At 36.2% G+C, this 144,179-nt stretch overlaps 6 protein-coding genes and 1 long non-coding RNA gene across 11 annotated transcripts; 3 read left to right on the forward strand and 4 right to left on the reverse strand.

Annotated features, from left to right (window-relative positions):
* Positions 1–8,510: 8,510 nt before the first annotated feature.
* On the forward strand, positions 8,511–90,953 carry LOC110376321 (carbonic anhydrase-related protein 10). Of its 4 annotated transcripts, none has more exons than XM_021334759.3 (12): positions 8,512–8,715; positions 54,587–54,685; positions 55,292–55,339; positions 62,131–62,267; positions 74,131–74,322; positions 79,269–79,364; positions 79,727–79,793; positions 81,877–82,031; positions 82,213–82,350; positions 85,875–85,920; positions 86,918–87,026; positions 87,822–90,953. In XM_021334759.3, exons 2-12 carry the CDS (start codon positions 54,634–54,636, stop codon positions 87,865–87,867), a joined length of 1,086 nt encoding a protein of 361 aa, XP_021190434.3. In that variant the 5' UTR covers positions 8,512–8,715; positions 54,587–54,633; the 3' UTR covers positions 87,868–90,953. The 4 variants fall into 4 exon arrangements, with proteins under 4 accessions (XP_049697320.1, XP_021190434.3, XP_049697316.2 ...); XM_049841359.2 differs by having other exon boundaries at positions 54,590–54,685; XM_049841363.2 differs by lacking the exons at positions 86,918–87,026; positions 87,822–90,953 and adding an exon at positions 86,304–86,407 and having other exon boundaries at positions 8,511–8,715.
* On the reverse strand, positions 24,598–32,710 carry LOC126054859 (uncharacterized). Its single transcript, XM_049841703.2, has 8 exons — positions 32,686–32,710; positions 31,859–32,099; positions 31,117–31,256; positions 30,393–30,521; positions 30,014–30,077; positions 26,107–26,246; positions 25,515–25,643; positions 24,598–24,785 (listed from the first exon to the last, which is right to left on the reverse strand). The coding sequence occupies exons 1-8, from the start codon at positions 32,708–32,710 to the stop codon at positions 24,649–24,651; spliced, it is 1,005 nt and encodes a 334-aa protein (XP_049697660.2). The 3' UTR covers positions 24,598–24,648.
* On the reverse strand, positions 33,903–37,222 carry LOC135118238 (fibrohexamerin-like). The gene is made up of 5 exons (XM_064039560.1): positions 37,171–37,222; positions 36,046–36,265; positions 35,578–35,717; positions 35,029–35,157; positions 33,903–34,039 (listed from the first exon to the last, which is right to left on the reverse strand). Exons 1-5 carry the CDS (start codon positions 37,220–37,222, stop codon positions 33,903–33,905), a joined length of 678 nt encoding a protein of 225 aa, XP_063895630.1.
* Positions 37,645–42,180, reverse strand: LOC135118239 (fibrohexamerin-like). The gene is made up of 4 exons (XM_064039562.1): positions 41,779–42,180; positions 41,204–41,343; positions 40,553–40,646; positions 37,645–38,122 (listed from the first exon to the last, which is right to left on the reverse strand). The coding sequence occupies exons 1-4, from the start codon at positions 42,093–42,095 to the stop codon at positions 37,951–37,953; spliced, it is 723 nt and encodes a 240-aa protein (XP_063895632.1). The 5' UTR covers positions 42,096–42,180; the 3' UTR covers positions 37,645–37,950.
* LOC126054990 (uncharacterized) lies at positions 60,851–61,230 on the reverse strand. Its single transcript, XR_007511184.2, has 2 exons — positions 61,086–61,230; positions 60,851–60,928 (listed from the first exon to the last, which is right to left on the reverse strand). It is a non-coding gene; the product is annotated as an uncharacterized LOC126054990 (long non-coding RNA).
* A 12,621-nt stretch (positions 90,954–103,574) lies between the features above and the next one.
* Positions 103,575–106,273, forward strand: LOC110376335 (alpha-(1,3)-fucosyltransferase C). Its single transcript, XM_021334779.3, has 2 exons — positions 103,575–105,640; positions 105,904–106,273. The coding sequence occupies exons 1-2, from the start codon at positions 104,655–104,657 to the stop codon at positions 106,196–106,198; spliced, it is 1,281 nt and encodes a 426-aa protein (XP_021190454.2). The 5' UTR covers positions 103,575–104,654; the 3' UTR covers positions 106,199–106,273.
* Positions 106,274–138,355: 32,082 nt separating this feature from the next.
* LOC110376334 (uncharacterized) lies at positions 138,356–139,775 on the forward strand. Of its 2 annotated transcripts, none has more exons than XM_021334777.3 (3): positions 138,356–138,475; positions 138,965–139,144; positions 139,261–139,775. In XM_021334777.3, exons 1-3 carry the CDS (start codon positions 138,437–138,439, stop codon positions 139,738–139,740), a joined length of 699 nt encoding a protein of 232 aa, XP_021190452.3. In that variant the 5' UTR covers positions 138,356–138,436; the 3' UTR covers positions 139,741–139,775. The 2 variants fall into 2 exon arrangements, with proteins under 2 accessions (XP_021190452.3, XP_021190453.3); XM_021334778.3 differs by having other exon boundaries at positions 138,965–139,102.
* Positions 139,776–144,179: the final 4,404 nt, after the last annotated feature.

Genomic DNA, 144,179 nt, shown 5'->3' on the forward strand with positions numbered 1-144,179 from the left:
CTTATAAACTCGCTCAAAATCTTCGAAACTTCATTAAATTCCTATTTAATATGATATAGATTATTACTACTTAAGTATTTTTTCAATTTGGCGTAAATTATGTTCATGAATATAACTTAGTTTATAGTGCCTTAGAATAGTTTTTAATCATTTCGCAGATCTGGAAGACATCTATGCATCTTACAAGTGCGTGGATTTCTGGTTTCTCAATGACGCCATAGCAACAGTACAATAAATAATAAAACCATTAAGAAAAATGTAAGAAAACCTAATCTTATGATGTACAAAGTAGGCATAATGGGCGAACCGTTTATACCGCATGACGGATGGCAAGGGCCATACAGAAGCATCATTATTTATAATGTAACCAGTCTACCATGACCCCTGACCTATCTACAAGATCCCCTTAATATTACGACGTTTCATCAGACCAAGAGGGGCAGGGGAGGTCATGTTAAATTGGTTCGTCTGCTAAGAATTGTTGTACACCATCTCGAAAGCAAATTATGTATTTTTGCATGTATTTGAGAGTTAACGAGCTAGTAAAATGTTGTGTGATGAAATCTTCTGAATTATAAGAAGTATCTATGAATATGTTGCGAGAATTATGAGCTTGTTAAAATTTTATGGAACTATTTTAAATTGTCTTTTTACTCTCTGAGTAAAAGTCGTGGTGGCCTAGTAAAGGACCAACCTCTCAAGTATGAAGGCGCGGGTTCGATCCCAGGTCAGGCAAGTACCAATGCAACTTTTCTAAGTTTGTATGTACTTTCTAAGTATATCTTAGACACCATTGGCTGTGTTTCGGATGGCACGTTAAACTGTAGGTCCCGGCTGTCATTGAACATCCTTGGCAGTCGTTACGGGTAGTCAGAAGCCAGTAAGTCTGACACCAGCCTAACCAAGGGGTATCGGGTTGCCCGGGTAACTGGGTTGAGGAGGTCAGATAGGCAGTCGCTTCTTGTAAAGCACTGGTACTTAGCTGAATCCGGTTAAACTGGAAGCCGACCCCAACATGATTGGGAAAAGGCTCGGAGGATGATGATGAGTCTCTGAGTAAAACAATTACTTTATGCGGTGGTATTCTTTAATGCAAGTAACGAAACTGTGTTAGGATGTGTAAAGCATCGATATAATTAATCATCTGTCTAGCCATTTCCCACCTAGTTGGGGTCGGCTTAAAGTCTACGTGAAGGGACCACCTATCTTACCTATTTAATCCAGTGATTTGGGCAACTTATTAAGACTGTTTGAGATACTGTCTGGGGTCTCAAAAAACAACTACAGTCACAAATACAAGAAACATCATAAAAATAAAAGTAAACCAAAACCAAACAAACAGTAAAAAGTGCAAATTTCTAAAATCGGATAAAAACTTGATCGCAAATCTCTTATAGTCAAACAGCAAGCGGAAAAACAAAACGTTGAACCACTCCATTACTCTTGACTTCATTAGACAGTTTACATTAAAAAACACTAGCAAATTTCATCCATAACACCTACTGCATAAGGTTGAAAATCGTTATGAACTCACAGTTAAACTGTAAGTCCTTTTTTCCTTTAATTTTGGACGAATGCGGTAAACATTAGCATTTGGACGGGAAAGCTGCTTAGCGTTTCTAAGTGGGTAAACAAGACTATAAAGATGAGATTACTTTGCTTGATAAACTAGGATTAATAGAGGTATGGGTAAGTAAAAATGTTGTTAGAGAAACATCGATGACCAAGGCTTATATGCCCGGCTTTCTATCTATCGTCAGATTATTCAATCCTTTTTTTACTCTATATTAATTTCGAACTTTAATATTTTGAAGGATTAACGCTCTTGCCAAAGATAGACACAATAAAACGCATACGCCTGCATAAAAAGGTAAACTACGTTCAAAATAAAAAAATTGCTTCGTAGATGAACGAATTTGAACACAAAATACCAAGATTTTCACTTAGTAGTGCAACAGTAGACTGGGAAAAAAGAAACTCGATAACCAAAACGATAAAAATGAATAAAACAATTTTTTAATACGAGAAAAGCTAAACATCGACGGCGGCGCCAACCGAGCGGGGGAAATTCCAAATTCAAATCAGTTCGTGAGTTGAGTGCGAAGCGAGCGGACGTGCAGCGACAACCATTTATTCCGTTACAACTCTATTTCAAATGCTAAATATATTGTCGAAAACGAGAATATTGCGGGGAACTGTTTGCATAATTTACATTTGAGACGAATTTCGGGGACTGTTTGGTTTCCCAGATTCGTTTGTAATCTTGATTAGTGTTATTTGGAGGGTAATTAGACATACGTCCTTAAGTTTCATTGTCATTGTTTGGGGTTAGGTACCTTTGCTGTATTTGCATAAACTGTTAATTGTATTAGTAGAATTGTTATTGTATTCGCTTTGAATTCCATGATAGGTAATTCAAATACATTACATATACATTCAAATGTCTATTATAGAGGTAGTTAGTATCCATAGCTGTCTGGTTACGTTCAAGTAAAATAAGCATAAGATTAAGACACAAGAAAACAGAGATAAACAGCAACAACACAAAACTGTCGTATCAAAAGCAAATATTATATTCCAAAACTACCTGCGTCCAGTTTTGAAAACTAGCTCCATCTTAATAGGAATATGACAAAATACCTCTGGCTTTCCCGGCAATGTTTCTCAAAGTTAATTCCTAACTTCACTGAGCAAGACCGTAGTTTTTATTAAGTTACAGTGAAACAAAGTAGTGAGGAATTTTTCAAAGTTTCCAGGCGACATGGAAGCGGGCCTCGGGCGGTCGCGCTTTCACCTTAACAAGAAGTTGACTGCAATTCAATTAGGCCCAAGTTTTAGTTCGCCCAAATTACCGTGTTTTGTTTTGTTTTTTGTCACTTGTTTTTAAATAGGTGGATGATTTTTTTTGCAGTTTGTTTATATATTTTAAAGGTACATTTTTTTATAAGTACTTTTGACTGTTAACTTTCTAAGCAAATTTTTGCAATTAGTGCTAAAATTAAGGAGCATAACAAAAAAATATAACTAAAATTGTTTTAAGCGTTCGTGATGACCATATAATAGATACAAATGACGAAAACCTCTAGGATCTTTGTTGTTGTTGACGTATTGCAAGGATGTAAAAAATGAAAATACATACATACGTACATACATACAATACATACATAGCTGTTCAGACTATGTATTCTCCAAACAAATCATGATAATAGGCGCAGTATTATTAACTTCTTATGCGAGGAACAGGGCTGATAAAATATTCTTATCTGCTGTAAAAAAACAAAATAGAGAATATCAAAAACTCATTTCTACTTCGAACACTGCATAAACCACTAACAAAATGCAATTCCCTTTAAAAAAGCCGAAACAGCCTCTAAACCGAAACTAATCGGAATAAAACTACTCCTACAAAATTGAAACACTTTGGAAAATAAATTTTAAAATCGAACTTCGAATCACTTACGATCCCGAGGGTGTATTAACCCCGTACTTTTATCTCAGTTTGCAGCTCAAGGGGATGAATACATCAAATGGTTGCTGGCTTTCGGCTTTCGGCTCTCGGCTTTCGGCTTTAATCGCCGGCTAACCGCGGCTCCCTCGGGTAGACCTTTGATGCTAAATGTTGTAGCGCGTACTTTTATATCTCTCTGACTGTTCTGCACTTTTATTGATTCGTTTGAAATTGGATTGAAATGCAATTTGCATCAGAATTTTGTGGATGCTTTGGAAGGTCGGAAGGTCTGTTTATTTGGTGAATATAGTAAATGGTAGGTAGATAAGATAACAACAATTAATTTAATCAAATAATCTCTTTCCTTCATCTTAACTTTTTTTATAATTATAAATAAATAATCTTTATTGACATAATTATGAGGTTACAGAATCTCCCATTGATTATGTCAAACTAAGTTTTACAAAGTGTTTAACTTTTTGCTTACGATATAAATGGTACAATGACCTTGCCTGTCTTTCTATCAAATATCGTCAGTACAACCTGCTGACTATTTTCGCATTTAAGTAATATTGCCAAGTTGTTCATATGCTACAAATGTCGTAAAGCAACGATTCAGTCGAAACAGAACATTCTGTACTGTAATAAAATATTATCCAACATATTCAGTTGCACCAGACGAGACCGTCAAACGTATTCAAAATACATTTGCATAATATACACAATAAAACTTCATGTCCCATGTTGGGCGCCAAAACGTCTCGGCAGCTCAAATTGACAGCGCCACCTACCGTCTCGTGGCGAAATTGTGCAGCGGCGCGCCAGTCCGTGACCGTACTCTGAGATGAGCGGACGTGTCACGTTTACTCCTAACGAAATACACTGAGAATTCTTTTCGATTCGTTCTTTTAGCGAAACGTGAAGTGTAAGATTGCAGAATTCTGTTAGCTCCTTTGTCTTTGTGAATTGTGACATGTTCGATATTGACTTCTGTTGTATTGAACAGTTGCAAGCTCACGGATGCATTGTCTTCACAAATGACTGCATTTCTGTATGAATATTTATTTTTAGATCATACATTTTTTTTCTACCCTATCATCGTTACTCTCACTATATTAGTCAATCAGAATGAATGCTTGAACCACAACTTCTCCAAAGTTTCCGAACTGAATCTGAGTTATCATCGTAGTAAATGTTCGTAGCACACTTGGCATGACACTTAATGGTATGGTGGCGCCAATTGCGGTGCTACGCTGCTACGTGCTACGAGATAAACGCTACGACAAACTGTTTACGGTGTTTGAAAAATCACCTTTAACTTGTAGTATGTTGAAGATAATTACTGGTAGACGGGCGGTTAAGGCATTGTTAGTTAACTGTAAAACCAACTTCATTACAAAACTTTAGACAATTATTATTTTTAAATATGATCTTTGGACCACATTCATGTTTTACCACATTTTCTACACCCATTTACACGGGTAACCCAATACATCATCGTATGACTGTTTTTAAGACTTTCTGGCTTACCAATTCAACGTGCATTTTGAAACACGGAGGAACTCGTCACGACAAGATAGTCACCCATCCACGGGTAGGCCGCACCAAGCGTTGCTTACCCTTGTAATCGATCGACTTTTAGTCAGTCAGTTTTGTGTATTAATTTTTATTACACTTCATTGATGTTTTGATTAATTCGTAACAAAATAAATTACGCTGTTTTGTATATTAAGACCACACAACTAACTTAACCTAACCTCTCATAAGATAAGAAGACTGATATAAAAGTAATTTATTTCAATAACTAAGCCATAACAGATAAAGATAGATCAGAGGTCAATATTTTTAGTCTGTAACTAGCTGTTGTATCGTGGTTTCACCAACCTCTTGGAGAAACTTCTTCCCCAAAAAATTACCTCATTAAAAATTATTAAAATTAAAAGGTCACCAGTCTAACCAAGGGGTATCGGGTTGCCCGGGTAACTGGGTTGAGGAGGTCAGATTGGCAGTCGCTTCTTGTAAAGCACTGGTACTCAGCTGAACCCGGATAGACTGGAAGCTGACCCCAACATAGTTGGGAAAAAGGCTCGGAGGATGATCAGCGGAAGTATTCTATCTTCCCAAGTGAAAGATTTTTTCAAATTAATGAACCAGTAGTTTTGGAGCCCTTAGGGTACAAACGCACAAAAGTAGGATAGATTCTGTTGCCATTGGTGGAATATTTCCAAATAAAGAGATCAAACAATACTATTTTTATAGACCTGAATTATTATTGTCAGTAGGTACTAACATCCATCCTCGATCCCAAGGAAACTTCTTGAACTAGCTTCCCGCACGTGGATAAGGACCTACACTACCGCTATAAAGTACTGGATCTAAACATGGGTTCATCCCGAAGGTACCTTTTCCTGCACATGGATAAAAAGTAGACTATGTATATTATTCAGTTATTTCAGCTATATTTCTCGCTGTTTCATCCAATCCATTAAATAGTTTTAGTGGGAGAGAGTAACAAAATACATACATCCTTACAAATCCCTACTAATATTATAAATGCGAAAGTAACTCTGTCTGTCTGTCTTTCTGTCTGTCTGTCTTTTCTTCACGCCTAAACTACTGAACCAATTTGTGTGAAATTTGGTACAGACATAATTTGGAACTTGAGAAAGGACATAGTATAGTTTTTATTACAAAGAAATATACAAATAAAAAATAAAATTTATTCCGGACATATAGCGCCATCTATTGGTCTAACCAAAAATCTGCCGAAAGTCACCATTCCACGCAAAAGAAGTCGCGGGCAAAAGCTAGTATTCTCATATATAATATTAGTGGGATTTGGTCATTTAATTAAGAAAGATGTGGCGTACAGATATCGAGCATGAGTGCATCATTTATTTAGTAGTACAAAACGTGACTGCCAAGGTCTCAGCGTGTTTGCTAGGGTCAAGAAGCTATTTTGTTTACGGTTAAAATTATTGTTTACAGTTTTTTTTATTATTATCAGCCTTAAGTAATACTTAAGGGCTGTTTAAGATTAAATTCTTACTTATAAACGTTGCTTAAGCATGTCTTAGCTAACATTTAATTACTACTAAACACTTTAAGTATGATCAGTTAGAATGTTGCTTAGAAGGTGATTAGAGATTTTTATGAGTAAGGCTGTAAGTGTTTATTTTAATTCATTGGTGAAAGAACTGGCGAAGCGTCTTTTGGACACTTCAGATGACCCAATGGCTGGTTTTTATTTTCGTCAAAAGTTCAGCATTGCCAGCCTCTTAGATAATAATATAGAGATAAAAAGAAGTATTTTGATGCCATATTTTAATGATTATTTTTATTTATTTTTAGATACTATGTAGTATGAGTTTTCAATATGTTTATTATATTATGAGATTTAACATCTCATTACCTGGGATCTCAATACGAAATCTTGTATCTCATCAGAGATGACTTTGGAAAGCAACCCTCCACACATATTATATCACCTTCGGTTCACTTTTAGTTGTTACCACTTGTCTAGACTGCAGATTCAACCAAGGTCACCTCTAATTAAACACAACATTATATTCTAGTAGCCTGTAAATTACACACATTTAAGAAGTTGACATTAAGAATCTACCTAGAATTCAGGGTATCAAAAACGCAAGCTTTATTTAGACCAAAGCACAAAGATTTTCTTTGAACTATGCTCTATTCAAGTTCAAACAATAAGAATAAGTCTTCTAGAAAATCCAATGATATGAAACCTTGAAAGTCACGGACTCACAGTCCTCACATAACATGCCAAGTATATACAAGTTTTATGTATACCCATTGTATATATCTAATGTATTATCGCTCAAGAGGCAAAAAATGAAGTATCTTATTCTTAAGATGGAACGTCTGAGCATGCGCGTGATTTAAACCACGCCTTAAAAAGAAAGAGATGGGTGTCCATTCTTGTTTCGGCCTTTGAAATCTTCAAAATCTGATTTCGGGAGATTGATTTTAGATAAACTTGTTGGTCATCAAAATAGAAGGATTTTTGTATGGGTTTTTAAATATTTGTTTGATGCTTAAGGTTTCAATGACTGTGTTAAGGTTCATTCTTCGCAAGTTGATGTTACTCAAACAATGGATGGAATGGAATTTTTTTTAAGCCTTTCGCTTATTGTAGGTATACTACTCCAGTTTTTTAGGAATTTTATATTTTAAAAAAAGTTTAATAAAAAAAATGAACTAGAGTGAGAAGCAGTCATAACTATACACACAGAAAAGTGCTAAGTTGCATGATTGAGAAAAAAATTTGAACATGTAGAGTTAAGTAAATTCTGAGATAGTAACTCAGATTTATCAGTACAGTGTTATACAAATTACAATGATAACAAAAATGAGAGCATTTCGCGAAAATAAATAAATAAAAGACTTACATTAAATTAATTTCCCACATATTCGAAGTTAAATTAATAACCTAGGATGATATATGTACCTACTGAAACTAAACACCACCAGCGAAGCGTAAATTCAAATAAAGAGCCACTGAAATCATATAATTTAACCAGCACTTATTGACCGTCCATATTTTATCCAACGAACACTATCTAAATGTCCATAATATTTAACATAATTTCACGAACAAACACCGGCTGCATTTCAAAGCGATGCATCGCAGAATCTACGCTGTGTTAATTAATTTTCCTCTCATCATTTCTCTCGAAATTACCGCAGGCTTTTCCTATTAAGCCATAGTCACATCGTTCTATCACTCAGGATTTTTCTCCTGCAAACTTCAATTCATTACAACGTCGAACCAAGCAAAGTTGGGCTTTTAATTAAAGATATTCAGTGGAAACCCGCCCCTGAAGCCTTAACTCACTGAGACGTGGTTGGCTTATTTTTTTTTCGACACACTCATTCCCGCCTTGCGACCCTCCCAAACAAACAGCCGAGGACTTTGAAAACAATTTTTTTGTTAACCAATTTTATATCTTAACTTCTTTACATAGAACTCAAAATGGCGTGAGCAATGTAGTTGTATACGTCATTGTGTGATGGTAATATGAGTTTCAGTTCATTTCATGAAAGTGGAGACTGGCAGTCGGGAATACAGTCAGTTGACCGCGAGACTTCGCGCGGAAGGACGTATGGAGACGACTTTTTGTCGCTCGTCGGGCTCCGCGGAAAACTTTTCGTCGTATCGTCAGTGATAAGTATCTAGTGTGTGTGGCTATTTTATTTTATTTTCCAGTGCGTTTTTGAGTGGTTGGTGAAGATATTTATTTGAGGTAAGTGTTTCTAAGCTCTGGTGCATTTCTTTGGCTATAATCGTGGCTGACTAATTAGATAATTCCTGGAAAGGCAGAAAATACTGCTGCAATTTAATTTATGAAATATAAACTCTCCGTGCAATATGAAATAATTATGATAATGCTAATCCATGATGGTACCTATTTTTTTTTTACTATTACTCCAGTTAAATAAGGACTGTTGATATAAAACTGTACTTTTTTGCATTGGTATTAAACTTTTTAGAACAAAAAGTTCGTTTTATAAAAATGTGCATTAAATTTTTTTGTCAATTAAAAAAAATATGATGACAAGAACCCTGAATTAATTGCTGCTGATTTAACTACGATATAAATAAAAAAATAATCAGTGTTTAAAAAAAATGCTTTGGATTTACCAGACTAGTCTGGTTAATTGAAAATAAAATAAAGTAGAAACATCTATTAAATTCGTTATTGGCAACTTACTAAATTAAAAAGTACTTTCAGATTTTAATATTATATCGCCGCTTACTAAGAAGGTAGAATTCTTCACTTCCCAAGAATTAAAATTGGTGAAAAAACTCTGAGGAAGACCTTTTTTCATTAAATGTTTAATTTTAATATTTTATTCAGAAATATGAACAATGCGTTGATTCTTCAGAATTATTAATTGTTATTTGAACAAAATAATTCTGACAATAACAATAATTTTATGTCAAGCTATTGCATAATAACTTTTACACAGAAAAGTGTTATTACAAAAAAATATTTATTTATTTTTATACTATTATATTAAAGATTAATTAAATTAATGGCCTAAAACGATAAATTTACAAAAAAAAAACAAAATCATTATTATATCTTCTGAAAATGAGAAAATATCAATAAATCAATCATATATTACTCATGTAAATATATTTAATGTAGTTAAATTACTTAACCTTTATTACATATCTATCACAAATTAATGATACCCTTTGCCCCTTGTGCACGTTATTATCTTCAGAACTTAAGTGGAACCGAGATTAAAGTCACAAACATAGTCGACTTACAGTCTAACAGTAGATTTCTATAACGTATCCATCCATCATCATCATCGTAATTTGCCATTAGACATTGAATTTTAACACTTACTCTATATAAATTACAAAAATATAAATCAATGTCTTATCACAAAAGATAGATAGAGTATAGTATAACACAAAAAGCCATGTTAATTGTTCAGTAATGCATATTTGTGGTGCACTATTTGATTTAGCCTCCCTCGAATCCCTCTATCGCTTTAAGGTTGGCTGTAAGAGAACCCAATTGGTGAAGCTCGCCGTTGTACATAAACTGTCTTTATTCTATGTGTATTTATTGTTAAACGTGCAATAAAGAACAATAATAATAATATATCGTCGGTTTTGTGTCACCATTTCATTAAAGTTGTCTCTAAAAGGCTTAAGCGCGTTGGCTTCGACCCCACGTTCGCCTCCCAAAAATCCGGGACTCTATAGTCCCGTGGTCTGGAAGAGACATACAAAATAATAATAATATAAAGTCTATCTTCGCGAATTAGTTTAAAATACAAGTCGTAACACACAGACGTAGTTGTTAATAAAGCGATTAGTTAACTTGCAATATCTGAACTTATCTAAAACAATTCGGGAACAAAGCCAAACTTATGCATTTAAGCTATAAATGTTCTAGTTTCAGCTGCTATTCCAGTTGATAATTTTAGGGGTTGACTCCGAATTTGTATTAACTGAAGAGCAAGTTCTTTTAAATGCAGTTACGTAGGATAGTCTATTACATGAATTTGATGGTAGGAAGTTCTTAATCTTGTTTTATTTCTTGCTGGTTTCACTCGTATTCAGAAGGAATTTCTTTTAATACCAGAACTTCAAAAAACTGCTCTCAAAATATCATTTAAGTTAGTTCAATCGTTTTTAATTAAGAAAATGGTGTACACTGAATGTTATCTATACTATAGTAATATTTTAAGGCTGAATAGTTTTTTGAACATGCAACAACATCTTGCTGATTTGGATAGACCATTTTCGAAGAAGGCTAGTATAGAGTTTTTATCCGGTAGTAATATTCATAGAATGCGCGTAAAACTGTTGGTGGAAGCTAGTTACTAATGATGAAATTACTGTTACGACAAATAAGTATTTTGAAAAAAAAAGCTACAATTTACAACGATATTAAATTAATTCAACAAAAGCGAATTGAGCCTACAAGTTACGATTCAAGAAAGTTTTCTGTGTAACAATGTCACTGGTTTTCAAATAACAGAAGCGGTTTCTCTCCTCAGAACTTCGACTATCTTCGTATTTATATTTCTACATATACTAACATAAAAAAGAGGAAGTATTATTTACTTGTTTGTTTGTATAGGCTCCGAAGCTACTGAACCGATTTGTAAAATTATTTCTCTGTTAAAGAAATAGACTATAACAGAGTACTATAGGTAGGCTATTTTGTCCGGATACGAGAGAATTCTCGAGGGACGTAAAATACAGTGAAGTAGAAGTCTATATAATTCATACCCATAAAAAGCCGTGCCGTGTCGTTAGTTTTAAAATATGTAAATGCCAACAATACATCAGAGTTAAAATCAGAAATTTCTCTGCAATTTTATAAACACAATAAAATTCGTAACACCATACCAGATAACGATTCCTGGTAATCACATTTCACACTAATATTGTAAATTGAAAGTGTGCGTGTGTGTGTGTATTTTCTTACACAAATAACTGCTTGAAGGATTTTGAAGAAACACACGCAGAAAACCTTATTTTGAAAAATTAATAGTTAAAAAAACACGCTTGTCATGCATTGGACGCTTGTCAACTCGGAGCGTGTGCAGAATTTCAGTTTAATCGAAGACCGGGAAGTGTGTCAAATTAAGATTCCAAGATTTTCTTACAAGTGAAGTTTAATTGTAACAATATGGGTTATGATTACCTGAAATAAATGTATTTTATTTTATTTATTTTTATTAAATAAGCATGTTAAAAAGCTAACTAGGTTCGAACAATAATTCTTACAGGCTGCAGATGAAACGAAGGGCGGAGTCTAGTTTTAGAATAATTTCCTCTTCGTTAATATTTTCACTTTTTATCACGCAAAGTCGATAGAGTTTTTAAAAAGGTTTTATTGAACTATAGAGGTTGTAAAGGAGGTAGTGTATATCGGGTGTGTCGTTCACAATCACATCAAATGAAATGCGTTAATACATATACTGTTTTATATAATATAAGGATTTTTCAAACAAAGTAAATAGAATAAATGTTAGCGAAAATTAGAACACCATATAAAAGTTGAAACAAACAACTGAAATTCTCCCTTAAAAACTGATAACTGTCAACTGATCAAAACATTAAATAGCTAGCTAGCTTTATCTCTGCTTTACACATGATGTTGTAAATTATAAAAACGAAAAATGACTCCTGTGGTTAAACCACTGAATGGATTAGGTTATTTTTTTTTAATTCGCCATAGAATATCATAAAGTACCTATATGCGATAGGATTTAATGTGGTTGTGAACGACACACACTATATACACGGGATATTTATTTTTAGGCCTTTACTATCCGAAGGGTTTCGTGCGGATCTTATTTTACAAGTGGCCTCAACTATTGAACAAACCAATACACAATGTGAAGAAGGAATGAATGTTATTTAATTAAATAAAAAATAGTGACGTATCTACCTCTATAAAACGTAACTGGTCAAATGTAGCCTAACGCTAAATATTATTATATACTTAAGTGGCTCATCTATACTAATATTATAAAGCTGAAGAGTTTGTTTGTTTGTTTGAACGCGCAAATCTCAGGAACTACTGGTCCGATTTCAAAATTTCTTTCAGTGTTAGATAGCCCATTTATCGAGGAAGGCTATAATCTACGTTTTATCCCGGTACGGGAAGTAGTTCCCACGGGATGCGGGTGAAACCGCTGGCAGAAGCTAGTCTTTTATATTTTTACTTTAAATTAGTCCTTTGCTGAATAAGTTTTACAGTAATTGTCAAATAGTGAACAGACAGTCGAGGTATTTTTGAAATTTCTTATGATTTAAAGATGCAAATAACTTAAATAAAATATTGTATCGTAGTTTAAGTTCACGTACTGTGGATTTTTACAACTATTAATCTATTTGTGGCGTAGTTACAAGAGTTATAATTTTGACAATAGGCCTATACAAGTAATAGGTACTTAAACTATCACTTTCTATTTCTAGTAAACCTATTGTAATAGGTTATTGGAATCGGCAGATCGGCCTATAATTATATGACCGCGTTTTAATTACTTACTAAATATTACATTATAGCGTTTTATATACTAAACACTTGAAAATGTGGCAAGGAACATTTAACTTTACATAATCACTGAAATAAATAATCATACTGCTAACTCAATAAAGAAGAATATGTACAACAATAAATATTACGCATCATCAAAAAATTCTAGGAAATATCCAAATTGACATACTGAATCTGTGATCCACAAAAGAGAACTCGCACTTGACCATATTTTCTAACCTTCCCCAGAACAAGATAATTACGAAAACGAAAGTAAAACTTTCTGCTTGTAAAATAGATACACAGAAAAGAGTTTTTATTTCAAACTGTATATTCCAGACTCGAACTGTCTTTTTTTTTCGAAAAAATCTGGACTTTCGCCAAGTTCCGGTTTTCAGTCAGCATTTTTTCACTGGTTTTACTTTTGAACTCTTGTTTTAAATAGTTCTAACTAACAAAACCAAAAAGTATTCTGAATTCTGAAACGAAAGAATAATATGGATTTAGTTGTCATAAAATAATTTGTTAAGTACGTCTTTGTTGCAACATTTTTTTTTCTTTTATTATCTATAGCTACTTGTAAATTTTGAAGCTAATATATATTGTTTTTATCGCACCATCTCGGAAAGAGTAGTTTTGCTCTTCAATATCTGAGTGCAAAAGCCGTTTTTATCCTCTAGAGCGGCAAAGTGATTTGAATTGAGAACATTGTGTGCAATACTTCATCTGTGACAATCTTGTTAAGACTTTTTATATTAAACAAATAAAACTACTGCTTAAAATAATTATTCAACTAAGTAAGTAATTTTTAATGTTGTTTTTAGATCTAAGCGTATTAAAACTCACAGCGCATTTAACTATTGCTTTTAATATTCAAAATATACCTTTCAACACTTCCTCAGTCCTTCACTATCAATATTTCGGCTTTGATGACGTAAGCAACGTCAGTATCCAACAGCATAGGTACGTACAAGAATTTACAAGTCAGAGATTGGGCACAAATTACCAGTATATAGGTAACTCAATCAGTATTGTATCAAGGCTCACGTCCAGTATCGGATAGTATGAAAGGTATATCCTGGCAAATTTTGGGAATACCTTTTATTTCTGGGTAAAATGTATGGTTGGGTTGAGCCGTCCTCCGTCCGTCCGTCCGTTGAGCGGTCATATCCATGTTAAGCATAGCCTTCTCACTCAAAAGTGTTATTGTGGCAAAATATAATGCAATTGATTAAGTATTTTGTATTAGCTTCTGTCAGCGGTTTCACACGCTTCCCAAAGCAGCCACTGGATAAAAAGTAGCGTAAATGTTTTATCAAAATATTTTTTCTCGTTTGGTTAAAAATTATTATTGAAGAAATAAACCTTCATACTTAAAATGGTTTAACAGTTTTTTATCTCTTTGATTTTCTTGTATCAAAATAAATCAATCCCTACTAATATTATAAATGCGAAAGTTACTCTGTCTGTTTATTACGCTTTCACGTCTGAACCACTGAACTGATTTTAATAAAATTTGGTAAAGAGATAGAGTTGACCTTGAAAAATAACATAGGATAGGTTTTATCCCGGACTTTTGAAGAATTCTCTTGGAAACGCGATATAACCGAACTCTACGCGGGCGAAGCCGCGGCCGGAAGCTTCTTGGAAATATTTCTACGTCAGTCGACGGCATCAGAAGTCATCATTGATTACTGAGGTCAACGACCCCTGAATCTTGGTTTAACATCTATACATACATCGCTGTGTAGAACTAAACGAGACAGGTAATGGATTATCAATCAAGGCGATGCCTTTTGATGTGGTCATGTATTTAATGCATCCACATCGTCAGTGGGTTGTGGCACTATGTATAGATAAATGGTTGTTTGTGTGTGTGTGTGTTTGTGTGTTTAGCAAGATTGTATGACGAGATAATTAGCGTGATAGAGAGTACACTTGCGAGCAAGATCTCGGGTCAGTTGCTAAATTGTTTATTTTTTTATGATGGGACAGAAAGTATATTGTAACTAACTAACTTGCCGATTTACCGCGGTTCCAAATGCGTGCCGTGGGAACTACTAAACGTTCCAAAAATATAAGCTATATTACTCGGGAAAAGTGTAGCTTTCTAACAGAGAAATATTTTTTCTAATCGGTTCAGTAGTTTCGGAGCGTTTAGGGTACAAATATAGGTACAATTATTTCGTCTTTATTATGTTAGTGCCGATAATATAATCTTTAAAATTAAAACGGTGAAGCGGAATTTTCTTAACCTTCCGGTTTAATTCTCTTGTAGTTTAACATAATCGAAATCTTTCCAATGATTTTAACGATATTGCATTACCTAGCTAGTACCTACCCTAATTTGTATAAAATCACAGATGACACAGTAGTCTAACTAGGACTAATTAACAAATAGTGTCAAAATAAAACGTTAATTAGTGAAACTGGTGATGTCGCATCAATTAACTAACATTAATTACAAAGTGCGAAAGTAACACTTCATTTTGTTAACGCCTGTGTGGTTTAGGCGTTAAATCACAGCCTAGAATCATTAACGTGTTAGGAAAAATTTAATATGAGGAGCAGTTAAAAAAATAAATAATAAGAAACATTTTTTCCTTATTTTTGTAGCATTTTTGTATAAACTGAATTGAAGAAAAAAATATATTTCAATATACCTAAATCTTCTTAACATCACTATATAGTATATAACATCACTATATATATAAAACAAAGTCGCTTTTTCTGTCCCTATGTCCCTTTTTACGCTCAACACTTCAAAACTACGCAACCGATTTTCATGCGCTTTTGTTTCATAGATATAATGATTAAAGAGGAAGGTTTCTATGTATAACTAGCTTTCGCCCGCGGTTTCACCCGCGGGATTCCTGTAGCCGGATGCTGACAAAAACTTCTCCCGGGTGTAAGTTACCTCCCCTCTAATTTTCAGCCAAATCGGTCAAGCCGTTTTCATGTTATGTCGTGACAACGGAAAGTGGGTTTCATTTTTATATACATATATTGATTACATACATTTAATAGTGGGGAAACACTGTTATTCAGTCTGAAGCCGGAGCGGGTCGCTAGTTTATAAAATAAATTTATAAATCTTCTAAAACCTCATCATCTCCCGAGCCTTTTCACAACTATGTTGAGGTCGGCTTCCAGTCTAACCAGATGCAGCTGAGTACCAGTGTTTTACAAGTAAGTTTTTAAAAGGAAATCTTCTAAAACATCAGTGTGGCACAGATACAGCTAAAACTTGACTATTGAAAATCTTAATATTAAAGTAATGTATTTTTTATCATATCGGTTCATTGTCCATAAGTGTGTTACTCTATAGCTATCCGTGAAGACCGGCAATTGGCTTTCTGTGTCCTATTCTCTACATATAAAATATATTATTATGTATAGACGTTGGTTTACCATAATAAACTGTCGGAAATGTCTCAATATTATTTCTTTACATTTTTTAACACAAAATATGTGTGATATAATATAATATTGATGTAACAATACTGCACAGTCGGATAAAAACCAGTTGTCATTTAATCAACTATTCTTTATAAGCCTCGGCGCAATTCTAATACCACATTACATTTGAAAGTTATCTCAAGTCCTACTGAAACTGGAACCATTTCAGGAATCTGTGATCCATCCAAACGTGTGAAAGTTTGTCATATTGTTACGGAGGTGAATAGATGAGCTGTTATATTAAACCGGGGCGCCGCACTCAATTTCATGAAAAAACTTATAAACGCCTTCTGTCCTGATGTCTGAAGCATTTGGATGTGGTAGATTTATTTAAAAAAACACGCTTTCAAAAATTATAAAATAATTCGGACATTTAGTTTGATGAAAGAAAGCGTTTTGTCCAAAAAGAGTTAAGATTACGCTCCACGCTTGCTTTCATAGTTTTTGAAAGCGTGCTTTTTAGTTTTTTAAATTATTAATTATTTTTAATACTTTTTTGGATTCCTGACAGATACCCATATCATGGGGGTGGATTTTATACAGCCAGTCCGCTCTATTGGGGAGGCCGCCATATAGCTAGTCATGTATTGTCATCAGAGCCTAGAGCGTGTGCAAAATTTTATCTTAATCGAAGACCGGGAAATAGGTCAAATAAAGATTCCAAGATTTTCTTACATACATAGTTACAAGTGAAGCTGATATAAAGCTGCGTCTACGCTAGAAGAGCCGAGCACGAGCGGAGCACGAACCAAACACAGTTCGCGCTGCGAGCATTTCGTTCGTGCTCGGCTGCGTTCCGCCAGTTGTTGGTTTTGCCCTTGTACAAATTACGACGCCCTTTATAAAAAGGGCTTGGTTGGCACCAACAGCAGCGGCTACTGCAATATTATTAATATCGTCCATATTCGCCAAGAGCCGCGAAGTCACTGCGGAAAACTACGGTCGATAGTGATCACACTTGACGCCGCGAACGACGGCTCCGCTTATGCTTTGCTCGTGCTCGGTTCGTCTAGCCTAGACCCGCCTTTAGCGTGTTATTATGTGTATTGATTTCTTTTTAAAATACTTTTATCAGTTTATCGATATGTAACCGAGTTTTTGAGAACATATCTGTAGCAACTCGCATCAGCCGCAATGTGATTGTGATGCGGAGTGCAACTCTGAGGAGACCAGGTTGTCTAGGTACTTTGTTGTTCGGGTAGATCCTAGACTCGCACATACCTTGTGAATCTTGGGCTGCGACTTCCACCGGCCGTTGAGCTTCCACTCCGTTCGTGATCCCGGGGTGATAAGAGCTTCTAGCTGAGATTATTTCAAAATTAGAAGGTGCAATAATGACCGTCTTTAATGTTTCATATGCAGTTAGGTACGCGACAACCAACATATACAACGAGCTTACGTTGCAATAAGGATGGCAGCATAACGGGTTTTTGGTTAATTCTTTTCCATAAACTACAATTTTGCGATTTATTAGACATATCACTTTATAAGTGTCAGTATTTTTTTATAATGCCAGGAAAAATATGTGACTAAATATTTTATATTTTTTAACAGAATAAATAAATGAAAAAACCACCGCATCCATTATTATTCAAGGTTCGCTTCCCGTGTAAGATAGGATCAACTTTTTGACGCAGTCACGGCAGAGAGGATCCTTTGTAAAAGTGTTCTTTTTAACAAAAGTTATAGCTTATGGATTAAATTTCCTTATTCTTTGACACTTCCAGTGTTTGTGCGAAATTTTCTGACAAATATACGTACGAGTACGTGGGTATTATTGAATTCGTGGAGTTGTTCGGAGTAATATAAAAAGTTAGGTCCATATTATTCTGATGTGCACGATCTTTCTCTCAAATTGAATGAATTTAGAGTTTATGGCTATAGTTAAGTAATTTAATAAATGCTGTAGACTGCAAATTACAAAAGAAAAACTATTTTTACTCATTCTAAAAAAAACTCCTATTAAACAGAATCAACTGCCGCGTCTGTTTTCTTTGACTGCCCAAAAAAGAAACAAAGAAAATTCGCTTCCGTGCACAAACATAGCCTGAAAAACCTCGTACAATGTACTGACAATACATATTGTGTAGAAACGGTGTCAACGGAAGCCCTTTGTGGACTGCCTCATATTCCTGATTAGTTCACCCAATGCAATTAACTGTAATGTGTCGGTTTTAGGCAGAAATCTTTTGTGCCTTTATTATTTTAGTCTTTTGGGCACGATCCCAGCTGACAGCGATGCGGATGAATATTTTGATACCTAGTTTTAATATTTCCCTATTATAGTTTAATATTGATTATTATTAATAAAAACATTATAAAGAAAAAAAAAAATTAGTCTTTGTTTTGTATTATTTAGCGAATGACTTTTTGAATGTTTGTTTCGTTGTTCTGTTTTTAAATTCTAAATGTCGAAATGAATGGAAAATTCAGTTATACAATGTTTGGTAACAAGATGCTACCATTTTCTTGGAAGTGTCACTGTGTACCCTACCACAAAAAATCGCGGAACTTAATAAGGGAAATCTTCATGTGCAAATGAGTGCTTGAAAAATCTAGCTTTTGCGACTTGATGTCATCTTTTGGACCACTCGATATATTGTAACAGACGTACAAAATTTACTCATTTGTTTCTGCAGTTCAAAACTACTGTTTATGTATATTACAGTTTATCTTGAATAGCGTAGAAGACTATGATGTCCTCCTAGCCGATTATCGGCCATGGCGGCTGTTCTCATTTATATGAGAACAGCCCTCTTTATTGAGAATAGCCAACTGCGCAAGACATATTATAATGCACAAGCATTTGTGTAGACACAGGTGCACTCACTATTCCTTCACTCTCATAGCCCGATGGGACGGTAATCCGACACGACCGGAGAGACATCAGGCGCAGGACCAACATTAACATGCTCTCCGATGCACGGGTGTATCAATCACCAACTTCCAGGCTGCGGGCTGCTTTATGAAAGTTTCTAAATCCCACAAAGCGCTTTGGGTCCGACCCGGGAATCGAACTCGAGACCTCGTATTCAGGAGCCGCTCTTGCGACAGCTAGACCAACGAGGCAGTCAGTAATTGCACCTATGACCAGCCATGATAGTTTGTAGTATACATAATTGTTCAATGCATATAACTAAGCTCTTTTACATAGCTATTCATACCATGCTTTATTATACCGTGAATATGCAAAATAGCAAGTCACGCTATCACATTAACTTCTATAACATAATTAGTATTAATTAGTTGCCTTTATTAATGGTTCTGTTATCTGTTTTCGTTACAAAAGGTCTTTGGAATAAGCGGCGTCATTGCAGGGATGTAAATATTAATTACTTACTGTAAAAACAATGCGTAAGAATTGGATGTAGGAAGAACCGGGTTTTTGTGTCGGGTTCGTTTATTTATTAATGATGAAGAATGGTTGTGTAAAACTGGCTGTTCTTCGTGGTTTCACTAGTGTCCCGGGGTAACTTCATTCCGTACCTACCTGGATAAAATACAACCCGTTTGATGTCATCCCGGAATAGTGTAGGTACTGTAAGTAGGTACCAACAGAATTATTTTTATATTTATATTTAACACACGAAGAAAAATCTTTCCTATTTATCATATTTGTATGGATTACAGTCTCAATGTGTATAATTTTTAGACAAATTCATAATGTATCAAAAACTGCAAATATTCAACGCTGAATCGAAGCTAAGAGCTTGTTACTAACTAGGCAATAGGTTTGGAAAGTTCTAATTAACTATTAAAAAATGATTTAAAATCTTGATTTTCACAATTATTAAAAGTTAGCGCCTACAAATCCCATCTTTAGGTACTCTGCACAACCGCGATTTCACTCAGTAAAAAAAAGGCGCAACCTAACTCCCTCACAACACAAATATCTCTTCATTTAAAAAAGAACAGTCACGATCTCTACACCAAAAAAAAAATCGGCCAAGTGCGAGTCGGAATCGCACACGAAGGGTTCCGCACCATTATTTATAGAAAATGAGCAAAAAAAAATACGTTTGTTGTATGGGAGCCCCCCAAAATATTCATTGTATTCTAGTTTTCAGTCTTTTTTGTTATAGCGGCAAGAGAAATACATTATCTGTGAAAATTTCAACACACATTTCATGAGATACAGCCTGGTGACAGACGGACGGACGGACAGAGGAGCGAAAAGAATAGGGTCCCGTTCTACCATTTGGGCACGGAACCAAAACAAAACCTACACTCTACACTAAAATAAAAAAAAAACACGCCACCCACACAGTCAAAACTTGCCCTCTACATATTACATTGGCAATCTGTGCAAGTAATCTACGTTCCAAGGAGTAGATTACTTACTTGAATAATATAGTCTATAGCGAGCCTCCGTTAATATTGTACACAGTAATTATACGGGATTAACAATATACTGGGTTCTCTACACCTGTGAACGTCTTGCAACGTAAGCTAAGTGGAGATTATTATGAGGGAACTGAGATGTACATATGTCGTGGAATGGTTTTGGGACTAAATCTGGTGAAATTCGCGGTTCGTTTTGTTTGAGTCTTAAATTAAATCATAATACCTTTATCAGGCTACATAGAACCTTAAAGATATAATAATGTTTCTTTTTAAAACCTTTTTGTGAATAACAGTACTCTTTAAAAATATGTTTTAGTTTTCAAAAATAAACACAATTTATGTGTATTGAAAAAGTTGAATTTCTATTTTATTATTTATTTATTAGCGGTTGTACACTATTACAGAAAAATAAGAAAAACGGAATAATGTTATTTCAGTTTTTTTTTTAATATCTTTCAGTTCGGGAGTCAATTAGTCAATTAGGGGTGGTTTCTTAAGACAGAGAGCAGACTGCAAACTTTAAGTCGGCTGACAATCAGGTCGGATTTTTAATCCGCTTTACATAGGTAAAACTAAAATGTCTCCGTCTCGGTCATAAATTAAAAAAAAATGTATTTTTATGTATATTGTTGATGTACCTTATTAAATAAGTAAATGAATAAGTAAACGGAACAACTTAGTATCGGCCGATTGTTGTTCTGTCAGTAGTCTGCAATCACAAACAAAACAGAGTCTACTAATCTCGTAGTAAAAGCTAAAAACAATTTGGTGAATAATCAAAGATACAATCTAGGTGTTGCCACGTAACTCAGGCGGGTTAGTTAATAATAGATAGGTCGTTTCACCCCTGGGGTAGGAAGTAATATCATCGGACTACTCTTGCTGGGACTTGCACTAACAATGCAGGTATCACTTTACTTTATTTATGCAGTAAATTGTGCTAGTTTAACTTCTTTTTAAATAGTGATGTATTTTTTTTTACAGCTTTTGTCAAGATTCTCATTAACCTAGATACTTAAGTTTGTTTGATTTTATAAGTATATCTTGGACACCAATGACTGTGTTTCGGATGGCACGTTAAACTGTAGGTCCTGGCTGTCTTTGAACATCCTTGGCAGTCGTTACGGGTAGTAAGTCTGACGACCAGTCTTGCAAAGAGGTATTGGGTTGCTCGGGTAACTAGGTTGAGGGGATCAGATAGGCAGTCGCTCCTTATAAAACACTGGTACTCAGCTGCATCCAGTTAGACTGGAAACCGACCCCAACATAAGTAGTGGTCAAAAAAAAAATTGCACAAAATGATATCGAATAGCTAAGTAACATATGTTTTTAATTGTAACTGGCTTCTGCCCGCGGTGTCACCCGCGTCCCGGTATGACTGTTTCCCGTAGCCGGTTGGTGACAAAAATCTTACGTCCTTTTCTCGGGTCTAAGCTACCTCACCTCTAATTTCTCACAGCTTAAACGGTTGAGCCATTCTTCACTACATAGTATAAACAAAGTGACTTTTTCTGTCCCTTTGTACGCTTAAATCTTCAAAACTACGGAACGGAGTTTGATGCGGTTTCTTATTTCTGTTAATCGACATATATTAACCAGTATATTAACGCATTTCATTTAATGTGATTATGAACGGCACACATGATATATGTATATAGATAGGTACTGACCTCTTGTGTTGTTAAGATAATTTTAATATAAGCAATGTTCAAATGAAAATAAATAATAACACCCGCCTACAATTCTGTTGCCATATGTTACAAAATTATGATATTACTTATTGTCATTGCTAACATTAACTGTTAATTACCAGATTAATAATTTTGTTTTAACAATCATTTGATGATGAATCAAGCGGGATTACAATTATTATTCAGTGATTAGTCATTTTGATTAGTTTTGATGGTATTTAGTGAATATTATATAGTAATGAATTGTTATATTTATTTAATAAAGTACATTAAATGGAAATGTCGTTTATATTCGTGGATAAATTAATTATAAATTAGAGATTATCCTTACTAACACAACATATTATGCGTGTGTGAGTTTATATATTCCTAACACAATTTTAAATGACTGAATTTGTCCGTACGCTATTTTGATTAATTACCATCAGATAAACTACTATTTTTCATACCTGAAATTAGAACATCTTTTCAAAAAGAATAAACTATATTAAGCTGTACTCATACAGAACAGTAACTTGTAAAATTTTCAGTTTAAAAGTCAAGTAGAATAGTTCAAAATGTAAGGATAGTTCATTGAACTCTTCACCAGCTTACATCGTAAATGCGGTAATTTCTTAGGAGCCAAATTCATTACGTACTTATTTTTTTATCAATGCAATAGGTATACATAAAGGAAAATGCGAGCTATGACGTTACAGATCTTTCATGTCAAACTGTATACTTATTTAGCCTATAATATCAATAAACAAATGAAATCAATTATTCCATCGAAACTATAAATCAAAGTAACATTATTTTTAGATGCTTTGCTAAATGAATATGACAACGTAATTTATTTTTGAGCTAGTCAACTGCTGAATTGTGAGCTAAAACTGTATGATTGCAATCCAAGTCGTGCTGTACACGTAGTCAGACAATTTCTTCACATTCGTAGCGTTCAATGGATATCAAATAAGCGTTATTTTCGATATCTATGAAGTAAGATTGGTAGTGAAATTTTCAAGTTTGCGTTTTGCAAAACATGCTGGTATTAAAGATCGCGTTGTGTTTTGTTTTTAGTTCATCAGCGAATAGTATTTTTCTTTTGGCTTCCAAATAGCTGGATGGATTAAAATTATTTGTGTGCACTGTATTTGGGTTGTTGGTTCCGAAAATTGGTACTTATCAGGAAGATTCCCGAGTATGATCCATTTTTCATTAGCTTATTTGAGGAGAAATTTCTGAAATTATTGATTGTATTATATATTGAAGTTCATAGATACCACATAGGTGCTTATATAGATATAATAAAATTATTTACTCCTAACGATCCATAAACACAATGAATAATTAATAAAATTAGGTAAGTGATAATTAACAATCAATCACTTAATTAAAACATTCGGTCAGGTGTTCATAATTTCATGGTGATTTATTATAATCATCGATTTCCATTTGGCATGGTGAATTATCTTTGAATAATTTTAAAATAGAGTTCAAATTCAAACAAGGTGGACAGACGACCTTATAAAGGTCGCCGAACTATGCTGGATGCAGGTCGCCTCCAACAGGTATCTGTGGAGATCTAAGGGGGAGGCCTATGTTCAGCAGTGGACGTCCTATGGCTGAGATGATGATGATGAGAATTCAAATAATGCATGCATGTTTAATTAAAGAATATCATCAAATCTTTGCCTATAGTTTTCTTTATTGTTTAACTACACTGATGTAACAGTTACAGCCTTTTTATCATCCTACTGCTGGGCACAGGCCTCCTCTCACACGGAGAAGGATTGAGCATTAAGCACCACGCTTGCTCAATGCAGGTTGGTGATTTCAGACTTTATCGTCCAATTTTCCTCAAGATGTTTTCCTTCACCTTTTTTATCAGCCATTGGTGTCCTTGAAATACTTAGAAAGTACATACAAACTTAGAAAATGTGCATGGGTGGCCTGACCTGGAATCGAACCAACACCTTCATATTCGAGAGGTTGATTCTTTACTCTCTCATTCAAATCAACTATATATAATTAAGCTAAACACTGGTTATGAAAACTTGGTGACTTATACTAATCATTACTTTTCATTACGATATTATGAACTCATCAATCACAAAGAAGTAGGATCAATCGAGCGACAGTAATACCAGTTCTGCAGTAAGATAACTATAACAAGCAGTCGAAACTAGAGATGTCTAAAATCGCAAATGATGCTTTGCAAAAATACGGACATTATCACGGAGCCTTGATTCACAAACACCTCCTGAATACTTAGGCCAAGACTGGTCACCATTTCTTTAAGAGCTTGACGAAATCCACGATCTGAAAAATATATTTTATGTATTTAGAAATACTTTATACTTCTTTGCTAATATGGAAAAGAAAAGAAAAATGTTAATATCATCATCATCATCATCGGCAACAAAGGCCGACCGAAAAAGGCTCGGAGGATGAGGAGGATGATGGAAACACGCATGCTTCTGTCGTGTTTCATGTTTACGCGAAAAGTACTACTTACCGAATAGATTTTTATGAAACTTGGCAGTAATTATTACACCTAATTATTACAATTACAATAACCTGCAGGCTTCTTTTTACCCCTGTAGTTTCCTCACATACCTATTATATGGTTCAACTATTATATTTTAACTCATTGACCACTGACGTACGTAAATCATTTTTTTTGGTAATACTAGCTTCCGCTCGGGGCATCGCCCGCGTGGAGTGTTGAAAAAGTAACGTATGTGTTAATTCAGGGTGGTATCACCTATCTACATACCTCAACCAATTTGGTCCAGCCGTTTTTGCGTGACATCCATTCATTCATTCTCACAAACTTTTACATTTATAATATTACTAGCTTTCGCCCGCGGTTTCACCCGCGCCCCTTAGCCGGATGGTGACAAAAATCATCTCCGGGTTCTAAGTTACCTCCCCTCTAATTTTCAGCCAAATCGGTCAAGCCGTTTTCATGTTATGTCGTGACAACGGGAAGCGGGTTTCATTTTTATATAGGTAGAAGATTATTATAAATTAGTAGGACTATCTTACCTTTGACTTTATAAATGGCAGGGCCCAGAGTATACCTGGGGGTAGCGTCAGGTATATAGGAGAACACATGAGCCCCTGACAGTTGCAGGTATTGTATATGAGGTATTGTCAAAGTTAACGACACACCACCTGCGAATTTATTATTTTTATTTATACCTATGTATTTTATCAGTTTTACTATAGGGGATTATTAGATTATTTTTTACTATGGGGGAGGCCTTTGCCCAGCAGTGGGACAACACAGGCTAATAAACAAAAAAAAAACAATTTTAACAAACCTTGTCACGAGTTTGATCAGCAATCAATTTTAAATTACGTTGTGTATTCTAAACTGCAATTAGTGATCTCGAAAGGTCAGTTCAGAAGAGTCATACAAAGATACAAACATTTGACTTGGTGTTATAAAATACATAATAAAAATTACAAACATCCGAATTCTGATCCTTCTTCTTTTAGGAAAGTCGGAAAGAAAATCTTAAATTTTACGCAAGTAAAGCAGTTACCAGTCATACGTTACAGCCATTCTCATCGTTGCCTATGTTTTGGTAAAATATAGGCAACGGCTGTTAGTATTCCCGATGTGATTACTTACAGTATTCAATAATGGAGTAATCAGAAACTTGCAGAGGCTCTTCTCCTCTCCGATGATAGATAATCTTGACACGAGTAGACGACACAACAATTCTGTCGAATTCTACTTCTAGCACCAATACATCTGTGGCTTTGTTGAAGCTTAAAAACATTATCAAAGTTTTTTTTAAACAAAACAATATAAGTACTCACACACGTAAACACACACACACACGTAGTACAAGTTTCATTCTCATTTTTTCATTTAATCTGCGATGATAAAATAAATAAGTTTGTCAATGTTTGAAATCGCTTATATCAGAAGCTCATCATCTGCCTTGCCTTTACCCATCTATGCTGAGTTCGGCTTTCAGTCTAACCTAATGCAGCTAAGGGCCAGTGTTTTAGAAGGAGTGACTGTGTATATGATATGTCCTCCTCAACCCATTTACCCGAGAAACCCGATATTCCTTGGGAAATCTGTTAGATTTTCTAAATAACTTATTATCGGCTGGGCTGCCAAAGTTCAAATGACAGTCGACATCCAAAAAAAGTAAGGGGCTGAATGCCGAAATTGGCTCGTTTCAAACAATTTTTTGGCCAAATCTATACAGTTTGACGGCGAAAAAATATACGTTGATCGTGAACATATTTCTAAGAACCCTGTTAATTTTAAAACACGTTCTCGAAAAATTTCTCGATACAAAAAAAAATATAACATTGAAGAGTCCATATGTAAATACAGAACTTTGTTAATTTTTATTTTTGATTACTCAACTCATTTTAAAGCTATTAATTTATATGTATGTTACGAACGTTACGAACGTCGCGTCAACAAGCTTCTCTCTCTTTCTCTCTCGCACGTATTACGTATTTACGTACGCAGGAGAAAAAGAGTGTTTTGGGTGCATTCAGCCTTCTAAGAAGGATGATACCCAAAAATGATTGGCTTAAGGATAGTCAGATGAGACCATTGAATAATTTATAACAACCAAAATACATACAAAAATTCCTTGATCTTCCACTCATTAAGACCTCTAACTTGAGCGTTGAGTAGACCAAAGGTGATATTCGCATGAGGTATTCGCAGATCCAGTCTCCGCAGCATATAGGGGTCTGGGGCATACCCCATAGGACGGGTGCATTGGGCTTTGTAGTGAAACAAACGACGAATGCACTTTATGTCATGGGGATAGCATGGGCGGATTATGGAGGCATTATAGTCTTGGCGAGGTTGTTCTGTAAAAATAAGAAGCAGAAATAAAGTAAATAAATAAATGTATAGTTATCGGCACGAATCTTGAGCTCTGACCTTCACCTGCGCAGAAGTAATTATTGGGTCCCTTTTGTGGTGTGAAATGAGGCGCCGGGGCGGGCTAAATCGGTGATTGGCCCGCACTCGGGATTGGTTCTTTGCTAATAAATCACTTCTGCGCACATGTAGGTCAGAGCTCAAGATTCGTGCCGATAACTATATTTACTCAAAAACAATACAGTACAGTTCTTTTTACAAAACTAATCTGACAGATTACTTATGAAAAAGAGAAGTAGCATCTGCAGCCGAACTAGGCCCGATCCTGTATCTCGTTCCCCTCAGGAACAGTTTATAAAGTACCTAAATTAGTAAGATACAGAAGTTTAGGAGCGATTACTAATACGAAAACAAATTAGGTAACTAAAAGATATTGGGTAATTAAACTTAAAATTACTTATAAATTACATTTGTGGATAGTGGATGTGTTGTGTGTGTGCGCGTATGTGTGTGGGTTTGAGTGTGGTGTGGAAAGTGAGTGTATGTTATACCTACATATTAAATGTGCAAGACCTAAGTAAATGTACGTTTTCCGTTAACACTAATGAAATATTGACTAATTATCTAAATAAGTTTTTCAGTTTCTCCGTAGGATAGTTGCACTAAAAACTCCTGTACCTTCTTTTCACAATGGAATTTGTTAAGGGAAAAAATATTTATTGATTTATTAATTTTATTAAATAGGAACATATGGTGCTTAAAAGATGAAGTATCTTTTGATAAAGTGAAAGTTTGATATTAATTGTGATTATGCTTTGTGCCCCATCTTATAGCGTTTTCACTATGGCCGGTTTTCCGATCGGATGTTCCACTCGCTTTTTTGTAACGGTGGCGCGCAGTTTGTCAGTTCGGAAAATCCGCAAATGTGAAAAGGCTGATAGGTTCTTTGGATATACACACTGCACTCCGGATCGTACGTAGATTCTTGATCATATACTTATGTAGTACTAGCTTTAGCCCGCGGCTTCGCCTGCATGGTGTGTTGGTAAAAAGTAGCCTATGTGTTAATCCAGGGTACCTGTCTTCATACCAGTTTTCAACCAAATCGGTCCGCCCGTTTAAAAACGTTACATACATTCTCACTAACTTTCACATTTTATAATATTCGTTTCTAATATTATATGTATGAGTAGGATTCAACTTTCTTTTGAACATGATGAGTGGGAGACGGAGGGGATTGAATGATATGACCACATGCGCCAACGTGTCCTCCGAATTTATATGTGAGCCGCCATTAAGTTTAGCAAGAACCCGTAATTAGTGCACGAGAAGCTGCATTGACCGAGAGTATCGTGTGGTAGTATGGAGTACCTACTTTTAAACAATTCTTAAAAATAACTCACCACCATTCTCTTCATGAACACGGTACATTCCATAATTTCTTCTTCTCCCAAAACTATCATATTCATATTTATAACAATAACTAATATTGATTAAGATAATAAAACAGACTAAAAACTTCATGTTTAGACGTCTTATTGCCAAAAGGGCATAATTTAAATACCTACAGCTAGGCCAATAATTAGGACGTAAAAATCATATTTCAAACAATGAATTTAATTGATCACTTATATTGAAAATCGCATGAATTTTGAAGGGAAACACTAATAATCTTTTGATTATTGTAGATTGATGAGCTGCATAGTAATCGTATGATTTTAATTCATTTGAATGATAGGTTAAAGAACCTCTGCAGGCTGCAGACTAAACAGTCGGTCTACTTTACTATAACTTTCACGAACTAGTCCGGAGCCTGGAAGTTGGTGATTGATACACCCGTGCAGCGAGAGCACATAAATGTCGGTCCTGTGCAGTTGGCTAATCTCTTCATATGAGAACAGCCACCGTAGCCGATAATCGAATAGGACTATCATCGTCATCATCAGTTAGCCGTTAGTTTAATTGAAGGTAATTGTGACTCCCATATTTACAGTCAGTTTATACTTGATCGATGTAATATGCCCACTAACATGTCCATGCAGGTAAAGGACACGATCAAATTACCGGCCGACTAAAAGTTTGCAGTCTGTGGGGGTCTTAGACAGGCAATAAATATAGTGCTCTTTGCAAATTGCACTTTGATGCTTGGTTGTTTGCTCGTAACATTATAGTATTAAATGAAAACACAGCTAGGGACTTTTCTGACGTATTTACAAAATAATAATAGCATAGTAATATGCGACATGGCTGCAGAAAATTAAGTGAAACATTGATGAAAAAAATATCTACCGCACTGTTAGAAAGCTACACTACTGAAAGTAACTTAGGTTATATGCTATATTTTATCGAGGAAGAAGTAGCTCCTACGGGACGTGAGTGATATTGCGAGAAACAGTTAGTATATTAAAAATATAGAATATATGATTCTGGTTTTTATTCAAATATTTCGAATGTGGTAAAATAAAACTGCATTTCAAACAGTATTTATTGCGCTTCTGATAAAATATAAACCATAAAAGAGTTTATCATATTTTGAAAGATACAAATATAATTTTTATTACTTGGTGAATTCCATTAAATACCTGTCCGAATTCTTACGAAAAACTAATAATTCTGAAAGTGGCAGATACTATTTTTGAAGAACAGCGAAAAAAACACGGGTCCTTGACTCACAAACAGTTCTTTAACAGTTAATGGTACATCTCCTTCAAGGTCAGCAAGGGCCTTCTTAAATCCTGGATCTGCAAAAAATAATAATTAAAAAAGTAATAATATAAGACTATGATCTCAGTCCGAAGAACGATGAGCTGCGGGATTGTTCGAAAGAGTTACCGCGGCCTTGGTACAAGTAAAGGACTTAAGAAGGAACATGGTGGGTTTTAATCAGTAAGAATCTCACACTACCGAACGCTGCACCCACAGCGGCAGGGTCATTTGATGATTTCCTATAAAGAAAAGTCACAAGAACGTGACAAACAAATTGACAATGTGTGAGTGGGTTACTCACCCACTCACTCACCTACACACCCACTCACCCACTCTCTTACTCATCTCACCTTTATATTCATGAGTTGCTGGTTGGATGCTGTACTTGGGGTAAGCATCAGGTATGAAAGTGTACACGTGGCTATTAAACGACTTTGCATCTTTGCCATAGGAAATTGTCAGGGTGAACGATAAGTCTTCTGTAAAAAAAAATAAAAAATTATGAAACAGTCATTTAATTAACTACTTACAGCCAGTTTCTTCATCAAAAGTTAAAGCCAAAGTAAAAGTCAAAGTAATGTCTAAAGTTAAAGTAACGGTCAAATTCAATTTTTCTATTAGTTTTGCTGTCACTTTAGCCTTGAAAAAACGAATTTGACCGTTACTTTAGACATTAACTTTAGACATTACTTTAACTTTAACTTTTGATGAAGAAACTGGCCGTTAATCGAATAAATAATTATTAATTACTATCATATTGCTCACACACTGCAAACTATTCGTCGGCTCATAGTTTGAGTCGGCTTATAAATCAGTGTGGAAATGAATGGGTAGGGTGCGGCCATTACGGTCTTATGAAGACCGTTTAATAAGTTTCAATTCAGATTAAAAAATAAACTTTCAGACAACTATCGACCGATAATTTAGTCTACAATGTAAGCTCTTATTTTCTGTTCATTAAAATATGATTTCTTTTAACCTAAACTAACACGTGATTGAAAAAACAATATTTTAATCACGAATTTTCAAAATCATACACAATATTTAAAAAATAACTTATTTAGTATTACTTACTGTATTCTATAAAGGTGGAATCCCATCCTTTTAGCGGTTCCTTGCCCTTACGATGATAAATCAAATCTGCTTGAGGACAGGTCACATCAATTCTGTCGAAAACGACTTCTAACACTAATCTTTGTGTATCTTTGTTTATGCTGAAACAGAAGAATAGTTCCAAAGAAATTAATAATTTTTCAAGGCTTTTTTTAATGGATTTTTCTTCTTTTGAATATGTGGAAAATGTTAACCTTGCGAGGTGAGGGCGATACTGTTTAACTCAACAAATAAATAATGATCAATTGAATCCTGGATGAGATATTATCTTTAGATTATTCGAATACTACCTTACGCCAGCGGTTTCACTCACGTCCCATGAGAACTATTTCGTTCACCTGGATAATTTTTTATCCATTCGAATAAATAGTATTGCAAATCGGACAATTAGTTCCTGAGATAAACAATAGTAAGTAGTATCAAACTCTTCTGCTTTAGAGTACATTGTTAAGCGAGGATTTTATAACACAAATAGATCTTTAAAAACATTCTAGGTGGCTACAAAAAAACAGATTATTTATAAAATGAGCAAAAAAAATCACGTTTGTTATATGGGAGCCCCCCAAAAGCTCTCTATCACAGTTCATGAGATACAGCCTGGTGACAGACGGACGGAAGGACGGACGGACGGACAGAGGAGCGAAAACAATAGGGTCCCGTTTTACCCTTTAGGTCGGAACCCTAAAAACCAGTGCATACTTACAAAAACTCTTCAATCTTCCATTTGTTAAGACCTCGAATTATTGGATTGTTCAAAATATAAGTCAGATTGGCGTGTGGTACGGGCACGTAAATGGAATCTTGCAGTTCTAGGGGATCATGCACCGGACCCTCGGTGGGCAAACATTGAAAGTCCTGGGCGAAGAAATGTCTGATACAGTTGGTATCGTGGAGACGACAAGGTCTGATGATGGAGTCTTTTTGGTCTTTTATATCCTGATTATCTGAAAAATACAAACAGATTATTTGTAAAAATCCTCCAGATGTTTTAGGAGTCGGTAATATTTGAGACATTTTAATGTCACCTGCTTATTAATGACAAACTTTTTGAGCCTACAAAAATTTTGATTTCGATATGATGATATATGATGGTATATGTAAGATAAGGTCCATGTTCAAGAGAAGTATTATCGCTGTCTATAAAATATATGCGCTGAACAGGCTGTCACACTTTATAGTTAAGAGTAAATAGAAACAAAGCATTTAATAAGATATGGGATGTTTCTAATAGTTACCAAAATAATAATATTGTAATCGCAATGGCAAATCTTAATTTCATTATATTTCTAGGGTAAAATGGAGAAAATAATCTAGAAATATTTTAATGAAAAAAAAATATTTTACCAACAACATCATCACCAAATCTGTCACGTAGAAAAACTTCAAAACCAGTATCTACGACATTTTTAACACAAAAACCAAAATTAAACAAAAGACAAAAACAAAACACAGTCCACATCTTAAGAAAACAAGCGCGCGTTAGAAGCATAAAGTCTTAAGTGCAATACTGTAACTAATTAGTTTAGGTACCTCTGGTAACTTTACATGTTAACATGACCTAATAAAATGAGTATCGCATGATTTTGGAAGGAAATCATCAATTATTACTGAATTTTAGATAAAAAACGATTTGTTTGTATGCAAATTGCGTTTAATTATGTCGAATACAATGTTCTTTATGTTTAGATAATTTGCATATCTGTTGCATAGTACATCACTACACTTATAGTGTAGCATGAGGAATATATATATAGATAGATATACAGTTTGTCAGATAGATGATTGGAAGTACGCAAACTGCAACGATCAGGTATTTGGCCAGTATAAAACGGACTAAAAACTTTGATTATATTCTTTAAAAACATACTGGCCGAATTGGATCCTCCTCCTTTTTGGGAAGTCGGTTAAAAAGAGACACTTAACCAACTATCGTCCGACTAGTCTATTGTGTGCGGGTACTCTAAGGGCTAGTTGCTCCACTTAACTATCATCATCCTACGAGCCTTTTCCCAACTATGTTGGGGTCGGCTTCCAGTCTAACCGGATGTAGCAGAGTACCACTGTTTTACAAGGAGCGACTGCCCTATCTGATCCCCTCAACCCAGTTACCCGGACAACCCAATACCCCTTGGTTAGACTGGTGTCAGACTTACTGGCTTCTGACTACCCGTATTGACTGTCAAGGATGTTCAATGACAGCCGGGATCTACAGTTTAACGTGCCATCCGAAACACAGTCATTGGTGTTCAAGATATACTTAGAAAATACATACAAACTTAGAAAAGTTGCATTAGTATTTGCCTGGCCTGGAATTACAAAAATAACACTACTAATAAAAATTACCTAACACTTTTTAGGTACCGTTTATGTTTAACCACTATTTATTTTCCCACTATTTAATGTATGTTTTATACGTATAAACCTTCTTCTTTAATCAGTCTATTCTAGTCTCGAAAATCGGTTGCGTAGTTTTGAAGACTTAAGAGTACAAAAGGACACGAGGAATAGGGATACCGGGACAGAACAAGCGACTATGTTTTATAGTATGTTGTGAAATGTAATGTTGGAAAATATGTCCAGTATTATTTTAGCACTCTGTGTATAAAACAAAACCATTGCATTTATTAATCGTTTTATGATCTTTAGCAGTAGGTGTTTTGTTACTAAGAATACACCTGTTTTCTAACTTTATTTTAAAGAAAAGAAAACTCTTAGACTATTCCGGCTTTATTTCATCAAACATCAATTTAATGTACGTTGAAGTCGCAGATGGAGTTTTGCAGGAACACGTTCATGAACACTGGACCTTGTGTTAGGAAAACTTCTTGCAGAGTTAAGCCTATTCTCGCGAACAGTTGCGTAGTGGCTATTTGCTGTTGAGGATCTGTGACAAAAATGACATTTTTATTAAGAAAAGAAAAAAAAAACACATAATATTAGTGAATGCAAGAAACTATAGTAAGTCTGACACCAATCTAATCAAGGGGTATTGGGTTGTCCGAAGAACTGGGTTGAGGGGGTCAGATAGGGCAGTCACTCCTTGTAAAGTACTGGTACTCAGCTACATTTGGTTAGACTGGAAGCCGACCCCAACCAGCGGGGCCCAGTAGGGCCAAGGCCTGCCGGGACTGCCGGGACTGGTACATAAAAGGCCTATGACGGAACATGACGGTTTTTAGTTAGTAAGAGTCTGACACTCCCTCACCGCTACTAACCCACAGCGGGAGGGGTCATTTGATGAATTTTGACGAAAATAAAAGCCTACCCCAACATAGTTGGGAAAAAAGGCTCCGAGGATGAATGCAAGAAACTCAAATTTGTAACCAAATACTACACCGCATACGCAAGGTATCAAAATGTTTAACTACGAATCTGATATTTTTTGACAAATACTGATTATTATTCTTTATTGCACATTTAACAATTAATACACACAGAACAAAGACAGTTTATGTACAACGGCGAGCTTCACCAATTGGGTTCTCTTACAGCCAACCTTAAAGCGATAGACAGATTAGCGTAAATTATACAGTCACACAAAAAAGGGAACAGTTTTTGGAAAAATCCCTTTCGGAGTACAACAACACCATCTTCTTCTTCCTCCTGCCCTGTTCCCAATTTTACTTGGGGTCGGCGCAATATGTCATCCTCTTCCATTTTCCCTGTCACTCGTCATACTAACACTCACTCCCTTCCTATTCATGTCATCTTTCAGGCAATCCATCCATCTTTTCTTAGTTCTTCCTCTTCCTCTCCATCCATCTACACTCATATCTAGCACACGCTTTGTTGCATGCGTATCATCCCTCCTCAAACAACAACGCCATATAGGTACATATAAAAGATCAAGAAAATAGCCTGAAGCTACTGTACCTTTAGTCAGTGTAAAGTTAGGCCCCAGCCCGGTCTTCGGAGCGGAGTCAGAGATGTAGGCATAAACGTGACCATTTGATAGATTAATGTCCTTGATGTGACTGACCGTTAACGTCAGCGATAGGTCTTCTAGAAATCATAAATCCTTCAAGTAAAAGCCAAAGTAATGTCATAAAGTAAAAGTAGCTTTTGCTGTTACTTTTAGCCTTGAAGAAACGAATTTGACCGTTACTTTTACTTTATGACATTACTTTAGCTTTTACTTTTGATGAAGAAACTGGCTGTTAGTCATAGTTTTATAATTTAACAAAAGTTACACCTAATTTAAAATCAAATTCCAATACAGATATTTTCAATTCCTGGTAATAGGAACTGAAAATTTTTTTCCAAAAAAATAAGCAGCAACTTATAATAGTTAGTATTTCTCCACCAGACCAAGAATTTTTAGATTTTTGGAAGGTGAACGTGAGGCGAAGCCCTTTTGAGGCAACTTTATAATATTATTATTTATTTACATGTTTAAAACCTCCCAATTTGTCATTAACTTACTGTATTCAATAAACCCGAAGTCTGCTAATTGTGTCGGCTCCTTGCCTCGACGATGGTAAGTTATAACGATGATAGGAGAATATGCCCGGAGGTTGGGAAATACCACTTCCAGAACCAGTGTGTCTGTTTCTTTGTTTATGCTGAAAAAAATTACAAAAATTTCAAAATCAAACATCATTTTTTCAAACTTAGCTCAAACACAGTTTCGGACGTCAAAAATGTTCAAAAAATAGCCCCCAAAACGCCTACCCATCACCACTTCCTATGTATTTTTGCTGGGAAGAAGAATACAGTGTGACTAGCGAGTTAGTGACACTCCCGTGGTCCATGCGGGGCGCGGCTCGTAGGCAGCGGGGGTGATTACAAGTGCGATACAGTCTTATCAACTGTCAACCATGGGAGTGTCACTAACGAGCCGGTCAAGCTGTAGTAAATAACCTAAATTCGTAAAAAAAATCTAGTACTTACTAAAACTCGTTAATTTTATAATTATTCAAGCCTTTCAGCTCCAGGTAATTTAATGTAAAGGTAACATTGATGTGGGGCATAAATGTGGGTAAGGTCTTGATCCTGTGAGTGTCTGACCCTGGCTTGTGGACTGGTGAGCATCTAGAGTTACGGGCGAAGAAACGCCTGATGCAGTCCACGTTGTGAAGAGAACAGGGTCGCACTATTGGGTCGTGATGATCTGGGGACGTGCAAAATGTTTTTTTTAGTTGCCTTAGAGAGAATCGCCTAGGTGAGACTACATTCTTACATCTTCTATCTTTTTTGGCATACAACTACAATTGAAAATTAATATTTCAAAAGCAGTCTGTCTATAATTAAAATCATGCTGATATTAATGAATTTTGTATTTATTCGTAAGTCATGTTATGTGTAAATAAAAGAAAAACAAATATTGTTACTGTTAAATCTAAAGAATGCTGCCCTAAAATAAAAGAGTTTAATAGAATGTGAACCTTTACCGTAGCGAAGACCGCCATCTTGTACAATTTCTCTCCAATAATCACTTGACTGTTCACTGTCATTTAAACAGGAACAAACTTTAACTATTGCGATCAAATACAATAAAATCTTCATTTTTAAACTGAAATTACCGAATCTTACTCGCTGTACGTTTTATAGCCTTAAACGTGTTCGCGTGATTATTAAAAAAATCGTGCAAATGATTGATTGATTAAATCGATTATTTTGTTGCAAATTACTCGATTTAGTTTGGATCAAGGACCTACCTTTGGAATACGAGCATCATTGTAAATGTCGATTTTATTTTAAATGATAATAATTATGCACGTGTCGTGGTGGCCTAGTGGGTAAAGAACCAACCTCTCGAGTCTGAGGGTGCGGGTTCGATTCCAGGTCAGGCAAGTACCAATGCAACTTTTCTAAGTTTGTATGTACATACTTTTTAAGTATATTAGACGCCAATGGCTGATAAAAAGGTGAAGGAAAACATCTTGAGGAAACCTGGACTATAAAGTCTGAAGTTGGCCGAACTACTGGTTTGTATGAATTTACATGAAACCGTTTTGGATCGAAGCAGCAGCTGCACGTGCAGTCGCTGTCAGACATTGATGTCAGACATCTGACAGAGTATGCACATGGCTTTCTTGCAAGTGTCTTCTTGTAGGTCTAGCAACATAGGGTAGGTTTGATCAGTTAGTAAAACTAACGAGACGTTTGGGTTCCATGTCAAATCTGTAAATGATTGGTTTTAATTTGATTGATCGGTGACTTTATTTTGAAAATAATTTGCGGGTTCCATAGAATAAAAAGGTTTTGTCTCATCACGACATCTCCGCTAGTCATTTTGTTTTCCATGATGAGACACAATTGATTTTCAATTGTCTTATAATAACATACCTAATAACAGTGGTTACTGCATAGTTTCATGGTTTTTTGAACAGTAAAAAGTACACATTTGTTCTCTTTAGTTGTACATTATCGGTACAAGGTGCCTAGGAGCCTGGGATACTTGAATATAAAACAGTACCTCAGAGCATGCTAATTTAATTTTGGTTCAACTAAACCTATATACTTTGACATGGAACGAAACCATCATCATCATCATTATCATCAGCCTATCGCAGTCCATTGCTGGACATAGGCCTCTCCAAGTGCACGCCACTGAGATCGCTTTTCGGCTTCTCGCATCCACCTCCTGCCAGCCGTCTTGCGCAAGTCATCACTCCACCGTGCCTGCGGACGTCCTACACTACGTTAGCCGATGCGTGGTCTCCACTCTAGAACTCGTTTACCCCAACGGTTATCGAACGAAACCATAATTATTATATCTCCTCTAAACATAAAATTTTTATTAACCAGTTTTATGCAAAAGAAACAAAATCTCTCAGAATATTACAACTTTATTTAATGTATGTTGGAGTCGCAGATAGAGTTTTGCAGAAACACGTTCATGAACACTGGAGCTTGCGTTAGGAAAGCTTCTTGCAGAGTTAAGCCTATTCTTGCCAATAGTTGCGCGTTGGCTATTTGCTGTTGAGGATCTAGAACAAAAACGATTTTTATTGAAAAAGAGGATCTGTAACAAAACTATAATACGTTTGGTATCTAGATGATGGGACCCTGGGAGGCGATGTAGAGACCGTATTTCAGGATTTCATTCATTTAAAACATAAATTTCATTCCATTGGTTTAGAACTAAATTGTACAAAATGTGAATTATTTATTACTGACACGACTGACAGACAAATGACAATATCCAAATTTCAATCATTAGCACCACAGATTAAAATTATAGATAAACAGTCTCTCCGCCTCCTTGGGGCTCCCATCCTAGACCAATCTTTTTCTACATTTATTTCGGAAAAAATTGATAATTTCAACGATATTTCGGAACGCCTACAGAAAATATCAATGCATTCGGCCATCACAATTATTCGACACTGCTGTTTTGGTCCTAAATTTACACATTACCTCCGTTCTTCTCATCTCTTTCAACATAGCCACCTTTTAGACCCAATTGATAAAATTATCCGCCATACCCTCAGCTCCATTCTCAATGTGGCCCTGGACGACCGAGCCTGGCAACAAGCCACATTGCCCATCCGGATGGGAGGTCTCGGCGTCCGCAAAATTACCAGTATTAGTTTACCGGCATTCATATCCTCGGTTCACGGCACCGAGAAATTAACCAGGAATATTCTTACTCCAACACTGGCTGATTTCGAGGTGCCGTATTTAGCCGAGGCTATGGATGCATGGAAAATTACTTGCCCGAACGAAAATTTACCCAGCAACCCGTCTTCCCAAAGACAGTGGGATGAGCCGCTCTGCAGAGTAACCCGGAATAGTTTGATAGAAACGGCAATTACTCCTGCTGAGCGAGCGCGCCTACTGGCTGTGGGTAGATGGGAGTCGGGGCTTTGGCTTCAGGCACTACCGTCGTCAAACATTGGCACCATGTTTGACGATACAACTTTCCGCCTCGCTACTTGTTTACGTATAGGAGCACCGTGCTGCTCCCCTCATAGCTGCCACTGTGGTGAGCCTGTCACCAGCCTCGGACACCACGGCCTGTCATGCAGCCGCAGTGCGGGCCGTATTGCGCGGCATGCAAACATAAATGACATTATCCGTCGAGCTCTTGTTGCCGTCGGGGTACCAGCTGTATTAGAACCAAACGGCCTGGCACGCGACGACGGTAAGAGACCAGACGGCATGTCGTTATTCCCTTGGAAGATGGGTAGGCCTTTAGTATGGGACGCAACCTGTGTCGATACTCTTGCGCCATCACACCTTCCAAGTTCTGCGTGCTGTGCTGCTGCTGCCGCTGCGGCTGCGGAGAACCTCAAGCGGCGGAAATATAGTGGCCTTGTCGGAAACTATATTTTCGAACCGTTTGGGGTTGAAACCCTCGGGTCGTGGGGTCCGAATGCCCACATTCTATTTAAAGATCTTTCTAGGCGGCTGGTTGACGCTTCTCGTGACCAGAAGGCTGGCTATTACCTCGGACAAAGAATCAGCATGGCGATCCAACGAGGTAATGCTGCCAGCCTCTTGGGCACGCTCCCAGTTGACAGCGATGGGGACGAATTTTTTGACGCTTTTTAGTTGTTTGTTTTACTAGGATAGTTTTTGATTTTTATTGTAAATATGTATTGTAAATTGTATGTAAATAATATCAAAATAAACTATAATTATTTAATGAGAAAGAAGAAAAATAGGAAGAGCCTATGGCTAAGTGCAACGTGCCACGGGGATTGATCGATCATCAAAGTTAAGCATCACATGGCGTGATTGGTCCTTGGATGCGCTAACATCTTATCATAACGAGTTCTCTCCTGTTTCGGAAGGCATGATAAACTGTAGGTCCAGGCTATCATTTGGGCATCTCTGACAGTCGTTACTGGTAGTCAGAACCCAATAGCCTTTTTTTTTTAACGACGTCAAAAAACATCAAATGACGACTCCCGCTGTGGGTTAGCAGCGGTGAGGGAGTGTCAGACTCTTACTGACTAAAAACCGTGTTCCGACGTGGGCCTTTTATGTACCAGGGCCGCGGTAACTCTTTCGAACAATCCCTCAGCCCCGGCAGACCTTGGCCCTGTTGGGCCCCGCTGGGGTTGCTGACATCTCTTTGATTAGCGCGTGGAACAATGCACGCCACCGACACGGGTCTGTTGTCCAAAAATAGACATGAGCGATGACCCACCCGAACTCACCGCCCACAGACCCACGCCGCTCACAGACCCACAACACTGATAGCCTAACAACCAGTCTTATCAAGGGGTATTGGGTTGCCTGGGTAACTGGGTAATGGATGTCAATTCGCTCTTTGTAAAACACTAGTACTCAGCTGCATCTGGATACACTGGAAGCCAACACCAACATAGTTGAGAAAAGGCTAGGCAGATGATTGAGATAGAAAAGAAACAATAACATCTAATAGCGATGGTAGGAAAAGAGTACAGTACCTTTACTCTGTATAAAGTTAGGCCCCAGTCCGTACCTCTGAGCGGGCTCAGAAATGTAGGCGTAAACGTGACTTTTTGCTAGGTTCATGTCCTTAATGTTCTCGGCTGTCAAAGTCAGCGATAGGTCTTCTAGAAAGTAAAATAGTTGTCAATTAGAAGAAATCCGTTAAAAATTGTATCGGTGCATCCTATGTAAGCGATCTGGATGCTCACGCATTGCGACAAGACGCGATATGAACAAGAGTGTCCCACATGACGCCGTTGCCTTCAGATCGCTTTGTAAATGCGTTCACGTTGATTAGCTAACAGATTATTCCTCCATTTAAAGGGGATATGTTATTTTTTTTTTTTATTTTACAGAAATTGAACTTAATTTAAAGACATCGCCCAATACAAGGTATTTTCAATTCCTGGCGATTCCAAAATAAGTAGCAGCTTATAATATTTTGTATAAGACCACGGATCTATATACTCAGATTTTTGGAAGATGAACGTAGGACGAAGCCAACACACTGAAGCCTTTTCGAGACAACTCTATGAACTGAATCGATTTGAAAATTCTTTCACTTTTGGAAAGCAACACTCTTCCCGTGCAACATACGATATACTTTATCCCGTTACGGGCAGTAGTTCTCAAGGGGCGTAGTAGAAACCACGGGAAAACAGCTAATTCCTTATTAACTTACTGTATTCAATAAACCCAAAGTCTGCTATTTGTGTCGGCTCCTTGCCTTTTAGGTGATAAGTTGAGAGGATGATGGGAACGTACGCCTGAAGTTTGGAAAATACCACTTCCAGAACTAGTGCGTCTGTTTCTTTGTTTATGCTGAAAAAATCAATTTCTATCAGGATAATATTTATAGCCTTGTTTCAGATGCGTGAGATACCGGATTACAATAACCGATCTATTTTTGCTGACTAGATATAGGAATTAGTCATTGCATTGCTTGTATGGGGCTTATATCAAAAGCCTCTTTATAAAATCAAATCAACGATAGACCTAATTTATTGAAATGCGCAATCAGTCTTATACTGTGCTGATGAACCCAACGACGATTCTAAGAGTACCCGCATTCTATGAGTTTGCTGAAGTTTACTTGGGCTCATAGATCAGTATTAAGATGAAAGGTAGTACGCACATTAAAAAGATCAGGTATTTAGCCAGTATCAGACCAACTGGAAACTTTAGTTGGAACAAAACAAAATTGATAACCATCGGGCCAACTGTAGGTCGACTGCATTTTGCTCGTTTAATACTTACTTAAACTCGTTAATTGTATAATTATTCAAGCCTTTCAGCTCCATATAACTCAATGTGAAAGAAACATTGACGTGAGCTATGAATAAGGGTAAGGTCTTGATCCTGTAAGTGTCAGATCCTGGCTTGTGGACGGGTGAGCATTTGGAGTTATGGGCGAAGAAACGCCTAATGCAGTCCACGTCGTGAAGAGAACAGGGTCGCACTATTGGATCGTGATGATCGTCTGAGGACGTGAAGGTATAATGATAGATTGTTAGGTCATCCTTTTGGACATAGTTATATGTAGCCGATTTATTGGCGACCATGGCGGTTCTCATTTAAGAATATTAGCCAACTACGCAGAACATGTTATAATGCACAAGCATTTGTTCAGACACAGATGCACTCAATATTCCTTCACTCTCATAGTCGATGGAACAAAATTATTTCAATTGGATATATTTTATTAGTTTTGGTAATTATGTAAAAAACATCGAATAACTAAAGATATATTATTTTTTTTAATTCAGTGATCATCTAAAGAGTGGACATTTAACAGTGAACATCTTGTATCTACGGTATGCTGCTAATAAAGGTGTTTAATAGAATGTGAACCTTACCGTAGCGAAGATCATCATCATAGGCAATTCCTCTCCAAAGATTACTAGACTGTTCATTATCACCTATACAGGAACAAACTTTAACTATTGCAAGTAAATACAGTAAAACCTTCATTTTTAAACTGAAGTTACCGAATCTTACTAGCTGTTGGTTTTATAGGCTAATCAGTGTTCGCGTGATGTTGGAAAAAAATCATGCAAATGATTGTTTTGTTAAATCAATTTGTTTCTTGCAAATTACTTGATTACAATATATTTATTTTGGATCAAGGACTTGCCTTAAAAAGTACAAACATCATTAAAATTGCTGTCTTCTTAAATTATGATACCTATAACTATATCCTGTCCGTATGAGGAAAGACTACTACTTTTCTATTGTATTGTTTTCCTATTTATTAAAAAAAATACAAAGTAATACAAATATAAAAAATAACAACATGCCTGATCTAAAATTCACAGAAACGATTTTTAATTTTATCCGTCTGAAATTTTCGTAGTTTTTGTATTTTTTTTTGTAGTTTAGAATACTTTTAATTTAAATGTAAATATTTCTATGGACTAAATAAAAAACATTGTCTGAAAGATTGAGAACTATAAGAATTATGTGGTAATTAACTAGTATTACTTCTACTATTTGGTATGTAAAATAATCTTAAGATAGCGTGACTTATTCAGGAAACCTTATGAGTATTATTATTACAACTACGTTTGTATTCAAATCATTGATAATTGCTCAATCAATTCATATACATTGTTTTGGTTAATTTGCCTTTATTCAGCCACAGCTGCTTCTAACTAAAAATAAATAAAAGGAAGTAATGTTTATTGACAAAAAAAACCCAGCTAAGTGCGAGTCGGACTCGCACACGAAGGGTTCCGTACTATTATTTATAAAACGGACAAAAAGATCACGTTTGTGGTATGGGAGCCCCCCAAAATATTTATTTAATTCTAGTTTTCAAGTATTTGTTGTTATAGCGGTAACAGAAATACATCATCTGTGATAATTTCAACTCTCTATCTATCACGGTTCATGAGATACAGCCTGGTGACAGACGGACGGACGGACGGACAGAGGAGCGAAAACAATAGGGTCACAAATTAAGCTCTGCTTGTATCTTGTGGCTCGGAGTGCGATATTTGCTAAGTATTACGTTACATAATTAAAATCTTTGGAGTTAAAAGAGAGAAAATTATCAGCTAATAAGGATAGGGAACTACTTCAAGTGTCTGCATAAACTATGTCCTACGCCATTTGAGGATAATCTAACTTTCTAACTGTAAGAGGAGTTTTCAAATTGAAGCTTTTAGATATACACAAAAAAATATTATTTTTAATACCACACACATTTAAATATCTGTTGAACACTTGTCAAAAAAAAATATGTCTGCAAAACGGCCCTTATTTCAACATCACAATCAGTAATTTTTTTTGACAAGTGTTCAATAGACGTTTAAAAGTTTTTGTGGTAATTGTGGTTTAAATTATCTTCATATTGTTTAAAAGGTACTCAGTTATCGGTCTAATTTTTCATTGTCATTCGGCCTTATTTTAAAAATGAAATATACTCGTATCTACTAATTTACTGCCACTTAGGTCCCCAAAAAGATAATAATAAGAAAATTAAATATTAAAATGAACCTTAGGTTTTTATATTCACACTGCATTTGATAAAATACACGATCAAAAATATGTTTCAGTCCTAATGTTACAGTGTGGGTCTTAAAAGTTCAAACAAATTCGTCACCAAGTATCTTCCCGGAGTTTGAACTCCGTTCATCCGGGATTACCATATTTTAAAAGTATTTCACACCTGTTCTCCTTCAAAGTCGACCGCGATCCGGAACTTTTGAAAAGACACAGAGAGCGTGGTCAATGGAGTATTCATTTGCTTGAAAATTAGCGAGATAGAAACCTGTTTTTGATGAGGACTATGTCCGTTTTACAACTTATAGTGGATTACCTACTTGACTAAAAGGTTCAAGTGTTTAAAACATGGTTCAATTATGAGTGTTTAGCTAAAACTCTTTTTTTGTGATAAGATTGTATGAGCTTTTTGAGATAACAAAATTAAGTATTAACCATTAATTATTCCTCTAACTACATATTATAAACAGAATATAGTGACTGCCCAATACATACCCGATTCTTCCGTAAGCATTCCATCTACTCATTACTCTATGACAAGATCCGTAAGATCCGTATCTCCGTGAAATCCGTGAAATCCGGGAATTCCGCCAGCGCTTCAGGTGTTAATTTCACAAAATTGTCTTACCGTTTCCCGCTGATTACTGATTCACGGTAATATTAATTAGCGCTTCAACTTTTTGTCTTAAAGGCTTTGTTTCTTGATGCATTAATTGTTTTGGCTTATTGTTTTGGTACAGAATGTTTGGAAATAAAGGGAAATATTGGCATAATTTTGCAAGCTTTTTTTAATTGGAAGCGTTTGCGTCTTATAAAATAAAAATAATCTACAATGCTCAAATATGATGAGTTTTGTAGCGGAATCGTGACTCTTTTTATATCAATAAGAATGTTTGGTTGAAAAGGTTGAAAAAACGTGTCGAAAATAACATGTGATTGAAAAACCAGTGTATTGAAATTCAATTTTTAGTAAGCATATACATATTTTTTGTTAGAAGACCATCGTTACTTTTCCTCTCACAAAATTATCATCGAAAAATTTAATTCTGCATTCTTCAATTTGTTATTCTGGCGCTAAATTCGCATGTATGTCCATAGTTTGCAACTAAAAAAGCATTTGCATACAAATAAGTATAATAACAGCAAATGATAAGAGTGCATAGTTGGACCGAAGGAAGAGTGCAATGGCTTGCAAGCATGCACCTTTTCAGTGTATTACTACAAAGAACAGACTCAACCTATGTAAAGGGCAAGTTTCTAGAATTTTCAGACAAAATTACGTATGAAAGGATCTGGCTACACAAAAATAGGTACATTTAGGTACATATATATTCAAACAATATAACTTCACTATAAATAAACATCATGATAAAGCACTAAGACATAGTGCTTAGTATAAATTATTGACCAACTAATTTGATTATTTAACAATTCTGCTTTTAGTATCGATTTAATAATTAAAATCTTTTATTTTATACTTGTAGCAACAACAGCCTGTGACCGTGCCCGTTGCATCCCACACCAAGGGCCCTTATAATCCCTACTAATGTTATAAATGCGAAAGTAACTCTGTCTGTCTGTCTGTTACGTTTTCACGTTTCACTAAACCACTGAACAGATTTTAATAAAATTTGGTACTGAGATAGAGTTGACCTTGAGAAAGAACATAGGGTAGTTTTTATACCGGGCTCTTGGAGAGTTCTCTTGGAAACGACCTTGACCGAACCGAACTTGACGCGGGCGAAGCCGCTGGCGGAAGCTTTATTGGATAATCTAACAAATATCTATAACAATCTATAGCTCTAAACAAAATCAAGTCAGCATTATACGTTAGCACACATCAGGGCGAAAAATTCCACCGCTCAAAGAACATTTATATTGAAAGTTTAATACCATTAACTGGTCGTGGAGTGTGACGATAAACAAGCGACAATGCACGACCGAATCCACTCAGCTAAATTAACTCAGCGGTACCTCCTTGCTGCATTAGGATGTATGTTACACCGAAGCGTAATCTCACTCGAAAATTTATAATATAAGGAAGATTTGAAACAATTTTGGAATAGGGATAGTCGACCGACTTTTTAAGCCTTGACCTTGTTTTTTTATATGTAAAAATTGGTTTTGTACTTATAATTTAAAATTAGGAAGAAAATACTACTCAGGCTAAGATGCTTTGAATAAGTCAAAACATCAATTTTTTTTTTTATTATTGATTTAAAAAAGTATTGGCAATGTTTATGTCATTGCGCACTTGCACGGGCGGCGATGGCGACAAACAATACTAAAACGGTCTGCCGCACCCTCTGGCGGTGTTAGGCTAGAACACCAATCCGCCACCACAGCGGTGCCCGGTGCCGCGTGTAAATCTTCGTAAATTTACTTCAAGTTGATAATTTTCCTAAACAAATACGGCCTTACTACAAAAACTTAAACATCTGTTGAACATTGGTCCAAAAAAAGTGTGGCTGCAAAACGGTCCTTCCTTTGTCAATCGTATAACGATTGAAATAATTTGTATTCTTTTAGACGAGTGTTCAACAGACGTTTAAGTTTTTGTGGTACGACGGATAGGTTCTACGCTTTAACTAAATGTATACGCCCGCTTCGGTGTAAGCGGCGCCTACATTTATTTGTATTTCGTATAGGGGAATCCGATACGCGGCCCCGAACAGCGAATGTATTGGATTGCTCGGAAAAATTGTTGGCCAAATCCTTTGTGAAGGTTTTAATGGTATTTTCTATTTCATGAGCGGAGACCGTTTTGATTCCATAACGAGAATTCTGCGGATTGTTCCGCTTTTTAAGAAACGAATATGGATTTTTGTCGATTTTGTAAATGGATTGGGGATTAAAGTGTTTTAATTTTGGATTTTTATATGGATGACCTGTTTTGAGGATAAAATGTTGATGACGGGGTAAATAGGGAAATGTGATAGACAGAAAATAGCTCGTAAACAGAGAGAAGTTAGTCCATGTAGAGTTTGAAAGTTTGAGTGTTATTTTAAACAAAACAAGGAGCCTCAATATGCCGTACAAAATAAACACTCAAGAGATTCCCCATTTTTCGAAATTAGCGTACATTTATATCAATACATTGAGATGTTGAGTTCGTCGCCCCGACGGCGCCAAACGGTCCCGACTTTGCGTCTCCTGCCCGCCCTCTGAGAAACTGTATCTCTAACTGTACAGAGGGTGTTTTGTACGGTAACTAGCTGTTAACCCCGTTTCACTCACGTCTCGAGGAAATTATGCCGTGCTACTGGTTAAGAAGTGCTTTATGCTTTAGATTAGACAGCAGAAAACTGTAATAGCTACTTCGTTACTAAGTATATTGTAAAAGATTGTCAGTAATAAACATTCTATTTCAATTGAAGAAATATTATTGAAACATTTACAAAAATATAAACAAATGAAAATATTACTGACCAGTCGTTTCCCGCGGTTTTACGCTGGTCCCGTGGAAACTACTGCTCGTACCAAGATAGAATATAGCCTAAGTTACTTGGGAATACTGTAGCTTTAGAAAAGGGAAGTTTTTGTAATCGGTTCAGTAGTTTCCCTCACTATAATAAATTAGTACCGAAGTAATAATTCATAAATCATATATATTAATAACTATGTTATCCTTAGATTCTAAAGATTAACAGAGGAGTTTTAAGAACACTCTGTACTATGTGCGTTTGCTTCTGTGTGTGCGTATCTCTCTACTAGGCGGTATAATGTTATGGGGCTTAGTTCCCCTAGCGATATGATTCAGGGAATTTGTGATTTACGGATTATGAGGGTACAATAGTGGGAGTTGTTGTGCATTATTTGGATTGCCGATAAAATTCCGGGAGGCTTGGGTGATGGCTACATTATTGATAACTAGCTCTTGCTTAAGTAGTCTTGTAGTAGTGGTGGCCTAGTGGGTAAAGAACCAACCTCTAGAGTTGAGGGTGTGGGTTCGATTAGGCAAGTACCAATGCAAATTTTCTAAGTTTGTATGTACTGTCTAAGTATATCTTATTCACTAATGGCTGACAAAAAGGAGAAGGAAAACATCTCGAGTAACATGGACTATTAAGTCTGAAATCACCAACCAGCATTGAGCAAGCGTGGTGATTAACGTCAATCCTTCTCCGTGTGAGAGGAGGCCTGTGCCCTGCAGTGGGACGATAAAAAGGCTGTAACAGTAACAGCTCTTGCTTGCGGTTTCATCAGTGTTCCAAAGTAACTACGTCCCGCACGTGGATAAAAAGTAGCCCGTATGTTATTCTGATAAATAAGCTATACATTACGGCAAAGTTCCATCAATATCCACATAGTAGCTTTTGCGTGAAAGACGAACAAAGATCAACACGATATAAGATTCATACACACAAACTCCTGTCAGTTTTGCATGAGCAAAAAATGCTCTTTAGTATTTAGAGCTCTTTACTAATTGGGACATGGTGGAACCGCTGGGCAGAGCAAGTTAAAGAATAAATGAGATTTACCCCACAGTGATACTCAAAAAATAAATCTTTTAAATTCATCCTTAACTTCAAAATAACCCTCGAACTGCACCGTGAAACATTACAAAAAAAAACCCCGTTGCGAGGCGTCACGGGCCAGACACAACGTATTCATGGAAAAAGCCTACAGTTAGTTACGTCAACAGCAAGTTTCAGATACACCCACATCCTGTAAACAACGAGCTTTGTCTACCGACCGATGTTAACTTCCGGTTCGGGTGGGGCCGTGAAGTTAGCGGTGGGAAAAAAAAGAAAAAAAATCGCTCGTTCGTCTCAGCCTTAAATCATTGACAAAGACCGCCTCAAAGCTGCCTTAAATTTGACTGCACTCACCGCACTGGATATGCGTGTTGGTGAGTGCAGTATGATATATTTTTTAAGTAATATATTTAAACATACTATTTTATAAGAAACTACTTAATTCTACCACATCATGAAAAATTAACCCATAACTCTACATAATTTCAGTAACAGCTTTTCTTATGGCCCCAAGTAACAACAGTGAGCGCTTTTAACGACTTAACATTGCATTAATCCCATTCTGAGGCTTATTCCTTTAGTCATAAGGTTAGAAATTGAATGTAAAGGAAGTTAGTGTAGATTTATGATTTCTGCAAATGTATTTTTTTCAGTGTACTGTTTCTTTACTGAGAAAAATGTTATGTTTAATGAGCCATTTGTTATTTTTCTATGTATTTACTTGCACGTGAATACGTTACGTCGTGAGGGCTATCTTTTTAAACATGTACCATATCGTTATTCAGTTTAAATTAGGTACCAAAAATAAGTAGTTAATTAACCTACACTAAACAAATTGTTATTGCATATAGAAATATATTTGAGAGTTAAGGGATCATAGTATTTCTTTCGATAAACTTATAAAGTATCAAGTTAAAAAAAAAAAAAAAACTAAAAACAGTATTGTTTTTCAGCCTTTTTATACACAGACGTTTTGTATAACAGAATACAATCACAACAAAAAATTAAATGAGCACAATAAACACATTAAAAAAATAAGAAAAAAAAACCCGCTACTTAAAAATCAATTTACCCATTTTATTTCAAAAATAAAATAAATATGGTCGAATTGGTCGACTCGGTAACTTCTCGCTCGCCATGTCGCCAGACAGTCTGACTCCAAAATTTGTCTGGCAGAATTTATAGTCCCTCTGTCTAGTATTCGCGACGCCAATAATATTTTCATGTCTTGAGTTTTATTTTTAAGTTAAATGTATTGTACCTACCTTTATTTTAATAGTTTCGAAAAGATGATGAAATTATAAATAAGAATGGCGAACTTGTATGTAAACTGGGACCCATTGATATAAGATTCGTACATAATTGAAACTTAGTACTACTTGTAGATCTATACAAAACTAATAAAAAAGCAAATGGATAATGAGTTGCAAAAGTTGGAAGAAAAAAGTTATGCAAGGTAGAAGATTATAACCTAAAAATCTCAAAACGAAAAGAATATTCGTGAACTAGGAACTTGGTGACCTGGTTTAAACTATAGATGAACGATGTCTTAAAGATCGCCTTCACTGTTTGTTCAGCGTAGGCATCCGACAAAAGTGTGGGCAGCGCAGACGCCGCTACTACCTACGTTGTGCAGGCGTCGCGTTGTCACGGCATCAGTGTAAGGGTGACAAATCAACATCGAGCTGTGCAGCTGAGCAGTTAAAAAAACAGCACAGTCCAGTGCTGTTTTTTTAACTCGGCTGACTCTAATATTTTAATGAGGATACAAACAAACCATGCTGTGCAGCGCTGTGCGAGGCAAGCTCTATTTAGTTGACCAAACATAGCACAGCCTAGCAAAGCTCGATGATGATTTGTCACCCTTAACTCTTGAGGGTTAATGCATACGCAGCATTAGCCCTGCAGGTGCCCGTCGCATGCACCGCGTAACTGCAGTAATGTACAATTGTGCGACTTCTGCGCCGCAGCGGAGAAGTCGCACGATTTTATTGTAGTGTCGTTACGTTAGCGCAGCGTGCCGCAACAACGTAGCGCAGGCGTCACGTTGTAGCTCAGCAGCAGTGTGTGTAAAAACATATAGGTGTTAAACTATTACATAAAAACATGTTTACTAAATGAAACAATATACTCCTTATTAAATACATCTTTTATTTACTTTTTATCACAACATAGAAGGAAGAGGATAATGAATTTATTAAGATTGTCCAAGAATGAAGCTGGTGCAGAAACATAGTTCTGGTGTCTGGCATGACCCATGTACCATAATATGCTCATGACATGAGAGACAACACCCTACTGTCCGAGTTCCTACAGGGCAATAGCAGTAATAACCTACTAAACCCATCTCTGCACTTTCTCAATTATCTGAGCATTTTCATCCAATACACGATGTCTTCGTAATCGTGCAATGTAATTGACACAACGCATTTTGCACGGTTAATAAGTCCAAATCACTTGTAAATCGGAATCCAAAGATAAATACGGTAGTCGTTGTGCAGAATAGTCAGTCCAAATAGAAAGTCGTCAAAAAGTAATCCACAAAATCGCATTCAAATCCTAAGTTAGCCGTTGAAAACAAAACCAAACATGGAATGACAGAACACAGCACTGACAGCAGCCTCTAGCCACAAACGTTCCAATTTGCGTTCGCACAAAAAAGGTTAGTAATACAACATGCTGGCGTTGTAATTATTATTCACTAAATGTGTACTTTGCTTATTCATTGTTGCTGTTTCTATTTTATTTTTAAGTAAAAAATACAAGAAAATAATAACTGCCAAACGTAGAACACGTAGAAACGTAGACGTCCACAAGTGTACGGCGATGAATCTACTTAACTATGAAGATAGGAACGTAATCAGTGACACACGATGCGTTCGCAAACTGCATGTTATCTAATTTTTAATAGATTTAGTTTATTTCTAACTTTTAATTCCCATGAGCTAAAAACTCAATATTTTTTATACAATCCTCTATCAAACTTGTTATTTAAATTCATATAGATTTGCGAATGAATGATCTTTAAATCATGTGGGTCCATTTTCGCCATTCTTCTTTGAATGTGATGTTCTTGAATAAAAAATGATAATGATTTTCATGTCTATATGTGTATATATTTACATACTTATTTACGGGGTAACCTGTATAAAATAGTTTCTAAATAGAATTGAAACTAAAAACTGACAAAGTTTGTACAATTACAGGGAGTCAAAAATACTATAAGTTAATTATTTATTTAACGCTATAAATGAGAACTCGATATTCAATTACCGCAGCGATATTATGTCTAATGTAAAAATACTTCAAAAACTCGTTACACAAGCATTACCAGTAAACATTTATTCCGTTTACATTTACACATAATTAGTTTTGAACCAACATAGGTAATAAAATGTCAACCTATTACCTACCTACATGTTATAGTAATTAAACTATTATAAAACATTCACCTATTTCAACCGAACATAATTTTCACAAAATTGCAAATTATCCACAGAATTCTGTTCATCACTAAATTAAATTCCAATCGTATGTGTGACTAATATAATATTACAAATTAGATGTCGCTTTATTATACTTAGCTAAACTAATTTGAACCTTAGATTAACAACAGGGTTTGTTTTGTACCATCCTACTAATATTATAAACGCGAAAGTTTGTATGTATGGATGTTTGTTACTCTTTCACGCAAAAACTACTGAATGGATTTTAATGAAACTTTACAATAATGTAGCTTATACATCAGAATGACACATAGGCTACAATTTGTAAACATATTGTTCGAAATACTAAACCTGCGCAGACGAAGTCGCGGGCACCAGCTAGTAATTTCAATATACTTCAGCGATAACCAAACCGGCTTCCAACCGGGACCAGAGGAGATCTAAGGGGGAGGCCTATGTTCAGCAGCGGACGTCCTATGGCTGAGATGATGATGATGATGAACCAAACCATGACCAGCCGTGTACCTACTTAAAGCTTAAGAAGGCCTTTTTTGAAATATTTAGCTTAACTCTTCTTTCTCCTGCCCTGTTCCCAAATTTTACTTGGGGTCGGCGCAATATGTCATTTTCTTCCATTTTCCCCTGTCACTCGTCATACTGACACTCACTCCCTTCCTATTCACATCATCTTTCAGGCAATCCATCCATCTTTCAACATGTGCAAATAGCTTAACGCTTAATAATAAACCTTACCCAGCATAAAGATGGCATTTTCAAAATACTTGTGTGTTAGGCTACTAACTTCGATCACCATCTAATAATACTTTGTTGAACACAAATAGATTCAAATGATAGCCTGACTCGTTAAAGGGTGAATCTTGAGCCCCGGATGTTGATACCATCGGCTACACCGGGAAACGGGAGGGGCAAACGACTTGAGATTGCACCCCCAACGCCTTGAACATTTGCAGGGTTAACTTTGATTTGGGGGCGATCACCACTTTGTTGTTGATAGGGTTAGATGGATGGTTGTTTTCTGATTTGTGGCTGAAGCTTGTTTTACTGTCTGATAGGAAATTGTTAGTTATTCGGTTTAGAAATGGTCCTCGTATAAAAAAGATGGAAATAAACTGTTTTTAGAATTTAAAGTTATGTAGTTACACCACTTTGACATGAACGTCTGAAGTAATGATAAAGTAGAACAATAAAGAATAGAGAACAAGTAGCTCATTGCGGATTTCTATAAACTATCCGTTGTTTCGCGGTATGAAAATTCGTCATAATTTTATTTAGCTAATGTCAAAATTCAAACCCTAATCGGAAACCATTGATAGATAGTTTACACAAATCCACCGTTGGATGTACGCCCCTATAAAAAAATCCGCTAGTGTGAATTCAAAAGCTGTAGTTAAAACTACCAAACAAACATAAACACTAGCAAATATTCAAGCAAACAACATTAAGATAGGGACACAGTTCAATGATAATTAGCGCAGAAAGGCGCAGATATCTGCCTCCATTACTGCTTATCTGTAGATTGCGACTTTTAGATAAAACGGTAATTTCCTTGCACGACGCTCTTTTTAACCAGGACTTGAGATAAAAGGATATCTAAGGGATAGGACACTATAGTGGGATACCCTGGATTTGTTTAGGGATAATTAGGGAGGATAAGGAATGTTGGATGTACAGATTTGAGTAACAAAGATAGTTGTTTGGATCTTTAAGTGTGATTTATTTTCTTGTGTAGGTTAAACTTAGATGCATAAATAAAGGGTATCGTTTCAAAAAATAAATCTTGTCTTTTATTGATATATATTTTTTTAATTCGTCATTAACTATATAATCTATATCTCGCATAAATTCTATTACGAAGGTTACAAACGCAAATCCTTCATTGAATTTGAAAAGTGTGTTTGCCACCAAAAACTTGTAATAGTTAAAATGAATTAGCTGTTGCAATTAACCAGTGCTTTTAACTAAAGACAAATACGAGGTGACAGGTCTAATGGTATGTTAACATGCAAACACAACAACCCTAGTTCATTTGAGATTATTAAAAAGAACCAGTTCTTTTCAACTTTAATACATTTGTATAAGTTTTTAAAAAGTAAAAAAAATAGATTATTATTAGTCCTTTTAGATGAGCAAAAATATTAGACATCTGTTTTTATTTAATAAATCGGTACCTAATATTTGATGCGTACTGTACTAGTATTGGTGAAACTTCAAGGGAAAATAGCGATTTTTGTACTGACTGATAGATCTGTCAAATTCAACGAAAAAAAAACAGTCAGACAATATTAATTCATTGAGAGTGCGGTCTCGTGACGTGGGCTGCGGGTTGTTCGAAAGAGATACCGCGGCCCTGGTACATAAAAGGCCTATGACGGAACACGACGGTTTTTAGTCAGTAAGAGTCTGACACTCCCTCGCCGCTGCTAACCCACAGCGGAAGGGGTCATTTGATGATTTTTGACGTCGTTAAAAAAAAAAAATGTCTCGCGACGTCACGATCTGCTGTAGTGTAGTATTTTTGCTGTTGTGATAGAAAAAATAGGACTGTCCAGAAGACGGAAAAAATTCTTTTTGTCATTCAACATGCTTGTTCTTAACCATGCATTTCTTTTGTTGCAGTAGTGTCAGCCAAATGAGTGGTCCGGCGTGACCGCTGCATCAACAGGATGCACCAATGTTCGCTCTTCATACTCACTCTCCTATGCGTCTCCGTGAAAGGTGGGTACTTATAATATAGTCATCATCATCCTCCGAGCCTTTTTCCCAACTATGTTGGAGTCGGCTTCCAGTCTAACCGGATTCAGCTGAGTACCAGTGCTTTACAAGAAGCGACTGCCTATCTGACCTCCTCAACCCAGTTCCCCGGGCAACCCAATACCCCTTGGTTAGACTGGTGTCAGACTTACTGGCTTCTGACTACCCGTAACGACTATCAAGAATGTTCAATGACAGCCGGGACTTACAGTTTAACTTGCCATAATAACACAGTCATCAGCGGTACCATATTTTGATAGTACGAAAGAGATCCTGGAACTGGAGATTTAAATCGTAATACAACCTCATTAGAATTCGTTATTATCAGGCTTTTAATCGTCCCACTGCTGGGCTGCCTCCTCTCACTCAAAGAAGGATTGAGCGTTAATCACCACGGTTGCTCAAAGCGGGCTTCCATGGTTAAGGTGACCGAAAATGTGGGTACGAAATAGCGCATTTTTCTTCTCTCACCAAGAATGGAACCCATTATATACAATATTCTAGTTTGTGTTTAAGTTTTAAATAATTAAATATTAATAAAGTAAATTAATATGACTATTTTATTTTCAGATATATCCGGTAGCTGGGAAGAATGGTGGACTTACGACGGGATTTCAGGTTAGTTCGAAATGTATTTAAAAGATGCGATGACCCACGAAAAAAAACATTGTAAACTATAGTAGGTATTAGGTTGTTACCCTATTTGACATAAACTGATTCTGTCCAGACAAAAAAAACATATTGTAATCTTAAATAAATCATCTGCTTAGATCGGTAGCTGAGTCAATCGAAAGAGATACCGCGGCCCTGGTACATAAAAGGCCTATGACGGAACACGACGGTTTTTAGTCAGTAAGAGTCTGACACTCCCTCACCGCTGCTAACCCACAGCGTGAGGGGTCATTTGATGATTTTTGACTTCGTTAAAAAAAAAAAAGTCAACACGCTTATGCCCTTGACCAATTTTATTTGGGGTTGGCGCAGCACATTTTCTTCTTCCATACTCTTCTATCATTCATCATCTCACAAGTAACATTCTTTCTAGCCACGTCGACTTTCACACAATCCATCCACATAGATCGGTAGCTGAGTACCTACCATTGTTTAACATGTAGCGACTGCCTATCTGACCTCCTAAACCCAGTATATCAGTGTTATTGTAAACTTGACCGAGCTATTTAGGTATCTAATCAAGCTAATTACAACACGTATTCGTAGTACAGTTACCGCAGTGCGATGTCAAGGTATAACATGACAAGTTTATATAGACCTTCACCCGTTTGAATATTACATAAGAGACGAGCTCTACTTAAATTGGACGGTTACTATTGACATGCGGTCGGCCGTATGCTAATGTGCACTAACAATTGGGTGTAAAGAAATTTCATAATAATTATATTAATGTACATATTTGAAACTAATCTATACTAATATAGAGGTAATAAAGAACAAACATTTTTCAATTGTAAACTAAAGGCTCCGAAACTACTGAACTGATTTGAAAAATAGTATTTTTCTGTCACTGTTGGAAAGCTACACTCTTCCCGAGTAACATAGACTATATTTTTTCCCAGTAGTTCTTACAGGACACGGGTGAAACCGCGGGAACACGAATAGTTAAATATTTCTTTTAAAAAACATGTGCTGTTTTAGGCCAAATTATTTGCACTCGATTCTAAATAGAAAATTTGTATTTCCCAAATTGCAATCTGATATAGAAACGGACCGTTATTATGCTCTTATCATTGACTAATTTGACATATTTCAGTTCAATAGCTAATTATAATACCAATGAAACAGAAATTTAATATTTTCAAAACATAATTTCATGGCAAACGTTCGATTAAGTAGGTAGGTATAGCAATTCATGACGTACTGAATGTCCATTAACAGGAATAATAGGTACCTACCATGTTTATTTTCAGGCATAGTTTCAGAATGCATACAATTTTGCAACCAACAGATTTGCTTGAACCTATGGCAAATTAGTTAAATATACATACAATAACAACCTATATATAGTAAGTTCTTTACAATTCATCATCAGAAACCAATTCTTCATCATCATCTGCCGAGCCTTTTTCTCTACTATGTAGGGGTCGGCTTCCAGTATCATTAGATGCAGCTGAGTACCAGTGTTTTACAAGGAGCTACTGCCTATCTAACCTCCTCAACTCAGTCACTTGAGCTACCAATACCCCTTGATAAGACTGGTAGTCCGTCTTTCTGGCTTCTGGCTATGTACGTTCGTAATGACTGCCTCAGATGTTAAATATTACTGCCGGAATCCACCAATTTAACGTGCCTTTCAAAACACGGAGGAACTCCTCATGATAAGTTGGTCATCCATCCATAAACCGACCATGCCAAGCATTACTTCTCCAATCACACTTCTTAACAGGTTGAAACTGACAGTTTCCAGATATCATGTCGAACTCGTCACGTTAAGTTGCACACCGATCCACAGATCGACTGCGTTAAGCGTACCTTCTCCAATCACACTTGACTGATCGAAAGACGAAAAGGTCACTGTTGCTATAATGTCGCAGATGATTTCATAGCTGCTGCTTTTCATAAAAACTCGTCATGACCGAATGGGTGACCTACTATCACCCTTTCAAGGATCCACTCCAATCACACTTCGTATCACAAATAAAAAATTATGTCAAACTCGTCATGTCAAGTTGTTCACGTCCTTCATTTCATTCAGTTGCTTCATCATTCATTGCTTCTTCTTCTCCAATCACACTTCACCGACCGAAGGACGAAAAGGTCACTATGATGTCACAGGTGAAATCAAGCCGCGGGTATTCTCAATGGCTCGAATATTGGGGTCGTAGTAACATATATTCACATAATGGTGGCTCCGTAATGATCAGAGATACCATCTTAATGATAATGCTTGTTCTACCGTGTCATTATACGTAGTCGATGTTCGACCAACCCGAAATTTCAACGTACTTATCTATTTTGAAATGTATGTGGATTCTTTGGTGTGATTTTTGGTCGTAGTTTTATGTTGTGTTTACTATAAAAACGACGGGCGGTTTTAAAAACCATTAACTTAAAAAAAATACCGAATTTTGAGTTGTAAAAATGATGTGCAAATTTCTTTAAAGAACTACAGTTAAGTTTTAGTTCAAGTAGTATTGGTAATCTAAAGAAATCGATATTTAGGTAGTTACTAAAATGTAGTATGTACACAAAATTACTGACTCAGTTTCAAATAGTGATTTACGAGTCAATAAAATTATTTATTACAATGAATTAGTTTTGAATAATGAATTAGATTCTATATGAAATATTAATGTTTATTATGATGTGCATTATGATAATTATTAGCAAATGCATGAATAATTTTAATTAAGTATTTAATTATTCGATTTTCGTACAATTTTGCCTTTTGGTTTAATCATGCATTGGGTTAGGAATAGAATATTTACGAACTATTCAGTATATCTATTTATATGCTGAATGCGATATTATTGAGAAATTCACCTTTATGCGTATTAAGTGCATCTTTATACCTACGTAACATAATCAATATAATAGTAACATTGAAACCATAATATAATTGCCTATGATTTACTACATAGTTTTCATTTAACAAGAAAATATGTTCCTGTAGACACTTATTGGTCGGTTTTGCTCACATTCAAAGACTTTCAGAAAATAACCATAAGATAGAATACTCTACTCCCCTTCAAAAACCTTACCTACTCTGTCAAAGTCGGTCAAACCAAAACCAGCTAATATAAAGCTGGGTACTCACTTAGCAGTGTAGCACGTAACGTATCAGATACGGTAACAAGTGAGTACGTAGGCACAAGCCCGCTGCGAGCCGCTCGCGCGTGGAGCGCTGTAAGCTCGCAGTGACCCGCCGAGTGGCGGTTTCACTGCGAACACAAATTCGGTTCGCAGTGTGCTCGTGAGGACCGTGGACGAGCCGTACCCACTTGCAGGTTGATACCGTATCTGATACGTTACGTGCTACACTTCGTGAGTACCCAGCTTTAGAGTAATGTCCTCACTAGGATAATGACGACTGATAGTGTCTACTGTGGGTACACCCTACACATTAGGTACGATTCAATAGACTATGGTGACCAAATTTTGCGGTCTCCCGAATCCTATTGAATGATATCAACGCATATTACAGGGTCGAATGGGCTTTCCATTCGAATAACGCTTTACGCAATTTTGGTTTCGTCATCATTTAAAACTAATTTCTTTAGAATTGTATGGTAATGATGTTATTTGATTTTCAATGGTTTTTGCGGTTATGAAATGTGTGCTGTAGTAACATTTTAATTAAGTCTAATGTAGTTTTATAAACTGCTATCAGTCTATTTGGCTTACTCAAAAAGATCGAGTAAAATATCGTGATAAATAGTTGTCCTTATCAATATTAAAAAGAGAATACATTTATTTGTTTGTTAAGGCCTAAAAGCCCTACTAAAGCTAAAATAGTTTCTACTGAAAATTCTTTCACAGAAGGTAAGTTATCTTCAGGTTATATAGGCTATATTTCATTCACCTACTTTCTACGAGAAGCGGGTGATACAGCTACCCAGTGACAACATAAAAGAAAAACCGGCCAAGTGCGAGTCGGACTCGCGCACGAAGGGTTCCTTGCCATTATTAATAAAACGGACAAAAAAAATCACGTTTGTTGTATGGAAGCCCCCCAAAATATTTATTTTGATTCTAGATTTCAGTATTTGTTGTTATAGCGGCAAATACTGTGAAAACTATGACGGTCTATGAAATACATCCTGGTGACAGACGGATGGACGGACAGAGGAGCGAAAACAATAGGGTCCCGTTTTACTCTTTGGGTACGGAACCCTAAAAACAGAAACAACATGAATGAACATTGTTATTAACATTCAGTATTTTAACAATACGTTTTGAAGGGCACTATTAAATCGATAGCCTAATTACCTACGATTTTAACGCCACAAATATACGATAAAAAGTGTTGATAATATCATAATTAACAGACTGAATCGATAGAAAACTGTTATTTTTTTTGTAAATATGTTTTACCGCATATTAAGACGTTTTAATTTCAATATCTGTCGAATTTATTGATTCTTTTTGAATATAACACTCAAATAATTCATCAGTTTATTAATGCAGTTCAATGCAGTTTTTATTTAACCCTAGATAGATAACCATATTTCACTGTACACTAAAGATAACCATACGTCGATTCGACGTGCGAAAGTTTGACTGAGCATATTTTGGATTATGTATATACTATGTTTATAAATGTGATACTATGTTTTAATATCTTTAATTATATGTCGATAAAATGAAAAACATTAGAGTTTATTTATATTTTTATTAGAAAAAAAAAATTAAGTACAAAACAAGATAATTCTTACTTTTCGAAACATAAACGTTTAGCAATCTTTCCATCAGTCTTATAATTTATTGTGTAAACTTTTAAAAATCAATTTTTTTAAATCTCTAGAATATAACAAATTAAAGTAAATCACAATTTTTAATCATTTTAGCATGCAAGGCACTTAGGGCAGGCGCTTGACTTGTGCTCTTCACAAATGGGATTTTAGCAGCTGTCGGACATAGTCTTTGTCATCCTTCTACTTTTTGAAAAACAAAAGGCCCAATATTTCCTTTTTTTTAGCTCAGGTATACCTTCATGTTGTGTAGGAGGTTTGGCTGGTCTTTTTGGCAGTATACTACTATTTATTTCTTTGATATTTATCGGCAAAGTGACCAACCATTTTACGCCTTGTCTACATCCATGGGGTCATCAGGCTACCGCTGAGTTTCTTCATAAAATCTCTACGTCCCAGCGGTTTTTCTTTCTTACAAATCATATTATCAGCAGCAGATACTCTGCCACGTGTTCTGCCTTACTCACCGTCCAACGATGATCGCTTTTGCCACTGAGAATTTGACGCTATGGCATGACAATACAACTCGGCTTAGTTAGCGAAACACTTTCAGAAATTTCAGGGTTATTTTCAGACATGTCTTCAGCATCAGTGTTTCCCTTCACTAGTGCACTGTCTTCAAAGTCTTCTGCATCACTCTGTACTTCATCTTCTAATAAACAGTCATCAGTTTCACTGTCCGACACCTCAATCTCTTCATCGCTTGTTTCAAGCAACAACCGACAGGTTGCTGCATCGTCTGCACGGTTTCGTGACGTCATAATGTAATTTTTATCGTGGCCTATAACAAGTAAAAAAAACGAATAAAAAACATGTAAATTTATTCTCAAAAAAAAGACAATAACACATTTTCCCAGAAACAAAAAACTAACACTAAAGATAACCATACGTCACTTCGACGTAAGGTAGGTAAATATTAACGAAAGTATTGCACTTACCGGGGCGATATGGGTATGTCCTACAAGCTCCGACCGCCGACTGAGTTGACAGGAACGGGCAGGATAATAACGCGAAAAACAAATGAGTTATAACGATTTTTCAAAATCGATTACGTCGTTTCGACGTAGGTTATCTATCTAGGGTTAAAAAGGTATAAAAATATATATCTATGACGTCAAGCATAAAATTAAAACATAAATTCGTACTACCAATAACTTTGAAATTTTATGGTAACATCAATTTAAAGTCAATAAAGTTGCTAAAATAAATAAAATAGTGAAATTTTGTTTTACGATTGTACCTTTAGGATTGGCCATGAATAAAATACCCGCTATAAAACACGTGTCGAATCTCAATGACATAGCTACTTTAAAATACAGGAGTTTTAGGGATCCTTATACCCCTATGGAACCCTTTCCTAAGAAGTTTGTCCATCTGTGTGTCTATCATAGCTGATTATTAGATGCTTCTCATCCATCGTCATCTCCCGAACCTTTTCCCAACTATGTTAAGGTCGACTTCCAATCTAACCAGATGCAGCTGAGTACCAGTGTTTTATATGGATTTATAAGGACCCTTGCATCCCGGTACCCCTTGGTAAGACTAGTTGTCAGACTTTCTGGCTTCTGACTACCCACATGGCTGCAAAAGAGGTGCAAATGACAGCTGAATAATATACAAGAATTGGTAAAACAAAACCAACTTTTCACAATCAGGTCAACTCCAAAATCATAGCTCTACTAAATGGTCCTATTTAGTTCATTTGGCTGTGATTTTTTATAAATAATTATAAGTTATTGTCGAAAAGTACTGGAGTGGAGACCACGGACTAGCAAGCGCAGCGTAGGACGTCCACCAACAAGGTGGACAGACGACCTTATAAAGGACGCCGGAAGACGCTGGATGCAGGTCGCCTCCAACAGGTATCTGTGGAGATCTAAGGGGGAGGCCTATATAGGTTCAGCAGTGGACGTCCTATGGCTGAGATGATGATGATTGTCGTAATTTGATTCTTTGATGTAAGAAAGCCATTTTTACCCTCAGGTCCCGGCTTCTGGGGTCTGATCAACCCGCAATGGAGCATGTGCAACAAGGGTCGTCGCCAGAGCCCCGTTAACATCGAGCCAGATAAACTCCTGTTCGACCCCTGGCTCAGGGACATACAGTTTGACAAACATAAGGTAAGGCTTATTAGGTATTAAAATATTTATAAACAGAATGATTTATATTGATGACTTCATGTCTAGTCAGACTAACCTAATTTAATGATGATGAAATACATGTTTAGGTTTGAGACTTGTTAGATTTAATAAGTAATTAGTCCGTCTTTTAGATAACACTAAAATAATGGATACGTATATTTTCTCTCCCAAAGAAATAATAACGAAAATACACGATAAAATTTTGTCCACTCTCATCTTTGTTGAGTTATATCTTAGTAAATATTTCATGTTCTGTTAACATTTAATAAAAATGTGTCAATTTTTTTTGCTGGACAAGTTAGAATCGCAATTTTTTAACCCTGTCTCGCGTATTCTGTCGTCGTCGTCTCGTCTGACTTTTAAAATTTTCATTCTTAAAGGTGATAATAGAAAACATACTGACCAGAAAATAACTTTACATTAAATTCCTAAATCGAATTAAACAAAAGACTGTCTACATCATTCTACTTACACAAAAAGCTACATTACCGAACATTGTTTCAAAAATATACGTTGCCTTATCGTCCAATCAGTGTGAACGGCCTTAAAACATTAACATTGTAAAATGGCTTACACGGTAATCCTATGGTAAAACATGGTAAGCTACACTACAACTTTACATGGTTTTTACTCGCATTACCATAAGCCTACAAGGTCGCTATAAAGTAAGGCAGAATACTGTGTTTTTCGAATAGTCAAATAATCGTTAGACTTCTTAAAATGTATGCTTGTCCATTGTTTTCCTGAGCAAGGATAATAATCATTTTATAATATAATTTTATCTGAAAGGGATTATATGTAAAGAAAGAAAAAGCCTTAAACCGGGTACAGCAAAATTTTCACACTAGCGGATTTTAGTCACATGTATCTTAACCAACCGTTTACAGACGGTATATTTTGTACTCCTGTATATTGTAATATTGTAGCTGTTAATTGTTTGCTGTCAATTATATACGCCCGTACAATAGAACGTTGTCGCTTGTAAGAACCGAGCAGAAAATCCGCTAGTGTGAAAGTGCGGTTAATCCAGACAGCTACTGCAAAAAAGTAACATAATTCCAATAATTTTAGTTCAACATTCACTCAATTATTGATGTTGTACAGTCAACTTCAAGTCAGTGATAATAGTTTTATAGGAAAATCGTACTTATTACTATTGAGTTAAGGTGCATGACAGTTACCACTAATGTGCAGTTTACTGTACATATCGCGGCAACAAAGGCCAACAAAAAGTTTATATTCACTGCGTGCCCAAATAGGGCTTCGTGGAAACGCTTATACTAATGAACTTACATAATTGCTTATACCGAAGCTGAATCATTTTATACTGCACTCCTATATCCTACTAATATTCAGTTTGTATGTATGGATGATTATTCCTGTTTTGCGAAAAAACTACTTGATTGTTTTTGATGAAACTTGGCAGTAATACCACAGATTACCTTAACAGTTACTACATGTAATGCGGCTAATAGTTATACTTACTATTACCTACCTCAAAATAAGTAGGCTACTTTTTATTTAATAGGGCGCGCAATACTTCGGGTAAAAAAATTTAAAGTTCCACTGTCAGAAAAACTTTACGAAAAAGTTTTTTCCAACCATGTATGTACTTAGTTATGTCTATAATTTGTCCAAAAAATGTTCCCAAGATTTCATCGTTAAATACTTACTAAAATGTCGACGTATTGCTAGTCCTGTATAATAAATAATATACATACATAGGTACCTAGTTCATGTATTTTGCATTTCGTACCAAAATTTTACAGTGGTAGAATGCTGTCCATTTCTGCGTATGAGATTTGTGGGAATTCACAATATATACGAGAAATTCCAACATAGTGGTTTCATGGATTAACCTATCTGATATAAAACTTTTTTGTGCAGTACGTAGTACGTAGCTGCCACAAAATTCTTTGGAAAATCGATACAAGTACATCAAGTTCATAATATAGAGATAACATAGTTATGAGTTAAATCATCACCTCTTAGTCTTGTATACTATCTTTATGAAACTGCAGTTGAAATCTGATATTCAGTAATTTTTAAGTTTACCGCCAACATAGAAACCAACAGTTTTTTTACCGAACAGCTTGATGATAGACTTTAGAAGATAAGCATAATTTCTCCAAGTTACATCGCCCAATTATTTATTATTATATGTCAGTGCCAATTCAAGTGTCCTCGGTACTAATTGGCTCGTGGTAACAATATAACCGACAGTTATACTCACGCAGTAAGAAAATATAAGCGGAGGTGTCAAGCACCTTCTTATATATCAAATGCGTACAGTGGGCGTGACCAAAACGATCAGTGACGAGCGAACTAACGAGGCGTTCGGGTTCTTTGAGCCATCTGTCACCGGCTTTTGGTAAAGAAGGCGTTGAAGATTAACTTTCCTCGTCTTCGCTCACCCGCATTTTGGCGCGCTGCTTTCTTAGTAGAATTCTCGTTATGGCACCTCCGCTACTCATTTTATTCTCCGTGGTTATACTAGTTTACCTATAGTTGGTTCCACCAACTTATTTACACGTAAAGACTAATTGATATCCATGTAATTGCTACACGTAATATCCATTAAAACTGATAAAAACGCGACTACTTGCTAATAGGGACATGGTTGATGTACCTAAGGGTTAGTTTAGACGACATGGTGATCGGACGATTTTCAATGAAGTTAAATCCAAAACTTTCCAACAACTTGCCTTAAAATTGCTTTATATGTTATATGTAACACCAAAAATACCATGTTTAAGAAGCAAATAAATGAAAAAAAAAATACGTTTGAACATCAGAATTCAGTGACTCCTTGCCTTAACGAAGAATTACTGATAGAATTGATTATAATGAATTGATATTACTTTCCAATATAACTTTCTGTTTATTATTACTGTACTTACAAAATTAAAAATGATGTTCTATAATGAAGTACAAATTACAATTATACATCAAAACTGCTAACATACATACATAGGTAAGGGCTAATTCGATGGCATATCTAATGAATAAAGTAAGCATTCGTGCGGAATTATTCATTTAGAGTGAATTACAAGCGTGCCCAATGCGATGCTAATGTATGCGGCCCGCGATAGCCTATCGGGCTATCGATGGCGTTTTTGCAGCGTGTAGTAGATATGGGTAGTGTGTGCTACCCTTTTGGGGAAATTCTGTTATTGTGTTGTGTTTGGAAAATGTAAGCTGCATTGTGTAGATTCCATCACTGTGAGTCATCATCCTCCGAGCCTTTTCTGGACTATGTTGAGGTCGGCTTCCAGTCTAACCGTATTCAGCTGAGTGTTTTACAAGGAGCGACTACCTATCTGACCTACTCAACCTAGTTACCCGGGCACCCCAATACCTTGGTTAGACTGGTGTCAGACTAACTTTCTTCTGACTACACGGAACGACTGTCCAGGATGTTAAATGACAGCCGGGACCTACAGTTTAACGTGCCATCCCGATACAGTCATTGTTGTCTAAGATATACTTAAAAAGTACATACAAACTTAAAAAAGTTACAATGGTGGTCGCGCCCTCATACTTGAGAGGTTGGTTCTTTACCCACTGGGCAACCAAGAATTTTTCCATAATTGTGATTAAGAACCGTTATTTTATAGAGAAAGTACTAGATTTTGCCCTACTCAGTCTCTGTACACACTTTTCGAACTTTCCATACGCCTTATGTAAAATTGAGAATGAGAAAAGACGTATTTTTTAAGCATAGTGATTTTTAGATATGGTGATGATAAAAGGATGTAAATTCTAGTTTAGAGTTATGCTTTATCTTGAATTAGTAGGTACTCTTAAAAAAAATAATGCTCTTTCTAAAAGGTTTTACAGTACCTACATCGAAAGGCAGATCATCAGAAAATTATCAGTGTTTTTCAGTACCAGGTATTTTTTTACAATAACATTTCAACCTAGCTGCCATTGCAAGGTCGTTTTGCATAAAAATTCTAGTATAAAAACTTAAATAGTGTCGTCTTTTGTCTGCGTTCACATCGTTAATCTTTCAGTTTCGTGGAAAAATTATGTTATTTTTCTTTTGAACTATGACATTGGAAGTCCTTCTAATTAAAGCTAATATTATCTACGAAACATTATTTTAAACAATGTAGTAGTTATGTGTGTTTAAAAACTATTCTAGTAAACCGACATATCCTACCTAGTCTTCATATTTACGAAAAACTAAAAACTATGTATCAAAAAACACATCCGCATTGCTATCAGCGGGTATCGTGCCCAAAAGGCTGGCTGCATTGCCACGCTGAATGGCAATGCATATCCTTTGACCGAAGTATGGGCCAGTCTTTTGGTCATGAGTGGACTCCACTAACGGGGTGTCCTGCGTGAGCGACGAACGCGACGCGACGCGACGCAACACGGCGCGACGTAATGCGACGCGATGCTATACGCGACAAATGTCCTACGTGGTTTTGGTCATTACTTCTCAAATCAGTTAGATATACAGTAAAATTTTGCTTGGAATTTCATATTTAAAGTACAGACTTTTAAAAAAATATCGTAAAAAGCACAGAAAGAAAACAAATATAATATTTTTACAAAGAAACACATTTGGTGAGTTCCATAATTTATATAAAAAATTAAGACCATAACGTAATTCGTGATGTCGCGTCTGGTCGCCCTCAAAACAAGTTCGCGTTACGTCGCGTCTCGCCGCAGACTGTCACATAGGCCGCATGTAGGGAATGCCGTAGAGTTGATCGCGTTCGTCGCGTTTGCAGCGTCGCGTCGCGTCGCGTTCGTCGCTCACACAGGACACCGCGTAAACGCTTGCTGATTTCTCGAAAGAGTCTGTGGGCACTTGGGCCCCATAGTCCCAAGGTTTCAAAAAAAACGGCTTAAACATGTGAAAATAATAACATTGTGTTTGATAACATCGTAAACATTGTGTCTAATAATGTTTAGTTATGTGTACTAATATGGCGTCCAGTACCACTTTCGGTCACAGCCACTTTTCTCTCTGAAGAGGTCAGCCAGTGCGCATGACATATACAGCGCACAAGCATTTTCGCAGAAACAAGTGCACTCTCATAGCCCGATGTGACGCTAATCCGACGCGACCGGAGAGAGATCAGGCGCAGGACCGACTTTAACGTGCTCTCCGATGCACGGATGTATCAATCACAAATTCCAGACTCCGGGTTGCTAAGTGGTAGATTTTTAAAAGCCACAAATTTGAATATACAAATAGTGTCATATCTAATCACATTAAATTAAATAGGTACGTTAATATACTGGTTAATACATGTCGATTAGCATAAAGAAAAAAAATGAATTTTTCAACCATATTAAATAGAATAAAAATGTGCGAGAATTAGAACACAATATAAGTCAGTCATTACAAACAATGGAAATTCTCCCTTGAACACTGACAGCTGTCAACTGGTCAAAACATTCGATACTCCTAACTCTATAACTGCTTTACACATGGTGTAAATTATGAAAACGTGAAATTACTCCTCTGGCCAAACCACTGAATGGATTAGGTTATTTTTTTTACAATTCAATTTTTAGGGTTCCGTACCTCGAAAGGAAAAAACGGAACCCTTATAGGATCACTTTGTTGTCCGTCTGTCTGTCTGTCTGTCTGTCTGTCTGTCTGTCTGTCTGTCTGTCTGTCAAGACCCTTTATCTCAAGAACGCGTGGATGTATCAAGCTGAAATTTACATGAAATACTCAGATCTATTGTCTCTTTAAGCTGTGAAAATATCAAACTTCTAAGCCAAGCCAATCAAAAGATACAGCCGATTATGTCGATATTTTCAACAAATTTTCGACACCCGCAAAGGAATCGAAACCTACAGGATACTTCCCGTAAACTCAGAGTCTTGAAATTTGGCATGAAGCATTGTCATATAATGCAAATATAGGAAAAATTGCGAAAATCTCATTTTTTTAGTTATATAATATAAAAAAAAAAATTTAATGAAATGAAACTTGATAGATTGAAGGTTATACCAAATACCTAGGTCTATTGTCCCTTTAGGCAGTGAAAAAATCAAACTTCTAAGTTAACGCGATCAAAAGATACAGCAGTTATACCGACACCTTAGACGAATTTCCGTCACACGCTAGGGAATCAAAACCTACAAGGTACTTCCCGTGAACTCAGAAGCTTGAAATTCGGTACGAAGCATCGTTATATAGTACAGATAAAGGAAATATTGCAAAATTGAAAAAAAATAAAAATCTATACATATAATAAATCTGTAGAAAGTGATTGTTTGTTCGGGATTCACGTAAAATCTACGAATTTAATGCAGACAATGCTTATATACAAAAGTTCTACGTAACTTGGGGTATTACTTAGGCTTTGTTTCATCGAAATCGGTTCACTCTATCAAAAGATATGATTAATTTAGTGAATTCAAGATGTAAAATATTACGACACGCAATCTGTTTGACAAAACAGTACAGGTTAAAGTAGCTCCATCTGTGGTAAATAAAATACATCAAGAAGCGAGGTGGTAAATAACAATGAATTACCATTTACATTCTTTATATACTATTATTTCAATAGATGGAGTTGTGTATTTTCCGTAATTCACCATATTTTAACACGTAGTGTAATTTTTCGATAGACATTTCAATAGTGTTTGTCAGTTTGCCGTGCCACATCAAAATCCAACTATAATTATTACCTTGATGAAAGGAAAATTAATAGATCTCAGCCAAATTTAAAACGGTGCCATCTAAATTATTTTTTGAACATTATGTCAAAAATGATGACTTTAGTGGAACAATTAATTATAATTTAAAGTTACAGATGGATTTACTTATCTTCCACTAATGTGGTGGCCTTAAACAAATTACTTTGAGTAAGTAGTATTATTTTTTCTGATGCAAAATATGAAAACTTAATCCTATAAGAATCCTCTCGCAAGCGCTGCTAAGCGTGAGATAATGTAGGCTTCTGTAGCTTTAAAAACCAGCCCAGATACAAAGTGCAGATAAGAAATGGGAGCTGCCTTATCGCGTCTGAAAACGTACAAAATACGCGAAGCATACCAGAGACATGCTTACTTTCAACTTCCGATCGCAATTAATACACTGTTCACGATTAAGAACAGTCTCAGTTAGACCCGAGCCAAGTCTAAAAAAACACCTTTTATATAAAACTACGTTTGATATCATTCAATTACAAAGACAGAATTGTTCTCTGTTGCAAATCCTATCCACCTATATCCTATCCTAATCCAGAATGCATTGCAGGTGTGCATTGCACAAAAACCAATGGTATCCTATTCGAGAAGTCAAAAGAGTTGACCTGCCAACGTCAGCTTCTGCGCTAAGCAAGTGTTCTTAATAGTACCATCAAAATTATATTCATCGTCGAATGAGGTGAATAATTTTTCAGAAACCACAATAACAGTAGGAGCCAAAGCGTATTATCGCTTCATAGAGCTCTGATTGGCGCCAGGTGACCAAGTCAGGTCTGATTTGTTCGTTCATCAGATCTTTGAAAGTGTTTCGGTGGATACTTACTGTCGTCCTGTTTACGTGTGACGCAAAATATGGTATATAAACGTCCTCCGCAAGAGCGAAATTTTCCCAGTGTGCGGTATACAACACTTATGTTTCTTTTGATTTGCTGGCTCCACCAAGAAATGACAAATTGCGAGCGTACATTTTGAAAATCTTGGCAAAACTGCAGGTTTCAAGTACGAACACATGAAGTGGACTCTCTCAAAAACGTACATTTTGCCTATTCGTGAACTAATGCAAACATTTCGGTGGAGTCCCGGCTTAGGCCACCACATTAGGCGTGCGCGATCCTCGGGCGTGTGAGTAGCGCGGGCGCCGCGCATGCGTCGCGAGCGCGTTGCGTGAGTGTCGCGTTTTGCTGCCCTGCGGCATTTGTAGCGCGCTCGCGGCGCGCACGCGCCGCTCTCCTTGACGTTTAACTGCTAAGGCGTTTAGCGGGCGGTGGGGATAGCGGGCGAAGGGGTAAGAACGGAACTCGAGCGTCGCGTGCTCGCCGCGAGCGCGTCGCTTGCACTCTTCACACATGCCGCAGGGCAGCAAAACGCGATGTTCACGCAGCGCGCTCGCAACGCCCGCGCTACTCACACGCCCGAGGATCGCGCACGCCTAATGTGGGGTCAGCCTTACCATAGTGAGTAAGTGAAACTATCCTACCCTATGCGCCTGCTGATGATGATGACTCATTTCATCATCCATCCAGCTATTCCCCAACTATGTTGGTGTTGGCTTCCAGTCGCCGAATCTGTTCGAGTACCAATATTTTGCTTGGAGCGACTACCTATCTGATCTCTTCAATCCAGTCACATTACAAGACATTATCCATGGTAAGACTGACAGACTTTCTGGCTTCTGATTAGTCACAGCAGCTGCGGAAAATGTACAAATGACAGCTTTGTCAGACTCAAAGCATATAGACATAGATTATAGCTGTTTCCTGTGAAAATTACTTACGCACTATACGTAATAATTTTCCAAATTGGCTGACTAGATCCAGAGATATTCACAACGTCACAAACTTTACTTCTTTTGTTTAGATAAATGGTCACATCCACAACACAACCTTGATCATTGAATCTATGCGACTGCTAAGTGCTAATCCTAATTATACTGTCACGTGAAAGAATGCACCTACGGGATAAGTAGTATTTTGACGATTCTATATTGCCCACGCAGACGAAGTTGCGGGCAACAGCTAGTATTGAATAAATTTGAAGTTACATAAAATATTATTTTTGCTTACATGACATAAAATATTTTTTTTAATAATTATAAACTTGCTACCTACCCTTTTTCACATGAACGCGTAGATATATTAAAGTTGAAATTCATATCAAACACTTCTTAAATATAATTGCCTCTAAACTGTGAAAAATTTTAAATCATTCAAAGGTCATTGGGCACCTTAGTATGGAAACCATACCCACGGCGGATACGCACGAAATATAGCACAGCATAATGATAAAGGTTCTGATTTACTATGGCATTAGTCGCATCAATGTGAACCATGGGAATCTAGAGAAAATCAGGTGTAAACATCAAATATTTTCCTCATTTCAACGGGGAATTTAAACGACCAAGTTTGACGGATTTGAGAAATCATTTCTTTGTAGTGAAAGAGAATACTCGCCGTTTATTTCCATTGTCATCAGGTCAGGATCTGATGATGGAAATCCTGAGAAATCGAGGGCAACTATCAGAAATTGTAGGCATGCATAGGATTAAAACTTGATTCTCAGATGTATGTCTGGTGATACTATCAAACAGTGAAGGTTTAGAGCTTACCTGATGATGGAGACGTGAGAAAGTCGAGAGAACTCCTCAACGGTATGTTTTAGTTACGTCGTGTTTGGGCTTATATTATTCGTATTGACGAGAACTTTTCACAAAAGTTAAAAATAAAAACTTTTTACAAAACTGTTTATATGCATCGGTCTAGATCTCGGTGCAAATAAATATAGATGCATCCGCTAGACACCGACTTCTAGACCGATGCACCTAACATCTTTTTAATTTCTTTCTTGATTTTGTTTTCTTCTTGCTTTTTTATATGTTCGAAGCTGGATTTGTTTGTAATATGCTACAAAATTAAGTAAAGCCGACTTTATAAAACAAAGAAAGGGACAGAATTACACTTTTGTCACGGCTCTAGAAACGTAAAGCCAGCAGCCCCGAATCCTACTCTCTAGCAGTCGTTGTTACAATTCGACAGTTACAAGTCGTCAGGCAGTTTCGAAAAAAACCTGAAACTGGGGCTCGTTAGGTGATTAATCCCTCAAAAATAAAAGATCCCATTAGTAGTGACTCGATGCGTGCCTACAATATTCTAGAGTTGCCCTCAATTTCTCAGGGTTTCCAGATCCTGAACGGTTGGCGCGAGACTCACTTTTTATCTGTACAGGATTTGTACGGAACCCTCGGTGCGCGAGTCCGACTCGCACTTGGCCGGTTTTATTTACAAATATATGTGATTAGGTACGACACACCCGATATGTAGACACAACCAGGGAAATAAGCTCGATACCTCGTGCTTAACAAATTTCAGTTGGTAAGCGACTACCTACAATCAACGAGGCAGCAGTGTTAGTAGGTAGTTGTCACGAAAGTCGTCTTTGGTTCTCGTGGCCCCTCTCTAAAAGGCAGAAGACGGCACAAAAGCTGATGTTTTTAGTGGGTGCAAGCCCCACATAACCTCACCGTCTCCCCGGGCGGTGTGTGTATGCGTCAGGCATTTTCCTCAGCTGAAACCAAAAAAAAAGTGTTAGTAGGTAGGTTCTATATATGTTTTCTAGATACAGTTCTATTGAAATTTTCGCGAAAACTAGTCTACTTTTGAAAGAACTTTTACAGTGTCTCGACTCAATATTTTGAAGCAATTTATATTTATGATCTAGTACTGCAAGGCAATAATCTCCGTGTATGAGATAGACAATTTTGTTTCAGGTGTAGATATTCAAGATCAAAGACTGAAAAATAGTTTAGATTTTTATCTGCTATTACTAATTGATATAATATGATATTTGATATAATTACTCTCATATGATTTACTGATTATTTGATTGTTTTTCTCTTCAATTCTTGTGCTGGATCAAAGCCAATTTAGGATACAAATTTCCCTGTAAAAACTATAGAAGTACTGATTTACAGCGTAACTTACTTATAGCACCGTCAGTCAGCACTTTTATTAGTAACAATTTTAAAGTAATTTATTAAACAAAAATGTTCGTCCTTATCTCTTACATAAACACTATCTAGAAGGCAAGTCACTCCCTCAACCAAATTACACGGACATTCTATAAATGGAATAGACTTTAAAATCCGATAAGCGTACTATTTGACGCAGTGGAAGCGCATTTTGCAGGTATAATTTATGTTTAGTAGACCTTACATAGCGGGAGGTAAGTTTTCAATTTATAAGCTAGGTTTTCAAAGTAATAAAATTATTAGGTGTGCGTACTATCTGCTGACCACTTTTTCATCCACCTAATGAAGAAATAATCGGATACAAAGTAGCCTATAACTGAATACATTTTGAGTTATTCAAATTTATCTATTCAGTTTTACCTACCATTAAATATGTAATTGCATTAATCACAAAAATTCGTAATTGATTACTATTCAACTTTAATAATTTCTTTTTTAGGAAGACATTATTTAAACCAGAATCAATAAACAGAAGCCTATAATTCCAATTTATCTGCACACTTTTACCTACAAAACACAAACATTACTTGCATTAATCTCATAAATGCGTAACTGAATTACTATTTAATTTCATAAAAATAATTTTCATTTGCATCATACCTACCCATAAAAAAAACAGATAGCCACTTCCATAACTCCTAGATCTTGGTAGTTCGCGTGTCAACTAGCAATATATCATCTCCACTCAAAGCATAAGTTGGTAGCTTCTAATCAAGGAGCGACCATTGATTGATACGAGCCCTGCTGTGATTCATTCCAATTCTTGTTCATTATTATTTGGGTGTTAGGTTTCTTTGTCCTAATTTTAAATGGCTTTTGGTAAGGCAGTTTTGCTAATAAGAGAATAATTTTGGGCGTTTGTCAAAGTCAAATCATTTATATCATTAACTACTGTTTATTTTATAATGTGGGCCCTGTTCTTGATCTCTGTCCAGTCGTGTCGGATTGTCGTCCCATCGGGCTATGAGAGTGAAGGAATAGTGAGTGCACCTATGTAGGCGCAAATGCTCATGCACTGTAATATGTCTTGCGCTGCTGGTCGATCTTCGTATATGAGAACAGCGGCCGTGGTCAAAAATCGGCCTTAGACACCATTAGTATTTTTCACTAACATAATTTCTCCATCCCCAGGTCAGCGGTGTTCTCCAAAACACAGGCCAATCCCTGGTCTTCCGAGTGGAGAAGGACTCGAAGCATCAGGTGAACATTAGCGGGGGTCCACTGTCATACCGCTACCAGTTCGAGGAGATCTACTTCCACTATGGCATGGAAGATAACAGGGGCTCTGAACATCAGATAGACCATCATACGTTTCCTGGAGAGGTGAGTAGAAATCGATTTTTAGGGTTGCGTACCCAAAGGATAAAACAGGATCCTTTTACAGGGACTAGGCTTTCCATTTGACTGTCTGTCACCAAGCTGGACCTCAAGAACAGTGATATTTAGACAGCTAACATGACAGATGAAGTATTTCTGTGAAAATGTTGAAAATAAAATAAACATTTTAGGGATCGGGATCACGTTTGTTATATGGGGCTCCCATATAATAAACGTGATGATGACTGACGATAATTATGTGGCAAAGTTCCCATAATTGGATGCTACAGTATTTCGTCCTGAACCCCAGTTACAAATATTTCATGAATCTAATATAATTTTGAATTCAGAACTAATGTTGAGAAAGCAAAGCATAAAAAAATCACACAGACCTACGTCAAGCCAAAAAAAAACTTATCAACCATCCGAAACAAACGCATATAGCTAAGCTGGCTCATAACACATCTATTTCTAAACTTAAAAAAAACTAACATGATACCTAACGCTGCAGATATTGCACCTATCCGTCTTCATAGAGCAGAACACAACATACACACAAATCCGACACTCAAAACAATACACACACGATACGAGACAGAACACAGATATTCTACACAGAGCCACAGACACAGTTTCAGAATATCCCTTTAATAATAACACTACAAATTCACAACTATGTTCAGAATATAACTCTATAACAACTACACCCGATAGCAGATTGTAGCTGCAAATATTAAATCACCTACAGATAGTAAAGCTTGCTTCATAGGACTCTGAATTTAGCTATGTAGGTACTTAATTTGTTTAGACTTCGATGTTCAGTGTTTCTACATTGGATAATTCTTAGGCTAAGGCAATGCAGCATGGATCGATCGTTCATAACGTTAATCAACACTTGCGGTGGTCTATCCGGAGGTTAGATAGGCAGTCACTCGATGTAACCAGTGATTTACTCGATGTAAAACACTGGTACTCAGCTGTTCCTGTTACGCTCAAAGTCGTCCCAGCTTTATTAGGAAAAGGCTAGGCAAATGATGATGAATACTTGATATAACAAGACAGAGACGAGATTAGACAAGACACGCTATACTGTGTCTTCTATAAAAAGGGACCTGTCTCCGTCCTCAGAGAATCACTCATTCCCAAAACTTCACCTCGATCGATTTAGCAGTTAATTATGCGTAACAAGCGAACTGACATTAGCCCTTATAATATTAGTTACAAAATCAGTCTGCATCCAGTTCAATATAACGCTGCCTTTACCACTAGCCAGGTAGTCTAACTATGCAACCACCTGACCGCCGCTTGCCAACTATGCACCCACATTCCGATAGTTGACTAACTTCGGGATACCGTCTTCGATTTCGAATTAATTCCGCTTTTATTAAGCCGTTAAGGGTTAAGGTATTTATGATATGGCTTTAGGGTTAGTTTCGAGATTGGGGATCGGTGGTCTATTATGTATCTTTAGTAATTTTGGTTAATGCACCTAATATGTTCGGAAGTGTTTTATTATGAGCTGGGTATACTTAGGTGTGTATTTGAATGAGAATTTTCTAAGTTACGGTATTATTATTCTTGTTCAGTATTTTGATCTAAGTTTGCCCTTGTTTATTTTCGTAAGCATTTAGTCAAAAACTTAACCATTTATATTGATAAAGACATTTTGATTTAACATGCTCCATAGTATTTGATCAACTCTCAGTTTTACATTAAATTTTATTAAACTTATAACCAACCTTACAACTTCTTATAAGAAGACTTCAAGAGACATTCCAAAAGAAATATTAATTATTGTAAAAAAGCGACATTATGACGTCACAAGTAAGTACCAAAATAAATTCACAAGTCAACACTAAAACGCTTCTGTTATCGAACGCTCATTATTAGCTCCGAGTGTCAAAACGACCGAACTTGGGTCTTTAACTCCGAAACGATCGTTTTAAAGCTATAAACTCGAAATATTTCGACATAAATAACGCACTGTATCATTTTAGGGTTTTTAAATGACTGCGGTTTTGAAGCAAGATATTTTTGCGCAAAAGGAATAACGATATTTTTAGTTCGATATATTAGCGTTCTATATTAGATGGACGAAAAGAGTAACAACATGGAAAGGCCCAAAAGGGAAACGATGCAGAGGCAGACCGCCCACGAGATGGCATGACGAGATTATAAAAACAGCTGGCCAGCACTGGATAGAGACAGCTCAAGACAGAGCGAAATGGGCGTCTTTGGAGGAGGCCTTCACCCAAGGAGGGGTTCTTGCTGATCAACCCATCAACCATTAGCTTATAAGCAGTATTAGATAGTATTTTTATTTTTTATCTTAATTTTTTTCTCTCTTACACTATTACTTACTGTAAACACCTTGTTGCAAGAAATAAAAGGCTTTTTTATTTTTATTTTTTTATTTTATTTTATTTTTATTTATATTAGCGTTCTTAGTAAAAGTGGTGCTCCGTAAATGATGGGATTTTGGTAAACAATTTACTATTCTTTATATACTTTGAACCTTGTTGGTTCCAACTTATTGGCATCCATTATCTATTCCCAGAACCCGTATATAGGATGTAATACATATATGTATACCTACTTCTTATTATAAAGCTTATAAGTTGGTTCATTGTTTGAAAGTGCTTATCTCTTGAACCACAGGGCCGATTAGAAAAAGATTTTTATTCAGTGATAGCTAGCTCATTATTTGTCGCGGAAGTTTATCTACTTTTTGTCCGGGTGAGCGAATTACCGCGAGTAGTTTCAACCGTGTCTCGTATTAATAAAAAGTGGCTTTCCTCAATAAATGAGCTATCGAACTTTGAAACATTTTTTCGAATTGTACCAGTAGTTCCTGAGATTACCGCGTTCAAGCAAACATACTAACTCTTCAGCTTTATAACATTACTATAGATACCAAAAGTATTATAAAGTATGAAATTTCATAGACCAAACTAAGAGTTTCTGGAAACAAATTTTCAGTGTTGAAAGTTGAAACATGTTACAATGGTACTCAAATACCAGGGAATCGTTTTAATGACGCTATTCGTACAAAGTTTGGTCAAAGTTCGGTATTATGGACCCGGGGGCCTAATAATGATGGCTCGATAACAGTGGCATTGAAGGTGTTAATTTGTTAACTAATATTAATTGTTACTTCAAAGTTTAACTACTTTGATGTTTTGCTTTTGAAAAAAATCTAGAATAACGACATGGTAAAGCCACATGGCCAAGCTATAGAGCACCACTAAACTAATGAATCAGATGTATGTTAAGCTTTTGTAGGTCATCGTCATCAGCCTTCCTTTTTCCTGCCCAGGCACAGGCCTCTTCTCATACCAGTATAGTTATCGGCACTAATCTTGAGCTCTGACCTTCACCTGCGCAGAAGTAATTTATTGGTCCCTTTTGTGGTATGAAGTGAGGCGCGGAAGCGGTGATTGGCCCGCAGTGCATCGCATCATAGCCGTCACTCGGGATTGGTTCTTTACTAATAAATCACTTCTGCGCAGATGTAGGTCAGAGCTCAAGATTCGTGCCGATAACTATACGCCTGCTCAAGATGGTTTGGCGCTTTAAGAATTTAAAGTCCAGGATACCTCATGATGTTTTCTTTCACCTTTCCTAAGTAATTGATGTGCAACATATAAATAGTCTTCTGGGCACGTTTCCGGGGTACAGCGATGCGGAGGAGTACTTCGACGCCTAACCCTCAGCTGGTTTTTGGTTTTCTTTTTTTTTCTTTTTTACTCTTGTTTGTGGGGAATAATTTAGTTTGTAAATATAGTAATAGGTAGTTTAAATTTTTTTGTGTTAATATGTCGTATAGATTTTTTTTGTATAATATCTATTTAAATTGTCCACAATAGAAAGTATAATATTATATTAACGGAGAAAAGATTCATTGATACTTACCTGACATGGAGTCGAACGCACAATCGTATTTAAACCGGTGCTGGTGCTTTAACCAATAGGCCACCACAACTTAATATTGTAGGTCTATCAATAATATCGAAAAAACTCTCCAATTATGCTAATTGGATATTGAACCAAGTCTATTAATTTCCGAAAATGTTTATTCAGAATAGTGTCGAAAATTCCGACAAGCGTCGATTATTTGGAACTTGGCGCACTGTGGTTTGCGGTCCAATCTTAATGACTTTTTGATTTAGCCATTATAACTGTTTCAACTTTATTGTGGTCCGGTATCGATAATAGGAGATCGTTAATAGCTATATTTTGGAGTACTGTCTCATTAAAATCTGAGGGAAGTTAAATATTTTGACTTTCCCTGACAGTGCTGACAAAGAAAGACAGTAGGTAATAATCAATATTCCCGACGCAATTGGGGCACTACTTCTATATTTTTAAATGTTTTGTATTGAAAAATGTAAACCACTACGTAAAAAAAATGGCTATATTTACTAACAATAGCACTAAGGTCCATTTTCACTGATAACTTATACGTAAGTTTTCTGACTGCAACTCTCTTCGTTTACTACGAATTTTCACGTTCAATTTTTGATTATGTATGTAAGTTTGGACCTAAGTATCGTATGAGTATCCTCAGTTACATTAGACTTATGCCCGTTTTCACCAACAATCTCTTAACGTTTCCCTAACTAAGTGTCACTTAGAATAAGGGCTCCCCCAATAATTAATGCCCATTTTCATCAACAAATAACCTTAAAATATTGGGAGAGCCCTTATTCTAAGTGACACTTGTTGGTGAAAACGGGCATAAGGTTATAAGGGACACTTAAACTTTGGTGCAAACGAAATTCGTACTAATGTTCCCTAAATTCTTTTAGGGGATCCCTAAATTTAGGTATTTGTTGGTGAAAATGGGCATTAGACCATTAAACAACAGTTCTATATTAAGGTAAATATCTCCTGTTTGAAGATTAGAAGCTTGGTTTGTTAATATTTGAGACTGAAAAATAAATTGTTCACAGATTCAGCTGTACGGTTTCAATAAGGAGTTATACCACAATATGTCAGAGGCTCAGCACAAATCTCAGGGTATTGTTGGCATCTCACTCATGGTGCAGGTAAGAATGGAAAGTAAATATACATATACCTCTACCCATAGGCATATACGAAAAATAAATGAAAGTGAATTATATATTTTGATTAATTTTAACACTTTGTTACGTAAAAACTTTTTCAAAAAGTATATTAGAACTGACTTCGAAAAATACAAAAAAGCAAAAAAAAAAAACTAATTTTAGATGCATGGGCCTAGAAGTCGGTGTCTAATGGATGTAAGAATCAAATTTCAGAGTTTTTTCAGAATTACTGATATGACGTTTGACAGAAATCGATGCTCACAGGTGTGCGTTTACCATAAAACAAAAAAATAAAAGTAACTGAGTACCTAAGTAAGTTATTACTTAATGCATTTGTTTTTCAGGTCGGCGAGCCATTCAACGCGGATTTTAGGCTGATAACTAGTGCGTTCAACAAAGTTACTTACAGAGGTGAGTGTATCAATAATGTAACTAAAATCATTTCAAATGAATATTGCACAATATGTTATCTATATACTTATGCATAAACTAAATTCTTAATACTTTGTACACTACAAAATAAAACTATTAACTAAGTAAATAATAAACTACTGCTATCTTACATTAAACGCCTTCCTCTCTTCTAATTATTTTGCTGTGCCCATCAGGGTCCATAATTGTGACTATCATTCTAAATTTTCTACATAATGAACATTATGGAATGCAATAAACGATATGATATGGTATCAAATAAATGAGAAAAAAAACTTTTCCATTTCCTAAAATGACAAAAATTACTGATATTGTGTTTGCATTTTAAAAACAAATGACCAAGGATTATAAGGCTCATTTCAGAATCGCAAAGCCATTTTCGCAAACTATACCTACAATAAATACCTATAAATTTTGGTTCCTACGGGGTTTTAAAACCATATTGCCTATGAAAAAATCTTAAAACTTTCCCAAACATTGTGGACTCCTTTCACAATCTAAATAGTCGGGCTGTAGACGAACTTCCTATTATTTAGTGATATTCGTAAATACCAGCTGTCTATCAGAATTATAATTAGTGTCCCGTAAACCCTTGCTGTGAATTCCACCAGTAGCTAGTCAAAAGCATAATTACCATAATTTTAACGCCTCGCTCGGCAACTGGCAATCAAAGTACGATGTTAACACATTATCGGGAAGTAAATATCCAATCATTATTTTTAATGTGAATTCTTTGGTCTAATGACTTACCTATTGTCTTAAATAAGCCAAAATATGTCAGCAGGATTAAATAAATATAAAAGTATAAACGATAAGTCTCACTGCAAATTTTTTAGTGAGTAGATTGTTTGATCATCAACTCATAAGTGATTTTTTTTGATGATTTTAATGATGAATAAAATTATTTTAAGTTACAGAAGGTAAACCTTCCATCCTTTCCTATACCATCAGAAAAATAATAATTGGTAGGTAACATACAATGTAACTAGGGTGATAACCAGTCTGCATCAGGACTGCCGTCACAAATCACCGATCCTCTCGAAAAACATATAGAGAGTTGCTACCTAATTGTTACCAGCTACCATTAGTTGCTACCAATTGCTATCCTCGTGGTTTTGAAGATATTCAGCATCCTAAGGTGACAGCCATTCTGATATCAGGGTGGCTGTCACTTTTCCCAGTGTAAAGAAACGGCGTAAAAGTATTGAGTTTTTTTTTTCAGCCAGAGTTGCTACCTAATTGCTACCCTCCAGAATTAAATTTTAGACCACATCGATTCCGTGGATAAAAAGATATTAAAAAAATAATTTTTTGCGCCTAACAAAAATAGATTAGCAAGTTGACAGTTCTATAAAAAACAGTACTTTTGAGTTAGGCGCTATCTATAGTCTACCTGTCATATTAACTTATGTATGCTAACTTGCTAATCTCTTTTTGTTAGGCGCAAAAACTCATTTTTTTATATCTTTTTATCCACAGTACGATATGTATTTCGAGAAGATCGGTGATTTTTGACGGCGGTCCTGACGCAGACGATAACCAAACCACGACCAGTTGTGAAATTGCTGTCCAAGATTCACTAGTAAAGTACCTCAGAAAAATTACATTGATACTTGTCTGCTTTGAAGTCGAACCGATACGTATTTTAAAGGCCCATCAAGACACATATATAATACACTGCAACTTGATTGGAATAATAAAAATAATGCAACAAGTAAGCAAGTATCAATGCAACTTACATAAGTTTGTATGTACTTTCCTAGTCAACCCCGGGCAACCCGATACCCCTTGGTTAGACTGGTGTCAGACTTACTGGCTTCTGACTACCCGTAACGACTGCCATGTTCAATGGCAGCCGGGACCTACAGTTTAACGTGCCATCCGAAACACAGTCAATGATGTCTAAGATATACTTAGAAAGTACATACAAACTTAAAAAAGTTGCATTGGTACTTGCCTGACCTGGGATCGAACCCGCGCCCTCATACTGGAGAGGATGGTCCTGTACCCACTAGGCCACCACGACCTTAAAATACGTATTGAACCACAAATTTCCTTGCAGGTGCCTCATTCCCCATAAAGCATTTACCTCTAAGTTCGTTACTGCCGAACACACAGCAGTACCTCACTTACGAAGGGTCCACTACTCATCCTGGCTGCTGGGAGACGGCCGTGTGGATCATCTTCAACAAACCCATTTATATTTCTAAGCAGGAGGTAAGTTTTTGTCTCTTAGATGTGTCCTTGAATATTTCAACTACTATCAAAAAGAATTATGTACTCCGGATTATTGGATCGAGCAGTAGTGTAGTCTAGAAAGAACAGAGGTATATTTTGCTCAGTAGAAGTCTGACAGTATCTTCCGTATACCATTGTAACCTCATTACATTTTCTCTAGATGTACGCTCTACGTCAGCTGATGCAGGGATCCCAGCTGACCCCTAAGGCCCCGCTGGGCAACAACGCGCGCCCAGTGCAGCCCCTACACCATCGCACTGTTAGAACCAACATTAACTTCAATAAGCAAGGACTTCAGGTAAATATTCAATATTTAAACCTATACAGGAATTAATTATAAGCAGTGCAAAAAAAAACAGGCGGTCCAGAATCAAGAAGAACATATCTGCATCATCAGTAAAAAAAAAACCGCCCTAAAATCAGCAAAATATGGAAACTAACCGTCGGGCAGCGCTCGCGTCCGTAAACCGGTTTCGCGTTGGCGCCGTGCATACTATGAAGACTGTGACAGTACAATCGGTTACAAAATAAACGTCTTTCGCTATCGAATAAAATTCATACCTATATAGCTCTTTTACACTAACGGATTTTTCGAGCGACAATGCATGATACGGGAAAACAATCGACAACAACCGGATTAAAAATGACTTGAAATACCGCTATAATATACCTATGTATATATTTTTTAATTGCAATTAGTAGTTTGTAATATTTACAATAAAATTGAAAACCATTTATTTAACTAAATATTAACAAACTAAAAATCTACAAACTAAAATAAAAATAAGAAAAAAGGCATAAAAAAAACTTATTTTAGTTCGGAATGTTTTGTGCGCGTACGCTCGGTTTCTAATGTAATTTTTTTATTGTTTTTGAGTGGAGGGAAACTAATCTTTTTTGCCATTACATGTGACAACATTTTTGCTTGAAGTTTATTGGGCCACTTCTTCTTCCCAGCAAGAACATAGGAAGTGGTGAAGGGTGGGCGTTTTGGGAGCAGTCTTTTGCAAATTCCTAACGTTTAAAAAGTGCTGTTTTGCAACCTTTGAGTAAATGATTCTTGATTTTGAATAAATATTATAAATCTGAAGAGTTTATTTGTTTGTTTGGACGCGCTAATCTCAGGAACTACTAGTCCGATTTGAAAATTTCTTTCAGTGTTAGATAGCCCATTTGTTGAGGAAGGCTATAGGCTACTTTTTATCCCGGTAAAGGAAGTAGTTCCCACGGGATGCGGGTGAAACCGCTAAATATTTTGGTTGTATGAAATATGTATGGCCTTTTGAAGAACAGAAGAAAATAACAGTAAAAAGAAGAAGATAACAGTAACACATGAAAATAATTTATACACATATGTAGGTCCTTACACTAGAGATAAAGACAATAAAAGGTACCGTATAACGGTGTAACACTAAAATATTTGCGAATTGCGATATTTCTGATTCTCACAAAGGGCCGTAGGTGCGATAAAAAGGCGGTTATCACAAAGTTAGCAAATAACCGTGATATAAACAGGGTTTTGAACTTGTACGTTGTATCACAAAACTAACGGTTATGAGTACGAATGTGACAAGCCTTAGCATCATCCTCCGAACCTTTTTTCCCAACCAAGTTGGGGTAGGCCTCTAGTCTAACCGGATTCAGCTGAGTACCAGTGCTTTACAAGGAGCGACTGCCTCTCTGACGTCCTCAACCCAGTTACCCGGGCAACCCGATACCCCTTGGTTCGACTGGTGTCAGACTTTCTGGCTTCTGACTACCCGTAACGACTGCCAAGGATGTTCAATGACATCAAGGACCTACCGTTTAACGTGCCATCCGAAATACAGTCAATGGTGTCTGAGATATACTTAGAAAGTACATACAAACTTAGAAAAGTTGCATTGGTACTTGCCTGACCTGGGATCGAACCCGCGCCCTCATACCTGAGAGGTTGGTCCTTTACCCACTAGGCCACCAAGATATCTTTGTGACAAGCTTTAGCAATACTGCTAAAATATGAATTATTTGGCCAGCCAGAAAAATAACGATAGCCAGAAAGTCTGACAACCAATCTTACCAAAGGGTATTTGGTTACTCAAGTCAAAATAGTTGAAGGCTTGTGATTGTGATTGTTTGTCATGTTAAGGGCTTGTATTCTGCTTCAAGTTGTTAGTGGTTACGACTTGAAGTTGCCTTAATAGACTGGGGACTCTTTATTACCAAATTACAAAACTATACCTTTTCATCAGTTTACGCACGGGCCATTTCTCTTATAAAGAAGGAATGACCTTTGATCACTACGCTTGTTCACGATAAGATTTTTCCTTCATGTTTACTCAATCATTGGTGTCCAAAATATTTATACACAAAAGTTGATAGTTTCATGTAATTATGAAAAGTTTTATTGAAATGTCGCTATATTAATATTCATACTCTAAGGTTGATACTTAGTTTGCAGATAAGACTTCGTGGCTCAGTGAGTAATGTTCCCGTGTTTAGTGATGCGAATACCGGGATTCCTAGTTGGGTGGTGATTATTTTCGGTGTATTACACTAGCGTTGTTTTTCGGTGTATTACGGGATGATAATGATTTTATTCAATGTATTTTTATGTAAAACGTATTATTGTATTTCTAACTTGCTTGAATGACGCCAGTCAGATAGGGAATATCTTTAAAAGATGTGGAATCAGCCGGTACTTTGCGGAAGTCCATGACATAAAAATATCTCGTTTTCCATGTTCTAGACTAGCTTGGACGCATCTCTCTGGCTTCAAGCAAAATTTATATTAATTTAAATAATAGAATTAATAGAAACAGGAGTTATTTTTCATATCTAGAATAAGTATAATAATTTATTTACATAAAGTTGAATTTTTTTGTTTCAATTTATCAAATCATTTCATACTAAATTATGGTTAGCAAAAACCCATTGACACTAGTAGTAGTTGACACTATTTTCATACAAAAAGACACACTATTGTACTTAACGAATAAGACAATATAATTTAAGTTTAATAGGACTTGCTAGAGTACAGACTTAAATAGAACCAAATTGCATGGCCAGTAATAAATCTTGAACAAATCCCGGACTTACACGACGCTTGTCCGACTTCACAGAGAAATAATTTACGTTTGGGCACCATTTATACATATTTAATCAAGTAGCTAAGTACACAGTACAAGAAAAACGGGAAACTTTAAATTAGAAAAAACAGATTTTCTACATTATAAATAAAAAGGCTATTTCATTTTTTTGCAAAGATAAAATAGCTACAAGGCTGTACAAGAAAAAAAGGAAACTTTAAATTGGAAAACATCTTTTTCTACATACTTAAGGCTATTTAAATTTTTCAGTCAGAACAAATTTTAGATAAAATAGACTTTTAACTTCATATAAGTAATCTTGAAAACATGGTTTACATGCCAACTTTACAAGCCTTAAGCTTCAGTTTACCTTTACAAAGCCCATGTATAAATTTTGCTTTGTTGGACCTTATCACTATAAGCACCTTTTATTAGGCATATATATAGGAATTATTGACACATTACACATTACTTGCAAAAGCATCGAAACCTACGCTTTAGGAAACTTAAAACTGTTCATAAACTTAAAAAATATAAAAAGATACGTGATATGAAAAGAACGTAAAATCTAAATGAAAATAAAAACTCGAGGAAACATGTATATAATTAATTTTGTAAAAGCCATGTTGTGTTTTTTCTTAAAACACAGTCATTCAAAAAAAGATGTAAACTTGTTTAGCTGCGATACTGTTGTCTAGTTTGTAAAAAAAAAAGTAATATTTCTCGTTCATTTATTTAAATGTTTTTGTTTCAGGGTTCAAACAACTGTCCAGACATGTACCGGAATATGCATTATACAGGTATTTTTTTAATCCAACATTAATTTATTACTATTCATTTTTTTAAATAAATGCATCGTGTCTGAATGAAGCATGGTAAATGTGAACGAGGCACGAAGTGGTTCTATGTTTCGTATTAAACGATTTTCAACATCAGTTAACTTCTATCGGAGCTTATACAGCGGTTTGACATATTTTCTTTCTGTAGAAAAGCTGTCAAAACGTCAAACATATTCTCCGGTTGAGAATTGGCCCCTCGACATGTGTAGTTTTATGCCTCACATTGGCATGCTTATAGTTATTAATTTGTGAAAGTTATTTAATACGAAATATACATTTTTAACTGAATGCAAGCAAATAGTGCTTGATCATTTTTGAAACATCACTTTGTACAAATATTTCAGCACGTTATCACCGCAGGAGGCGATCCAAAAAGAGTGTTGCATGTAAAAGGCACGCTAGACAAAAGAAATGTCACAGAAATAGGTATTGACTGATGTTAGCTTGTAGATATTTATGTGAAAGTATGGTAGCAAGCTTCTTGTTCGATGCATTTTAGCTATAAGTACTCAATTTGAGTAGGCACTTATCAAAAGGTAAAATCTTGATAGGAAATTTTTCACAAATACGAACGAAACAAATTTTAAACGATTGGTAAAAATATTAACTAATTCTTTTTATTACATTGGTCTTTAATTGAAAAATATGTCACGATTGTTTATCTATTTCAGTGAATACTCAAATGGAGTATGGTTATATAACTAGCTGACATTAGTAGTTTTATGATACCTGTCACTGCTACTGTCGATGTCCAAAGTGGAAACTGGAATGAAAAATACAAATATTCTGTTAGTCTTTATTCATTGATATCTTGTAATTGTAAATATCAGAAATAATGCTTTTATTACGAAATTATGTTGGTAACGTTGATTTTTTTTAATTTGTTGTATGTATCTATTGTGTAATGCTGCATGTTTGTTTTTTTAATTTATTGTTTTCTTTACTTTTATTTATTTAGCCGTAGAATCGTCAGATGATCTCATATCTGTGTCTGCGTCTGACCCAACATTGAAAATGACTTCAATTGAACCTCCTACAAATGAAGAAACTCATTCAACTACTACCAGGTAACGTTATTTAGAAAATAAGAACTCACAGAAATTATTACGATCAATTAAATCATACTGAAAAACATATGATTACAAGTGTCAAGTGCAAGTAAAGTGTTACTAAATGTTTCTCTAAAGAAAAACTAACTGTACTGAGGAACAAAAACTTACAAGTTAGATTATTTCACAGCCCCAGAAGGTCACATTGACAATGATTTTGTTGTAACTTATGTCGAGTTCTTGCCGAAAGGCTCGTTTATTAATACTTGACACCTTTCTGGTAATCATGACATCCCGCTGTGATTGCAGCGTGAGACAGTGTCAGACTCTTACTGACTAAAACCCACCATGTTCTTTCTGGAACCCATTATGTACTAGGGCCGCGGTAACTCTGTCAAACAATCCCGCAGCCTTGGTGACTTGATGTTGAAAAATTATTTAAAGGTGGGTACAGACTATGTAACATAACATGTTATACGACATTGCTATATAACATGTTTCAGATAATGTGGATACTGAATGCTATAAAACATGTTATAATAACATGTTTTATAACTATTTATTGTCGACATTGTGGATAGCACTGATGAACGATAAAAACGACAATGGTTATATAACATTGTTATATTGCAATGTTATTCTAATGTGTACAGTATTGTTTTATGTTGCAATATTGAATTATAAGGTTACAAAATGTGGACGTGTTATAAAACACATGTTATATAACATGTTACATAGTCTGTACTCACCTTAAGAAATCTTTTTAAGACTTCCTTTATAAGATTCTTTATTAATTCTTATAATATTTCACAGCAACCCAGTGGCCCAAGGAACACAACTTGCGGTACAGAAGCGTTGATGACCTCGCTCTCGCTCATAATTAAAATATGTATATGTCCTTTTGTTCATTTATTACCTAGATATGAATATTTACTAAAATCGTAAACTTCATTATATGAGTTGAACTATAAACATTCTGATAATTTGGTTATTGTTTACCTAAAAACATTTTTGGTTTCGTAAGTTTCTATGTAATTTCAATTATGTAGGTATGATTATAAGAAAAAAAAATACTTAATCAAGAATTGTATAACTTCAAATACCATACCAAAAAACTATTTTATTCGCTTGTAAATATAAGAAAATATATAAACTTTAGTATGTAGTCTATGAAAAAAATACTTACAAAGTTCCACAGGTAATGTAATCGTACAGTAGACTATTGTAATCGTCGTGTAGACTATATTAGTATTGTCAATCATTGCTTATGTAAATAATTAAAAAATACGTCGCCTATATTAAGCACAGCTGACTTTTCATTTGAGGATTTTATAGTTGAAGTTTTTAATAAACTTAGATAAGTCTCGCTATAAGAAACTCCGTGCAATTACGCCTCAAAACGAGGCAGAGACTTTTGGCGAGGCAGCCGTGACGCCTTGTCTGCTTAAATGATATAACAACTAACCTAACCTAACTGTACTAATCGAACGGACTTTTATCAATTAGAATTTACTATATAATATATTGTAACCAAAAGGCATAGTAAAAAATAAAATTCTTGCTATATAGGGTGGTTGGTAATTAGTTACCGATGCTTGAATACGTGATTCTACTTATGATCACAAATAACTTTCGAAACTTTTTTTATTCTCATTGAGAGAAGGCGCAAAGGTTTCAGTTTCAGACAGCTGTTTTGCTATTCTGATTAAACTAATGAGTAGAAAAAAATTCTGTTGTGAAATTTGGTTTCTCATGAGTAGAGTCACGTGCTTAAAAATATCGGTCTCTAATTATAGTAAGTTCAACTCAGTTGTGCGCGCGGCCTTATGTGTGGGTAACCCTTGTACATATACAGTAACTTTGTGTGCGTGACAAGAGGTACAGTCGGGTACAATACAGTTATTTAGGGGTTGTATACGGGGCAGTCGTGGTGGCCTAGTGGGCAAAGAACCAACCTCTCGAGTATGAGGGCGCGGGTTCGATTCCAGGTCAGGCAAGTACCAATGCAACTTTTCTAAGTTTGTATGTACTTTCTAAGTATATCTTAGACACCAATGACTGTGTTTCGGATGGCACGTTAAACTGTAGGTCCCGGCTGTCATTGAACATCCTTGGCAGTCGTTACGGGTAGTCAGAAGCCAGTAAGTCTGACACCAGTCTAACCAAGGGGTATCGGGTTGCCCGGGTAACTGGGTTGAGGAGGTCAGATAGGCAGTCGCTTCTTGTAAAGCACTGGTACTCAGCTGAATCCGGTTAGACTGGAAGCCGACCCCAACACAGTTTGGGAAAAAGGCTCGGAGGATGATACGGGGGTTTAAAGAAAAAGTTATTACGTAATTTAATGTTTATTTATATAAAATGATTATAAATCGCTATTTGAAAAATCAAATGATGAATTTTCGGATTCGCTACTCTCCAAGGAGAATTATAAATTCTGACTCCAATGTCAAAATGTCTATTGTATTCTTCTTTTTTCTTTTGTACATGTCGACAAGTATTACGCCACATCCCGTCATCAATTTGACTTAAACGTTCATTTATGAGTTTCATTATTTTGTTATTTTGGTCGACATTATGCGAAGCAATATAACTTTTTAAAATTCCCCACACATTTTGTTTACATTATTATACTAGATTACACCTCTTTTTACATTCTTAGTCCACACTTTTATTTATTGTCCACGTACCCCGAGCTAGAAAATATGTACTTAAGGAGTATTCAATTCTTAGATACTGTCAATGTCAATTTGAAAAGACGTATGAAAAAATAATGAAAAACTATATTTAATAATAAAAAGCTTTGAATGTCGTTTTATTTTTTGAAACGCTTTATCTGACTCCTTAATAATTTCTCCGCGAATAACTAGTATTTTCGTAAACGACTGTACCCATAAGAAAAAGTGATAAGAACACGTCATGCTCGGACGACGTCACTGTCACACGAATGAAAGTTGTATATTTACAAGCCGACGCACACATAGGGCCGCGCGCAAATCTGAGTTGAACTATCTATACCAGTTACCCTGTATAAAGAAAATTATTACACAACTTCGTCTACATACATTGCCTCCCATCCTCATCCTCCGAGCCTTTTTCCCAACTATGTTGGGGTCGGCTTATAGGGTTACGTCTAATATGGCAAAACACAAGCATGTATGAAAACGAATTAATTCATTAAAAAAATAAAATGTAATTAGACCTTATAAAAAATAATTATAAATCGTCAATTGTGTAGACAATATTTCCAAACAAACAAACGGTATAATCTTTAAGCAATATACATTAAACCAAGCTTTGAATCTTATATATCACTTTTACCTTGTACTATGTAAAGTATATAGCTGTTATGTAGACTTATAAATGTATATAGGAATGTATATAATATAAAAAATATGATTTCAATAATATATTAAAGTGAAGTATCATAATTCGTCCACACTATTAAGTGTATTTATGGCAAAAATATGACTGTAAGGCTTCTAATATAATATGTAGGTTATGCCACATAAAGTAAACAAACAAAATATAAAAATTATATTATTTGGTAGAAAGTCGAGTTGTAAAAACATAGTTTCAAATGAATTACAAAAATAAAAATTTTGCTTAGCAGGCTTTCCTTTATATATATATTTGCTTTACATATAAAATAATACATAAACAAAAAATGCTTAGTACTAGATTGGTATATATTAAATTAGGCCGTAGACATATGTAGACATTGGCAAATTAGAATTAAAAAGAAAAAACTATTTATATCAAAACTCCGGTAAAAAAAGCTAAAATTAGGCTAAAACAAAAGGTGTGTTTTTGTTAACGTTTTTGGTAAAAATATATAAATTACTATACGATTACTGTAAGTGACTGTAATGTACCTATGGAATTAAATGTAGTAGTTTAGACGCCTGTGTTGTCATTATGAGTTTAATAATAAAACGTTTATCAGAATTATATGTTTTATTTATTTCCAACTAGCTTCCGCCCGCAGTTTCACCCTTTTTTTTTTCCTACGTCAAAAATCCTCAAATGACCCCTCCCGCTGTGGGTTAGCAGCGGTGAGGGAGTGTCAGACTCTTACTGACTAAAAACCGTCGTGTTCCGTCATAGGCCTTTTATGTACCAGGGCCGCGGTATCTCTTTCGAACAACCCGCAGCCGCAGTTTCATCCTCGTCTCGAGATAACTGCTTCCCGTTGCGCTGGTGACAAAATGTCATTCTGTGTTCTATACCATTATGCCGAGTCTAAGCTATCTCCTCTCAAATTTTCAGCTAGAGTTGTAAGTAGTGTGAGTATATACAAGTTGTTGATTTGCACTCGTACCAAATGCAATGAGGTTGACATAAAATACGTAATTAATCAATTGGATTTACGGTATAAAGGAAATAGCTGATATGTGCTGATTTTTTTGTTCTTGTAATATAATATATTATTTCAAAGTTAACCCAATTTTATGAATGATCGTTGCGTATGCTTGCTTCCAGTCTAACCGGATTCAGCTGAGTACCAGTGCTTTACAAGAAGCGACTACCTATCTGACCTCCTCAACCCAGTTACCCGGGCAACCCAATACCCCTTGGTTGGACTGGTGTCATACTTACTACTGGATTTTGACTACCCGTAACGACTGCCAAGGATGTTCAATGACAGCCGGGACCTACAGTTTAACGTGCCATCCGAAACACAGTCATTGGTGTCCAAGATATACTTAGAAAGTACATACAAACTTAGAAAAGTTGCATTGGTACATGCCTGACCTGGGATGGAACCCGCGCCCTCATACTTTAGAGGCTGATCCTTTACCCACTAGGTTACCACGACTTGGTGTAACTCTTATATGGTGTTCTAATTTTCGCACATTTTTATTACATTTACTTTCTTTGAAAAAAATATTTTCTATTTTATTTTTACTTATTATGTTTTTTCTTTGTGCTAATCGACATATATATTTTAACCAGTTTATAAACGTATTTAATTTAATGCGATTAGGTACAAAACACCCGATGTACAGATTATAATGTCAGGACATCTTTTCACACACGGTCGGTTAGCCCCATGCTAAGTTATTAATTAACTTGTGTTATGGGTGCTAACACAACTGATAAACTACATATAGCTACATATTTATAAATACATATTGTAACACCCAGACCACGGCCAACAAGCATGCTCATCACACAAATGTCGACCGAACCGGGAATCGAACCCGGGACCTCAGGTTCGGCAGTCCGGATTAGCCAAGTGCAAACAAGCAAATATACATAAACTCCGTCTTCATACGACTATATCAGGCAGTAGATTAGCCATGAAACATTCAGGGAGGAAACGCCACCGATACATATGTCTGCACGACGGATGCGTCCGCTGTCTGACCCCCCTTCCTCCGGAACTGGCCCCCGACTACGCCGTAGCGCTACGGCTACGGCTACGACGTAGCGCTACGCGTTATCGTAGTAATGTTGCTACGGTTATTATTTATTAGGTTGTATTGTCGGTTTTTGTGGTTTTCTTTTGAGGAATGAAATGCTGAATATGAATCACAGAAACGACTGTCTACTCAATATTTGGTAATTGAAATCTTTATAGTACGATTTTGCTTCAAAGGACAATGGGCACAAATATATGGGACCTGGTATACCCCACCAATAGGAATGTCATATATATCATTGGATAGGCCTTTTTATGTAGAACAATATTTACTATGACAGCTTTGCTGAAATGTTTGTCCGTTCTGAGATATAGATCAAAAACTGTGCAAAAGTTAGAACTAAGTAATCTATTGATACCTCTAGTTTTTAAAGGAAAATCTAAGTACTAATAACTTTAAGTCTTGTAAGTACTACTGTGCCCATTAGGATCCATAATTGTTACTATTATGTAGCATTTCAACCTTTTATTGTACCAACTGGATGTTGGGCGTAGTGAGAAACCGCACCAATAGGAAAGTCATACATATCATTGGATAGGTCTTTTTAACTGGAACAACATTTACTATGACAGCTTTGTTCTATTGTTTGTCCGTTCTGAGATATAGATAACAAACAATCTTAAAACTGATGCTAATCAATACTGTAATCTGATTTTCTTTCATACAAGACTTACACTTAGTAGTTCTTAGATTTTCCTTTAAAAGCTTGAGTTATCAATAGATTACTTAGTTCTAACTTTTGCACAGTTTTTGATCTATATCTCAGAACGGACAAACATTTCAGCAAAGCTGTCATAGTAAATATTGTTCTACATAAAAAGGCCTATCCAATGATATATATGACATTGCTATTGGTGGGGTATACCAATCTGCCCATTGTCCTTTGGTAGTAGTAGGTTTCTGAAAAAAAAAAAAAAACATTTGATGTCAACAATTTTGACCCTAAAAAAGTCGCAAGAGATGTATATCAAATTCTAATACACAACAAAAACATTATTCACGATAAAAATACAGCTCCATACTTCAATCTCTATAACAACATCGTATTAACCTTAACTTGACATCGGAACTTGACTTCGTTGACATCGGACGCGTTTTGCACTGTTCGCAGAAATTATTTTAATTTCGTGCCGAGCGCGGCGTCAGCCGCCGCTTATTTTGATACCATGCGTTCCGAAGAACTCGTGGCGAACGAGGTCCTGGCGTTCCTGCAGTACCAGCTGGACGTCATGGATGAGGTCAGTGTGACCCAAATATGCACCTCGAACTTCACCGAGGAGGAGATACGCAGCGCAAAGAAGCTGTTGTACGAGTCGCTGCTAATGGCAGACCGAATGCCGACCCGCAGGCGAGATGAAAAGGGAGAGAGGAGTCTTCAAGACACCATAAGGCTGTTGAAGGAGACCGACCCGGACGACGTGCCAACGTTTGTGGCAAAGGACTTGCGCAAGCTGCCCCCGGTCACTTTCGATCACGTCGACGTCACCAGGCTGTTAAAGGACATCACGAGTATGAGGTCCAGCCTGGTCGAGCTGCAATTGAAGCTGGAGGCATCACAATCCACCATCGGTGATCTACGTAGCGAGGTAGCAGAATTGCGAAACTCTGTATGTAGGTCACACGCGCATGCCAACAGCGACAACACACGTCACGGACAGCTCAACGCATCGCCGCAGCGCGCCGAGTCAGCAAAATTGCATTCGTCGCCTGCCGTCGCCACTACTAGCGATGCGTCACCGTGCCCCGCCCTCCCCGCGTCCCCTGCCTTCGGGACGCCGACGAATGTAAGCACGTCTAGGCTTGGACGTGTTTACTCGGATGCCGTAAAGCGAGATCCCGTCCAACGGCCACCTAAAGCTACTGTGGCGATACAAAATCAGCCCGAAGGAACCCGAGGTACGGTACAATCTGTACCATGTAAAGGGAAAGTTGATGCAGATGGTTTCGTCAAGGTGGAGAGAAGGAAGAAGAAGCCATCTAGCCGAAATCAATGCGGAACTGCGTTGACTGGTCCGAACATGCTGCTGCGCCCCGCAATACCGACGACGCAGCTGTATGTTTCGCGTTTACATCACTCCACGAAGGTCGAGGAGATCGTGGAGTATATACGAGTCAAGACGAACTGGACCTTAAGAGTCGAGAAGTTGGAGCCGAGACACAATACAAATTTCAAGTCGTTTGTGGTACGTGTGCCGACTCAACATCTCGACATGTTCCAGGAACAGTTTTGGCCGAAAGGTGTCGTTTTCCGGCGATTCCGCGGGAGGCTACGCGACACCACGCAGTGCAACACGACACCGCCTATTCGTGTAAACAAATAGAATTGATGATTGTTTTTATTTTTGTATGTATTAGTTTATAATTATTTTAATGTTATTTGTGTATTGTATTTTCTATGGGCCCTAGTTGCCTGAATTAAAGGAATAAATAAAAAAAATAAATAAATAAATAAAATTAACTGAATTCAAAACCATAATCTAATCCCGTAACTTTTTATTAACTTAAAAGCAACAAAACAAGACATTAAAACTCGAACCTTGAATGCTAACAGATATTTTTAAACAACGTTACGCATTTTGAAAAGTTATTAATGTCGCTCGTAGCGGAAACTCCGCGGGCGGAAGTGGCCGGCGGCCATATTGTTGCGGTGAACTTCCGGCGCCGACGCCACTTGTCTCCAGCAACTTAGCGTTACAGCACTTTAACATGTTTTTAAAGTTCTTTGATGTTCAAGCTTTGAATATATGATGATCTTTTTCCTAAGTACGGAGATATGCAAGATTTTTTAAATGTAATGTAGAAAATGGTATTAAATTATTATTCTTAAAATAGTTTATTATTCACAATGACAGCTTTTATTTTGAACATTTTTGAAAAAAATCTAACCTACCTTTTAATCGTACACAGTGGGTTCCAAACAAATCCTTTCAACATTTGACTGATTAAATTTTAAAAAATCATTTATGCTAGATTAGTACAAGTCCTACTAATATTATAAACGCGAAAGTTTGTATGTATGGATGTATGGATGTTTGTTACTCTTTCACGCAAAAACTACTGAATGGATTTTAATGAAACTTTACAATAATGTAGAAAATGGTATGGCTCATACATCAGAACAACACATAGGCTACAATTTGTAAACATATTGTTCGAAATACTAAACCTGCGCAGACGAAGTCGCGGGCACCAGCTAGTTTGTTTATATAAATGGCGCAGGGATATGATAAAAACGGGGATTTGATCAATTCCCTAAGGGATTTGACTTTGTCATTTCACTGAACCAATTAAGGGATTTGTTCAATTCACTAGATTTGTTTAGGGAAAAGATAAAATCGTGTTGTTATTTTAACATCCTCCGTGATTTGATGAAATCCCTTAGGGAATTGATCAAATCCCCGTTTTTATCATATCCCTGCGACATAAATACTATACATGTTATTTACAAATAAATATTTTTACATCAAAAAATTAAAATAAGCTTATATATATATATATAAACAACCTTTTTAAACTAACTTCCGAGTGTTTACATGATTTTATAAAAGCTTTCTTCGTCATCTTTTACAAAAATGTATCTTTATTAAGTAAAGAAATTGATTGAAGTATCTATAACAATCAATAGGATACATAAAGTACATACAAACTAGGAAAAGTTGCATTGGTACTTGCCTGAAATGGAATCGAACCCACGCCCTCATACTTGAGAGGTTAGCTCTTTACCCACTAGGCCACCACGACTCAAGCTAGTAAGCCCATAAAAACTTAAAAACAATATCACAATCACATCATGTACTCAAAACAAAAAGGTCGAAGTTAAAAGCTAACTACGAATAGGGTAGCCTACAAAACAAGCGGTCATGCGCCAATTTATGAATGATGTCGTGTGGCAAGCTAAAAAGCTGTCTCGGTAATTTCATTGTGTCTTGCCGACGCGGAGAGGAGTGCTCGCCGTAGCGATACCAAAACAATATTTAGGTAAATACAAAAAGAGCTATTTGTTTTTTTTTTCGTCTTTAACAAGTATGATTGCTGTAATTTTGTTTTTTTTTTGTTGTAAACTTTATTTACCTCAAAATCTGTACAGTGTACATTATATTTTAAAATAATCTAGATCTACAATTACATTAAAAAATGTATTTGTGTATAGGTATATTATTAAGAGGTGAAGATTTGGGGTTTTGCAAAGTTAAAGGGAGTAATCTGTCTGTGGAGCTATATAAAATCAATTTAAAAAAAAACTACAAAAAACCATTGTTATTTGCTATGTCTATGTGTGTGTGGGAAGTGACGTGGATAAAATCGCTGCTGGTGAATTAATGATTGTCAATAATATTTTATGTTGTAAAGGTGAAGGGTTTATTTGTCTCTCTACTTACTTGAACGCTCTTATCTCAGGAACTAATGGACCAATTTGAAAAACTCTAGTACTCTTTACTAAAAGTAAAAAAAAAAATGGTATGCTTACATAATCACTTGAAATAATAAATAAACACACTGATATACACACTGATAGTTTTATCGCAAGTATAAATTAATACCAATAACATGAAACAGTCAACACAGAAATAAACGATCCTAAAACCCTGGAGACGGCACAAACTACAGTTAAGTTAGCATATAACTTAACTGCTCTATAAATAACGCGCACTTACACCGCTCATCTACCCGCAAACCGCTAATTAGGTGTTAAATCACTAAAAACGACTGAATCCCAACGTGAAAATGTGGACCCCAATGTTTACCGTGATTTACACTTGTGAATACTCTAACACAGAATATTAGGGTCTAAACACTGTGATACGAGAAAGCGGAAAAAAACGACAGTAAAAATATCAATATCAGATTTGTACGTAAATAACCATATTTTCAGGAACTTATTATATTTTCGCATTAGTAGATTTATAACAACAGTTGTAGCTAAAAACTATTTCGATTTAGCTTTTGCATCCAAATCAGTTGCTTTTTGAGCAGACTAACGTAAATTGTGGTAAATAGCTAAAATACCCTGTTTTCAAATAAACTCGTTGGCAGTATAAATAAAAGACTAGGGTAAGTTTCAAGTGATCGGTCCTGTATTGTTGATGGGGAATCGGTGCAAAACACTGTTATTAAAAGGTAAGCAAAACCCTTTAGACGACATACAAGCACCTCTTGATACTGAATTGTAATTTTAACACGCTTTCATTTGGTCGAACTGTGATATCCTCCGAGCCGATTATCTGCTACGGCGACTGTTCTTATGTAAGGTGATTAGCCAACTGCGCAGGATATATTATAGTGCACAAGCATTTGCGCAGACACAACTGCACTCACTATTCCTTCATTCTCTTAGCCCGATGAGACGGCAATCCGACACGACCGGAGAGAGATCAGGCGCACGACCGACATCGCTTTGTGGGTTTTAGAAGACACATAAAGCTGCTCGTAGCCTGGAAGCTGGTGATTGATACACCCGTACATCCGAGTGCAGCCCGACCTGTATGTAACTTCTTCTTCTTCTTCTTCTTCTTAGCGTTTATCCCGTCTTGTGACGGGGTCCCGACCTGTATGTAACTATGCAATGAAAAGTATTAACAAATTCAATCTTCCTCCAAGAAACTCGTCATGAAAATTGACAGCTAAGTATATCTTTATAATATGGTACTGTCAAACTGGAATAATAATGGAACCGGAAGATATCGACGGGTAAAAGGCAAAAGGGGTCAAGCACCACAGATCAAATTGTTCAGGAGAGTAAAAAGAAAGTTTTAAAAAATAATATCTCTTTATTGCTTTATTGAATCACATCGCAATCTTCAGAAAAGTACTTAAATACAATGTTCTTTAATAATTTTACATCAAAATAAGCCTGAGATCAATAGTTTCAAAGATAGATGTCGCTTGACCCCAGGTTTTTACCAGGTTTATCGCATTTGCGAGGGGGTCAAGCACCAATATTGAATGTTGGAATATTTAGATTTTGGCCTAAGCTCCATGTGTATAAAGTATTTTATTTTATTTGGCACAACAGATCATAGAACTAAGTCAGATTTTGGCTTAAGTTAAAATATCTTAATTAACAGTTTTATTTTATATTTGGCACAGCAGGTAGGTAATAGAACTATGGATTATGTATTAAATTAAAACAATACAAGGAACAAAACTGAGATCCAAAAAAGAGCAGTTACCTAACTGATAGTACATACAACAGCATGTTATCACATTTATTTGAGTAAATAAACCACAATGACTTGGTAAAAATTATGATTGTTTACATTTTTGCTAATTTTTAATGATTTCCTAAACGCGTGAACCGATTTACATGATTCAAAAACGGATAAAATGGTTTTATACAAAAATTGGTGTCAAAAAAAAGGTCTAGCCTTTTATTTGACACCAATATCGTTAAGATATCTCAATAAACACATTTTCAAGTTGCCCTCGTAATAAAATTATCCAACATGTACCTATGAAACGCGTACCTACTACCAATTATCAGTTCTTAAAAAAATCACGTTTTTTGTATAGGAATATTTATTTGATTCTAGTTTTCAGTATTTGTTGTTATAGCGGCAACAGAAATACATCATCTGTGAAAATTTCAACTCTCTAACTATTACGGCTCATGAGATACAGCCTGGTGACAAACGGACGGACGGACGGACAGAGGAGCGAAAACATTAGGGTCCCGTTTTACCCTTTGGGTACGGAACTCTAAAAACTATCCTAAGAAACGTTAAATTTATTTTTATAAAATAAATAAAAGGAGGATGAATTTACCGATGATAGTAGGGGAATCACGGCATCTTAAATTTATTCGACCCCTCTATTGCTATCATTATAATCAGATACCTAACCTTCTTGGTACTAGCAAGTCTTTTTCGGCCTAAAACACTTCGCAATTTCACGTTTTCGGGAGTTGCAGACATGTTTTATATAAAATTTTAATCTGTGTTAAAAACTGCGATCGCGTTTCAAACACGCGTGAACTCGCTTTCACGTACCTACACGAGACATATACCCATTTGCAAGGGCGCTGTCGTGCGTGCGGAGTGGATCAAATGCAACGTAATGAAAATAAAATTATTTAAGAAAGGGGCCAAGCGCCAATTTATGTTTAGTTGACAATTTTTACTATTGGTGTAAGCGACGTTATAGTTATTAAACAAATAAAAGAAAAATGGATACAAACGACATATTTACTTCTAATATTGTTTTTAAAATTATGCCAAATGACAAGGCGATACAAAAACGTAAAGTTGGTGTCGCTTGAGCACTTTTGGTAAGTATCGATTTGGCACTTCAGTACAAATAATTCTTTGGTACAAGCGACTTTTTTTCATGCTAGGAAAACGATACTACGACCATTCGAAAGAGAAAAAATAGTGGAGTTGGGGTCAATAAAAAAGTTAAAATCGCAAAATGTGGCGCTTGACCCCTTTTGCCTTTTTACCGTCGATATGTACTGGAACTCAACGATGGAAAATTATATAATAGCTATGTTTTTTTAGAAAGGCCTTATAATGAACTTGACCATTATGTTTTGCTTTTATGAGAGCGGGTTTTTCTAGTGTTTTTTAGGGTTCCGTACCCAAAGATTAAAACGGCAACCTAGTGTTTTCGCTCCTCTGTCCGTCCGTCCGTCTGTTACCAGGCTGTATCTCATGAACCGTGCTAGTTAGAGAGTTGAAATTTTCACAGATGATGTATTTCTGTTGCCGCTTTAACAAAAAATACTGAAAACTAGAATAAAATTAAATTTTGGGGGGCTCCCATACAACAAATATGATTTTTTTGCTCATTTTTGCTCTGGTGCGGAACCCTTCGTGTTCGGTTTTTTAACTATTAATTTATTAAGACTGGAGTTCAATCCTAACATAAATAGTAGAAAAAAGGTTAAGTTACAAGAGTATTTAGAAAAAATCAGATTGAACAAATAAAAACGCTACCGCTTATGACCCAACCCGCTGCCATATAAACACGGTCCTGTCTCCCAGTGGTCGCGGTCGACTCGCCCAAATGGAATTGAAACTGTGACAATCCAGTTTGCACCATCCACTTTTTCTTTACACCACCTCCGTTTGATTGAGTTCGTATTACTTTGTGCTGACGTCAAACGGGTCTAGCTTAGTTCTAGACTGAGAATCGATATGCGAGACAATGGGTTTTCAGGAGATATATGTCTGTATGTATATTTTCCTTTATTTGAATGGTTCAATGGCCCATGGCATTTAAAATAAACGAGGGAATTATCGTTTGAGTACTGCCAATCGCATTCTTTTGCAGAGAACAAAGGAAGTATGGTCTACGTCTGTTGAAATAGCAAATTCTAATCTAATACTATTAGAGCATTTATCCTCCGAAACCACTAAACCGATTTGAAAAAATATTTCACTGATTAGAAGCTAGACTTTAACCACTCAAACGTCCGTGGATAGCACGGTATCCAAGAAATAAGTAGCTCATACGCCCATGGATACCATAGTATCCAAAGAGACGAGTTGTGCTTAACTCCAACTATAAGATAATCTGTCAAAACTCACTAAAAACCATTTAGTTCAAAATACGGTATGTATTTTGAACTAAATGAGTGTTTAGTGAGTTTTGACAGATTATCTTATGTACAATTTTATAAATATGTAGGTACTCTAAAATAATCATCAGTAAAGCGACTGTAGGTACCTATATGTGTTGGTCGGGATCGCTTAATACCGTCTACTGGACTACAAGTAGTAAGTAAACTTTAAAAAATGACTACTTTTGAATGCACTTTAATTTGTGAATAAATTTATGAAATGGTACCTTGTAGAACAAGATTAACTATATTACATTGAAACACAAATCGATTGAGTCAATAACCCACAAATACGTCGATCTGTCCTTAGAATACAAACTAGTTACTGGTTCCCTCACAAGTCAGCTGAGACAAACGGAAAGTCAAACAAACAAATTCTTGACCTAAACCAAACAACGGACGTTGATCCTCCGGGCCGTATACACTAATGGATAATCTATACTATCTATATTAATATAATAAACAGAAAACTTTTTTTTGCTTGTTTGTTTGCACCTGGCTCCAAAACTACTACCGATTAGGAAAATTCTTTCATTGTTGGATACACTCTTCTCAATAAACTATATTTTATCTCAGTTCAGGACGTAAGTGAAAAATGGCTAGTAATATTTATGAAATAACCCTCATGTGACTTAATTTTTCCGATAACCTTCGTCTTACGACAGATTTTCAATAATCGGTCGGACACCTTTTCACACACGGTCGGTTAGCCCCATGGTAAGTTATTAATTAACTTGTGTTATGGGTGCTAACACAACTGATAAATTACATTTAGCTACATATTTATAAATACATATTGTAACACCCAGACCACGGCCAACAAGCATGCTCATCACACAAATGTCGACCGAACCAGGAATCGAACCCGGGACCTCAGGTTCGGCAGTCCGGCATGGTGACCATTGCGCCATCGAGGTCGTCAACGTTCGTCAGTCGGTTTAACTTATTTTCTATACAAAAGCTATCAAAATATCAAACATATTCTTCAGATAAGCTATATCTGGCGATTAGAAAACGGCCTAGGTATAGTAACGAGTTTATTTAAAAATCCCAAATATCAGGATGAGTTTCTCTAAATGTGTCTTGAACATAAGAAAATGTTAAACCATTATTATAAAATAAGATATACATCATCAATTGAGCAGATGTTTCCCTAAACTGCAAAAAATACAATTGTAAAATCGATATGAAATAAAACAGAAATTATGTATAAGGTATTAAGTATACACTCATTATTAAAAGCTTTAAAACGAACAAAGCCATAACAACACATCCAAAACCATCTATTAAACATGTTCATTCAAATTATCAGCATCAAAAACGTATAATTTTAGATAAAAATCTCCAAGGGACTCTTAAAAAAGAGTGTCGTAAACATGATTTCTACCGTTTTTGCCGTACAAAGGTAAAGAAAACAATTATGGCCGGCATTGAGATCCGCTATTAAGTGCAGAGCACAAACGTATCAGAGCCAGTAATGGCGTACACTTCAAACACTGGGACTCAAAGAAATCATTATTCCGCGCGCTTCCTACGCGACCACTTGGAAATCTAGGGATGGGGGTATGTCGATGTTTCGTGTTTACATAATTCGATCTTTTTTGGGATGGTTCAGTTGAGAGGGTAATGCATGTTTGTTCAATTTAAGAAGAATTTAATACAGAAGTGAAATTTTAAAAGTTTTGTTAAAATAACGAAATAATTAATTGCAAATACATTAATACCTATTTGTTTTAATAACATTATAAATTTTGTTTAATTTGAAATTCATATTCGTTTAACAACATGAGATGTAATTAAATTCCAGATACAGATACACTAGTTTTTTATACACTACATAATTTCGGTTAATTAATTTTGTTATCAATAACACCTGTTAAACATTAAAAGGTATACAAAAACACCAAAAAAAAATCTAACTACTCAACAACATGTCCTGACAAAATCAAAAAAGCATATCGTGTTCCAACAATTAATTCCCAAAAAAAAAACTTCGATATAAAAGTATCGATATTGCGAAATCCCTAGAGCAGGTACGCTCCGCCGCGGGGTAACGAAGCTAATCTGTGCTCGAGTGTCGACAATTTGAAGCGTAACAACAGAAAATAAGCAAGTCTTGAGCCATGTTCAACTTAATCCGCGGTTTACCCAGATATTCTATGTAATGAATGCTGTTTATTGAGCTATCACCCACAATACCCTTTTAATTTGGGCAATTCTGCGTAATTTAAGCGTTTTGTTAGTAATGATATCGGTTTGAAAATGTTTTGTTGGATGTCATATTTATGTTAAAAACGGTGATTCTGAATTTAATTCAATGAAAGGATATATTGTATATTGTACTGTATATTGTATTACTACTGACTCTATTCAAACCTACCACTAACTCTATTTATCCTTATTGAGAGATTAAATGTCCTAAAAATTTTAATTTATTTTCAAAATAACAAGAACTAAACAGCGTACTAAAAAATGTTATGGTAAACTAACAAATCCATCATCATCTCCAGAGCCTTTTCCCAACTATGTTCCCCAGTCTAACCTGATGTAGCTGAGTACCAGTATTTTACAAGGAGCGGCTGCCTATCTGACCTCCTCAACCCAGTTACCCGGGCAACCCAATACCCCTTGGTAACACTGGTGTCAGACGGTTACGGGCTTCTGACTACTCGTAACAACTGAGAAAGATGTTCAATTACAGCCGGGACCTACAGTTTAACGTGCCAACCGAAACAGTCATTGGTGTCCAAGATATACTTAGAAAGTACATACAGACTTAGAAAAGTTGCATTGATACTTGCCTGACCTGGAATCGAACCCACGCCTTCATATTTGAGAGGTTGGTTCTTTACCCACTAGACCACCACGACTTCCCTAAAAATAACCAACAAACAAAAAAAAACAGAACTCATTACACCTCAGGCGAATTAAAAATACACAAATCTAAACATGATAAATGTAACTAAAGAGAAACCAAATAAATCATACGAGCGACTAACTTACTGCCAAACAGTGTGGTAAGCGACAATATTAAAGCTTCCCGTAAAATATTTTTTCCCCATAAATTAAGGGAATGTAAGCGAGTTTTTTCATATGCCAGTTTCGCTTGTATTACGCGAAATTAAACGCATAAATTACAACTGTACAACTTGAGGTGCATATATTGAATTTGGGCTCGCCTTAATCACATCGAGTGTATTATGCGAACACAGTTCTAACAATGAAGGTCTTTAAAATAATAGGGTCAAAGGATCTTGTATTTTTTTATTTTCTATCTAAGATTTTTTGTCTACAAAGACCTAGGCCTAGCAGTTAGAAAAATAAATACCTAATAGTCTTATTTGATGCACATTTTAAGTTTATGTTGGTAATACTTGGAATTACTGCACCGAAGGAATATTTCACTACAACAAGACTGCTTTCAACGATTACCCTTCGATAGCAAAGAACAGGTAGCTCACACGTTCTAAATAAATCACTCCACAATGTTTACAAGTTCATTTGCGCAAACACACCGCAAAAACAAGAAACAAAACATTCCTTCGCTGAAAAATTCAAGAACTGTCAACGGATTCGTAAACAGGGAGATAAAAATGAAGTCAGATCCGCCCAGCGGTCAGTCTGTGACCAAACAGTGCCGTGGTTATGACCTAAGTCGCAAATTAAATGAAGAACAAAATACAGAAAACCAAAATGTACACGTATCACATAAAAGATATGATGTTCGTCGGGACTTGCAAGAAGAATCATCTAAAGGTCGCCTTATGTATCGTGTTTGGAATCATTGCTTTAGTAGTTCTAATCATTCCGCATGTGATGACGACGCATAAGTATATACACCACCGAAGACTTACGAGGTACGCGACAGACTTAAAGTATATACTCTTTTGGAGCAAATCGAAGCATCAGAGATCACGCTTAGCCCTAAATAAGCCGAGCGAATTTTTGCCAGGTCAGAAAATGTTCATCAACCAGAAATGCCCGCACATCAACTGTTATATAACATACAACAAGGACACATTAAATAACGCCGAAGATTTTGATGCAATAGTATTTGAAATAGATGACATTATCAAAGTGGATGTTAACTTCATCAATTTGACGAGATCTCCAGAGCAGTTATATATATTCAGATCATCAGAGACTCCGGAGAAACATCCATTATGTCACCATGATTTGGACGACTTTTTTAATTGGACTTGGACTTATAAGTTGAGTTCTGATATTCCTCAGCCTTTTTTAAATATCCATTACACCAATCATTCGATCATCGGGCCGGTTACGAAAATGAATTGGCAGACTAAAAAATTAAAGAGAAGTTCAAGTATCGCTAGTAAAATAAGGCATAAGAAAAAGGCTGTTGCTTGGGTGCTGACTAAGTGCAAACTGAAAACGAAACATCAAGATTTTATTAAGGAGTTTAAGAATGAAATAAGAGGATATAATTATACGTTGGATATTTATGGTCCATGTGGTAAAAAGAAATGTCCTGGTGGTAGCGCAATAAAATGTTATAAGATGTTAGAAAGGGAATACTACTTCGTTATAGTGTTGGAAGAGTATTTGACAGAAGATTATGTGACCGAGGTCATGGTCAGCGCGATGTCGCATCTAGTTATACCTATTGTTTTGGGACCGTCTGATTATTCCAAGTAAGTTTTCAGTTTTCTTTGATTATTATCAACTACACTTACTATTACTTAGCAATCAAATAAACTAATAGAAGTACCTATTTTACAATCAAATATTTTTGAACTTGTGCCAAACCGCACTACATCCAAATAAAATATAGTAAGCGCACAGGTAAACATAGATTAAAATATTGATTAAATTACTTACATAGACAAAGATGTAATTTTGGAATACTTAACATCATGCTAAGCATTATACATAATACAACAATGTTCTGTTTCAGTTTCTTACCTCCTGGCTCCTTCATCAACGTCCAGGCCTTCGACATGAGTAAACTAGGTGCACTGATAGACTACCTCATCAAAAACCCTGATATGTACGAATTTTTCTTTGATTGGAAGAAGTACTATTATTACACAGTGAGGCCTAGGACCCAGGTTTGTGATCTCTGCACCAAACTTAACGAATACAACGGTTCAAATGTCGTGAAGACGAATTTCCGAAAATGGTGGGACCCAGAATTTAAAGATGTCTGCCAAAGAATGAAGTTGTATAAGTATTTTAATACTGATGTTTGAGGGTTAATTTTATGACTTTATTTTTAAGTAGATTTAGGAAGACAGATTTTTAGCAACATTTGATATAGAAATTAACAGACTCGTGAAATATGTACATAAATTGAACATATTTTATGTAAAATAAATTCAGCACAGCTGAAAGTGTCAAAAAATCTGAAAAAAAGTGAAAAATTATATAATTTTTCATCAAATAGCATGTTATTTAATGAGATATCAGTAGAAGTGTGTAAATCTATTTGGTAATAATGGAACATAGATTTAATTTTTTAATTTATTACAATAAACATGTTTTACACAGATTTAATTTTCTCCTTTCGCAAAAATCCCATAGCCAACCATTTCTCCAACTGAACGTTTTTTTCTCACATTTCCTTTCAATTTTGCATTAAAAGGAGCGCCGATATCAGTCGTTTGGGCCACATCTGTGATCGACGTCTCCCTACTGAGATTTATTATTGAATACTTTTTAGCCTTCTTTATACAATGAGATGGGAGCCATCTATCTTCTTTACATTCAACGTTTTGTGTGTCTTATTTTGTTTTGATTGTATTGTCATGGTAAACTGGAATTTGAATGGTTTGTTGCGATGGCTGGCTTCGCTGATATTTTTAACCGACTTCCCAAAAAGGAGGGAGTTATCAAATAGTTTTTTATTCAGTTTTTAGTAAAGTACCTACTATTTTAGTTTGTTTTAAATGTTCGGCAGGATATATTTAATACTATTATGTAGCTATATAGTTATTTAAAACACGTAGGAGCTGTAGAAAGTTTTTGACATTCAAAAAAGCTGATCTTAGGGTGCTTACATAAAGAAACAGGTTTCCGGTACAGACAAACCTGTACGGGTAGGTACCGATCAGTGCAGGTATAATATTTCAATACAATCCCACTTATAAAGAAACAGGTAAAAGAGTATAAGAGTATAAATGAGTGAATAGGATTGTATTGAAATATTATACCTGCACTGATCGGTACCTACCCGTACAGGTTTGTCTGTACCGGAAACCTGTTTCTTATTAAAACTATCGGATATTCAGCGAGTAATGTTTTATTTCACCATAGACAATATAGACACAGAGTATAGAGCACAGAGTATAGATCGACTAACACAATATAGTCTATTATTATTTGGTTACTATGTATTAAATAACATTTCTTTATGTAACTCTTAGATTTTGTTATTTTGCATGTCATAAAGCAAGACACGGTTTGAATCACTTTCACTTATTTAGCACTGGTTTGGTGGATTATCGACAAAAAATCGCTATAATAACATCCTTGATCAAATGCACAGGACTTTGGCATACAAATATTATTTAATCTCAATTTAACATTGGAGGCTTTATAATAAATTGCAAGCGAGCGACTCATCCATTATGGCCACAAATAAATACCACATTACAGGGTGACCACGTCAGCTGTAATTAAGTGGATTGCCTCGATAATTTATAAGTTAAGGATGCATATGAAAATCATTTTTGAAAGAATATTTATAATTTAGTCATCATCCAACATGGACAGATAAAATTGTTTGATATACCAAATTAGCGGTGATGTACAACTAAACCTGCATATCTTAATCCTATTTTATTGTCTTCCTCATCACAATATTACCTTTTTCATGATTAATAATTCAAATGAAGTAAAACTCCAGTATGTTTCTACACCGACTTCACAGCATGCTCACAGCATGCTGTCACCGAAGGAAATAACGATGATAAACTCTGGAACCTGTCCCAAAATGGTACAAACTCTGAGTCATCCTACCGGGATGATATCAGGAGCAGCAACTTTGTGCCCAATCGGTCGCTTGGGAAGCAATCAGTTATTTAATGCTATCCGCAGTTTCAGCTCACCGTTAAGGGTGAATGTTTGAGGGATGATGCCGGAAATCGGTGACGTAACATAAGGATACTTACTCCGGATTTAAAGATCTATGCCTGTTCTTAAAGTTGGCTCAATAATGAAAGGAAACTATGATTTAAAAAAAATTATAAGTAATAAAGAAACCTTAAATAAATATTTACACTAGTTTAGATACAGCATTTTTGTTGCCAAGGAGAAATATATACAGTTTCTAATGGCACTTTTGCTTGCAGGCTATTGACATCAGTTCATCAATAAGATGGTGTAGAAATTGCTTAACCCGTTGTATGCCGGTGCGCAGATATACGCGAGACACAATTGATATTCTATTTTTCTATAATTAGCAGCATACAAGCGGTTAATACCTATTTAATTGCTTAATACATTCGTTACGCCTAATCGATGGCAGAAAGTGTGACAGTCTTACCAAAAGGAGCTACTGGGTTGAAGGGGTCTGACAGGCAGTCGTTCCATTTAAACACATGACACACACACAGACAAGTGTTCAATAGACGTTTAAAAGTTTTTGGGGTATTACAGTGATTCTCTGCTACAGTTGGATATGAATCCGATCCCACCCTAGTTGGAAAAGTCAATACGGATGATGACCTGTTTAAATATGTATTAAGAAACATACTAAAGTTTTGATAACACACGTAGGAAACTGCTCAATTGCTTCGGAAACTAAGTTAAACACACAATGCAGCTAAAACTTTATTCACAGAGCACTGTGGACGCAGGTGTTTATTCGTATGCGAACAACGCCGGGCTAATATTGCTAGCTAAATGTAGAGAGCACTACTATTGGTGGAAACAGATCTAGAAATGACGATCAGATCTTAAAATGAGATCAATAATTTTATTTTGTTTGACTTTTTATGAAGCAAAACAAAAAAAAATACCACGTGAATGATTAATTGGTATTGAATAGCTTTTTATTTATCAATTTACAAAACTAATATACAATCATAACTTTTTGTTTCTTTTTAAACTGACTTCCAAAAATGTAGTAGGTATGTAGACTAGCTGCTACCAGCGACTTCGTCCGTTCAACATTCGGACTTGGTGCAAAGAGAGGGAGGAATAATAAGCAGCAGCCTATCCAATTATCTAAATCTGTGCATACGTACCTACCGCTTCTTCACCTGCAAATAAATAAAATGTAAACTATTAATAATTTGTTTTCTGAATGGGTATTTAAACACTACCAACACCACAACCACATCAAAATGATTTTTTTTTAGACAAGGCATAAACTGACGTTTAAAAGTTTTTGTGGTAAGACGGTGAAAGTCGCGCTGTTTGTTAATTTCATTTATTGTCTGTCAATAATTTTAAACATTTTAGAAATATATTTAATGTACTGAATTGACCTCTCTACAGATTTATTATAAGTATAGATATAGCAGTTTTTTTATATGTAGACAGAGAATATTATTTGGTTTACTTTGGTTAATAGATTTTAGACCTTTGCGAGAATCTAGAAGTTTGTAATTATTTGTATTACCCATCTCAAAATTACAAATATGCGAAAGCAAACCGATTTAGTTAAATCATATTTGGTACACAGTCTAGAGACCTTGAGAAAGTACATAGGTATCTTTTTTATTTTCATTTATTTATTTTTATAAATATATTTTACATTTTTAAATATTAAATATAAAAATAAAAAACATTTAAAAATATAAAAAATAGGTACCATATTATTAGGTTCCTTTAATGGGATGGAAGCATGAGTTAACATTAAATGATGTATCATCATACAACTTTATCAGCTATCTTCTTTTTTTTAAGTCGGCTAAAAAGGCTCTCGTGAACCGTGGTAGGGGTAGCACACAAAGGACTCAGGTGCGTGCTAGTTAACACCCGCCAGTCGATATATCGCCAAATCTCGTCGCAATCGCATTGCGATTCAATTACACGTGTTTAGCTGTTTACTGCTAACCAGTTCCAAAGTTATATTGTACAAAATTGATACTTAAGGATTAGGTATTTGAGTCCATTTTTGGTAAATACTGTTATGACATGAGTAGGAGTTATGGTTATTCGAGTAATAGGTTTTGAAACAATTGAAAGAGCCATAGCCAATTTATCTAAGATCTGAGGATATATGTACATTTTTTTAAATAAATAGTACTTATGACTTCAACAATGTTGTTATAAGAAAACTGACGCTTATGTTGTCGTTGTACTTGCGTACCAATATTTATCTACTAAGAAATCACAGACGAAATATGAAGACGAATATGCATATTTCACGGAAAAGAACCTACAAATATAAAGTTCATAAGCGTTCCCACGTACCTTCCATCATACAAAATGCACCTAGCCATCTTTCCCATCCCTTATATTTTAATTATCACCTCGGGAAGTACTCAAGGGCCTGACCAGGCATAATTCAAATCGGTAGCTCAGTGGCGCCCTCTCTTGAGAAGTGGCGTCAAGCTTCTCGAATATTCATCAGACTGACTTGATTACTTCGACAGTCTGTTGTGTACCAGTCTCGTGGAATAGAATGGATTTTGGCTCTACTAGGACGTCATTTGTGGCGTGATTTTTACGATTTGTCATTTAGTGTGCATGTGAGTATTTATTGTGTCAAAAAAAATAAAAAAATACTGTAATGTTACAGCCTTTTTATCATCCCACTGCTGGGCACAGGCCTCTTCTCACACGGAGAAGGATTGAGCATTAATCACCACGCTTGCTCAATGCAGGTTGGTGATTTCAGACTATAGTCCAGGTTTCCTCAATATGTTTTCCTTCACGTTTTTATCAGCCATTGGTGTCCAAGATATACTTAGAAAGTACATACAAACTTAGAAAAGTTGCATAGGTTCTTGACTGAACTGGAATCGAACCCTCACCCTCATACTCGAGAGGTTGGTTCTTTACCCACTAGGCCACCACGACCTTTTTAATCACCTTATATATTAAAAAAGACTACATAACTAAAAGTTTATATTTCCACGACTGGGCATCCATTACATCATGCATTTTTTTACAACATTATACATTTTCACATATTTTGTTGTTTATTGTTTTCGAGCTATTTTTTTTATTTTTATTTAATAATTATATATAGCTCTCTCCCACGGTTTTAAACTTGTCACAAGAGAACTACTTCCCTGACCCAGATGTGAGTAAAATGTCCTGGTTTTGAGCTATCCCCCCACCAATTATCAGCCAAATCGGTTCGGCCGTTCTTGAGTCATATTTTAATTGTAAATCATAATAAGCGTTATTCAAGTATATACGTAAGATACCTGATTCTGGTACTTAATTTTTTATGAGCGCCAGAAAAACCAACACAATTTTTTTTGGACAGAGTATAAAATTCTAGCAGAAGTTAAAATGCATTTGTAATCCTAACTAGAGTAGCTGCCCCAGTTGCACCTATATTTAACCCTCAAACAATAACAAGAACAAACAATCAAAGAGCACTCAAAGCTGATGAAACAAAGCTTTTTCTTCATCCAAGTAGTAAATACTGAAAAATTCATACATTTTGTCAGTACCGTCGGCAACTCAAGTACAGCACGGTTAGCATATCGCAGAGATCGCCTGTTCGAATATTCAACAGCTCTTTGTTGCTGACCCTACTTACGGAGTACGGTATGGTAATGACGGCCCTGTTTGTTTTTCATGGCATTTGATTTTGTAGCTTTTGTTTAGATTATTTTGGTGGTAATTTTAATTAGGTAAAGAAGCGATGGATGTATTGAAAGATAATATGGCTGGAAAGAATATTACTTACGATACCACGCCAGACAGTAAATTATAGACCACGAAAGAAGAATAAAAAAAAATGGGATGATAAAAGAGAATATAATGGTGATTTTAGTTACAGCCTTTTTATCGTCCCACTACTGAGCACAGACCTCCTCTCACATGGACAGTGGTGATTTTAATAATATTTTTATGACAAATTATTTTGACTTTCGTAATATTAGAAGAGAAGACGCGTTTATTTTCTGTTTTCATTTTTACAATACATTTGCAAACTAAGAGCTTGCTGCAAAAATGGTTTTGAATTAAAAAAAAAACAGACTTCTAATAGAAAAAGGAGGTTAGATACCTACCTTTTTTAACTTTCGGTGTAATATTATGAAGCCTATTAGCTTCTTCAATAAACAGCCTATTTAGGGTAAAAAGAAACACGAAAAAATGTCGGCGCAGATTTCTTTTCACAGGTGACAAAAGGGTAACCTTTTATGAAGCCTTTAGTTTCTTTTGTCTTTGTAAATACCGAAGCAATGAAGTAAAACAATATTTTTGCGTAACTTGCTTAGCTTTATTTCTGAACAAACTTAAAACTATACTTAACTACTAAAGTAGGAGGTAGTAGAAGTACTTTGACGCTTAACAGTTAATCTATTACATACATTCTAATTTTTATTTATAGTTCTTTAGTATTTAAAATTATTTTGCTACTACCTAAATATTGTATACCGACTATGGCTTTTCTACTTTCCATTTGTGTACAGTTATTCGTCATAATTTCAACGTTTTGCTTTTCTAAAACTGACCCGATTTTCTAGCACTCAAGCTTACAAGAGTGTTTATTTATTTGAGATATATTTATGTTTGTTGCGCCTACTATATGAAGAAGTATGTGTCGTTTGGTATCTTATAAATAAACAAATTAAGATGAAATTAATTTATTTATGATAATATTAAACCTAAAATTATGACAATCTAGTTTAAATTAATGAAGCCTGCATACTTACATAAAAAATACTTCTATGTTGTATCATAAGGTAAAAGTAAAATGATTAGAATTCCTGTCACAACAGTGATGAAACTGCCAAATATACATACATTACTAACAGCGCTTTCACTCAATTTTTTTTTTTACTTGGCGTTTGGTTTTTCCGCTCACTGTAAATCCACCAAACGCTTACGCACGACACATTCTGAGAGTTAAAAAATTGTAGCTCGGCCTTGTCTGGTTGTTGTAGGCTGTATGAGCGCGAATGAACCGTGCGATGTAACTCGGAAAACACTAAAAACTTAATACTAAAATTCCCTATAACTGTCCTAAATACTTCAACTAAACTATAATCACAAACAAATCTTGAATTGAGCACGTTTAATTAGTTAAATCTAATTTTTGGTTCAGTTCTACAATTAGCCTAAATTGAATCTAATTAAATCATTACTTATACTATAAAGCCAAAAAGTTTGTTTATTTAAACTTGCTTTTCTCAGGGTCTCTGGATCCAGTAAGGACAAGAAAACAGAGTTCATTTACCGAGTACTACTGCTACTTTTGTTTTGGGCTCGAATTGTAGTTGTCCGGGGTCGATCTGTGTACGGGATACAACCTCTAAAAAATCGTAGACTCAAAAATAAAACTTTTAAAGGCTGTCATATTAACATTTCCTTTTGGCAAGCATTTGGCTTGCAAGGGTCCGGTGTGCCACCAAGTTCTGAAATGCTTGTACGTACAGAAATTTTTAAAAGCTTTTTTATTATTTAACATTTTGCAAAGATCACAGTAGCCTTTAAAAGTGTCCTTTTTATGTATGGTGTAGTATTTCTTCCAGCTGAAGTATTCATTGTAAACACTTGGGTTCCTCATGGTATGGTCTAATAAAGCTGCCAGTTTTTCTTCAGTATAATATTGGAAGTTTATGTACGAGTTGTCGGGGAGAAACCTGCCGACAAAAATGGTTACTTGTTATCTTCAACTTGTTCAGCCTTTTAGTCCCTGGGTTATCATAATTTGTTTCGTATTTTATAAGAAAATTTACATTTGAAATCAATAATCTTGATAAAAATTCATTATAATTACAAGTATGATTGTTTTCTCAAAATTCGAGGGGCACTTTCATATTTCGAGAAACAAATAAGTCAGGATTTATAAAAATACTAGATATATATACTATATATATAATCACTTAGTAAAAATGAAAAATATTTTTTATATCTCTCATAAACAACGAAAAAGTGAAATGCATCTTACTTGTCATATTTAGCGCCTCCAAAAACTACCGGCACAGCATCATAATGATACCCTTTCAACACTTCAGTCGACACATAATCTTCTGAAATACTCCCTTCATACGCCAAGTAAAAGTAATAGTCCCGCTGAATAGTCTTGAGGCAGTCACCTTCAGGGCATTCCATATAACCACACCCATACATATCCAATGTCAAATTAAATTCTTTCAATGCACGTTTTAACCTCGGTACTAAATACATCTTATTAAGTTTCATTTCGCAATCATCTAAAATCCAAGCTATAGCTTTTGTTTTATTTGTAACATGTTTCATACTACTTCTAGTTACCGTTATTGGGTCTGGTTTCGTGGTATCAGCCCATATCACATTTCCACGTGGAGCTACAACTTTACCCCTCAGGTCTCTCACTTCAATAAAAGGGTTGAAAATATCTGAGCTAAATTTGTAGGTCCACGTCCAGTTGAAAAAGTTGTCTACATGTTCGTTGCATATAGGGTTATCTTCAGATGGTTTCATTCCGTAAAATACGTATTTTTGCCTTTCCGATCTGCGCTTCGGAAGGCCAGCATAGCCCCCCAATTTCATTAACATTTCCATATTGAAGACTATAGCGTCGAAATTCGTGTAATCGTCGTTTAAAATTGTCTTGTTTGTTGTTACGTAACAGTTGATTTCCGGGCAGTTCTTCTCTATAAACTGGTTTTGTCCATCGTAATTGAGGTTGTCTTTATCGTCTTCTTCTGTGGACCACACTAAAATATATTTGAGATCCTTGTCGAATCTGTCTACAACCACACCATAAGTCCGTAGTTTACTGAAATGCTCTTCATACTTCCCTATCTGTGAGACCGTGGTATACGCCGTATGGAATGAATAAAAAGCCAAAGCTACGTACATAAAAAGCCCGGTAAAACTCACTATAAAAAATAATTTCGCGAAAGTTTCCGTTCGGGATACTAAATACATTTTGTGGGTTGTTTCGCGTAGTGACTGTCGAACAATGGGAAGAAACGTCGGCTTCATCTCGATAAATAAAGATGAATGCATCCGCTGTCTCATGAGATGACACTGGTAAACAAAAAATTCTTGTGATTTCAAATAAACAAAGCGAGTCAGAGCCGTGCGTAACTGCCTCGCTGAACAAATATTTTAAGCATTACTTCGAATTGGTTGTGCGTTCACGAATTTTAGTTGACGTTTAAAGGAATTGTATATTCAAAGCGATGCAATAGCGTATGAAATCAGTATCTACACAGTACGCAATTATGAAAATAAATTAGGGAAATATTTTTTGTAATTTTTCGTTGATTTCAACTAAAAAAATTAATAATAAAAACGTTGATGTTACATTCATTAGATGATATAGAAGTCACAAAAAAGGAAAGTTTACTTTATTTGACATTCGAACTAATAACGTCATACCAGATTTTCCTAGTCACAATAAACAGTCTTTAATCGTATTACCTGGATCCCAGCTGTAAGCCAATCAAAACAGGAACTAATATTACAGGCAACCAACGGGGTTGCGTGATCCGTCAACCATCGGAATGCAGACATTCCTTCTCGGATGCCGCGAATTCTGATCGCTAAGGATAGTTGTGGTAACTATCTTCAAATACTTACCCTAATAACACGAAAATCGATAATGTCTCGACATAGGTAGAAAATATGGTGTGTTTTAAGATTTTGTGGCTAAACGAGATTTATCGAGTTACCCAGGGAGCTAGGTTGAGAAGGTCAGATAGACAGTCGCTCCATGTTATACGCTGGTACTCAGCTGCAAACGGGTACACTGGAAGCCGACCCCAACATATAAAATTCTAGGCAGATGATGGTGTCGACCGGAGATTTTTTTATATCTCATGGAAAGTAAAAAATTGGTTTACTAACAATTTTGTTTAGCTTCGAACGTATTTAAATTAGCTTTGACCGCATCTGTTGTTTGACAATGCACAACACATTACTAGACTACGAAAAGTAAGCATGAACACTTTTTCTTCATTAGTACACTTATGGAAAGTTACCAACCTTATGTATGAATAGAGAATTATACGTACAACCTCACATACGCCTTTTGCAGCTGTATTTCCGAACATATTCTTAGCGTACATGAAACTTACTGTAGTTATGGCTTAGTATTGACAAGTCGACGCTTGTCACGTGTGCAAAAGGGGTATATTTTTATGGAATACGTAATTCTGTTTGACTTCATACGCGGTGTCCATATTTGCCGAAGACTCGACGTCCTACATGCAAAGAGATGGTCCGTTTCCACTGTTTGACGTCACACGAGATTTAAGAATCGCGTCAATCACAAATCACTGAGTTATCATAGTTCTCCTTATTTTCTGTCCAGACAAACTCTGCTAATGAGATTTTGAAAAATAACTGTCTGACCCTCGTCCGATATTCGGGAAAAAAGTAGCTATGTCCTTTTTCAGGCTCTTCTTTCAATCAAACGGAACTCGATCCAGTTTTGGAACCAAACATTTTTGTAGCACTCTATTGACGTAGTAAGATTCTCGTCCATAAATCTTGGAGTCAATGGAAACACGCATTGCCTCTAACGAAACAGGTCTTAGCAAATAGAGGGAGACATCGACTGATAGAAAAATTTTCTCGAGAGCTTTTTGGCTGCGAACAGACGGATCTCCTTTGAGAGGTCTCAACGGAACATTTTATGTTTGGCATAAAGAAATAGGACAAATAACGTTCTCGTGTGCCTTTGAAGACGTCTTGCCTGGGCGAATGACGTTTAGTGGAAATGTTCTTTTTTTAAACTTATTTATGTAGAAATTCTTGATGAATTGGCTACCGATTTGATGTTCCACAGAGTTATGCAAGTCTGGATGTAGGATTTCTGATTGAGGATTTGAATATTTTTCCCACTTTATGGTTTAAACACGCGGTTTGAATTCTGTTAAAACTACTCCTACATGTCAGACACCAAATTCTAAAGATCTTTTGCGTAAACTTCATGTGAGCTGCCAGCATGGAGGCTGTATATTTCTGTACAATGTACGTACGTTCAGAGAACGTAAAGCCAGGCAGATAGTCAGATAATCTGTATTGTCAACTAAAGCTAGACCGCCTAAAACGTATTAATATCCAGAAGTATGAGTATATTGTCTAACAGCTATATTACGTTACGTTTATTTATTTATTTCCTTAGTACACCAATGGCATTCTAACAAATTGACTTATTTATATTAACACTAGCTTTCGCCTGCGGTTTTACCCACGTCCCGTAGCCGTATGGTGACAAAAAACCTTCTTCCGGGTCTAAGATACCTCCCCTCTAATTTCCAGCCAAATCGGTCAAGCCGTTTTCATGTTATGTCGTGACAACGGAAAGCGGGTTTCATTTTTATTTATATAGATTTATCCTCCATATTGCCGTCCTATATACCTCTAATAACTCTATAATATTTTTTTAGAATCTTGTAAATAACTCTAGACATTTGGTTTAATAAGAAGACATATAAAAAATGAGTTAGGCAGTTGATGATGATTAGCACTATTTGCCTTACAAAAAATGAAACTTTTTCTACAGAACGTCCTCATCCATCAATTTCTCAGTACAAAATAAAGCACTCATATCCACTTACACGTAGAGAACAAAACCCTTCCATTGTTATGAAGTTCGTTGCAAAAAAAACTAAAAAAAAAACTTCACCTGTAGCTCTAAAGAGATAAAACTTTACAGCCTACATCCGCATACAATAAAAATGTCGGTTTGTTCGCGTCCTGCATCGTTTGTCATCCGTATATTGTTTCGAAAACATCCGATAGGTTTGTAATAAATGACGTTTCAGTTGGTCGAACATACATACCCCTTGAATTTTGTTCCGTTATAAATTGTGAATTGGTTTATCAACGGTTTGGTATCGCCGATATTCTTTTTCGGAGATTTATGCGTATTGGTTTTAACGTTTCTTTGCTGTTTGTAGGTTTTGTTGGGGTTGTGATAATTTACCAATAAAATAGAATTGAAAAGCTCGGGGATTGGGGAAAGGATTGGGGACTCGGTTAAAATGTAGTGTAATCTGCATACAAAATATCTTTGTATCTGCGATAGTAATACATGTTTTAATCACAGGAATCTTGATAGCTACCTGTCGTACCGAAGAGTATCATGTTAAAAGGTTGATGTAAACTCTGGTTTAGTTATCTGCATCAAGCAAGACTAGACCTGATGTTAACTGGAGCAAGCAAAATGGCGGGTCTCTTAATTCATAGGTACTTACTATATATTTCTTTCTTATGAAGTACACAAGAAACTTCGAAGAATAAATGAACCAAGGATTTACGCAGTACATGTCGACGGGGACTTTAAAAAAGCGGGTAATAAGCATACAGCCCACCTTAAGGGAGTTACTCGAAACTTGGAGGAATGAGGTAAAATCGAAGTTCTGGAGGCAAGTTTAAAAAGTCTAATTTTCCTTCATACGCGACTAGAGTACAGGCTACGGCGCCGGCACCCGAAATATTAAAGTGGATATGTATTTTTTTTTTTATTAAAAATAAATATATTCATATTTTAATTTCATCATCTGTTAATAAAAAATAAGTTGAAAAATCATCTGTTATTAGTTTTAAAAAATGATGTATAATTTTCGTAAAAGCATGCAAAAACAATTGATGGCTCTGTATTGTTTAATTGACCACAATGGTTCAATATTTCGTAAAATGCAAACAGCAATTTTTAATCAAATAAAATAAGTAAGTACTCAATAAATAGTTTAACGGCTTATCCACATTAACTTTTGAGGCAGGTAGCTCGCAACATCAGCTTGCGCTATAATAAGGCAAAGTTGGCGATCTCACTAGTGAGATTTTCTCCCAATCATAACTTTCAAAGAAAAAGAAAATGTTCCGCGGAATTGCAGCTAATATTTTATAATATTAACGTAGCTCGTATAGGCAAATGTGAGTTGACTGTACAGAAAATTACGTTTCTTGTTATCATGGCGCTAGGAACTTTACATAAGTACATTGCGCTTATTTTTTCTGAAGCTATAAGCAGAAGTGAATTCGTAGGGACATCCAGACTCTGTGCCAGATGGGCCACAAGATTGATTGCACCAGTTAAGAAGGCCTTGGTGATCGAAGCGCTCCAGAAAGAACAAAGATGGAGCTGAGTCAGTAAAAATCTGACATTAAGGGCCATCTGATGACTTTCCATCTGATAAAAAGGATCCAGATATGTTCAAGTATGAACGTAAGGTGATAAGATAAATTATTAAAGTTAATTGGAGGCAAACCTTTGTGGTAGAAGTTAGTGAAATTATAAGCACAGTTGAAGGTAATGTAATAATAATATGTATGTTCATAAACAGGCAGAGTATATCAGGACAGTACATAAGGGAGTCTATGGAGTAAGAACTTATGTTCTTACTCCCTTATGAGAGTGTATGGGGAGAGTACATAAGGAAGTGTATAAGGTACGTACATAAGGGAGTTTATGGGGATCGTACATAAGGGAGCATATAGGGGTTAGTACATAAGGCAGTCTATGGAGTAAGAACATAAGGGAGTACATGGGTTAAGTACGTTAAGTACATAAAGGAGTCTTTGGAGTAAGAATATAAGGGAACACATGGGGTAAGTACAGAAGGGAGTCAAGGGGAAAAAAACAAAAGTTAGCATATAGGGTAAATACATAAGGGAGTGTTTATTGGGCAATTATATAAGAGATTGTATGGGGAGTGTACATAATACAGAATATGGGGTAAGTATATGTTAGTTATATATGGAAATTTCTATTGTTTATAGTCAGAAAACTGAGACCAGTGTGCACATTATACAGCAGAGATTTTTTTCAATACAAGTTCGAAAGAGGAATCGACATGTCTGTTTGTGACATGTTGTCTTATCTAATATACAAGACTACAAGAACCAATTGAAACAGACGGGTGAAGAAATCTCATATAAGACATGAACTCTAACTCTTCAAACCTAGAAACGCTCGCATATAACATGAGCACAATAACACACGATTTAAATACAAAAATGGCGTATAAAGTATTAAATGCAGAGAGCGGTAGGTGCGCTATAAATCGTCGTAACATCTTCGCGTCGTGGACCAATTAGTACAAGATGGTGCCGAGTAACACTCGCGGGATGTCGCCATGCAGTACAGAACCACTATTCGTAAAATCCTACTTAATCTTTAAACACGAAACTTTGTGTGGATGGCCGTCTATTCTTCTTTCTCGAAAAAACTACTGGCTAGCTTTTTATACCTGTCGGAAAAGTAGTTTCCTCGCGACGCAGATGAAACCACGGGTGGAAGCCAGGTTTTGAATAAAATTATTTTTTTGTTAGTTTGTCTGAATCCCTACTAATATTATAAATGCGAAAGTATCTCTGTCTGTCTGTCTGTTACGCTTTCACGTCTAAACCATTGAACCCATTTTTAATAAAATTTGGTACAGAGATACAGATGATCTTGAGAAAGAACCTACGATAGTTTTTATCCCGGACTTTTGAAGAATTCTCTCGGAAACGCGATATAACCGAACACTACGCGGGCGAAGCCGTGGGCTAGTGTAATATAAAAATAGGAATTTTATTTTGATAACGTCTTAGTGTTATCGTTATAACACAGACGACCAATTTAAAGCAACCAAGGGAAAGTTCCTGAAAGTGTTTCTGCATTCGATGGAAAACTTCCAGATTAAAACATATTTTTATTTTATACATATCATAAGTGTTAATTACACTGGTCAACAAAAAAAAATTTTTTTGTTTCCTGAGTTTTTTTTTGGTTTCTAGTCCAATTTGACACGTTTTTTGAAATATGGCAACAGTTTTTACCCGACTGCCAAAGAAGGAGGGTAATGTTTTTCGAGTGTATGTAAGTATGTAAGTATGTATGTATGTCTGTTCCTTTGTGACCTCCTGTAGCCTAAACGGCTTGATGGATTTTGAAGTATGAGGTATCGTTAGATTTGTCTTGATTACGGGAGTGTCATAGGATACATTTTATCCTAAAAGTCCCACGGGATATTTTTTCTAAATTTCCCTTTAAAAAAATATGTATGCGGTATCATTAGATTCATTTCAATCACGGGAGTAATTAATATAGGATACGTTTTTTCTCAAAATTCCCACGGGAACATGTTAATTCTGCGTCAACGCAAAGCAACTCATGCGTTAGCAAGCAAAAAGCGATTCTTTTGGCGATACAATCACGTCGTCTTGATCAAATGCATGAACGTCGTCTTGATCGTCTTGAACGTCGCATTGGCGGTAAATTTATGTTGCGGAGTAACATCACTCGTAATCTAAAGCCAAATGTCGTCGAAATAATTTAAAATGGTACTTACATATACATAGTCTTCTACATCTACAACATTTTCGTTAAATAAAACAGCTAAAAGTTATAAATAAAAGAATTATTATTAAAAACAAAATACCCGACTGCACACTAAAAAGAGTAAAACAAGCCCCACAATAATATTGATCAATACAACTTTACTGAATATAATTTATAAATATTGATGGAAAGCATCGCAGGCGGGGACCACCTTGACCGCCACCAACGAAAATTCTGCTAAATGGTGCACAACCCAAATGACTATAAATGAGCCTCTGTTGGTCCCCGCCTGCGATGCTTTCCATCAATATTTATAAATTATATTCAGTAAAGTTGTATTGATCAATATTATTGTGGGGCTTGTTTTACTCTTTTTTTAGTGTGCAGTCGGGTATTTTGTTTTTTTTATCTAACAGCTTTTGTTTTCGAGTTATAGCTAACTAACCCTCTCACACTATTTTTATATGGACTTTCGTTTTTTGTTGGATACTTAATTATAATTTATTATTGTTTACGATATGGCTACGTCAAGAAGATGTTGTGCGCTAAATCCAAATTGTTTTTGCTACATTTGTGGCGAATATATATTTGAAAAATATCGAAAACCTATGTCTGAATTTCTGAAAACTGCGCATCCTCAATACTTTAAAATAAAATTGTGTAATCTGGACAAGCCATGGGAAATCGAAGTAAGTGGTCATATCCCAACTTATTTTCTGCTTAACGACCCCGAGGCTCATTTGTTTTGGTTATGAGTAATTTCCTATCTAACAAGAAATCTGACGACTATGTCGAGCTTGTTGAGTGCATGCTATCGAACTTGCAAGTGCTAGGGTGTAACATGAGCTTAAAAATCCACTTCTTGGACTCTCATTTAGACCGATTCCCACAAAATCTGGGTGAGAAACAGGGAGAAAGATTTCACCAGGATATTCAGACAATGGAAGAGCGTTATCAGGCAAGGTGGGACTCGCTTATGATGGCAGAAACGATTTGAAACGAGATCTATCTAAAGTCGTCCATTCAAGGAAATCTTATAAAAGACCATTTGATAGTGTTGAATAGGTATTTTGTTACCATATGTATTCATTTTCTTGTATTTCTTAGTTAAAATAATAAGACTGTATATTAAAAAAAGTAAAGCTGTTACCAATCTCCTAGTATTTTTTACATACTCAGGGCTATATAAACATCCAATAGAAGTAAAAAAAATTAGGAAACAAAAATTGTGTTGACCAGTGTTATTTATATCCTAATGTCAGTTTGTGTGTAGTTAAAATAAACATTACACAAAATTGTTAGTTACGCATAACCACGTTCTAACTGTTGGGTTGGCGGCGAGACTAGTTTTTAACGAATGCTATGAAAGCGTTAATTACTTTTGCAGTAATTAATATGATTTAAAGATCTCTGAAAAATAGATACATACGTAGGTATGCAGTTTACCTATGAGTATCTTGCACTTTGCACGTTTTTTCTAGGAAATGTACGAGGGCTTAATAGGTCAGTGATTGGGTCATGTTATACCCTGAAATGGTTCTATTCGGTTGTTCGAGTACTATTTCCTGGTACTGTTAAATCATGACAATTACATATTACTTTTCAAGTTGGTTCATCTGAGGCTCCATCGTTACAGAAAGGACAGTTCTCACTGTTAATGTGATACTTCAGGTGAGATAGGAGGTGAGGTAGGAATCGCCCGTTTTATCTATACTAATATTATAAAGAGGAAAACTTTGTTTGTTGCTTTGGTTGTAATGGATAAACTCAAAAATTACTAGACCCATTTTAAATATTCTTTCACCATTAGAAAGCTATATTATCTGCGAGTAACATACACTATGTATTTTATCCCGGTGCGGGCAGTAGCTCCCACGGGACGCGGGTGAAACCGCGGGAAAACGGCTAGTGTTTTATAAAATTCAGCAGTATTTATTCAGACACGGAAAGCTTTGGCTGCGCTAATGCCCATCTTACAGATATATATTTTTTTTATTACTGTAAATGGCTTTCAAGAGGTCTATGTACGTTTTTTCTATGCCTTGGTCTTGTAAAGCTGAGAATATTGCTGAATGTTTGATACAATCAAAAGCCTTTGTATAATCTACGAATGCCAAGTACAATAGTTTCTGAAACTCTATGTGTTTTTCCATAATTTGGTTAAGTGACTGGAGTTGTGGAAAAATTAGGGCGAAATCCGGCTTGTTCGGGTGGTTGATGGAAGTCCAATTGAATATCGATGCGGTTGTGAAGGATTTTAATAAAAGCTTTGTAGATGTGCAAGACTAAACTAATGGGACTGTAGTTGTTTATGTCGGATTTGTCCCCTTTTTTGTGAATAAGTATGATGTTAGAGTGGCACATTACGTCAGGGATCTTGCCAGTTTTGACTGACTAAATCACTAGTTAGAATCGGAATAATAAGTGTAGCTGAACCGAGTTTTAGGGCTTCAGTAGTAATGCCATCTTCTCCAGGGCTTCTGCCATAATGCGTCGTCTTAAGGACTCGATGGACTTCGTAGCTTGAGATAGGTGTAATGTCGTCTGAGCAGTGGTATATAAGGTCTTTACCTGTTTGCTAATTATCGGAATATAGGGAACTATAAAATTTTGTGCATATTTCTATAATGTTTTGTCTGTTGTGTTGTTTTGTGCCAGTTTCGTCCTGTAGACTATTGATCCAGGGTTTGCTTTTCGATATACCTTGTTTGGCAACTCTTAAGATTGGTGTTTCTCTAGTGCAATTCTAAATAGTTGAGCATTTTGAGTTCTGAGGTCTTTTCTAATGGCTCTTTTTACTTGTTTGTCTAGTATTCGGTGTTGTTCTGTTCCTATTTCGTAAGTATTTCTCTGGTCTATTAGTCTATTTGTATGCATGGTAAATTTTGTACTCTTCTTTTTGTTTATATACTGTTATTATTTTTATACAGATGTCTATAATTCAGTAATAAACCATCGATTCTAAATAAAAATAATAATCGAAATCTTTGATAAAATATTACTGGTTTCTCAATCTTCACTAGCATATAAAATGATAAAGTCGCAATAGAAAGCTAATCTTCCCAGACACACCATGCCTTTACTATGCATGTGTGGTGTTTTGCTTCAATCCTTTGAGACAGTGGAGCCACGGTCGACCTGATTGATTACGTCGAACCATACGAAGGGTGCCTTTGAGAAAATATACAGAAGGTTCATTCCGAATTGGCCATTAGTGAGACTAAACGGTCGGCCGACAGTTGGCATTTTTTTTTAAAGAACATCTTTTTTCCAATCAAACTTTTCAGTTAATAGCCCGGTCAAAATAGACATTTGAAATAACAAAAATTCCCAGAAAGCTGATTTTTGGTGGAGAGCTAGATTTGATCATTATAAATAAAATACTAAAAGTCCCCATCGATCCTATGTGTACGCCAAAAGTTATTCGAGGTTAAATGTCAAAATTTTAGGATTTTTGACTTCTTTTCGAAAACTGTAAGTTTTATCAAAAAAGAACATCAGACCAAAGTTGTAGATCTTAAAATTTTCTACAAAAATGGCATGAACAGTTTTCTCCTAAATGTTACCATTCCTGAGATATCGCGATTCAAAGCGTCACACTACTCACACTACACATGATATGCACATATAAGCAAAGCATATACGAGGGCTTTGAGTGTCAGACTCTTACTGACTAAAAACCGTCGTGTTCCGTCGTAAGCCTTTTATGTACCAGGGCCGCGGTAACTCTTTCGAACAATCCCGCAGCCCCGACAGGCCTTGGCCCTGCTGGGCCCCGCTGGGGCCGCTGACATGTCTTTGAGGAGCGAATGGAACAACGCGCCGCCGACACGGGTTTTTTGTGTATGAACTAGACATGAGCGATGACCCACCCGAACTCACCGCACAGAGACCCACGCCTACGGTGGCCGGGAGTCGTCTCGCGACTTTTTGAAATAAAAGGATTTTGATTTAGAATTTCAACGTGGGCACTCTAGCTTCAGTGACAAGCCACGTGAAGGTAGTTCAAAACCCGCCATGACGCAAGATTATTTCGAGGCTAAGCGGCAGTTAATTCTCGCAGACCAACATGTAACTTTCCGTGACACAGACCCGTGAGCATAACAATAATTTTACATTCCCCAAAATTAAGCAAAGTCTTCGTGGTCAACGTTTCAGCACACCTGAAAAAGCTGTTGACTCACACAATTCGGCCATTTTGACTACCCCCACTTCAGAATGGAATAAATGTTTCAAGAACTGGTTTGAATGGATGCAAAAGTGCATTAAATATCGCGGAGAATTCTTTGATAAACAATAAATGTAACCTATTAGATTGTCTACACTTAATTCAAACGCCACAACTTAAAAGGCAGACCTCGTATGTACGTGGCTCGTATGTGCATATCATATGTAGTGTGACTCTTTGAAGCGTGATATCTCAGGAATGGTAACATTTAGTAGAAAACTGTTATGCCATTTTTGTAGAAAATTGTATAATCTACAATTTTGGTCGGGTGTATTTTTTCGATAAAACTTACCGTTTTCGAAAAAAACACAAAAAACCAAAAATTTTGACATTTGACCTCGAATAACTTTTGACGCACACATAGGATCGATGGGGACTTTTAGTATTTTATTTATAATGATCAAATCTAGCTCTCCACCAAAAATCAGCTTTCTGGGAATTTTTGTTATTTGACCACTACTTTTATGTCTATTTTGACCGGGCTATAATCCACCATTCGTTTTCATACTGATTTATGAGCCCAAACAATCTATCGGCCGATTAAAAGTTTGCAGTTTACGAATTTTCTTGTGGTCGATATGCCTAATTTACCCAAGACCCATGATTAGACCTCGTTAGATGATGACGTGTAGTCATTTGTTAATTACCATGACTAGCGCGATGTCACTTTCTTTAGGGCATTAATCTATACTAATATTATAAAGAGGAAAACTTTGTTTGTTTGTTTGGTTGTAATGGATAAACTCAAAAACTACTGGACCCATTTTAAATATTCTTTCACCATTAAAAAGCTATATTATCTGCGAGTAACATAGGCTACATTTTATCCCGGTGCGGGCAGTAGCTCCCACGGGACGCGGGTGAAACCGCGGAAAAACGGCTAGTAACCTATATACCTACTTACCCAATAATTGTCTAGCATCAGCGGCCAAGCGTGGCTTAACCTTATGATCGATCGAACAGCGCGCCGGTTACTTAGCCAAGAACTGAAAAAAAGCCCAAAAATTCCCCACAATATAGGACTTAACAGCAAGACTGTTCCATTTTTTCGGTCTTTTTCGGTATTCGGTTGGTCTTGGATACTACCCTCTGGTACTTCTGCAGCCACCCTAGACACGTGACATCCGTATTCCAATAGCACATGTAATATATCGGAGAGCAAGGATTAGGCCACAAGCTATCAGCCTGATACATTGCAAAAAGAAACTGCAAATTATCTTCTCGAATCTCTTCTCTCAAATCAAAATGAGTCCAACCGCATCCGTAGACACAGACTAACATTTACGTTTATAATATCGGTTGAGTTGTTGATCATCCTCCCGTCCCGTATGTTCAAGGAGAGGGGGAAGCTCCTCAACGGGGGGTAGTAGTGAGCATATCAATCTGTCTATTGACAACTGCATTATTCAACTGTTAAGGAGCTCTGCTTAGCTAGTACCCTGTAATACCTAGATTTAGGTAAGCTGTACGCGATGTAGTAATAAGCAGATAACACAATAAAATGTTACTGTAGGAAAATTTTTCTTGTAATAGATGGTGCTGTAATCGCAAATTTTAAATGAAAAGTTACCAGGCCAGTGAATTCTTACAACAAGGCAATTGTAAGGAATAGGTAGAATCAAACCATAATGGCGTAATCCCTTAAAAAAACCAAGATTACGATTCCGCCAAAAAAACCTCAAAAAACACGTAGAACGAACATTCACAAACGCACACCAAGAAATCTTTTGCACATTAATCACGACTCCATACAAAATTTAACGACAAATATCAACAAAAAAGTTTCAGAACTCACAAATCATAGCTTATATAATTTATCAAAGCAATCTTACAAAAGGGTACAAAATAAAATTCAAGTTACACGAATAGAGTCCCGGGTGGTGCAGTCGATTCAAAGACGTGTTGCCGGGAACGTGAGGGACCATAGAGACTCTGAAAGCGTGACATTCATAGACTATAGAGGTGTTGCTACAACTCCACAGACATAAAAGGAGATGGTGGAACGTCTTTTTTGAAGAATTTGTGAAGTTTTAAAGTGTGGTGGGGAATGAGTTTTAAAATAGCGATTTTTTGGCTAGAATTTTAGTTATAGTTTAGTTTTAGTTATGTATGTAAAAGATATAGCAAAATAACTCACATCATATTAAAACGCGTATTACTATACTTATTGATAAACAGTCGTATTTATGCAGACGGAATGCTCTTTCTTGCGAACAAAAACAATTTCTGCAACTGAAAACTTCCATACAAATAAACATTCGTATGTTCATACCCTTTTTTCATCATTGTTGCCATAGTTTGACGTTGATCCACTAATATACATAGAGCTACACTGAAGTATTTGATATAGCTCAGGCTTCGGTTAGACGCATTCTCCGTCTACCTTCTTTCAGAATCCCAAATCTTAATATTCTATTCCACTTTGAACTACAGAACATAGCTGTATCAACATCGTATTAGCATTAAAATCTGGTCCCCTTATGGGGAGTAGAGACAGACAAATCGCACTCGCTTACGCAATTTGTCAACGTAATCCTTCACAAAAGGTTCACGAATAAATTCAAGTAACGCAGCCGTGGAGCGAATCCCTACGGTGACGGTACCAGAAACTCAGAAATGGGGGATACGATACCCGACATATATATGTTACAGCCAAAGTAATAAGTCTGCATATTATACATATTATCTAGCTATTATTTATAATATCTACTTAATTTGCGATAACTTGATAATTGACACAGAATTAAGCACATTAACTAGCATTTTTATATAATATCTCCATAGACTTAGATAATGTAATAAAACAAGTAGGTAAAGATTATTATTTCATGTTAACTAACTAAAGTGTCTGGTAGCTGATCATAATATAATTCGAAAAAGGCTAGTTAGCACAATGCAGGGCACCCCATAATAGTGGCGAAAAGTCCCCTCTTTGAGGTGTGGCTCGGGCCACTATATGGACGGCCCGGAGGACACGGTGAACCTCACAGTCCTGGTGTGCCCTGCCTGGGAAGGGCACCGCCGTGTCCTCATCGAGGCAATAGGCAACGGTGACCTCTCGTGCTCGGCCCTGGTTAAAGCCATGTTCCGGGGTGAGAGGTAATGGGATGCCGTTGTCTCATGCAGACTCTAGAGAAGTTCACACCTCTCATCCCCGTTGCTGCCATGGACGTGGAAGACACCGCGGGCGCCGGGTGTCGAGTGACGTCTCCCGGCTATCGTGGGTTTGTGGGCGGTGGGTTTCGGTTGGCTCATCGTCCTTCCGTCTCTTAGAAGCCACGGGCCCGTCTCCTGGGCACTTGCTCCTCGAAAAGATTCAGCAAACCCCAGTGGGTTTAAGTCACTAACAGTCTAACACTCCTTCACTCTGCTAAACCACAGCGGGAGGAATCATTTTATGATTTATCATAAAAAGAGTCGACAATAACTTAAACCGTTTTTAAGAATTAGTCAGTACCGAGTTGGTTATACCTACCATATTTATTACTTTGGCTAACTTTGACCAGCTATTATGAATAATATCCAGATAAAGTAATTAATTTATCACATTGTCAAGTCAATTTGGGTAATATATATAATGACCAGTGATTATATATAACATATATTTAATCACTATGGCTGTAACATAAATAATTATGTATATCCAAGATTCTAATAGTTATGTAGCCGAAGAGTAAATGTTAATCGACGAATACAGAAACGTCAGGCCACTCAAAGTGTGACTTATACATACATTACACCTAATAACCAATGTTTGTAGGTAAGTTGTAGGGAATAATTTAGTTTGTAAATATAGTATTAGAAGTAGAATAGTAAGTTTGTACATAAATGAACACAGTTATGCAATAAATGATATTTCATTCCTTCAGAAGTAGCATAATCATTAACAGACTGACGGCTGGATCTAAGCAATCTGCCTAGTTCATTGTTTGCCCCCACAAAATTCCTGCCGTTATCGCAAAAGATCTCATGACATTTTCCTCTACGTAATATGAAACACCTTAGGCATAAAATAAAAGCTTGAGTACTTAGTTCACTCACCAGTTCTAAATGTACCTTTGAACTGAGGCAAACAAATAAAAATAAGTAACATTTAGTGATACGATTACCACGATCTTTCTGGTTACTATTCATGAAAGGTCCAGCACAGTCAACTCCACACGAGTAGAAAGGAAAACAAGCATTCGTAACAAAACAAGGGCTCACTTTTTGCTGGTCATATCCATATCTATACTAATATTATAAAGCTGAAGAATTTGTTTGTTTGTTTGAACGCGCTAATCTCAGGAACTACTGGTCCGATTAGAAAATTTCTTTACTTTTTATCCCGGTACGGGAAGTAGTTCCCATGGGATGCGGGTGAAACCGCTGGCAGAAGCTAGTGCTTCAATATTATCGTCAGCCTTTTCCACTATTTTGCTACTGAGCACAGGCCTTTTCACATACTACTGCTCTATTTGCCACATCAAAATTTTTATCGTTCCATGTTGAGACGTATACGTGTCACGATGAACAGGGCGCGTGAAAGCACTGTCGCGTTTATAGAGTTGTTCTTGAAGGGTTGTATAGCTTTGCCGTCTAGATTCTTTCTCTGCTAGTGACATATTGAGTTAGAGTAAGTATGTGAGGTTTAAGAAAAAATAGTGTCTAACTTTATACACTGTACTGAGAATAAATGTTTTATCTATCTATCTAAGTCAGCCCATTCACCTACTTCAACTAGCTTTAAGATCATAAATGTAAAACCCAATAAAGTATCCATCATCACAATTCATCAGCACCAAAGCACGTAAGGAAAACACCCACCAAGGAAACTTCGTTCACTTCTCACCACTCTACCATCAAAAGGAACTGCTTGTCGAAATATATTCCCAACATGAAAAGGCTCCACAAAAAGGAGCGTTGCAAGCTAGGGGAGGCACTTGAAAACATGCTTTTTCCACGTAATGCCTTTGAGGAAATTAAATAAACTGCAACACCACATCATAAGCATCCTCACGGGCGCGCCGAGGCGAGGCAGAGGCTCCAATGTTGTACGGCACGGGAAAGGATACTTTTTTTTAAATAAATAAATAAATGTCGGGACATTTTTTCACACACGGTCGGTTAGCCCCATGCTAAGTTATAAATTAACTTGTGTTATGGGTGCTAACACAACTAATAAACTACATATAGCTACATATACATATTATAACACCCAGATCACGGCCAACAAGCATGCTCATCACACAAATGTCGACCGAACCGGGAATCGAACCCGAGACCTCATGTTCGGCAGTCCGGCATGGTGACCATTGCGCCATCGAGGTCGTCATTATATTTTTAAACATGTAGGAGATTTGTTTATTCTTTACTAGCTTTTGCCCGCGACTTCGTTCGCGTGGAATAGTGACTTCCGGCAGATTTTTAGTTTGACCAATAGATGGCGCTATATGTCCGGAATAAATTTTATTTCTTATTTTTATATTTTTTGTTATAAAATCTATCCTATGTCCTTTCTCAAGTTCCAAACTACGCCTGTACCAAGTTTCACACAAATCGGTTCAGTAGTTTAGGCGTGAAGAAAAGACAGACAGACAGACAGAGTTACTTTCACATTTATAATATTAGTTAGGATTAGGATTAATTCACTCTGTGTGGACAGATACCAGAAGGAAAGTGACTATCTTGGTACTCCGAAAATTATCATCATCTAAGTAGCACACCAATTTCAATTTGTCCGCCTCGTCCGTCCGTCTTATTGTTTTTAATTGGTATGCATAATAAAGAATATCTATGCGTCTATCAGTCTATGTTTGGGTCAACTTACAGTAGGTATACTCGAATGCAGCTGACTCCCGTTGTTGTAAACGGTTCCAATGCCTATCTGATCTCCTCAACCCAGTTGCCAGGGGCATCCCAACACCTCTGCATAATACTGGCTGTAAGCAAAAATATATAAATAACAGAGGAGCTCGTTATAACAAAGATGGTCCTCTACATACCTAACCTGAATCGGTAATCTACATACCTATAGTGGGAGGAGTGATATAATGATAAATCTTGTAATGAAGAAAATCAAATACTCGTAATATTACAAGCAACCGCAGTGCACAGATAAATAATTATTATGTAGATTATAATCTACATAATTTATTTTTCGATCTATGTATATATTAACTGTGTACATTGACTGGAAGTCGACCTCAACATCGTTGGGAAAAGGCTCGCAGGATGATGATGTATAGGTATATATTAAAAGCAATGTTTAAAACTACATCGTGTGAAGCAATGGATCCGCACACCTGCGGCGTGCGCGCAACGGGGATGTACGTGCTGGCTTCCTTTTATTTGCGGCCAAATGCGATTTTACCTCGCTTGCCTCCCCACTACATGCGCCCCGATGAATATGCCAACGATCTGATGTTTGACGTCATTATAATTTGCAATATTATTAGTAGGGTTATCTCTTATTATTTTGTTTTATTGGCAATACAATAGGCGTGAAAAGGCAGGACTTAAGTAGTAACGCATCGTTGCACCATTTAACTACACCGAGAACCGAACCATGTTCAGTTGCCAATTCGCTGATTTGACCAATGGGCGGTAAGTATACGGCTGGTGTGATTCACGATAACTACGTTTTTAATTTTTAAAAAAGTTAAATTTTTAATTTAGTTAAAATAGTGCAATACGCCCTAAGTATTTCTGTCGTGTCGCAGAAAATGTAATGAAGGGAGAATGTTGTATTTAAAATTGAATAGCGTTTCAGCACTTGGATTTAAAAGTCACAAAGACCAATAAGTTAATGTAATAAGTTTGCTTCTATCAAATTAGGTAACGTTACGCCTGTCAAATATTTTGGAAAACAAGAAGCATACATTTTTTTATAAAAGAAATACTGCTTCAATTTTAATTATTTTAGAAAGGTAACTGTACATTGGTACACATCGATGGCCGAATACCTGCAACTGAATATTCACATACCAAACGTTCCATTCTACTCTATTACGCAATATCAAATTCCAGTTTCGTAGTACGCAGACTAACAACTATATAGGAAGACCTTTTAATGAACAGAATACTGGAATTTTTTACATGATTTATTTTTTCCGCGTCCAACGTGGGTCTACTCCGCGCACCCGGATAAAATGTAGCTTAACCTCAAGAACTATCTTTGTCTGTTAAACAGCTTCTTTGTATTGAAAAGGGCTACTTTTAATCCAGGTGTCTGAAGAATAGAACGATAATATATTCTCATGCAATGAAGAGGAAACATTATCTGTTTCTTTGCTAAAAGCATCGAAACTACTGAACCGATTTGAAAGTATCTTTCGCTGTTGGGGAAGCTACACTATCTAACATAGGCTATATTTTATCTGGTTAGGGGATGAAGTTCCCTAAGGATCCTTAAAGCAAAAAAAGTACACCTTACAGCAATAGCTTTAAATAGGTACAGAATTCTGCTTAGATTCAATACGGATGATGATAATGATCATTTCTTAGAAGTCTACATCTCCCTATGTCTTTTGTATCTAGACTAAAGACAGCCCAAACAGATATGAACAGATTAATAAAAGAATATCGTATTACCTATGTAGAGAGCTGTGGAAGTCTGATACACAGGTATTTCATGTAAAATACTCGTATTGAATTTCAATCAATTTGTCTAAGAGTTGATCTTGTTTCATCTGCTTTGTTACACGGGAACTCTTTAAGCACCCATCTCCTAAACTTCTGAAATTATTCAGCTGTTTTCATACAAAAACCTCCAGACAGATATACTAATACGTAAAGCCGGATTTATACTTAGTTTATATTTAGTGAAGATTAGCAACAAATAAAAATTATTGCCTATAAAATCTCCACACATCTTTACAAATAAATTAAATGCAGAAATGTAGTAGTCTATCGCGCTTTCACGCCAAAACCGATGGTCTAGACTCTGAGATAGGACATAAGCTGCTTTTTATCCAATTGCTGGAATTAGGTCCATCGGCGCACATTTGGAACTGCAGGAAACAGCCATGTAGGCTTATACTAAACAAACCTTCCAGGTGAAGTCAGTACTAGGCAACTGATTTAATTCCCTTAATACGTAATTATTTATTTAAATTAAATTAAAAAAAAAGACTTTCTCTCTTACAATAAGATTTGCTGTAAGAAACCCACTTCTGGGTTAAGCTGGCCTGTGAATGTTTATCTATACATATAATAAATCTGTAGAAAAGTAATTTTTGTACATTGAAGAAATTGGCAAAAAAAATAGCCAGCATGTTAAAGGATAACTAACAGAACCCATTTCCATCATTTTTGTCATTTTTGTCTGTTTGTCTGTTTGTCTGTTTGTCTGTTTGTCTGTTTATCTGTTTGTTCGTTCGGGATTCACGTAAAATCTACGAATTCAATGCAGACAATGCTTATATACAAAAATTCTACGTAACTTGGGGTATTACTTAGTTTTTGTTTCATCGAAATCGATTCACTCTATCAAAAGATATGATTAATTTTGTGAATTCAAGATGTAAAATATTACGACACGCAATCTGTTTGTCAAAACTGTACATTTGAATGTTGTACTTATATTAGTTGATCGGCCTATTACCTTTACACAGAAAATCACACCTTCATAAGTAACTTCGGAAGAAAAAAAAAATGCAAATTGTGTTTAGCCAAGGTTAAAGTAGCTCCATCTGTGGTAATCTGTGTTAAATAAAATACATAAAATTTGTCAAAGGAGCGAGGTGGTAAATGACAATAAATTACCATACATTCTTTATAGAGGATTATTATTTCAACAGATGGAGTTGTGTATTTTCCGTAATTCACCATATTTTAACACGTAGTGTAATTTTTCGATAGACATTTCAATATTTATTTTGGTAATTCAGATGGAAAATAACAAAATAATGCCTACCATGTACACACTATACATATATACAAACTTAAACTACTTATCTTTATACAAAACTAAAAATAAAATACTATATACAAAATATATATAAACATTTCAATAGTGTTTGTCAGTTTGCCGTGCCACATCAAAATCCAATTATAATTATTACCTTGATGAAAGGAAAATAATAGTTCTCAGCCAAATTTAAAACGGTGCCATCTAAATTATTTTTTGAATATTATGTCAAAAATGATGACTTTAGTATAACAATTAATTATCATTTAAAGTTACAGATGGAGTTTATATCAGGATTTTTTCATAAACATAGTTTAGCTTCTCTTCCACTAATGTGGTGGCCTTAAAACAAATTACTTTGAGTGAATAGTATTAAGTAGACCTTCATTATTTTTTCTGATGCAAAGTATGTAAACTTAATCCTAGAAGAAAGGAGGATCTGTCTCTCGCAAGTGCTGCTAAGCGTGAGGTAGGTAGGTAATGTAGGATTCTGTAGCTTTAAGAACAAGCCCAGATACAAAGTGCAGATAAGAAATGGGAGCTTTCTCGATTTAATACCATACACACGTTAAATGCTTTATGCGTCTGAAAACGTACAAATTGCGCGTCGCATACCAGAGACATGCTTACTTTGAACTTCTGATCGCAAATACACTGGTCACGATTACGAACAGTCTCAGTAAGACCCGAGCCAAGTCTAAAAAAACACCTTTTATATAAAACTACGTTTGATGTCATTCAATCACAAAGACAGAATTGTTTTCTGTTGCAAATCCTATCCACCTGTATCCTATCCTAATCCAGCATGCATTGCAGGTGTGCATTGCACAAAAACCAATGGTATCCTATTCGAGAAGTCAAAAGAGTCGACCTGCCAACGTCAGCTTCTGTGCTAAGCAAGTGTTCTTAATAGTACCATCAGAATTACATTCATCGTTGAATGAGGTGAATAAATTTTCAGAAACCACAATAACAGTAGGAGCCAAAGCATATGACCGCTTCATAGAGCTCTGATTGGCCCCAGTTGACCAAGTCAGGTCTGATTTGTTCATTCATCAGATCTTTGAAAGTTTTTCGGTGGACTTTTTTTACTTACTGTCGTCCTGTTTACGTGTGACACAAAATATGGTATATAAACGTCCTCCGCAAGAGCGAAATTTTCCTGGTGTGTGGTAGTGACGCCCAGTATACAACACTTCTGTTTCTTTTGATTTGCTGGCTCCACCAAGAAATGACAAATTGAGAGCGTACATTTTGAAAATCTTGGCAAAACTGCAGGTTTCAAGTACGAACACATGAAGTGGACTCTCACAGATACGTACATTTTGCCTATTCGTGAACTAATGCAAACATTTCGGTGGAGTCCCGGCTTAGGCCTCCCCCACATTAGGCGTGCGCGATCCTCGGGCGTGTGAGTAGCGCGGGCGTCGCGAGCACGCTGCAAGAACGTCGCGTTTTGCTGCCCTGCGGCATTTACCTACAGCGAGGTCGCGGCGCGCACGCGCCGCTCTCCTTGACGTTTAACTGCTAAGGCGTTTAGCGGGTGGCGGGGATAGCAGGCGAAGGGGTAAGAACGCAACTCGAGCGCCGCGTCGCTTGCACTCTTCACACATGCCGCAGGGCAGCAAAACGCGACGTTCATGCAGCGTGCTCGCGACGCCCGCGTTACTCACACGCCCGAGGATCGCGCACGCCTAATGTGGGGTCAGCCTTACCATAGTGAGTAAGTGCACAGAAAATCCCCGTCATACAAGTGTTTCTCCCCAGTAGTGAAACTATCCTACCCTATGCGCCTGCTGATGATGATGACTCATTTTATCATCCATCCGGCTATTCCCCAACTATGTTGGTGTTGGCTTCCAGTCACCGAATCTGTTTGAGTACCAATATTTTGCTTGGAGCGACTACCTATCTACCTATCTTCAATCCAGTCAACTACACAAGCCGATATCCATGGTAAGACTGACAGACTTTCTGGCTTCTGATTAGTCGCAGCAGCTGCAGAAAATGTACGAATGACAGCTTTGTCAGACTCAAAGCATATAGACAGATTATAACTGTTTCCTGTGAAAATTACTTACGCACCATACGTAATAATTTTCCAAATTGGCTGACTGGATCCAGAGATATTCACAACGTCACAAACTTTACTTCTTTTGTTTAGATAAATGGTCACATCCACAACACAACCTTGATCAATGAATCTATGCGACTGCTAAGTGCTAATCCTAATTATACTGTCACGTGAAAGAATGCACCTACGGGATAAGTAGTATTTTGACTATTCTATATTGCCCACGCAGACGAAGTTGCGGGCAACAGCTAGTATAATTATAAAGTTTGTGTGCAAGAAATGATAATATAAGACCAGGGGCCCGATTCTCCTAAGTTAATAATGTCAAAATTTAATAGAAATCGAATCGAAATATGATCCCAATAATCGATATGGTTAAAACTGCAACCATATCGGGCATTCTGCTACTAAAATAAGACCAATCGTATTCCAACGACATTCGATTAGTTTGCGATTGGTCTGCTATTTTGGTGATTTTGGTCTATACGGTAGTTTGCTCTATAATAATTTTGCAATCGTAAATCATTTGCAGACAAAATGATTCATTATTGAATGACAGAAAAGGATAAAAACGTTTATTTCATAGCAAAAATAGCGGAATGCCACATACGCTTCGATCGTAATCGAGTCGGGATTGGATCTCAGTCGAACCGAGTCGAACGTGAATCGTATGTCGCTTAAGTAAAATAAGGAGAATCGGGCCCCTGGTCGAAACCAAACAGCCATGATCATGAACGCAAGTAAATGTTTGACATAGGTCGAATTCAGAAAGAAACCTGGTAGCCAGCTCCGATCTTCTCATAACCTTCGTTCTTCCCATACACCGATCATTATCCACTCTTCTTTTCATATTCAATCTATTATTTTGTGGAATATGTAAGCATCGGGTTATGAGAATGAAGGAATAGGGAGTGCACTTGTGTCTGCGCAAATGGTCGTGCACTATAATATGTGCTGCGCAGCTGGCTGATCTCCAGTGAGAGCAGCCGCCGTGGCCGAAAACGACCGTGGACGCCATTATTATTATTCATGTACATCTATTTAGTTTTCAGTTATTGTCATTCATGTGTTTCTTAGTAATTAATGCACCTACCATATTATCTCTGCATCACCCTAAGGTTGAATGGAGAGAATGCCTATAACATTAAATCCGCCTGTGTAAAATAATGTTGCATAAAGTTAAATAAATAAATCTTCAGCAGTAAGTCTGATACCAGTCTTATCAAGGGGTATTGCCCGCGTAGCTGGGTTGAGGAGGTCAGGCACGAATAGGGCTGCCATCTGTCCGGGTTTCCCCGGATTTGTCCTCGTTTGGAGGCCGTCCGGGGGCCGTCCGGGCGGGGTTTCAAGAAGTGTCCGGGGAAAACCCGGACACTTTGCACCTCATTGAATTTAAGTATATGTTAATATTAAATGCATTAGGATAATGGAACAAATTAGGTATTATTTTGTTTAAAAAAATCGTACTCGTTTTCGGAAAAAATGCGATTTACGCCAAATGTCCGGGTTTTTTAAATGTTTTTCCGGGTTTGGTGAAATTCGAGATGGCAGCCCTAGGCACGAAGCTACTCCATGAAAAACACTGGTACTCAGCTGCATCCAGTTAGAATGGAAGCTGACCCCAACATAGTTGGAATGCTTACGTGGAAATCGAATCCCCTACCGACTCAACTAATCTACACCACGCTGTCGAAAGAAAGTAAGACTCAAAAACAATGATATAGACAATAGAATTAAAGTTTCTAATACACAATGATGCTTTGACTGCAGTGTATTTTGATAAACACTTTATTGTATGGGTCGAACAATCAGATTGGCTGCAATCGGGCCGGGTCATCTGACTCGCGATGACACTACCACTTAGTAGTGGTTCGATGGTCGACAGTGCATCATGACCCGGAGTGCCTTTACTGTAGCCATACTGGTACTGGTAAGTGATTTTTTATATTCTTCAATTCAATTAGATTAACCTATGGCATTAAGTCCGCCTTTGTAATGTTAATTGCGTACAGTTGAGTAAATAAATAACCTTCTCTTGATTAACAGAAATTGTATATCAAACTTGTATTGATAAGCATTAGGGTTTTTGGTTTGATGCCTGATTCAGGAAGTATTGGACAGTTGAACTTACCAAGACATTAAGACAGTGATTGTTTAAATTGAATACATGCGTGCACATAAAGATCAAAACGTGGTTTCCCTCCCTACTTTAAGCTGATTACGAACGAACTTTTCATTTGGTTTTGCAAAATAAAGCACCCAATTAGAAAACATAAACTATCCCTAATAACGAAGGCAGAAATAGGTGCATGTCAAAAGTAGTCCTCCACAGCCTTATAGCCTTCTCAATATTTGTCTACCCTCAAAATAGCTCCCTCAAGGAAAATTATCTGATTCTATACAATACTGCCTTTTTCAGGTCGTCGCCCCAGCAGGACGGAGAGCGGCCCAAGGTATTGCAAAAACACGGGTCCTACACAGGACCAAGGGCCCACTTGAACCTCCAGGGTCCCGTATATTTCCGCGGCAGGCCCAGCACGAAGAAGCAGCCCCTTATGTTGGTGACTCATATCTTTCTCTTCGGGATAAACTGTTATATGTAATTATGTTTACTTCATAACGCCCCTTGTAGCCAACGTAAATTCTTGATTGACTCTGACAATAAGTTAGCTCAAATCAACCGTGACGTATGTTAAATATATGTTTCTTCCGCAGTCCGTGAACAATGGCGAGTCAACTGAGGAACAGCAAGGGTACACCTACAACAGCTACTACGCTCCTTCCAGGGTGAACTTCCACGATATCTACAGCAACAGACTGTCGATGCTCGCCGAGGATCCCATGACCACAACCGCTAGGGACGACGAAACATTTCACTTACAAAACATACCTACGAAATACGTGGAGTTCCATCCGAAAACGCAAACAGTCCCCCCTATAACGTCACCATCGCCCATGTTTCTGCTGAATTCTTCGTTTATTAAAAATCAGACTGAACCTCAGCATATTTCCAAAATTTCAAGTACTACTTCTACAACTACTGAGGAACCTGAAGAAGCGAGTGTTAAAGTTATTCCAATAAAAGTCAATTATCAAAGAGGAGTATTAGATCTTCTCTTTCCAGCTGCCAGAGTTCGGACCTTCAAATCAGTGTTTGATACGTTCAGGAGACTCATGTCACACACTTTCCGATAGCCGATAGCCCTATGAACTGTTGTTGTGTAACTTTCTTGCAATTATTCAATAAAATTAATTTATAATGATGTGATGGCTTTGAATTTAATATTGCCCTGCTAAACATTTTTGAAAAGATAATCTTCATGGCTATGATAACTTTGTCGAACGTACAATAATTTACTTCTGATATAATTAGAAATAAAGAAGTACTGATAATAGTGTCAAAGTTTTAAAAACATTAAGAGGAAACTACTCCGCCAACTTATTCCATTTTAATTTAGGTGAATCGGTCAAATCTTGACCTAGATCTTATACCAAAGAATATGAAAGAGAGAAAACTGACTTTATAGCAGCGTTTAATAATTATTATCAAGTTTATTTTACAGAGAGGGTCCAAAATTAAGCTTTAATAACAACACAATAAGGTTTTAAAGTGTTCGCCATTTCAAATTAAATTACATCTGTGTGGTTGTTTTAAGTATTTAAGTTTCGTAACTGAAGTGCCAGTAAAAAGCGCAGTAACAACCTCTTCAGCGAATGCAGTTTGTGAAATGCCAGGACTTTCTGCTACCAGGGTTACATATGTCATGCAGGAATATCGCTATGTATAGATCTGGATCATTTGTTCTTTATGTAGGTACCTACAGCTTGCTAAAAAACACAAACTAGACAGATAAAAGAATTCTCTTGCTGACGAGGGAAAACAACTTATCGTTGAGAGTTATTGTTAATACTTAGAGTTTATTGTAATGATAGTCTGTACCATATAGAGACACTGTGACATTTTGTTTGGGATGTAAACAGAAAACTATGTCCACTGTTAACGACTCACTAGGAACCATTGAAAAATCAATGTCATTGAAATTACTATGGCGCCTCCCGCTGTGGATGAAGCCTGAGGAAGATTTACTGACGTAACCCCACTATGTTCCTTCTTATCATACCTTTACGTACCAAGGCCGCGGTGACTCTTTCAAACAATCCTGCAGTAGTAACAACACGGACCAATCAATTCTCGCTCAGTATTCACCCAAAACACGCACCTAGCCTATAGTAAGGATTTACTACTTCACACAACAGCACTTGACTAAAACGTGATTCACACTGATTGCACTAATTACACTCGACACGCCTGCACTTGAGCCTCAGCGCTTTAGAGCGATAAAAGCGCTGTTGAGCGAACGCTTGTCTCCAATTAATTTTTTGGATTAACGCCAAACGTTAACGGTGAGGCCATTTCTTAGCCGAGATAAGTTTTAGTGTTAACAGTTGTAGTTGTAATTAATTTTGTTGGGATAATTCATTTATTAGGAGCTACATCACAGCCTTCCTAACCACAGAGGTTGGTGGATCATGAGGTTAAGCAGCGTTTGACGCGGTCGGTAAATGAATGGGTGACCTTGTCACGACGAGTTCCGGAAGGCACGCTAATCACAATAACTTATCACGTCGTATCATTAACACTTTTCATCCGATTGCGGGATGTAGTTCCCTCAGTGAAATTACTAGTGTTCGTTATTCATATTCCATAGTTCAAGTGAAAAGCCATAAAATATTATCAATTTAGATCTTATCACGATTATTACTCAAAACTGTCTCCCAAAAAATGAAACGCTGACAAAAATACTTTCAGAAATCTGTAGGCATAAATTGACCGTCCTGAATAATAATCACCTCATTGAAAATCAACCTCTAAACTTAATAACAAGAATCAATTAAGTTTACGAAGATTTGCAACGGAGAACAAAAAAATGTCGCTCAGCGTTTACGAAGGCTTCGTTTTTTTCTTTTCTTTTACACTTTTTTTATTAAAATCAAGCAAGCGCCGAGTCAGGGCACGAGGTGATAATTTTATATTCACGATTTATTCCAAGGGGCGCTGACAGACAGACTTTCAAGTCAAAATTATGGTTACAATGTCCTCGTCATAAGGTAAAGTTATCTAATATTATTTCACGGGTCGGTACTTTGATTTTCTTCTTTGATTAAGTTATTTCTAGGTTAAAAATGTCGGAATTGGATGAAAGATCAAGCACTCTCCAATGCACGGGTGTATCAATCACCAACTTTGAGACTCCGGGCTGCTTTCTGCAATTTTCTTAAGAGGACGCATTCGAAATTTTGGCGCCAATGATCTCAATTGTTCTCAGTAAATACAAAACGGATCAATATACAGCTTGGTTACCTGAAAGTTCATGATAAAAACCTTATTTTGTTAGTTTTCAAAACATGATTAGGTAAATTTTTTAACAGAGAAAAATATATCAAACATACCTACATCTTTTTAAAAAGAGATTCACATCTTATGGGCAAACGGGACCGATTTACTTTTTTCGTAGTTGAGTATATACAATACATTCTCTTTAAAATAGTTTTGGAAGTATTGTTTAACAATTCGTCGCCTTAATCAAGCCCTAGATGCCACTATAGGGCAAGCCTCATTATTAACGCTCATTCTCCATATTTGCAAAAAGAAGGATGGGTCCTGCAGTGAGACACCTATAACACTATATGATACACAAAAATGACATACTGTAACATAAAACGACAAAAGCATGACTGTATTGAAAATATAATAATTGAAACCAAATTGTATCGTGTTGATATATCAGGTATGTGTATGAAACGAACGGTAACAACTAAACGCTTGTCGAACAATGACGGCCAAACAAAGAATATGCGGGCTGCACCACAATGAGTTCATATTTGCATCGGTTATTAACCTATTGGTTTTTACTGACTAACTCCTGCTTCACAGCATTACCTGTGTGCACATAAGAGGGGCACCTAAGGGCCCTTATATATAAAAACGGAATAAAGTTACTCCAGGTACAAAGGCCAGAAGTCTGTAGGTATATTCCTAGACTTGGCTAAGGCTTTCGACACCGTATCTGTACCGATCCTCATAAATAAACTCGAGACCTTAGGAATTCGAGGAATACCACTCCAACTTTTTCTAGACTACCTGACAAACCGAAAGCAGGTTATAAAAATTGATAACAGTGTCAGTTGTGAGGAAAGTGTTGCTTTCGGTGTGCCTCAGGGCAGCGTAATGGGTCCCACGCTGTTCCTAATATATATTAATGACCTTTGCAATTTGATTTTGCGAAATGGTCAAGTAGTAACATTTGCAGATGACACAGTTTTACTGTTCAGTTCCAATACTTGGAAAGAAGTAACTGAAGCAGCAAATGAAGGGTTTGCTATAGTAACCTCTTGGCTGGACAATCATTTGTTGACACTGAATCTTGATAAAACTAAATTTGTTACTTTTACTATTAACGCCAGAACTCAACCTTCACCGGATTCAATAGTCATACAAACGCACAACTGCAACAGCCCATGTTCCTGTCATTGCAAACCAATTACTAAAACTAATTCTATAAAGTATCTCGGCGTGGTAATAGATCAGAACTTAAGCTGGAAGGAGCATGTCATGAAAGTAGGAAATCGTGCAAGAAAGTTGATTTATATTTTTAAATCAATTAGAAACGCTTGTGACATTAAACTGCTAATAAAAATCTATTTTGCATTATGTCAGTCTATATTGATGTATGGCTTGAATGTATGGGGAGGAACTTCAAAAACCACTATGTTAGTGGTCGAAAGAGCTCAACGCATGGTACTTAAGGTCATTTCTCGCAAAAAGTACACTTATCCAACACACCTACTTTACTCTGATCTAGGGGTTCTCACGGTACGAAAATTGTTTATTAAAATAGAGATCATGGCACAACATAAGGTAAAACCGCACTTTACGAATAGGAGACGTTTGGATATAGTTTATAACATACCCAAATACCGTACTACCTTTGCACATAAATTCCATAACTATCTTGGACCTAGCCTTTACAATACAATAAGTAAAGATCTTAAATTGAAGAATCTTGATAGCCAAACATGTAAAGAAACTTTGGAGAAATACTTAAAAACACTAGACTACAACACCACTGAAAATCTGATAAAAAAATTAGTATAAAAAGAGCACATAAATGTAAGCACACATCAACGCACACTTACTGTAACTTACACAAAACATACACTTAAACACACTCATATACATACATAAAATAACACAGATTAACTACATACTTACTACACATACTATAATTCACAATAATGTACTTAATTTCTTAAAATAGCTTTAAGATATTTGTTGCCTGAGTCATTGTAACTGGAACCATGTGTGAATGTGTTGTAATAAGGTTGAGGAAGACTATCCGCTCGTGATACAGTTCTACACTAGTACGAGGGGATAGGGTGAACCAATCCAAAGACAACCAAACCACTTTCAATTTCATTACGCTGTTTTTTACATTTCTGCCTAAATTCTACTGTGACAATACCTTTATTAAACTTTTGTATAGCTTTGTAACTTGCTTAATCCAACGCAACTAAATGTATTATTCTGTATAGTTGTCTCATATTTGTGAATAAAGTTTTTTATTATTATTATT

This window comes from Helicoverpa armigera, chromosome 19, assembly GCF_030705265.1.
Source record: "Helicoverpa armigera isolate CAAS_96S chromosome 19, ASM3070526v1, whole genome shotgun sequence".
Taxonomy (NCBI): domain Eukaryota; kingdom Metazoa; phylum Arthropoda; class Insecta; order Lepidoptera; family Noctuidae; genus Helicoverpa; species Helicoverpa armigera.

Coding starts and splice junctions, on each gene's coding strand:
- LOC126054859 (XM_049841703.2), bottom strand. CDS start 32,710: ATGTTAACATGTAAAGTTACCAGAG. Junction 30,522..31,116: donor TTCCACCTTTATAGAATACA/GTAAGTAATACT, acceptor TTTTTTTTACAG/AAGACTTATCGTTCACCCTG. Junction 24,786..25,514: donor TGCCATTTATAAAGTCAAAG/GTAAGATAGTCC, acceptor TATATTTTTCAG/ATCGTGGATTTCGTCAAGCT.
- LOC135118238 (XM_064039560.1), bottom strand. CDS start 37,222: ATGTTGCTAGACCTACAAGAAGACACTTGCAAGAAAGCCATGTGCATA. Junction 35,718..36,045: donor TATAAAATTAACGAGTTTTA/GTAAGTACTAGA, acceptor AATTTTTTTCAG/CATAAACAAAGAAACAGACA. Junction 35,158..35,577: donor CTTCGGGTTTATTGAATACA/GTAAGTTAATGA, acceptor TATGATTTCTAG/AAGACCTATCGCTGACGTTA.
- LOC135118239 (XM_064039562.1), bottom strand. CDS start 42,095: ATGAGAACCGCCATGGTCGCCAATAAATCGGCTACATATAACTATGTC. Junction 41,344..41,778: donor TATACAATTAACGAGTTTAA/GTAAGTATTAAA, acceptor TGATTTTTTCAG/CATAAACAAAGAAACAGACG. Junction 40,647..41,203: donor CTTTGGGTTTATTGAATACA/GTAAGTTAATAA, acceptor TTTACTTTCTAG/AAGACCTATCGCTGACTTTG.
- LOC110376321 (XM_021334759.3), top strand. CDS start 54,634: ATGCACCAATGTTCGCTCTTCATACTCACTCTCCTATGCGTCTCCGTG. Junction 82,351..85,874: donor TCAATAAGCAAGGACTTCAG/GTAAATATTCAA, acceptor TTTTTGTTTCAG/GGTTCAAACAACTGTCCAGA. Junction 85,921..86,917: donor CCGGAATATGCATTATACAG/GTATTTTTTTAA, acceptor TTATTTATTTAG/CCGTAGAATCGTCAGATGAT.
- LOC110376335 (XM_021334779.3), top strand. CDS start 104,655: ATGAAGAACAAAATACAGAAAACCAAAATGTACACGTATCACATAAAA. Junction 105,641..105,903: donor GGACCGTCTGATTATTCCAA/GTAAGTTTTCAG, acceptor GTTCTGTTTCAG/TTTCTTACCTCCTGGCTCCT.
- LOC110376334 (XM_021334777.3), top strand. CDS start 138,437: ATGACCCGGAGTGCCTTTACTGTAGCCATACTGGTACTG. Junction 138,476..138,964: donor CTGTAGCCATACTGGTACTG/GTAAGTGATTTT, acceptor TGCCTTTTTCAG/GTCGTCGCCCCAGCAGGACG. Junction 139,145..139,260: donor TTCGGGATAAACTGTTATAT/GTAATTATGTTT, acceptor TTTCTTCCGCAG/TCCGTGAACAATGGCGAGTC.